Here is a 121,896-nt window from a genome sequence, read left to right on the forward strand (position 1 = left end):
AGTCTAATTTTCTTTTATATACTAGGTTACATATTGACTCCTACAATTAAAATATAAGTCTTTGCTGGAAACAATTATACATTAGTGTGTATAAGTTTGTCAGATACCTTCTTGAAAGCATATTTTTAAAGAGGGAGAGAGCAGAGGGGATAAGGCTTCTGATAGCAATCTACTTATGGTCACCTAATAACTCAGAACCAGAATTTAAGCCATGTCTTTTGACCCTTTCTACTACATCAGACCTCCTTATGAATGAAGGATCTTAAAGGATGGATAAGAGAAAGGTGCTTTATAGTTAAGTACTATAAGGACATGGAGCCTGGATTTATCACTTTGCTGAGATGAAGAAACAGAAGCTTCTTGCTGATGGAAATTGTGTTTTCAGAAATTGTCTTTGTAATGGGCTACTCATCCCCAAATCCCAGAGATTTTTTTTTTTTTTTAACCAGGCAGCATTGACATCTCGTGGAGTCCCTCTACCTCCAGGGATTCTATTACCAAATAATTTATTCCATTTGGAGCTCAGTGTGCTCATTGTGTGGCTCAGCCTCCCCCCCCCCTTTCCTGGCCCCAGGGGCCTTTGGGAACTATCACTTAGTATGCAATCCAGACTTTTGAACAAGATGCTAAATTCCCAGAGATCAAAGCAAGTTTGTAAGGAAATCAGCAGCTCTCATAAAATCAGAAAGCTCCCAGGTTCACTAAGTCATGCAGATGGAAGGGACAGGAAGGCTTTTATGAGTACCAATCTGTCCAAGAAGGCAAGGAAGAACTCAAGGGAATGTGATTTGAAGGGCTTTGCAAATTGTCCCTTCCCACAAAAAATTTCCCCCATGGCCTGGTTATGTAATGGTGCCTGAAATTTCACCATTATTTATCAACAAGCAATTATTAGGTGCTTACAATGTGTCAGCCATTTCAGTGCTGGGGAAACAAAGAAAAAAACAAAACACAATTCTTTCCCTAAGGAGATTTTATTCTATTGAGGGAGATAAAAATAAATAAATATCAGAATATTCAAGATAAATCCAGAGTAGATGAAAAGTATCTTTAAATTGTGCTAAACATTTCCAATCCTGTTTTTATCTGCTTGCATTTTTGATTTCCTTTTCAGGTTTATTTTACCTTATTTCAAAGTCCGATTCTTCTTATACAGCAAAATAACTATATGGATATGTAAACATGTATTGTATTTAACATATACTTTAACATATTTAACATGTCTACCTGCCATCTGGGGAGAGAGTGGGGGGAAGGAGGGGAAAAGTTGGAACAGAAGGTTTGCAATTGTCAATGCTGAAAAATTACCCATGCATATACCTTGTAAATAAAAAGCTATAATAAAAAAAAAATTGTGCTAAAGTCTATAGACCTTAATAGGTTTCAGGGGGCCCATGAATTTGAATGGGAAAATAAATGATATCTATTTCAATTTCATTGGTTTCTTAAGTAATCCTATATATTTTATTTAATGTATTTAAAAACATTATTCTGAGAAAAAGTCCTTAGGCTTGACCAGATTGCCAGAGGGATCACAAAAAAGTCACACAGGGACTTTTAGGGAGGAAATTAGAGGGAATGATAGTAGATGCCAAGGAACCAGGAAAAGTGTCTTAAAGGAGATGACCATTGAGCTGAGTTTTTAGGGAAGTTATGATTCTCAGAGAAGAAGGATCAAGGGAGAGTATTCCAGGGAAAGGGTCAGCATAAAGGCATGGGTATGGGAGTTGGAGTGTCTTGTTCAAGGTCAATATGATTGAACCATGGCATTTGTGGAGGGCAATAGACTGAAAGTGGGAAAAACAGGAAGAGGCTAGTTTGTAAAGAACTTTAAATGCCTAATAATGTATTGGAGATTCATTTCCTTGGATCTTAAAAGAATTTTAATCTCCTAAATTCCCCTTATTTCAAGATATATGATATCACTGACATGGTCAGCTTTTCTATGCTTTAGTCAATGGTCTGTATAGATTTCTGGGCCAAAATCATTTGCCCCTTAGTGTTGTTGTTTTTTGTTTGTTTGTTTGTTTTTGTTTTTGTTTTGTTTTGGTAATATATCTCTCTGAACTTATCCAAGCTAGCTATGGGGCAACAGATAAAAAATACAACTGCTATAGTCTTACTAAAAGTTTTTCTAACTCACCTCCACATATACCTGAATCAAAAAGGAGGACTTTAGGGGAAATCTGCTAATGCAAACATACTGCAATACATGCAAAAGCACTCTTAGTGGAGGTACTTTGAAAGTTGTTTTTAGCATAGAAAATTATGATTTTAGAGCTGAAAGAGTACTACCATTTTATACATTTAGAAATAGACTCAGAGAGAGGAATTTGTCCAAAATCATTTTCACATATACACTAAGTAGCAGAGCCAGAATTCGAATCTTGGTCCTCCGACTCAGAACCAAGTATCTTTTTATTTTTTAGTTCTAGGGTTTCAACTCAGAGTGTTAGAAGAAGGGATGGGAGCACATCAACAATAAACTGTTTTTGCCAGGTCTATCCCTGGCCACCATTCATTCTTTCCAGGACTCTGTGGAATCTATTAAGAAGGCATATGTGTTTGGGGAGGGGAAATATAGAGAAGAGAGAGAGAAAGTTTTGGAACACAAAGTCTTACAAAAATAAATGTTGAAAACTATCTTTACATGTATTTGGAAAAAAAAAAAACTATTGAGAAAAAAAAAAGGCACATGTAGGAAAAAAATATTATTCAGGTAAGTCTGATTACTGTTGTAGGGGTAAAATAAATCGTTTCCAACCCTTCCTTCCACATGCTGTAGAGATCAGATTTTATTTTGGTTCTGGTGCACTTAATAGAAATTTTTCCAAACTGAGATCCCTGAGCCAAGCCAGAGAGAATCCTGGGGTCATATGGTAGATTTCTCTGAATTATTTGAGCACTAGCATCCTCTAGTGGTACATATAGTGGTAAGGTTAAGATAAGTGCATATAAACCTTAAATTATTGAAACTAGAATGTCACACTTGGACGTCTTGAGGATATTCATTTATTCATCACCTACTATATGTAAGGCTCTATGCTAGATGCTAAGCATACAAACACAAGAGAAAGAAAGACAGAAGAAAGGAAAAAAAGAAAGATAGAAAGGAAGAAAGAAAGAAAGAGAGCAAGAACGAAAAAGAAAAAAGGAAGGAAGAGAGGGAGGGAGGGAGAGAGAAAGAGAGAAAAGAAAAAAGAAAGAAAAATAGACCGTATCCTAAAGGAGCTTATATTCTTTCTATAAGGGGATGCAACATACAAAAAGGTGAGTATAAAGAAAATAATTTGAAGATAGTGAGAACACTAATAACTAAGGGGCTTGGAGAATCCACACACAACACATTATTTGTGTGGGAGATGGCACCTAAGCCTCAGTTCACTATGAAGGAAACAGTGGATCTATTGAAAGGAGTATTTGAGAAGGGGGTGGAAGGCTTAATTTTAGCAGGGAAAAAGAGGTCCAGAACAATGTTGCCATTCCACAGATGAAGAAACAGGCTTAGAGAGAGAAAATGACTTGTTCAAAGTCACTATCACATGTTGGGGGAAAAAAAAATTATTGAGTTTAAGAAATAGCAACTACGTCAATCTGACTAGAATGGAAAGAATTCAGAATCACAAAGGAACTGAATTTCTCGAATTCAAAATAAGATGGGAAGTTAGAGCTGAAAGGGACCTTTAAGATCATCTTGTCCCAATCTCTTCATTTTATGAATGGGAAAAGTGAGGCTGAAAGAGAAGTGACTTACTTACTTATAGTCAAGTAGCTAATAAACAGAAAAGCCACAAATTTGCACCCAAGTCTTTTGACTCTTATTCCAATGCTATTTCCATATTATTCTTCTCTCAAAGGAGGAATGAAAGTTGGCCCCAGAGAAGAAATGAGATAATGCAATTTTCTCCCTGCACTGAAGAAGTTGGGATTATATAAATAGAATACTGGAAGCTCTTAACTATTGTAAAGACCAAACTTTGGATTAGTTTTGCTGAATTCCCCTCCTCCTTTTTTTCCTTTTTATTTGAGAAGGGATTCAATAAAAAATGAAAATAATAAAATATTTTAAAAATAGAAAGTGGGATCTTTTTAGAGAACTATAAAGTTAAGCTGTTGGGTTTTTTATTTTTTGAGAGCACTGACTAGAGTCTATTTGCTAAAACACTAAACAAAGACTTCAGGGAAAGCAACAAACTTACTCCTCCTACCAATTTCCTAGTTTCTATTGATAGTACCTATATCCTTCCAACCACCCAGGCTTGAAACCTGAGAGCTGTCTTTGCTCTTTCCTATTCTTAGCACTCTCACAGAAAAATCTGTTTATCAAAGGTCTCTCAATTATTCCCTTAACATTTCTCGTACCTGGCCCCTTCTCTTCACTTATAACACTGCCATAAAAGTTCAGGCCCTCATTACTTTTAACCTGAATTATTGTAATAGTCTCCTAATTGGTCTGCCTGCCTCAAGCTTCTCCCTTCTCCAATGCCTTCTTGAAAGAGATGCCAAAATGAACTTCCCAAAGCTCTGGTCTAATGTGAGTAATCAGTGTTTCTTGTGCTCCCCTTTGTCTATATCATATCATTTGTACTCAGTTTGGTATTCAAAATCCTATAGAATCAGGCAAGAGCCTTTTCAATATTATTCCAGCCAGACTTTATTATTTTCTGTTCCTTCAACTTGTGTTGACTTTTTTTTCCCCACATCTATACATTTGTAGATGCCATCATGTATTTCCGCCATATCTTATGCAAAGCTCAGCTCGAGTACTCCCTTCTATATGAGATCTTTCACTATTCCAATTCTTATTTTCCAATAATTCTATCTGTGTGCATGTTTTCTCCAATGGAATGTAAGTTCTTTGAGGGCAAAGGCTGTTTGATTTTTGTCTTGGTGTACCCAGAACTCAAGACATAGAAGATACTTATTTTATTAAATACTCATTGATTAATAGACCTGTGCCTGTTGAAATCCTTTTTTTTTTTTCAAAACTTAACTCAAGTTGTACTTCTATGAAGTCTTCCCTGATTTCCAAAGCTGAAAGTGATTTCTTCATAAATTTCTCATAGCCCTTTGAGTGGGCTCTGCATTTATCACATTCAACTAGGATCATAGATATAGAACTAGATTAGAAAACAATAAATCTAATTTTTTCACTATTTAGAAAAAACTGAGACTAAAAGAGAAAAGGCTTCAAAGAGGAAATATGGCCTGAAGTGCAGGATGAAGTGAACTTCCAAACTGAAGAGTTTTGTGGGGAATTTTAGAGAAAGTCTGAGAGAGTAGAGTAAGCATTTTTCAAATGGTAAGTAATATTTAAAATTGTTTTCAATTAACATTTATTTTCTCTCCTTCTTAGCTTCCTTTAGAATGGAATGCCTTCTAGAAACTTAGTCCTTGAAGATTATTTCTAGAACCTTGAGACAGTAGATATTATAGTCCTGAAGGGACCCAACCTGAGAGATGGAATATGAGTTGGAGGGAGCAGTCCTAGAGAGAAAGCTATACTTGGGCTTTTGGTGGAGGAAAAACTTACACTGAGAAGTCATAGAAAAAGAGAGAAAAGAGGAGGAAATGTGGCCACAGACAGTTCCAATCTCAACAAGGAACTTGGGGCAGATGTACTGTCCCTCTATACTGAAGTTAGCAAGAGGGAGCTGAAGCATAGACTAGGCTTGGAGAACCAGTGACAGTGGTTGATGAAAGGAATACGATCAAGTCCAGAGTTCCATTTTGCTCATTTGTTTCCCAGAAAGGAAGGTCCCATTTTCCCTTACCTTTTTTTCCCCCACTCCTAGACTTGTGAGGAGAGATGAGGAAAAGAAAAATACAACTCCAGCAATAAGCTATATAATGGTGAAAAGATTAAAGATGTAGAAAGAGTTGTTACATTTTCAGACAAAGTTATAGGATCATTTTCTTTTCTTTTCTTTTCTTTTTGGTTTGACCAAAGTCAAGGTTTTGTTACTAAAATGGTTTCCATTTGGTGGTAGGGGAAGTTAGTGATGCAAAAAAAAAAAAAAAAAAAAAAAAAAAAAAAAAAAAAGGAGAAAAGAAAGAACAACAAAAATTTTAAAACTACAAAAAAGAAAGAAAATAAATATTTAGAAGGGAACATAGACAAGGAGGAATATTTGTTATTGTGGTTTTAAATATAGTTACAATTTAAAAGAAAAAAAAATCCAATAATCCTCTATATACCAGAAGTTTCACATACAATCCTCTTTTCTGTTCTATATTAATTGTTTTGTTTGCTGATGTATGTAGTTAAAAAAAAAAAAAAGTAAGTTGGTGCTAGATTGTATGGTGTCTTGAATAAGCAAAGGCATTTGACAGCTAATAGGGAGTTTTAAAGACTTAGGAGCATTGGGATTATATAACCTATGTAAAAGGAAACTTATTCTGGCATTGGTATGAAGAAAATTGCAGTAGAAATAGAAAGTCTTCAAATAGAGAAGATTGTAAAAGAATTTTTAAAAAATCATAAATAACAGCATTTATATATCCTTTAAAGCTTTACAGAGCACTTAAAAGATGTCATCTTATTTTATTCTCATAACAATCCTGAGAGGTAAGTGCTATTAGTATCTCCATTTTGCAGATGAAGAAACCAAAACAGATTAAATGACTACTCCAGGGTCAGAGATAGGTGATACTTTTTGCTGAAAAAAATAAATAAAAAAATAAATAAATACTGAAAGGATATTAGCAACTAGAGACCTTTTGTGTCATCTCTAAAAAAATCTTTGTGAGAATAGTCTATGTACATATTAAAGAGATCTTTAATGAAAATATAAGAACAGGCAAAGTCTTTCTTGGATCTTTTTTCACAGATGGCTATCTTTTCCATCATACAAGTAATTGAGAGCTGCTGAAAATATAAAATCTCATTTTATTTTCTTTAAAAATTTCAAAACAATTTGACTCAATAGAAAAGGCAGTCTTAAAATTGTGCCTTCAAAGTTCCTTCTCTTAAGATATTATAAATTATATATTTTATAACAGAAATTACCACTATTCAACAATCTACTAAGTATAAAAGCATAAAATGAGGAATAAAAAAGGAAAACATATACTATTAGAATTATTGACTGATGATTTACAGTTGAAAGGAACCCTATAGATCATAGTCCAATTCCTGCATTTTAAATGAGGAAAATGAGCACCAAATAAGTTAGGGTTTTCAAGTAGAAGAGTGAATTTCTGTTCATGTTGAGAATCCCTCAGTAATTCTATTGATAGGTGATATTGTCTTAATTAAATCCATAGTCACAGTAAATAGGATTAATGTCACACAGAAACAATAAAGTAGGCAAAATGCATGTAGTGTTGTTAGAATTAACATTCAAATGGAGGGGACACCCATTAAAGTATTTTATCAGCATGTACAACTTGTTCTAAAAGTGTTAGTGCAGTTTTAAGTTTTAATAGCTTGAAATAGCGCTATTTTAAGGACCATAAGCTTTAACAGTTTAAAACTACACTAAGACTTTTGGTTCAATCTTTTTACATTTTGCAGGCACTAGAGTTGGACAATGAACTGGTCTAGGTTAGAATAAACAAAGAAATTGGTTGGATTGAATTTCAGAAATTGTCTAGTGCTTTCAATGATCCCAACCACATGGCTACTATAGAAGCTCTCATCCTTTTAATATTTTCACAATGCTAACTCCTAAAGATGGCATAGACTACAGTTGTTGTCTTTTGTATTCTAAGAGGACCATGACTTCAGGCAGATGATGCCACGACTTGCAAATGAGTTGGATTTAAGTGAGTGAGGAAGGTTTTGCAAAGTTACAAATCTCTATTTCTCCTCCATAGTCATCTGGGTCCCATGTCAAGATGTAGATCAGGAGGACTGGAGATGGCCCTGGATGCAGTGGGAGACCTTGGCCTTTTAAGGCTAAGGTCTTTTAACAAGTCCAGTTTGATTGAAGTAACACCCATTCAGTGATTTGTGTTTAATCGTTGGTCCTTAATAAAGAAATCTAGACAGTAAACCCCAAGATATCTTGGGAGGGTTCAGTAATTAATTTTTTAAAAATTGGGCAGAGCACTGGCAGCTAAAGATATGATACTTTATGAAGAAAGAAAGAGCTGTTTGCCCAGCTAATCAGCTCATTTGAGTCCCCAGTAGGACAGCTCTGCTTACAAAAGTTGTTTGTCCAACTAGAAACATGGAACACCATATTTTCTTTTAAAAAATATTTAATTAAAAAAAAAACTTTTTAGAGTTCTGAATTCTCTATCTCCCCATTGAGAAAGGAAGATGATATCAACATGATGTCATGCAAAACATTTCCACATTAGCCATGTTGCCAAAAATAAATAAATAAAGCATGAAAATTAAGTGAGAAAAAATATGCTTCATTCTTCATTCGAAGTCCACTTCTCTTTTTTGAAGGTGGATGGCATTTTTTTTTTCCCATAAGATCTTTGGAATTATCTTGGATCATTGTATTGATCAAAGTAACTAAGTCTTTCACAGTTGATTACTGTTACAATATTGCTGTTACTGTGCAGTGGTCTCGGTTTTGTTCACTTGACTATTTATTAGTGCATATAATTCTTCCTAGGTTTTTCAGAAACTATTCTGCTTGTCCTTTCTTACAGAAGAATAGCATTTCATCAAAATAGAAAATCACAACTTGTTCAGCTATTCCCCATTTGGTATGTCCTTAGTTTCCAATTCTTTGCTACCACAAACAAAGGTGCTATAAATATTTTTGTACACATGTGATTCCTCACCCTTTTTTTTTTTTAATCTGATCTAGTAGTGATTCAAAAAAGTATGCATAGTTTTATAGTCTTTTGGGCATAGGGCCAAATTGTTCTTTAAAAGTGTTGGACCATTTTACAACTCCAACAGTGTATCAGTGTATCTATTTTTCCACACTCCCTTTTATTTATTATTTTTCTGCCATGTTAGCCAATCTGATAGGTAAGGGGTGGTAGCTCAGAGTTGGAACACCATCATTTCCAAAAGGTTCCTATTATTGAGAACCACAGGCTGAGAAAATTCATGAAAAGAAGTGGATGATTCAGTTAGAGTGAAAGTGAACTTGCTGCTTACAGCTCCTAAAAATACCTGAGGAGAATCACAAAGTCCTGATCACTCCTGTAAGGTTTCATCAGAGTTGTCCCTTCCCTATCATATTTTTAGGGGGATATGTAGGTTGTTTAGGAAGACTTGCATCTCTGGTGTGAGGGTTGCTGAGCCCTTTTCAGAGCTGTTCATGCACCTTTGGTGTTTACCTTTCACCCAACTCTTATTTGTGTCTCCAAGAAGCTGCAGCATGGACAACATCCACACCCCGGTAAATTGTCTAGGCAGATGGGCTCAACCATGCTGAAGGCAACTGACAGGTCTTAAACCTGTTGGTGAATTAGAGGGATGTCTACCTAAGCATGTGACTACTTCCCCCATGGAATGGGTGGGTGAGAATGGCTTCTTCCAACTGCCAAGAAGGCATCTGAAGTAGGTGCTCTGGGGTACTTAAAGCTTGGTCAGACATTGAAGACTTTAAGGTCATCTGGCCCTGGATGGTCTTTCTAACTTGTTCTGCCACTGGAATTCGATTACTCTGGAAGAGAGAATGAGGCTTTGAGCAATGGTTGCTTCACTCAAATCCAACTCAGAAGCAAGCAAGATACCAATCTAAGATATCATTAATCCTTTTAGAAAAGGAAGACCAACATTTTACGACAGCAGTAGTTGTTTGTCCTTCCATCTTGAAGACAACCATGACTTCAGGAAGCTGAGGCTGTGACATGCAAGTGAATTGGATTTAAGTGAGGGTGGGCTGTGTAGCCACCAGCCTCACTGTCTCCTCCACAGCCATCTGGGTCCAGTGGCAAGATACAGCTCAGCATGACTGAAGATGGCCTAAGGTGAAATAGTACACGGGAAAGAATATTGGATTAGAGTTCAGAAAATTTGGCTTTTAATTCTGATTCTTCTGTTAACCAGATCTGTGACCTTTAGCAAATCAAGTGCTAAGTGCTGAGGATACAAGGACAAAATTAAAACAGTCCCTGTCCTCCAGGGCATTTATTCTATCAGAGAGACAGCTAAGTAGATAAGTCTACATGAAACATGCAAAATAATCCTTGCTCTGTCTACCACACGTAATTATAATGAGAATCAAATGGGATGAAAAATGCACTCTACAGTAGCGGTCCTCCAACTTTTAAATAGGGGCCAGTTCACTGTCCCTCAGACTGTGGGGGGCCGAATTATGGTAAAAACAAAAGCTCACACTGTCTCCGCCCCTCAGCCCATTTGCCATAACCCGGGGGCGCATAAACGTCCTCAGCCCCCCCCCACATCTGGCGACTGGCCGGAGTTTGAGAACCCCTGGTCTATATGAATACATTATCCTTTTATGTTTCTGTTGTTACAGTACTAAGTCAATATCATTTGCCATTAGTTAACTAGTAAGTTTGCCCAGAATATCACAGATTTTCCAGGGCCATAAAGTCATCTTCTACCCATTCTCATATATATCGTTTCCTAAAAAGACAATCTAGCACAGGATGTACTTGTCTTAGAGGGTCAGGAGGATGAGGAAAATCATCAAAGTTTGCATAATATCCCATGCTGATGTACCATTCGCGGACTGGACATCATGGGGCTAATATGAATATGTAGATAGTGGAATGTGTTGGTAAATGTTTAATAACCAACTTTCACCCAAAAAATGTAATCACAGCACTTTAAATCTGCAATAACGTTTTCCCTGTAACTTTCTTAAATGGAACCAATCAACAAAACAATACGATTTATAGTTCTCTGAAATATAAATGCTAATACTGAGAATTCAAAAGTTGTCTTGTAAAGGAAAGTATGAACTGGCTCTAGATTCCACTGTGTGAGTAGGGCAGAAGTGGGGAAAAGGAAGAAAATGATTTCCTCTTTTTCCCTAGTCAGATAGCACAGAAGAGAGCGCAGAGACTTGCGAATCAGGGAATCTGTATACCAATACTAGTGTCATCAGAATACTAGAACTTCTATACTAGAAATAATTCTAGTTATTTCTGCCAAGAAAGCCCCAAATGAGGTCCGGAAGAAAGGGGACTGATTGACCACACAGCACTGAAAGCGCCCTGAATTTGGAGTCAGAGCACTTGCATTCCAATCCTGCCTCTATCCCACTCCGCATGGGTCGCAATCCTTGTTAGGGAATAGCTGGGTGACTCCGGAGAAGTCGATCCATCTTAAACCTTCAGTTTCAGAACTGGATTTAGCTGGCCTGGATGACCTCTTTCAGTTCTAAATCTGTGACCCTATCTACGACTTGTGACCTAACCATTCTGTTGTTTTTTCCTCGTATTATTATGTTAATAAAACTGACAATCTAAATAAAATCGGTAAAAGTCCCGGTTCAGGTACTCCCTCCCTCCCTGTAAGTGAAGAGTGAGCTGCTCCTTTGAAAGCGAGGGCTACCTTCCCTTCGATTTGACTTCACTCAATTATACGGGCTTTTGAGGTCCCTTCCAGGTCTAAACCTCTGAACCTATGACCTCTACGCCCTTGGACACGTCACTTAATCTCCCATCGGCAAAATGACGATTGGATTGGACCAGAGGGCTTTTAAGGTCCAATCCGTGCTGAGGGATCGCAGGACTAAAAGATCATTAGGTGTCCTCCGAGATTTAAAAAGCACAGACCCTCTTCCCTCCTCCCGTCACGGGGGAGGCGGGGCTGGGACCGGAGCGAGGGGAGGGGGGGGAGGATGCGTCGTCGTCACGTGACAGGACCCAACATGGCGGCGCCGTGGGGCCGCGGTGTCGCTTCCTGACGGGGGGCGGCGGCGGCGACGGTGGCAGCCTGTGTCCGCCCCGGAGCCCTGGGATCCCCTTCCTGCTTCGTTCCTCAGCCGGCGGAGCCCCTCCCAGACCCCGGCCATGCAGGAGAGCCAGACCAAAAGCATGTTCGTGTCCCGAGCTCTGGAGAAGATCCTGGCCGACAAGGAGGCGAAGCGGCCCCAGCACTCGCAGCTACGCAGAGCCTGCCAGGTGGCGCTCGGTGAGCCGCTGCCCGCCCGTTCGTCCTCACGCTTCCTCTGACCTCACCCACACCAACCCGCCCGCGGTCCTTCGGGGCACAGCCCCCTCCCTCTTCCTCCTGGGACCCGTGCCCTCACGTCACCCCTTCTTACCCCCCACCCCCGGGCCCCTTGCTTCCGGGTCCCCCTCCTTGGGCTACACTCGCCGCGGCGCAGCAGCACCGTCCGGCCCTTTCTCGCCCTCCCCCACCCTCACCTTTGCAGGACATCCATCAGCTCCCCCCTGCCCCCAGCTTCCCTCCTTCGGGACCCCTCCGGTTTGTTCCTTCTCGCCTCCTCTCCTTCCCTCGTCCCCCACGCCGCAGCCCTCCGGCCCGATCCTCCAACATCCTCCATCCCTCCCGGGACACACTCCTTCATGTCAGTCCCCTCACTGTGTCATTCTCTCCGTGCAAAGTCCTCACACACTTCGCCATTCTTCCCTCTCCGCCGAACCGCTCACCTCGACTTTTCACTTTTTCTTTTGCGTCCCCTTGTCAGCAATTCGGCCCCGCCCCCCTCCTTTCCCATTCCTCGTTCTTATCCGCCTCCTTATTGCTAGGTGCCCTTTGGCCTTTCATTATTAATGGAATCTTAGTATTTAAGGCTCCAAGAGACCGTAGAGGGCACCCGGACTAGATCCCTCATTTTAAAGGTGAGCGGCCGAGGCCCTCAAGTGACTTAGAACCTTAGCGCTGGAAACGACCTTACACCTCGGCCGGAGCACCTCCCCGTTTAAAAAAAAGAAAAAGAAAAGTGAGACTTTAGGGAGAAGAAACTTTGCCGGTTCCCTCTGAATCTTCCTTTTTTACTTCCTGGGTTCTCAGTCCATCCTGTTTCCCGGATCCTTCCTGCCAGACCTATTCCCATTAGTTGAGCAGATTAGACAGAAGATGCCGAAGTTGTCAGGTTGTGTTCGTGGGGTGAAACTAGGCCTAGGCCAGGAAGTGCCTGCATGTGGAATATTTTCTTTCTGGGTGTTCTCCACATTCTTTCTTCAGTAGAGGCTTGTGGGAAATCCCAGCCGAGGTTGTAAAGTGGAGTGTTTATTCCAGGTGCTTAGAATAGAGAATAGTGGAGGAATCTCATCAACTACTTCAACTACTTCAACTTCCTGCTAGTTAATCTAGATAATGTTAGTCTTTAATGTTTGCCTCCCACTCATTTTAATTTGACACTCCTAGCTTCATTTCTTTAGAATCCCTAGGAAATGTCCATCTTTCTGTTAATTCACTAAGCAAGTCGGAAAGCATTTTAACTTTGCCACAAACTTTTAAAGTCGTCATATTTTCTCCTTGTAGGGTACAGAGACTGATGTCTGACTAGGAGGAACATTATAATCTTAAATGAGTTAAATGCTTGAGTGAAATGTACAGGTTTAGTGAGAGAAACTTTGTGGAAGTTCATTTGTAATTTTTAAACTTCTTTAGTTTAAAACTGGAATACCGATAATTAAGCATGTTACATATGGGTCAGTATATGCTTTGTTAGATATACAGTATAACATAAGGCATATTAAGTAACCAAGTTGCATCGGTTTAAAATAGTAACTTATATTGTTTTTAAATTTTTTCACACAATTCCATTATACTGATAATGCTTTGAGAGGAGTTTCAGAAAATGGCTATTTAGTACAGTGTTTATTTAGTAATTTATCGACTTGTCATTCAACATCATTTATATAATTCTCACGGTATTCATTTTAATTCCAATGTTGTACATTCTGATATTTTTTTGATATCTATTTTGATACATTTTGTGGCATGTATTGGTTGATTGCATGATATAGTAAAGTTGTAACTCACCCATAGTCATACATATGTTAAGCTGAACTAGCTTTGGAACTTAGATCCTCTTGATTTCAAATGTAAAACTCCACTGTACCAGACTTGAGGCATACTGGTATGTATTGTAGAGACATGAAATATAATGCAATTTCATAGGTCATAGGTACATACATACACACACACACACACACACACACACATATATATATATGCATATACATTTGGGAATAGAACAATTGGCTCAATATCTCTTATATTCCTCCAGAATACTCTGATTATTCTCTTCTTCCTTATGCTGGTGCTGCCCTGTAATTTAGTCCTCCCAAGACTAACAAATGTGGGCACTGATAGATAAATTTGATTAATCTATTTATATAAGCCATGTGTAAGGGAACCATCTACAACGAATAATATGATATCTACTATGATGATACCTTAGCTCTAGGAGCTGCCTTAACAATGAGTGAATTCCTATACATTGTTATACAAATAATTTTGCTTATTGATCAAAAGAAATATCCATTTTTCCAATTAGCAGTAGGGAAGAATGCTTATATATATATATGTATGTATATATGCTTGGACTTCTCAAATTGCTTGGTGCCATATAGTGAACAAATGTTTCTTTTTAGAATTTCATTCTGGCCAGTTTTTTCTGGTACTATGAACTCTTGAGTTATTGCTACCAAAAACAACCTCATTTTGAAACAGTCTGAATGTTGGTTTTCATTTCAGGAACATAGTGTCAGCTTTTAAGGTGGCTATAGGAAGCCCATGTAGAGGAAGTGGAAAATAAAGTGAAGATGGTTAAGATTAGGATGACAAGTGTTGCAATGTGGCGGATATCTCAAATTGGAAATCTTGCTTTTATCACTCTTTCCCCTATGGTTATCAGACTCACCTAGCTGCTATTCCCCTATCTCAAAATAGTAGAGGAATATAGGTAAAATTGGGTAACAAAAAAGGAAATATAAAAATTTTCTTTTTAAAGCTATTGCTTGCTTCAGGGTGAATATCCAGATTTGGAGAATGAGAAATTCCCCCCCCCCCCCCAGGCTGGGGTTAAGTGACTTGCCCAGGGTCACACAGCTAGGAAGTGTTAAGTGTCTGAGATCAGATTTGAACTTGGGTCCTCCTGAATTCAAGGCTGGTGCTCTACCCACTGCACCACCTAGCGGCCCCTGAATGAGAAATTTTTAACATGTAGATTAGCTCACCTTGATGTTCAAAGTTGGAATTCTTGGTAATAGAATACACTTAGGGGTAACAACTTGTTAGTGCTACCTAGTTAGTATTATTTTAGCAAAAGAGTTAGGCTTCAGAAACCAACATTTTTAATTCTGGTTGGTCTTTTGATTTATTTCCCTCTCATCTTTGGTTTACAGATGCCATAAAACAGAATTTAATTATATTACTTGAAATCTGAGTTTATTGGAGCATTAACCTATATAACCACAGGGACATCTAGATTTTGTCTTTTAACAGGATCACCCAGAACAATTTTGCTTATTTGTCTTGCTTGAATACTAACTGCTCAGATCAGACTAGGACTGCCTACTTATAATGAGTCCTTCCTCAGTTTCTGTGAGCTGGAGATCTGCTATTTATCACTCCTGAAAATTAATTGCTTGTCCTAATTCTATTAGTTGGGTTTTGATAAATATGCTTACAATCTTTAAATACTGTTGAAGAACATAATTATAATATTATGACTTAATTCCTATAAGCATCAAGAGTTATATTCATCATCATCCCATGTAAAAAAAAATTTTTTTTAGTATTTATGTCTTTTTTATTTACATCTAAATTTCTCCCAGTATTCCTTTCCTTCACCTTTCAAGAGCACCAACTAGGTAGCACAGTGGTTACAGGACTGAGCCTAGAGTTAGAAAGACTAGAGTTTAAATTGGGTCTCAGAAACTTACTAGCTCTTTAACTCTGGGCAAGTTACTGATTGCTTGAATTTCCTAAGCTATAAAATGGAGATAATAATAACACTTTCTTCCCAGAATTGTGAGAATCAAATAAGATAATGTTGTAAAGTACAGTGACTGGCCCAAAGTCTACACTAATAAATGCTTTTTTTCTATGTAACGAATTATGTTTTTTAAAGAAAAAAAAAAAAGGAAAAAAATTAGCAATATTGATCAATAAGTTGAAAAGAGTAGGAAAAAAATACATAATGTTCCATACTTAGATAACTATTTTTGTATCTTTTTTCTATATTTGTGTTCTTTGTAGTTTTGCAACATTTACTTTTGGGTTGTTTTGTTTTGTGGTGCTTTTTTCTGTTAGGTTCCCAGAGAGCGATCCAGCAGCTTCTGGAGACGACAACTCGCTACATTTTTCCATTTAAATTGTTTTAGTCATTATTGTATATTGTTTTCTTGTCACTGCTTACTTCATTCTGGATCAGTTTACATAAGGCTTTCTGTGCCCTTCATCTATCTATCTATCTATCTATCTATCTATCTATCTATCTATCTATCTATCTATCTATTTATTTTTCATATTCATTTCTGAAGGTAGAGAATTTTCCATGCATTCATGCAGTGATAAGTATGTGCTTTGATTACTGGCTTTTGACTCTACAAAAAAAAATATTACCATGAATATTTTGAGATATGTGAGGGCTTCCTTCTTATCTTGGGGATATATTCCTACTAGTAGAAGCATGATTTCTCTTTAAATTTACACTTAAAAAAAAAAAAGCATTTGGAGAACTGTCTAGATAATAGAACTATTTTCTTGAGAGCAAGGGCTTGTTTTTTTTCTTTCTTTGTATCCCCAGAGCTTAGGACAGTACCTGACACATAGTATTTACTGAATGTTAGTTGACAGACTGACTTTAAAAATGATTATGTAAGTTGCTTGCCTGTTTTTTGTAAAGAAATATTAATTCAGCAAACTTTTTTTTTTTTTTTTTTTTTTAAGCTACTGTGCTAGGCTGGATCACATTTGAGAAACTGGTGCTTTGAAGAGAAAGCATGATTTCAAGAAAATGGGAGGAGGTAGGAGGATGATTAGCAAAGCTTCATGAAGGAAGAAGGACCTGACTTGAGCTTTTAAGAAATGGATTTAAAAGTAGTATAGGGGATTTCTCTATGAAGAATTGTAAGCAAGGCTCAAAGATACAGGACAGCACAAAATTAGGGAATGCCAAGTAGTTGACTTTAGTTAAAATGTATGTAAAAAGTATGGTAAGGAGGAGCTAAGAGATAATATTGAAAAGGTTAATTGGAGTCAGGATCTGTTGGGCCTGGAGAGGGAGATTATTTTTACTTTATTCAAAGGCAAGGGGAGACTCTGAAGGGTTTTTAATTACAACAGATAAGTTAATTAGGAAGATTTTGGGGTAGGCTTATGAAGAATGGATTAGAGAGGGGAGTGAGAAGATAGGAAGGCCAAGTAGGAAGTTTTTATAGTTTCATCAGTTTCACAGTTGTTTTTTTGACAACACTGATATGCAATGATTCATGCTTCTTTGAAAATGTAGAGAATACACAGAAAAGTTCCCAGGTTTCTGCAGTCTCTTGGTAACAATAATTTAGGAGCCCAAAACGGCATTCATGGGTAGGGTAAAACCACAATTCTCACAACTCAGAATAATTCAGTGATTCTAGTATACCTAAAAACTATTGTCTGGATGCTATCCATTCCTCTTCTTCATATTATTTCCCATCTCTCTGCTTCTGTTATTTTATTCCCATTTCTCATTCTTGGAATCAGGGGTTCCTAAATTGGGGATCACAATTTGATTTCGGAGGTTCTGTGAACTTGCATGGGAAAAAATAAATCTTTAACTTTTCTAGTCTCCAACCAATCTTTAGCATTTCTTTCAATTACAAGTTTAAAAAATCAACAAAATTAAACATTATTCTTAGAAGTCTATAGATATTAAACTACCAAAGGGATTCATGACAAAACTATATTGAATGCCTGCTTAATAGTATTTTCACCTTTTTTGTTTGTTTGTTTGTCTTTTTCTTCTCATTTTTTTCCCCATTCTGGTCTGATTTTTCTTGAACAACATGATAAATATGGATATGTGTTTAAAAGCATTGCAAATATTTAACCTATATCAGATTAGTTATCTTGGAGAGATAATGTGGTAAGGGAAGGAGGAGGAAAAATTGGAACACAAAGTCTTTCAAAAATGAATGTTTAAAAAGTATCTTTACATGTATTTGGAAAAATAAAATACTACAAATGCAAAAAAAATGATAAATTTAAAAAAAAAGTGCTTGCTTTAGAATAGATTTCTCCTCGTCCCCATCTCTATCTCTTCAAATTTTTTAAAAGTCTCTCTCAGGTACCATGTCCTCCACAAAGTCTTCTCTGATTGCCCATTCCCCTAGTTGGTAGTTCTCTTTACTCCCTTAAATTTCTCAGCACTTCTAGTTCTCCTTTACCCCTGTGACAGTCTTCGAGTATTATATTTATTCAGGCTTATGTCATGTCATGCTTTCTTTCCAAATTCCAACTCTCCACTAACACAGGTGAGACATTACTTCACTGACTAACTTTTACAAGCTTTATCCTCCAAGTACTTAGCACAAAGTGTTGCTGTTGTTCAATTATTTTAGTTAGGTCTGACTCTTTATGAACTTACTTTCTTGGCAAAGATACTTGGAGTGATTTGTTATTTCTTTCTCCAACTCATTTCACAGATGAGGAAACTGAGGTAAATAGGGTTAAGTGATTTGCCTAGCTAACAAGCATTTGAGTCTGGATTTGAATTTGAGAAAATGAGTTTTCTTGACTCTAGGCTTAACACCACCTAGGCACATAAATGTTGTAGGATTGAAATTGAATTAAGAAGAGAGGTCCTGAAATAGGATTTTGTTGAAGTATTCTCATACTCATCCAAAATACACATATGTAGTGAAATAATAAAAAAGGCAGAGTAGGAAAAAAAAAGTTTTATTTCATGTGAAATTGAATGACATTGTTATAATATATGGTACTGAGAAATGTTGGAAAAGATTTGAAACAATATATTTGTTTTTTTTATTAAAACTTTATTTTCAAAACATATGCATGAATTTTTCAACATTGACCCTTGCATAGCCTTGTGTTCCCAATTTTCCCTGTCTTCTACCCACCCCCTTCTCTAGGTGGCAGGAACAATATATTTCAAGAAAATGAAGAGAATTCTTTCATATGTATTTATAAGCACCAAACAGATATTTGTTGAATGACCTTTTTATAGGGTTTTTATATTACAGGTGATGTAGGTACTCAAATAAATATTCAAACAGTCAATAAATAATTAATATTTATTGTGCCTGCCATGTGCCAGAATCTGTGTTAGACTCTGGAAATGTAAGTGTAAAGAATAAAACAATCCCTAATCCCAAGAAGTTTATTACCTTTTAACGGCCAGAAAACAAATATATAGAGTTATCTTTATGCATCATAAAGTGAATAAGTAAAAATAAAAAGTAATTTGGGATGAAAAGTATTACCAGTTAGAATCAAAAAAAGGTTTTCCTTGATAAAAGTACCTTATAGAAAGGATGGGTCTCTGAAGCAAAAATAAGTAAGAGCAAAGCCTAGAGATGATGGTGTGCCTTGTGTGCCAAAAACCAAGGATATTTTGATAAGATAGCAAATGATAGGAGAGAGTAACATCTTGTGAAAATGGAAAAATATGTTGGGGTCAGTTTATGTGGGACTTTATAAACTTCTCTACTAAAGATATTTATTTTAGAGATAGTAGGAATCCACTAGAGTTGGTTGAGTAAGGGAGTCATTTTGTTAGATTTGTACTTAAGGAAAGTTTTTGAAATTTTTGAATTTCTCATTATAAAAGAGCTTGCCTCTTAGAATTCTTAGCTTCCTCTGAAATTTCTCTCATCTTCCTACAAGAAGTTTTTCCTGATTCTTTAGGTTGTTAGTACTCTTGCTCCTTCATTTCCTGAAATTACTTTTTATTTGTTTTGTTTATATTTTCTGCATATATTTGTGTATATGTTGTTTTTCTTCTGTAGATTATAAGGTCCTTGAGGGCAGAGACTTGTTTTTTATTTTTGTTTTCTTTTTTTTTTTTTTTTTGTTTCAGTATCCTCATAGCTTAGCAAATTGTTTACTACTTAATAACTGCATGTTAAATGGAATTTCATTTAAATCCATAGGTCATTGGACCTATGGATTGAGCACTCTAGTTGTTAGTATGCTCTTTTATAATGAGAAATTCAAATTTTTCCATGTCTGCTATATTTATCATATCATTACTGAGTTCTTTGAGGGTAGAGACTAACCTTTTTTTTGTCTATCTCCGCTACCTGATAGAGAGTTTTTCATTTGATGGTACTTGATAAATGTTTGTTGAATTGAATCTGGTCTCTTTTTTTAAATCCTTGTGCCACTCTAGCTAGTTGAATCAGTTCTTTGAGGTCAAAGACTCTTTATTTTTGCCTTTGATTTCCCAACTTCTGGCACAATGGCTTTCATGAAGTTTTTTTCATATATGTTTAATGAATGTTGAATTGTACTCTGGTTTGGCTGCAGTGGTAGAAAGTGTCCACACTGATGAAATCATTGATACATCCAAGTGTGAGGAGTTTTTTTAATTTTCCAAGATCTTTGTGGTTAACTTTTGCTAGTTTTGTATAGTTTTTGCATGATGTTTAATTTTTTCTTCTCACCTTGTGAAAGAAACAAAACTGGCTAGTCTTTTCTCCTGAGTTTTTCTAAGTATCAGAATTAGAGAATGAAATTATACTTTTTAGATAGGTAACAAATAATGATACAATCTCATATTTTTCATTCTTCTTATTTTATAAAAGAATTTGAGATCCTAATGTACTTGTCCAAGATCATATAAGATGTAAGTATGAAGCTGAGATTTAAGTTCAAATCACTCTTTTTGAAAATTAAGAACTGGGAGTAGGGAGGCAGAGTCAAGATGGCATAGAGAAGCCAGGAATTTACCTGAACTCTGTCTAGTCTCAATGTTTAAATCAAGTCTCAAATGGATTCTGGAGTGGCAAAATATACAAAAAGATAAGAGTAGAACAATTTTCCAGCTGAAGATAAGTGAGATGGACTTCAGTCTAATGCTATAGGATGAGTAAGTTGCAATAAATTATAGAAACAATAATTTCATCAAAGAGAATATGAGACAACATACCAACACCTTTATAGGATGCAGTCAAAGCAGCTTTTAGGGGAATATTATGGACTATCATAGAAATATGTTTAACATGATTGCACATACATATATGTAGCCTGTATTATATTGTTTGCTGCCTTAGAGGAAAAGGATTGGGGAGAAAAATCTGGAACTCAAAATCGTATTAAAATGAATGTTGAAAATTTTTTACATATGATTGGAAAAAAAATTAAGACCTGGGAAAGCAATAAACTCAACTCAATAAAATATGACAATGAAAATTATAGCAATGAAAATATAAGAATTGGTTCCAACAAGCTATTCTTTAAAACAATTAAAAGGAAAAAGACAAAGAAGAAAAGCAGTTATATAGAACTAACCAACCCATCAACAGAATCTGATGATTATATGAAATACTAAAAAGGGAGGGAAGTAAAGTTTCATTATCCCTTAGGGACCAAGCTTGGTAATTGTAGTTCACCCAGTTTTTGGACATTGAAAAGCTTCTGCATGGTCATTATTAATGCATCTAAGAGAATCAGTGGCCTGAGAAATGTCTTTGTATCATGTGTCTCTGATAGGACTTTGTTATCCCAGAATATATCTTGTTAAACAATAGAAATGTGAGACCAAAAGCCATTCCCCAATAGAAAAGTAGTCAAAGGATAGAGAAAAAGTGCAAACTATTAATAGGAATTTCATATGAAATTATGTTTCAAATCACTAAATAATAAGAAAAAATGCAAAAAAAAGAAAAAAAAATGCAAGTCAGAACAGCTCAGATTTACATAACATCCAGCAAATTGTCAAAGGTGACAAAAGATGGGAATAGTTAATGTTGGAAAGGCAGGTTTAGCAATACATTGTTGATGGAACTCTGATTGGTTCAGTTGTTTTAGAAAGTAGTTTGTAATTATTCAAATAAAGTAACTGAAATGTCTATACCCTCTGACCCAAAGATTTCATTGGTAGGCATATATCCTAAGAGGATTATTTATAAAAAGAAAGACTCCATTTACACCAGAATATTTATGGTCTCATTTGTTATAGTCTCAAATGGAAATGAGTATCAATTGATAAGTATCAATTGAATAAGTCTCATCAATCAATGATGATAAGTATCAATTGAGATATGACTAAGCAAAACAGTGGAATGTACTGGACTGTCATTTTATTATTAGAACTATAGGGAATCATGGAAAGACTTAACATGAATTGGAGCAAAGTGAAGCAAGCAAAGCCAGGAAAACAAAACATACAATGACTAAATCAATAAAAGCATAATGTTTGAAAATTGAAAAGAATAAGCTTGGTCCCACAGAAAAGAAATAAAAAGATACTTCTCATTGCTTCTTCACAGAGAAAGTTGTATGTGGGGAGGCAGGGTGGGAAGTATGGTTGAGAGTAATTGAATATAATGTTAAGGGGTTTTATGCATTAGTTAGTTTTATGTAAATTTTTTCTTTTCATTTTAAAAAATTATAATAAGGGATGGCTCTGGGAAGGAGGGAGAGAAACAGGAAATCTAGATGGTGTAAATAGAAAATATATCAGTGAAAAGCTGTTAGAATAAAAATTCTTTTTTCAACCCACATTCAAATCTATATTTTATCTTTGTAACAGAATTAGCAAACAACCTTGTTTTATAAAATGTTGTAAAGATTATTAAAGTTTATTTTGCTTTTAAAAAATAAACCTAACAACAGTATATTCATCCATAGTGAAAACTTAAAATTATCAAGTTCATAATGCTTGCTTTCATGTATCTTTACAAGCTGACACATAGTAAATGCTTACTAACAGCTGGTTGTCTTCCATATTGACCAATTTTTTTTTTTAATCAACAAAATTTTGTATTATTATTTTTTCTTCTGATAACCTTTTTTTAAAAATTAATTTTATAATTATACATTTTTGACAGTATATATGCATGAGTAATTTTTCTATAACATTATCCCTTGTATTCATTTTTCCAGATTTTCCCCTCCCTCCGTCTACTCCCTCCCCTAGATGACAGGCAATCTCATACATTTTACATTTGTTACAGTATAACGTAGATATAATATATGTGTGTAAATCCAATTTTCTTGTTGCATGGTAAGTATTGGATTCTGAAGGTATAAGTAACCTGGGTAGGTAGACAGTAGTGCTTATATTTTACATTCAATTCCCAGTGTTCCTTCTCTGGGTGTAGTTGTTTCCGACCGTCATTGATCTGGAAGTGAGTTGGATCTTCTTTATGTTGAAGATATCCACTTCCATCAGAATACATCTTCATATAGTATTGTTGTTGAAGTGTATAGTGATCCCCTGGTTCTGCTCATTTCACTTAGCATCAATTCATGCAAGTCTCTCCAAACCTTTCTGAATTCATCCTGCTGGTCATTTCTTACAGAGCAATAATATTCCATAACCTTCATATACCACAATTTACCCAACCATTCCCCAATTGATGGACATCCATTCATCTTCCAGTTTCTAGCCACTATGAAAAGAGCTGCTACAAACATTTTGGCACACACAGGTCCCTTTCCCCTCTTTAGTATTTCTTTGGGATAGAAGCCCAGTAGTAGCACTGCTGGATCAAAAGGTATGCACAGTTTGATAACTTTTTGGGCATAGTTCCAGATTGCTCTCCAAAATGACCAGATTCTTTCACAACTCCACCAACAATGCATCAGTGTCCCAGTTTTCCCACGTCCCCTCCAACATTCATCATTATTTGTTCCTGTCATCTTAGCCAATCTGACAGGTGTGTAGTGATATCTCAGAGTTGTCTTAATTTGCATTTCTCTGATCAGTAGTGATTTGGAACACTCTTTCATATGAGTGGGTTTGATGTAATCAAAATCTTTTTTTTTGTGATCAATAATGATCTCTAGTTCTCCTTTGTTCACAAATTCCTTCCTCTTCCACAGGTCTGAGAGGTAGACTATCCTCTGTTCCTCTAATCTATTTATGGTCTCATTCTTTTTTTTTTTTTTTTTTTTTTTTAATTATATATATATATATATATTTTATAATATTATCCCTTGTATTCATTTTTCCAAATTATCCCCCCTCCCTCTATTCCCTCCCCCCGACGACAGGCAATACCATACATTTTACATGTGTTACAATATAGTCTAGGTACAATACATGTGTGTGAATATCATTTTCTTGTTGCACAATAAACATTAGAATCCGAAGGTACATGCAACCTGGGCAGACAGATATTAGTGCTAACAATTTACATTCCCCTCCCAGTGTTTCTTCTCTGGGTGTAGCTACCTCTGTCCATCATTGATCAACTGGAAGTGAGTTGGATCTTCTTTATGTTGAAGATTTCCACTTCCATCAGAATACATCCTCATACAGTATTGTTGTTGAAGTGTACAGTGATCTTCTGGTTCTGCTCATTTCACTCAGCATCAGTTGATTTAAGTCTCTCCAGGCCTCTCTATATTCCTCCTGCTGGTCATTTCTTACCGAGCAATAATATTCCATAACCTTCATATACCACAATTTACCCAACCATTCTCCAACTGATGGACATCCATTCATCTTCCAGTTTCTAGCTACAACAAATAGAGCTGCCACAAACATTTTGGCACATATATGTTTCTTTCCACTCTTTAGTATTTCTTTGGGATATAATCCCAGTAGTAGCGCTGCTGGGTCAAAGGGTATGCACAGTTTGATAACTTTTTGGGCATAATTCCAGATTGCTCTCCAGAATGGCTGGATTCTTTCGCAACTCCACCAGCAATGTATTAGTGTCCCAATTTCCCCACATCCCCTCCAACATTTGTCATTATTTGTTCCTGTCATCTTAGCCAATCTGACAGGTGTGTAGTGGTATCTCAGAGTGGTCTTAATTTGCATTTCTCTGATCAGTAGTGATTTGGAACACTCTTTCATGTGAGTGGATATAGTTTCAATTTCTTCCTCTGAGAATTGTCTGTTCATATCCTTTGACCATTTATCAATTGGAGAATGGTTCGGTTTCTTATAAATTATGGTCAGTTCTCTATATATTTTGGAAATGAGACCTTTGTCAGAATATGGTCTCATTCTTTATGCCTAAATCATGGACCCATTTTGATCTTATCTTGGTATATGGTGTTAAGTGTGAGTCCATATCTAATTTCTGACATACTAATTTCCAGTTTTCCCAAGTTTTTTTCAAATAATGCATTTTTATCCCTAATGTTGGTATCTTTGGGTTTATCAAACACTAGATTGCTATAGTTGTGCCCTTTTTTGTCCTTTTCCACTGATCGACTGGTCTATTTCTTAGCCCATATTGACCAATTGTTAACTATTCTTGTTCATATGAGTAAGACTAAATGTATCATTTATCCATATCAAGTATTTTTTATATATTCAATAGATAGAATAATCTTTAAAAGTAAAGCAAAGATTCCTTGTAAAGGAATTTATTTCTATTTCATTTGCATGTGTGGTAGTTTTAAAATTGAGAAAAATAAAAATATTACTTCATAAGTTTGTTTTCTGTAGCTCTGTATTTTTTTCAGAAATGTAGTTTGCTTGATTTTCTGGATCCAAGTATGAATTTGTGGACTTCTTATTGATTTATTTGGAGTACTCTATTCAAAAATACACACACACACATACACGCACATATCCACTAACCACAGGAGAAATTTCTGTTATGAAATGAATTGACTTCATTATTATTCATAAAAAAAAAAAGTCTTTGAAGTTCTCTGGCAACAGAAAGTATTGTTTAATACTATGGAAGAGATGAACATTCTGTCTATGTCTCAGGCAATTCTTCCCACTGTATTATCTTCTAATGGAAACATTCAAAGCTGTTTTGCTTATGATTTGCCAAACATAATTTAGATTGTAGGTAACATCAATCTTTCTTTTATCAGTTAACATCTTTATGCACATGATTTATTTATTTGTGTATGCAATTCTGGTCTTTTCTAAACTCTAATTTTTGTATCCTTGGACATTTTGAATTAGTTATTGCATGAATTAAGGATATGCATGCAGCAAGCATATCACAAACTATACATCCAAAATAGAACTTCTCCTTATTCCCACACCTCTTTTAAACTTTGTTTTTACTGTTGTGGATATCATGATCTTCCCAAGCTACCACTGTAGTACTTGATTGATTTTTATGGTTCTAATTTGGGAAGAGGGGGGAGAAACAACATAGAGGGAAAGTATGAGTGAGGGGATTGGGGAAAGAAGAAGGCACAGAGAGAGTGCTTGTATCCTCAAAACTTGGTGCATGGTTTGGTTTGTAGAAGAGATTTATAGATGTATATTTGCTTGGTTATTAGTTGGGGATTTTATACTTAATTCCATAACCAACTTCATATGACATAAGCAGTCCATTTGATATCACAAACATGGCTTTGTAAATTTAATATTTTTATTTTCCCCATTTATATGTAAAGCATATTTTTGCATTATTTTTAAAACTTTGAGTTCCAAATTCTTTCCTTCCCCACTGCTCACCCCCATTGAGAAGGCACATGAAATGAAGGAAACTTTTCCATACTAGTGATTAGTGATGTTGTGAAAAAAACACATAGATTTTTTTTCTCTCCCTCTCCCCTCCCCCAAAATCTAATCCTAACCCTCAAGAAAAATAAAGCAAAAAAAAAAAAAAAGTATGCTTCAATCTGTATTCAGACACAAATTTCTTTCTCTGGAAATTGGTAGCATCTTCCATCATAAATCCTTCAGAATAGTCTTGGATTATTGTACTGCTGAGAATAACAAAGTCATTCACAGCTAATCATCCCACAACATTGCTATTACTATGTACACTGGGTGTTTCACTGCGCTTGAGATCATGAAGGACTTTTCAGGTTTTTCTGAGAGTATCCTGCTCATCATTTCTTTTTTAAAAATATTTTTATTTTCCCCAGTTACATGTGAAGCATTTTTTTACATTTTAAAATTTTGAGTTCCAGATTCTCTCCCTATCTCCCCACATCCCATACCCCATTGTAAAGGCCTATGTGAAGTTATGCAAAACATTTTCATAAGTCATGTTGATCTTCAAGAAAAAAGAGAAAGTTTTTATTCAGACATAATCAGTTCCATCTCTGGGTATAGGTAGCATTTTTCATTAAAAGTCCTTCATAGTAGTCTTGGATCATTGTATTGCTGAGAATACAAAAGTCATTCATAGCTGATCATCCCACAACATTGCTATTACTATGTACATAATACATTTTACTTTGCTTAAGCTCATGAAGGACTTTGTAGATTTTTTAGTTTTTTTTCTGATAGGGTCCTGGTCAACATTTCTTATGAAATAATAATATTCCTTCATAATCCCATACCACATTTTATTCAGCCATTCCCCAGTTGATGAGCATCCTTTCAATTTCTATTTCTTTGCCCTGAGAAAAGAATTGCTATAAATATTTTATACATATAGGTTCTTTTGGTGGCGCAGTGGATAGAGCACCAGCCCTGAATTCAGGAGAACCCCAGTTCAAATCTGGTCTCAGATACTTAACACTTCCTAGCTATGTGACTCTGGGCAAGTCACTTAACCCCAGCCTCAGGGGGGAAAAAAAAATCTTTAGAATTCATGCTTAGTTGGGTCAAAGAATATGAATGATTTTATAATCCTTTGGGCATAAATTATATCTTTTTGCCATTTACCAATTGGGGAATGGCTCTTAATTTTTTTCTTATAAATTTGACTTAGTTCCTTTATATTTAAGAAATGAGCCTTCATCAGAGAAACATGCTTCAAAATTCTTTTCATAATTACTGTTACTAACTAAATTTTCCCCTGCCCCATTTATTCTTTTTTCTCTTTCCTTTCTTCCTGTTCATCCTCAAAAGTGTTTTGCTTCTGACATGCCCCCAATATGCCCTCTTTCCTATCACTTTCCCCCTTTCTCATATTCTCTTCCCTTCCTAGTATCCTCTCCCTCTCTTACTTTTCCTGCAGGGTAAAGTAGATTTCTATACCCATATTGAGTGTGTATATTATTTCTTCTTCAAGCCAATTCTGATTAGAATAAGGTTCACTCACTTCCTTTCCCATCTCCCTCCTTCCCCTCTATTGTAAAAGCTTTTTCTTGCTTGTTTTATAGCAGATAAATTATGCCACTCCACCTCTCTCTTTCCCTTTCTCCTAGTATATTCCTCTTTCACTCTTGATTTTCTTTTCTTTTTTAGTTATTATCTATTCATGTTCAACTCATACCTGTGCCTTCTGTGTATACATACTCCTATCATAGTAATGAGAAGGTTCTTATGAGTTATAAGCATCATCCTCCCATTTAGAATGTAAACAGATAAACCTTGTGATTTCTCTTTCCTAATTACCTCCTTATGCTTCTGCTGAGTCTTCTATTTGAATATTAAATTTTCTATTCAGCTCTGGTCTTTTTCATCAGGAATGCTTGAAAATCATCTTTTTCATTAAATGCACACCTTTTCCCCTGAAGAATTACACTCAGGTGATTTTTGGTTGTAATCCTAGCTTTATTGCTCTCCAGAATATCATATTCCATGCCCTCCGATCCTTTAATATAAAAGCTGCTAAATCTTGTATTATCCCGGCTTTACAGCTCCATTATACTATATTGTTTCTTTCTGGATACTTGCAATATTTTTTCCTTGACTTGGGAGTTTTGGAATTTGGGTATAATATTCATAGGAGTTTTCATCATGAGATCTCTTTCAGGTGATCAGTGGATTCTTTCAACTTCTATTTTTCTCTCTGGTTCTTGAATATCACGACAGTTTTTCTTAGTAAATTATTGAAATATGATGTTCAGATGCTTTTTTTTAATTATGGTTTTCAGGTAGATCAATAATTTTTAAATTATCTTTTTTGGGTCTATTTCAAGTCAGCTATTTTTCCATTGAGATAATTTTTTTTCCTACTTTTTCATTGTTTTGGATTTATTTTATTATATCTTGATTTTCCTTAAAGTCATTTGCTCAATTCTAATTTTTGAGGAATTATTTTTCTCAGTGAGCTTTTGTATCCTTTTCCATTTGGCCAATTTTGCTTTTTAAAACATTCTTTTTTTTTTTTTTTTTTTTTTTTTTTAATAGCTTTTTATTTACAAGTTATATGCATTGGTAATTTTACTGCATTGACAATTGCCAAACCTTTTGTTCCAATTTTTCTCCTCTTTCCCTCCCCCCTCTCCCCCAGAAGGCAGGTTGACAAATAACATGTTAAATATGTTAAAGTATAAATTAAATATATGTATACATGTCCAAACACTTATTTTGCTGTTCAAAAAGAATCAGACTTTGAAGTAGTGTACCATTAGCCCTGTGAAGGAAATAAAAAATGCAGGTGGACAAAGGTAGAAGGATTGGGAATTCTGTGTAGTGGTTCATAGTCATCTCCCAGAGTTCTTTTGCTGGGTGTAGCTGGTTCAATTCATTACTGCTCTATTGGAGCTGATTTTGTTCATCTCATTGTTGAAGAGGGCCATATCCATCAGTATTGGTCATCATATAGTATTATTGTTGAAGTATATAATGATCTCCAGGTCCTGTTCATTTCACTCAGCATCAGTTCATGCAAATCTCTCCAGACTTTTTTGAAATCATCTCGCTGGTCAGATTTTACTGAACAATAATATTCATATACCATAATTTATTCAGTCATTCTCCAATTGATGGGCATCTACTCTGTTTCCAGTTTCTGGCCACTACAAAGAAGGCTGCCACAAACATTCGTGCTTTTCCCTTCTTTAAAATCTCTTTGGGATATAAGCCCAATAGTAACACTGCTGGGTCAAAGAGTATGCACAGTTTGATAACTATTTGAGCATAGTTCCAAATAGGCATTCTTCTTATTAGCTTTTTGTATTTCGGTTTGCATCACTCTCATTTCTCTTACCAATAATTTTTCTCTAACTCTTAGTTTTCACAATCACTTTTGAACTTTTTCATAGTCTGAGATCAATTTTTATTTTTCTTGGAGGTTTTGGATGTAAGAGCTTTGACTATATTATCTTCTGAGTTTATATTTTATAATTTTCTGTGTTCAGAATTTTATTCTTTTTCCCAGCCAATTACTTGGCCATTAACTCTTTGGGTTTTTTTGTTTGTTTTGTTTATTTTATTTGAAGAAACAGAGTAAGAAAAAAGAAAAACAGAAAAGCAATACAAAACAAAAGAAAACATCATATGCCCATCAAAATATATAACAACAAATACAATTTAAGAAAATATAATATTAGTAAGAAGAAGATATATTCATGAGTGTCCATCTTCATTAACTCTTTATTAAAGGAGGACTCTATTTTCAGGGTGGAGGGTGCAATGTCCTAAGCTTCAGATGTTTTGTGCAGCTCTTTTCAGAGATCCTTCTAGGGACTTATACTATGAGCCAGCACTGCTATCCAGACCTGAGTATGGGCAAAGCAACAGAGTTCTGCCATAGTGCTAGCAAAGAGGCCCCTGCAATCTCACTCTGATCAACTCTTCAGCTCTCGCCTTTCCCATCTGTAGGTTAAGATCTCCTGAAGCCATAGTTGTCACATCTGTGGTTGCTGCTGCTCCTGCAGCAGCCTGTGTTGATTCAATGGTTCCCAAAGCCAATCCTGAGTTGGGGCTCCCCTTATAACCTAGTATGCCAAACCTTTTCCATTGAGTTGTCCTTAGCCTCTGTGGGCTGAGAAATTTGAAGATTGCTACCACTCTTGAACTGTTCTGGTTTTTTTTTTTTTGAGTTCTGACATTCTAAAATTTGTTTAGAGTTATTAAAGGTATTTGGAAGTATTTTGGGGGAGAACCCAGCAAGTCCCTACCTTTACTCTGCCATCTTGGTTCTACCCTTCCCCCATGGTTTGTTTAAAAAAAAAAGAAAGAAAGAAAAGAAAAAGTTTTTATTTAATAAAAACATCTACTGTCTAGCTGTGTGACCCTAGGCAAGTCACTTAACCCCAATTCAGGGGGGAGAAAATATAATTTTCTTTTCTTTTTAAATTCTTATTAATAGTATTTTTTCCAGATATATGCAGAGATAATTTTCAACATTCATCTTTGTAAAATCTTGTTTCAAAATTTTTTTCCTTTTCCCCCTCCCCTAGGCATTCAATCGATACAGGTTAAACATGTACAGTTCTTTTAAGCATATTTTCACATTCATCATGTTGTGCAAGAAAAGTCAGATCAAAAGGGGAAAAAACAAACAACAACAAAAGGTGATAAACATAATGGCTCTCTTGGACTTAGGGTTTTTTTAATTTTGTTTTTGTTTCTGCCACATTGAACTTTTTTGTTTCTGCAAATTTCAGATAATTCTGTGGATTTTATGTGGGGATTGCATTCTAAAATATCTATTAATTTTGGCCATTGCTTCCTTCTCTCTCACCTCCAACAAGCCTCATTTTAATTTTACAACTAGATTCTCAAAATAATCCCATGCTTTTTTTTTATTCATACATACACACACACACTCATCTATGAAATAAAAGTTATTGATGTGTTTTGCTTTTCTACAACAATTATTCCTGGATATATGTCACTTTCCTCCCTCACCTTCATTTTCTTGTGACAAAGAAAGTTAAGCAAAAATAGCAAGTGTACACTGACAGTTTATGCAGCTTCTTGCCCCTTTTGTCCTTTTTCTCTGCCAGAATCAGGGAGGTACAGTTTCTGTTTTTTTTTTTCTCTGAAACTAAAATTGTTTATTATAATTACTCAGCTTGCCTTCCTTTCAGAATTTTCATTTATGTTATAGTAGTCATTGTTCTTCTGATTCTTTCACTCAGCATCAAAGTGCGTACTTTTTAATGATGAGATAGATCTTCCTCTTGGTAGAGAGATAGTGGTTTATGGGTGTAAAACCATAAATTTTTATGGTCTTTGTGTCTGTTTTACTTTATTCATTTTCTGTGTTATGAAGAAAGAATAAGTATAAGGGGTATTTCAAAGAAATGACTGTGGTATAAAAGCCACAAGTACCAATAAAAGTATAAAAAAAACCTTGATTTCCAAAGCAGCTACTGTTTTTCATAAGCAACTGAAGTTTATTAATTAAATTCCTAAATAAAATATAAACTTCTGGCTCTTATTCTATTACATATATTTTATTGGCTGGTATTGGTACAGTGGATTGAGCACTAGACTCCAAGTCAGAAACCTGCATTCAGATTTAGCCATTGATACTTAGAAGCTGTTTGACTGTTTTATCCTGTTTTTTTGTTTCTATAAAATGGGAATAATAACAGTGATGTGGTTAGTGGCAGTGCAGAGAGTTGGGTTGTGAGAATCCCCTCCTGGTGGGCACAGGTCCAATGTGAAAGAATTCGCAAATCCTGAATATTAGTGGCAAAAAGGAAGTTTTATTGGCACTAAGAAGTCAGCTTTGCTGGGAAGGCAAAAGATTTTCTCAGTGGCAAAGTCCTGGTAGGGAAATAGAGGTCCTAGCAGAGAAATAAAAAGGGATTTTCACTGAGAAGAGAATCTCCTCACAGTGGGCAGGAGTCCTGGCAGGCAGCTATGCCAAAGAGAGATTCCTTGACGAGGCATAATCTTGCTTCAAACATTCTGCAAAGTAATGAGTTTTAAATTGCCTTTTTTATAAGAGATCAGTTGAATGAGATTCCTTCAATGTTGTCACTGCTCCCAGGCCTAGATTTCCAGTTGAATGAGACCACTTAAGTTAAAGCTAAATTGGGGGTAATCCTAGACTACTTTTCAACTCAATAGAGGGTGCAGCTAGTCACCACCAAGATAACAGAATGAAACTACTAATCTTGATTGCCTGAAGCACATCTCTCCCAGAGGAGAGCTCCTCAGAGTTTCTTTCCCATTGCCCCAAAAGTTCAAGGAGAACACTATTTGCATCATTTTCCACTCTCAAGCAGTCACCCTCAAATTCATTTGGGGTAAAGGGGTGAAAATATCTTTCTTCTAACTGCTTTGAGCTGGCAAGTGTCATAGAGATGTTCCTGGGTTCACTTGGGGGTTCGTGCCAGGTGGGAAGGTGTGAGATCTGAAAACAGCAACAGGGCATCTAAGAGGTATTGTGTGTCCCATCCTATGATCTCCAGGCTGGAGGAGCAGTTGAAAATCCATAGCTTGAAGCCTAGAGAAAACAAATCTCAGGAGCAGATTAAAAGTGGGATATCATTGGTTAACATGGTGACAATTGGGAATGGGGCCTTTTGCAAAAAAATGCATAAAGTCTCATCTGTTGGCTGCCTTAAGAATGTTGATAGCCCACCCAACAAAGTTGAACAACCCCAATGCCCATAGAACTCCCTAGCTGCTGGCATGGGCTGTAGAATGTTAAGGACTTAATTGCTGGCAGAGGCATATTGGCCAGCTGGTTGATTGTGGCAACAAGCTTGGAAAGGATGTCTGTCATGTTCTGAGTATCCCATCCAGGGGGCTAGCATTGCTGTGCCTTTAAGAATCAAAGAACATTTTCCCTAAATCCCTGCTTTTGTCTTTTTAAAGGAATGGGGGCTGTGTTTAAGCTGCTGACTTTGTTTACATTGAAAGGAGCACTTAAGTAGCCTAGAGTGCAAGATAGATAATGGCCTGAGGGCTTTGAAACCTGCTAGAGGGAGAAAGGATGTAGATACTCTCTTTCCCTTCCCCAGTTCCAAAGCTCTGGTTAGGGCAATGAATTCAGCCCTCTGGGGAGAAGACCCAGGAGGCAGTGGCTTAGCTTCTAAGGTGCCATTGGGAGTCACAACAGAATAGATTGCCTTTCTTTCCCCGTTTTTCAAGAAAGTGATGAATGATGTTTCCCCCACTTCCCCCCCCCACACAAGTCAGGGAGCAGGGTGGCAGGGTCAGGTGAGAGACCCTGATATCTATTAAGGCTCCCACCAAGCCACTGATGCTCTTTGGCTTCTAAATGTTCAACCCCTGGGTTTAAAATCTCTAATGGCTGTCCCAAAATTAATTTTGAGGACTCTTTAATTAAAAGAACCCTGGCAGCCACTGCTCTAAGGCAGGATGGCCATCCCAGGGAAACCAAGTCCATTTTTAAAATGTACAGGATAAGCATGCTTTCAAGCAGCTCTAGTTCCCTTAAGAAATAGAGGACTTGTGTGGGATTACTGAGGATGTGACTCTGCCTGTTAGTACTGCAAATCAAGATAAGCTGCTCAGGATCTCTCAACTCTCTAACTAAAATTCTCTGGAGGTCTGAGAAGAGAAAATTGGGTCTCCAATCTCACCATTAAATCACTCCCCAAAAAGGCAATAAACGAACATTTAAATGAGAGGTTACCAAGCTGGCAAAGCAGAGGAAAGGTCTCGAGACAGCCCACTCTATGGAGGGAATGAAGGAGAAAGAAATTCATTAAGTGAGGGTTCTGCTGTTGATGTCATGTTAGAACTGGAGGGAGGGGGAGCTTGACCAAACCTCAAACTTCTGCTGAAGGGCAGTGTATTGGGGAGACAGCTCAACCCCTGTGGGTAGTCCCCCTCCCAGTGCTCCTATTGCTCAAACTCAGCACAAGGACTGAGGAATTTAAAGCATGGACCCTTGTCTGTTAGAGACATTGCCTGACATAAGGTCCTTTTCTGAAAGAGATTTAGGACTACATAGGGATGCAGAAGGAGGTTCCCTTGTCCCTGGAGGGGCTGGAAGGAGGGAGTTTGGTTTCCTTCCAGCAAGTTTAAGTAACACATTACAATGTTGTTTTAATTTAAGCTTTTTAGGTCTGAGATCTTTCAAGCCGAATTTGTTTCTGCCTGAGGAGGTATCCTTAGAAACAGAGGTGTTTTGTCCCATTTTGCCAAAGTCTTAGTTTCCCTGATTCTATAGTGCTTCGTAGATCTCTAGCTGTGGCTAGAGATGGAGAGATGACAAAATGCTCCCTAAGTAAGGGAGTAAGGTGTCCCTGAGAGAACGCTGCTTGATTCAACTCAAATCTTCCCAGGTATTTGAATGTCCAACTATAGAATAAAACAAGAAAAGGCTTTACCTCGTCCAAATTTTTGGGCATCCTGTTTGGTCAGGGAACCTAAATGATGCCATTAATGGCAGTGCAGTTTGGTCAGAGGTACTGGTTCAACATGAAAGAATCCATGAACCTGAAAAATTTGCATAGCAAAAGGGCAGTTTTATTGGCACTGAGAAGTCAACTTTGCTAGGAAGACTGACTTCCTAGTGATAAGGTCCTGGTAGAGAAATAATAAAAGGTTTTCACTGAGAAGAGGGTCTCTTCATAGTGGGCAATGTGAGGGATAGAAAATCCTATCCAAAAATGACTACTCGGAGATCACTCATAGAAAGCAGAATTATTAGAATCTCGAGAAGCGGACCCCATCCTGGTCTGTGAGCCAGATTCACTGCAGAAGAGAGCCACTCTCTTGAAGATGCTTATAACTTTTATACATTTCAGACAAAGAACCTCCAAAATCCCACCCTCCATAGGTTGTGATTGGTCATATTTGGTCAGTGGAATGCAGCTGACAATGTGATTTATAGCTTCTTCGGCCACGTATAGGTTAATCCCTATTTGGGCAAAGGAATGCAGCCTAGGCCTTCACGTGACTGGGGCCTATAGGCCTGATTTTATGTTAGCTAGCAGTCTCTGATCAATATGTACTTAATCTGTAAGTTCTTCACCATACCTTACTCCACACAGCAGGAATCCTGGTAGGCAGCTATGCCAAGAAGAGAGGTTTCTTGACAAGGCATAATGCTGCTTTGAACATTCTTCAAGTTATGAGTTTAAAATTGTGTTTTTTATAGGAAATCTGAGATTGAAGTTTCAATTGAATGATATTCCTTCTCCCAGGCCTAGATTTCCAATTGAATGAGACCACTTAAGATCCAGCTACTAAGAGTGGTCCTGGACTAATTTTTAATAGAAGGAGAAATATCAGGTCCAGATCTCCAGCTAAATGAGACCACTTAAGTTCAGCTAAGTAGAGAGTGGACCTGGGCTAATCTTTCTCCCCCCCCCCCCCCCTGAGGCTGGGGTTAAGTGACTTGCCCAGGGTCACACAGCTAGGAAGTGTTAAGTGTCTGAGACTAGATTTGAACTCGGGTCCTCCTGAATTCAGGGCTGGTGCTCTATCCACTGGGACACCTAGCTGCCCCGGAACCTGGGCTAATCTTAATAAAATCACTTAACTGCCCTGAAGGGTGGGTCTCTGTCAGAGAAGAGCTTCTCAAGTTCACCCCATGTCTTCCTCCCCAAAGTCAGAAATGAGAGTTTCAGAGTCCCCACACACACACAATAGCACCTATCTCCCAGAATTACTATGAGGATCTAATGAGATCCAATGAGATGATAATTAATAAAGTGCTTTCCACAGTGCCAGGCACTAGTAGGTATTCTATAAATACTAGGAATTCTTGTTTTGGGGGTCAGGAAAGCCAAAATTCAAATCAAGTTTCATCTCAGTCAAGTAACTTAGTCTCTGTCTCTGTTTGCTTCAGTTTTCTCCATTGTGGAATAGTAATAGTGCATACCTTGCAGGATTATTATAAAGATCAAAAGATAAAATATTTCTAAACTGCTTAGCACAGTATCTGGCATATAGTAGGTGCTACAAAAATGCCTTTTCTTTGATATTACCCCTTTTGGGGCTGGGAAAATAAAGTTAAATGTGTAAGAAGTATGTCTAATCAATTGCTTTATTATCAGTAACTTGTAAGGAATACAAATAGCCTTTGGAATTAGAAAACCAATTTAAGCATAGGAGATTGTAATGTTCTGTTTCTCTAAATTGTGATCGTTCTCTGGGAGCAGGTTTCTTGGGGAGCATCTGGAGGCAGCCTTCCTTTCAGTTCAGTTCAATCATCCCAAAATGCAGCCAGGAGTTAAAGTCCTTTACTGTCTCTTTCCAAATCTTATCTCCTTCACTTGGGGGCTCTGCTAGTTTTTGGGAGGCCTTCCTCTCTCCTTGGTTCCTGAGAGCTCTTGCTGCTAGTCCTTTGTCTCTTCCAGTTCCAGCCTCTAGCTCCCTCTGAATCCAAAGCCTTCAGCCAGCACAAAGGTGGAAAATGGAATGAATCAGACTCCGCCTCCAAAAGTGTGGGATTGTGGCTTTCCCAGAAGTCAATCCTAAATGTGAATCTCCTGGAAGTCCATGTGCAGGAATCTCCTCGAGCTTCCCTGAAGTTCTCCTGGGAAGTCCTCTCCTTGACTGAATCCAGACTCTGACAGTCCTCACTGAATCCTGGCTCCTTATATCCTCCCAGAGAGAGGGCTTGTGGGAACTCCTTAAAAGTATGCTCTCTTAAAGGTGTGAATCTCATGGAATTCTAGAAAATACATTACTGAACTAGAGAACTGTTAAAGTACCATGCTAAATTAAATAATTATATTCATTCCAGTGACTTAGCACCTTGTAAGAATCCTAACAGGAGATAGCAAGCAAATTTGTTTCAAGTTATTTTAACAATGGAATTCATTATATCCAAATCACTCATTATTTATTATGATTTGAATATATCCATTGGATAGAGAACTAGATCCCACAAGCTGTGTTTCTGTCTTTCTCCAAATAACTTGGGCATTGACTCAGTCCTTTTCTTCCCTTTCTCAGTGGATTAAAGAATATCTTCTGTTCTTCCTAATTTCTTATGAATATGGAATAATTCTATATTATTAAAACTGCTTTTTCTTATTTGAATGGCATCTTTTTTGACTGTTTACATTTGTTGTTTGCTTTGGAAATTGACAAATTTAACTACTCTGTGCTTTAAAGTTTGTAAAAGTAGTTCTTCCCCCCTCCCCCCCATAATGTAAATTCTGCTGATTGTCATTTTGTATTCAGAGATTGTTCTGGATGGTTTTATAATATTTCTTGAATTGTGGTATTTGGGCTTTTTTATTTATCTTCTGGGAGACCTATAATCTTTAATTTATCTTTTTTTATCCAGTCTTTAATGTCCATTGCTTTAGTTTGTCTAAGAGATTTTTTTTGTTTGTTTTTTAATGCTGTTGACACTTTAATATTTTTGTGCTTCAAATCTCTTACCCTCTCTCTCAAAACTGATACCTTTTTGGAGAGATTCTCCATCATGTATTCAGTTTTTCCTATTTTGCTATTTTTAAATTTTACATTGAGAACACTGATGTCCAACCCAAATTCATAACTGGTTACCTCTCTTAAGACAACTAATTAACCTGAAGTCTACTAACTTTTTTGAAAAACATTTTAAATATAATGGTTTATCTTATCTGTAAAATGGGAATAAATTTTTTAATAGCAAGTACCTTAAGAGAGATATTGTAAGGATCAAATGAGATATGTAAAAAAGTTCTTTGTAAACCTTAAAGTGCTATATGAATGCTAATTATTATCATCCTAATTAGTTTATGCATTTACTTTGTAAACCAATAGTTTACTTTGTATTTTATTTTAGCCATTTATTTTAACCATTTAGCTATTTAGGAGCATCTGGGATGGGGGTCCATAGACTTCATTAATCTATTAAGTAGATCCATGGCCTATTAAAATTCCTGTTTTGTTTCTCTTTTGAATTATTCTGGGATTACTTGCTGTTGTAGGATTTCTGAAAAGCCGGCAGGATTTTATTTAGATAATTTTGAGCCTTTTTTTTTTTCATATTATGTTATATTTGTTTAAAGTGTTATGGTTTCTCATGAGATTTTACTTATTCTTCCTTATGTTTTATTTTCCTCATGTTGGTTTATCTACTTGGGCTAAGTTTTTGTTTTATTCTTTCTCTTAATCTTTTGGTCTGTTAGCTGGTATTTCTCATATATGTATCTGGGAATCTTCACTCTTTGATTCTTTCCTCTTCAGCTGTTGCAAAGTTTTGTAAAGCTGAGTAATTGGTTGTATTAAGCCATTTGTTTGGGGAATATCCTGATGGTCTAGACTAGATTCTCTGTCTTCAATAACCTGGGGTGGATAAAGACTAGCCTTCGCCAGATTTCCGGCACCTTTTCTCCAAACTTCATACTTATTCTTTTCTAGCCTGTGGTGCTCAGCTTTGATGCTTTTGATGTTTTCTATTCCTTTCCACCCTCCCTTCTTTCTCTTCTTATTAACTGTTTTTATGTGGCTGGGCAATGAATGTCTGCTTTCTATTGGGTTTGGTCAGAGTTCAGGATTCTTTTATACAACCCTGATTTGAAGATCTGTGAATTTATCTCTGTTCACATTCTATGCTAGGTATAAAGATTGGTGTGGGAACACTGAATGAAACTCCATGTATTACAATTTTTTCATTGAAGCTTTTACCTTGTGCTACTTTTCTGTCTTCGTAGATTCTGGTTGAACCCAGCTCAACTTTAATTATTTTCATGAAGAAGTTCCAATGATAGGAAATGTGTGATAAGTTAACAAAGTAACTTTTGAGACTTTAACTAAAACTCCCCTAAGTTTAAAAAAAAAAAAAAAAAAGAATCCAAACAAACATTTCTCTGTATCTTTTGGTTAAAGAAGAAATAACAAAAATGGACACATTACAAAGTACCTTTAAAGTATAAATTTCTGAAAACCTATCTATCTTCATGGTATCAGATTTCTTTGACTATTCCTACATTCTCATGTCTTCTCTTACTTGCCAAGATAAATAGGAAGGGAGGGAAAATTGAGTATTTTCTCATAAAGAACATATGCACTCTTGTTTCTGTCAGGCTCCATCTCCATTTACAGTAGATCTAATGAGTTAGATATAGGTTTTTTGGATGATGTTGGCTTGGATGTGAACAAGCCAAAAAATTCACATTTTGCCCTTTCCTACTAAGTGTGTAGTTCTACAGATTTTTGAGGTCATCATGTATGTAAATTCCCAACAAAAAGAATGTTTAGCATCAAGAGTTATCTGTTCTAGAATTCTAAGATAACGAAAAATCACAAAATCTCAAGTAAAAGGACACTTATACTTGTAAAGTGTAAACAAATAGTGACACGTGAATCTAAACCACTAATGGCTTAAAAGTGGCTTTTGTTTGTTTTAGAATAAATGACACATTATCTCCATGTATGTATGTACAGTTATGATATATTGCAATTTATGGTTTTAATAAGTATAAGGAATTTGAGATCTAAGATTAAATGTCCCTAAAGGGGAAAAAAATCCTATTTGTCTTTATAGTGGATTAAAAAAAAAAACAACCTGCTATTTTGGGGTTTTCTTAAGCTTTTTTCTTTCTTGAAACAATACCAGCAATAAATATGTTTAATTCATATTTTTACATAGTGACTTGCTTCACTTTCTATTACCATTACTTTGTCTTTCTTGTAATCCATAGTGTAAAAATTAAAAGTTGTTTAAAAAAAAAAAAAGCCAGATATATATCTGCATATATCTAATGTAATTCCCCTCTTTGTTCCTTTCTAGATGAAATTAAAGCAGAATTAGAAAAGCAAAGGTAAGCTATGGGTAAGCAAAGGTATACTATTATTCATTATTCTCAGTAGGGGAAGTAATTTGTTCAAGGTTACACAGCAAGTTAATCTCAGAACTGGAAATAAACCTTATCTCTCCCTATCTCCTACTTTACTGTTCTGCCCAGCATGTTAGCCTGCTTTTCTTATATAGGGATAATATAATGAAAAGCTTATAATAGTCTTTACATTTTTTTCATAACACTTGATATTAAGTTATCAACTTGGAGAACAATCAAGATAGCCTTAATGCTAATGTTTTATCTCTTTCTGATGAGAGGATCAAAAACATTGTCTTCTTAGAGATATATTACCTTGATCATATAAAAAGCTTGTATATATATTTCCATATAATCTAATAATGCCTTTCTCAATACCTTTCTCAATAATGATGCTAGTTAGTCTCTTACTAGTATGTAACCGTGACTAATACTAAGATTCAACAGAGTGATATGGGTATATCAGCAAAAAAGGAATCTTTGTATGGTATTTCTGGTACTTGGTATTCATTAGTGCAGAATAACTTTTTAATTATTTAGTTTTAATTATTTAGCTCATTGATGACATTTTTTTGGTAGTCATATTTAATTTGAAAATGGCATTTAGAAAGAATACTTCTAAACATATTTACAACTTTTTTTCCCCCGCTTTACTCTTTTTTTTTTTTTTTTTTTTTTGTTAAACCAGACCTGGGACGGCAGTACCACCAAAAGCAAACTTCATCGAGGCTGACAAGTATTTCCTTCCATTTGAACTAGCCTGTCAATCAAAATCTCCAAGGGTGGTCAGTACATCACTTGACTGCTTGCAGGTATTGTCTTTAGACTTGATTTTGACATGAACTTTTAAGCCAGGAATTTTAAGTTTCAGAGTAAGAGATTTAGCTATTGCATAACAATATTTTGGGTCCCCAGAATAATTTTGGAATTAAAGGAGTCATTAATGTTATTTCTTTGTGATGAGGGTGGTATGATGTAGTCTTTGTATTTTAAGTGAGAGAAATGTCATTTTTTTCTAGATGAGGTGGAAATAGAGAGAAAGATAAGAAGGTTTGTGGACACTAGGCCCAGTTTGGAGGGTACTACATAGAGCCTTCCAGTGTAGAGATCGAATAGAGGTCTATAGATATAGAAAGGGCTATTATTGTTGCCAGAGCAAAGACAGATGCCAGTAAGAAGCTGTTGCACTTAGCCTAGAGTGGGATATCAGATTAAGTGTAGACTAAGAAGGGAACTTGGCACCTGTTGTGGCCGAGAAGGACAAGGCAATTGCAGGCCTAAAGCTGGGTACTGAATAAAGAGTAAGAACTGAAGAGATCTGAAGCTATGGAGCTCCACTTCTGGAAACAAAGCAGTATCTCAGTTCCATATTCAATATCATTTTGGAGCTTACAATAAAAAAACAAGGCAAGGGAGTTCAGAGCAAGGGGAAACCTAGAGTTCTATTGTGCTGATGCTAGCTGACAGTGATAGGAACAAGCCCATTGTTGTATTGCTCACCCTAAGACTTAATTCAAGTCACATAGTTGAGACTAGGAAAGATGTAATCAGATTTCATATTGCATCAGACAACTTTAGGGGCACTGAAAGCGTGCAAGTCCGCAGTTTGGTTGTCGCTGAGATCCATGCCACTCAATACCCAGAGAAAGCACTATTCAGTACACACAAAAAGCAATGCCGAGGCATTTCCTCCAGAATTGTACAGAGCCTGGCTAAGGCTGCAGAAAGACTGGAAGAATAAGTTACAACAGCAACAATTACATAAGAATCCAACAACAAATTATAGTGAAAGGAAAACCCAGGTTATAAATCCAGATGAAGGGAATAACTCCAAGCAAAAACCTCAAAGCAAAATACAGTTTGGGCACAAATTTAACTTGAATTCCTAGAAGAAATTAAGCAAGAATTTAAGAAAGAATTTTAAAATTACTTTATAGGTGAAATGAGAACTGGAAAAGACACGAAGCATATGGATGAAAGACTTGGAAAAGAGAATTAACAACTTAGGACAAGTTATAAAACTAATCCTTGAACATTAGAATGACCCAAAAAGAAAATAATAATTCTATGAGATATCAGAAAAATATTAAAGCAAAGTTAAATGGCTTAATAAATAGAAAAAAAATTAAGATTGCAGTTTAAATATACTTTAACATATTTAACAGGTATTGATCTACCTGCCATCTGGGGGAGGAGGTGGGGGGAAGAAGGGGAAAAATTGGAACAAGAGGTTTTGCAACTGTCAATGCTGAAAAATTACCCATGTATATATCTTGTAAGTAAAAAGCTATAATAAAAAAAAAATTTTTTTTGTAGCAGAATGTTTGTTGGTAGGAAAGAATTGGAAAATGAGTAAATGCCCATGAATTGGGGGAGAAAAAAAAGATTGCAGTTTAAAAACTATCAAGGAAAATAAGAAGAAATACTTTAAGAATCATTAGAATGCCTGGAAACTATGACCAGTGAAAGACTCCATCATCTTATTTCAAGAAAACTGCCCATATCTCTTAGAATCAAAGGGCAAAAAAAAAAAAAAAATTAGAAAAAATCCACTGGTCACTTCTTACCAAAATGAAAACCTCCAGGACCATTATAACTGAAATTCAGAGCTTCTAGGTCAAGCAAAAAATACTGCAGTCAGAATTAAAATATTGAGTAGCTTACAGAGATGATAACAAGATTTAATAGCCACTACATTAAAAGTAAAATAGTATAAAGCTATAAGGAGAAAATGGATCTTTAAAGAAATAGAGGATTTCCAGGCAATTCTTGTTGAAAAGATCAGAGCTGAGTAGAAACTGTGAAATTAAAAAAAAGGAGTCAAGATAAGCATAAAAAGCTACAATTAGTAAAGAACTAGAAAAAGATGAAGTGTTTATATTCTAATGGGGATGATGGTGAACTTGTTCCCTCAGAACCTTATTATTATCAGCATTCATAAAGGAAGTCAAATAAGATGGAAGGATTGGGAGACATTTAGTTAGGTTTTAATAATCTTAAAAAAAGAAAAGATAGGGAGAAAAGAAATATCCTAGGAGGGAAGAAAGGAGAATAGAGGTTATCTGGGTATGTAAGTGGAAAACTAGGCAAACAAATATGAGAAGAGTGGGTGATATTTGAACCTCACCAACATTTAAACTGGTTAAAAGAAGGATGAATACATACATGTAGTAGATGCAGAAGTATGTTTCACTCAACAGGGAAACAAAAGGAATAGGTATTATTGGAGGAGAGAATAATAGAAGGATGGGTCATAAACAAAACAAACTAACCACTGAAGATAAATTTCAGAAATATTTGTAAAAAGAATGAAAGGATAAAAATCTATCCCTAGACCATAGATGAATGAAAGAGAAGGTGGATCAAGGAAATAAAAGATGGTATCAAATCTAGAGCTCTGGTGGTAAACACACTTGTACTTACTACCTTGTCTTCCTAGAAAGAATGGGAAACAAAGGGAGGAAAAACTGCAAGAGAACAGGATGGAGTGAAATACACAATTAATGATCATAAATGAATATGAAAGGATAGCAAAATGAATTAGAAATCAGAACCAAACAATATGCTTACAAGAAACACGTAAAAGGTAAAGGTTTCATAAAGAGTTAAAATTAGGTCCAGGAGATAAGTCTTTTATACTTAAAATGAAGTGAAAAAGGAAGGGGTGGTTATCATTTCAGATAAGATCAGTAGCAAAAAATTTTCTAAAAGACTTTAAAATTAGAAAAAGAGAAAATATATGATATTGAAAAGTACCCTAAAGGGTAATTTAGTATCAATGGCAAATCTGTGCTATAGCTTCAAAGTGATAAAAAGTCTGAGTATTTAAAGGAAAATCAGGTGAATTACAAGGTGAAATAGTAAAGGTGTAATAGTAAGAGGACTCTGTTTAGACTTATAGAAATTTATATTATTTTTAAAAATAAGAAATTCAAAGTCGAGCTGTAACAGATCTAAAACTATATTATAAAGCAGCAGTCATCAAAACCATTTGTTATTGGCTTTAAAAAATAGAGTAGTGATTCAGTGAAATAGTTAGGTTCACAAGACACAGTAGTCAATGATTATAATGATCTAGTGTTTGATAAAGCCAAAGACTCCAACTTCTAACAAAAAAAACTCACTGTTTGATAAAAATTTCTGGGAAAATTAGAAAATAGTATGGCAGAAACCAGGCATTGATCAACACCTAATATCCTGTACCAAAATAAGGTCGAAATAAATGATTCTGTTAGCAGATTACAAGAACAATGTGATAGTCTACCTCTCAGATCTGTAGAGAAGGAAGGAATTTATGGACCAAGAAGAACAGGAGTGTTATGAAATACAAAATGGATAATTTTGATTAAATTAAAAAGTTTTTGTGCAAACAAAACCAAATGTAGCCAAGATTAGATAAGAAGCTAAAAACTTGGGGAAAAATTTTTATACCCAAGTGTTCTGATAAAGGCCTCATTTCTAAAAATATAGAGAATTGACTCAAATTTAAAAGAATTCAAGCCATTCTCCAATTGATAAATGGTCAAAAAATATGAACAAAAAATTTTCAGATGAAGAAATTTAAGCCATTTCTAGTCATATGAAAAAATACTCTAAATCTCTGTTGATTAGAGAAATGCAAATTAGTACAACTCTGGGTACTAATACACACCTCTCAGATTGACTAAGATGACAGGATGATTTCAGAGAGACTTGAATTAATGCTCAGTGAAGTTAGTAGAACAAGAGAACATTGTGCACAGCAACAAGTTTATGTGATGATCAATTCTGATGAAGGTGTCTCTTTTAAACAGTGAGGTGATTCAGGCCAATTCCAATAGATTTGTGATGGAGACGGCCATCTGCAACCAGAAAAGGGACTGAATGTGGGTCACGATCTAGTATTTTCACCTTTTTATTGTTGTTTGTTTGTTTTGTTTTTTCTTTCTCATTTTTTTTACCCATTTTGATCTGATTTTTCTTGTGCATCATGATAAATATGGAAATGTATAAAAGAATTGCACATATTTGATATATATTGGATAACTTGCTGTCTAGGGAAGGGATGTAATGGATAGGGAGGAAGAAAAATTTGGAACACAAAGTTTTACAAGGGTGAATGTTGAAACTATCTGTATTTTGAAGATAAAAAGCTATTATTAAAAAAGAAGCTCATGAAAATGGGGGGAGGAAGAAATGTCAGGCATGAGTAGAATTTTTTTTTTAAAGTTTAAATAGGACAGACTTCTGAACTATAACTGTCAGGATTTGAGGGGCGGTAGAGAACAAAATGGTGGTAGTAGTTTGACTTGTCTAGAGCCTATTGCCTCCAGTCTTTTCTTCATGTTACCTTGCTGCTTTAACTAGACAGACTTGCTTGCCTGTATTAGTTTCCTAAATACATGCCAGTAAAAATGAATTACCTAAATGAAATAGATAAATATTTGTAAAATATAAACTTCTTAGATTAATAGCATGAGAAACAGAGGACTTAACCTTAATCTCAGAAAAAGAAATGGAACAAGCTATAAGTGTGCTTGCAAAAACAAAACTCCTGAACTATATGGATTTACAAGTAAATTCTATCAAACTCTCAGAGAATAATTATTCTGATATTATATAAACTGTGAAAATATAGAAGAGGCTCTACCAAAATTCATCCTATGATACAAATATATTCTTGAACTGAGAGTCAAAATAAGAAAACTACAAATCCGTGTCTTTAATGAACATTGATATAAAAATTTCAAGTAGGTTAGAGCAGTATGCCATGAACAATATATACCATTACCAGGTTAGAATTCAGGGTGGGTTCAGTATTTGGAAAACTATCAATATAATAGGCTATATAAATAAAAAGAACATTAAAAATTCATGACTTTATATCAATAGATACAGACAAAGCTTTTGACAAAATATAACACACATTCCTTTTAACACTAGAACTTATAGGCATATTTATGATAAGTAGGAAGGGAAAATAACATAGAATTTCTACTATGTTCCAGGCACTGTGCTGAGCACTTAAAAAATGATAAAAAATTATGACATTATCAAAAAAAATATGGGATACTCATTATCTAAAACTAAGAATTAGCATTATCTGTACTGGGGACAGACTAGAAGCCTTTCATTAAGATTGAGGGTAAGGCAAGGATGCACATCATCACCATTACTATTTGACATAATATTAGAAATGCTAGCTGTAGCAAAAGATAGAAAGAAATTATTAAATAAGCATAGGCAAAGAAGAAAAAAATAATTGTAGACTGTATAAAATACTTGGGAGTCTGCTTACATGGATATACACAAGAATGCAACTACAAAACACTTCATAGAATGATACACTTAAATAATTGGAGAAATATTAATTGGACATAGGTAAAGTGGACCAATATAATAAAAAATGACATTAACTAAATTACTTAGTGTCATATTAATCATACTTTCAAAGGATTAACATACCTTCTAGAACTAGAAAAAGTAATAACAATGCAAGGAAAATAGGTGAAAAAGGTTGGAAGAAGGTAGCATAGGAATACTAACTTTTAAACTGTCCTACTAATCTAAACCACTTGGTAAAGTCAGTGGAACAAATCAGGCATACAGTATACAGAAGCAAATGGACCCCCCTTGCCCACCATGAAGACTTTCTCTTCTCAGTGTTACTCAGCCAGGGTTTCTCTTCTAGGATCTTTATCTCTCTGCCAGGACTTTGTCACTCAGAAGTCAGTCTTCTAGCAAAACCTGACTTCTCAGTGCCAATAAAACTTCCCTTTTGCCATCCAAACTTTTTGGGTTTGTGAATTCTTTCACGTCGTACCTGTGCCGACTAAAGAGGGTTTCCCACTACTCTCTGCACTGCCACTAACCACATCATTGGGTTCCCTGATCTCATCAGTCCTGAAGCTGATGTGGATTCTAATCTAATATTAGCTGTGACCTTAAGCAACTCAGTTAATGTTTCTGAGCCTTATTTCTCTGATTTGTAAAATATTCAAGTTCCTTCTAACACAAAGATTCGGTGGATCTCCTTGAGACATAAAGATCCTTAATATCAGAAAAGGGAATAAATCATAATTAACATGCTCATGATCCACATACTTGTCCACATACTAGATTCAAACTTAGTTCTCTAAATTCCCTATATCAGTGTTCTTTGCATTCTACCAGGTAAATTGTGGGAGCAAAGTTTAAGGGTCACGAGGGTGAAGAAACTGTTTAGCTAAAGTATAAAATATATGGAAAGGAATAATGGGAGATAATCTGGGAAGAATTAGCCATTTCTGTTTTACTTTGAAGAACAAGTAGTGTTTGAACTTTAGTAGAGAGCCATTGAAAGTTTTTGAATCTTGGTATTACGTGCTTATACTTATAGATTAGTAAAATGAATCTAGTAGCATAGGGAGGTTAAATGAGAAGAGAAGTCAGAGGCTAGGAGACCTATTGAGACATTGTAGCAGTAGGGGACCTATTGGGACATTGTAGCAGTAGTTCAAGTAAGATATAATGACAGTTTGAGTAAGAATAGTGATTTTGGAATTGGGGAAAGGAAATAATGTAGCTTTTCCTCGAAAAAAAAAAAAAACTTATTTTATCTTTTTACCATATATTTTCATAAGGTTGATTCATGATCTTATTCATTGAATCACAAAAACTCAATTGGTTGAGACCTTGGGGCAGAGGTCTCACTTGAAAAAGAATCCTTTCTATAACATTACCATTTTAGAGCGGGTCTGAGCTCTGGAATTCTTGTAGAGCACTCTTCTCTGTCTTTATTCCTATGGATCTTTGTCTTTTTTTTAATTCAAAAGAGGTGACCAAGAAACAACTTGGTGAAATTGATGGTTATTCCCAGAGGTAAGATAATTTAGGATACCTTCCACTCAAACTTCTTTTGCCTTAGCAAGTTGACATTTCAACTTAGCATAAGTTTAATGAAATGCATTTCATTAAATTCCCTTCTAGGGTGATTTACTTGAATTCTTTGCCTTATCTTCATAATCATATTATGTCTAGAGAGCTGCTGAGAGCACAGCCCTTATCCACTTGCCCACTAATTATCAGAGAAGGATATTAAGCGCAAGTATTGATGCTTTACCTTAACTTTAGGGCCAGGACACAAGATTTTAATTCAATAATAATAGTTGACAGAAAATAAAATCTCACTCACTGTTGTACATGTAAAGAACTACCTCCATTATGTAGTGTAACAAGTACTACCTTTTTATAAAGCTTACAAATTTTGTAAGAGAGCAAGACTCCTGTAGCTGATCAGGGGCATTGGAGTACACCTAGACAATTAAGAAACATTGATTCAGGTGTATGATATAGATCAGGAACTGTACCGTGATAGAAATGCAGACAGTCCTTGTCTTTAAAGAGTTTAAATCTAATCAGAGGAGACAAAATATATACTTATACATATATATAGAATTGATATGTTAACTTTGAAGGGAGAGCACTAGCTACTGGGAGTAGGAGAGACTACAGGAGGTAGCATTTCAATTGATCCTTGAAGGAAAACTAGGGATTATACATACTATTCATAGTTTTAAAGTTTTGGGGACTGGAATCTGGAAAGCTTCTAAAACAGCATGGGAGACTAGCCACAGTTAAGAAGTGTGATATGGATGACAAACCAGTGAGGGGATAAAAGATGTAGGTATACAAAATGGAAATCCCATCTACTATATGGTGAATGAAGCTTCTGCTTAAAAACTATCAGCAGTGGGCATTTTACTGCTAGAGAAAATGAAAAGAAGGAAATGTAGATGAGAGATGTTCCAGAATTGGTCTAGTAGCAGTTCATTCCATTTTGAGGTTTTAATTTTTTTCATTATATAACAAGTTTTTCATCATATCTTTCTATAATTTCTGCTCATTGATATTTGTTTGCTTAAAACAAACATAAAACATAAACTAAAAAATTAAAAAAAAACTATTTGATAAATTAATATGTCCTTCCCTAAGTTTTCTTTTCTTCAAGTTGATTACTCCCAGATCCCTTAACTCATCTTTAGATAGCATTGTTTTTAGGCTTTACATTTCTTCTTGTCTTCTGTTAAACTACAGTTTATAAATGCCTTTTCTTAAAAAAAAAAGGGGGGGGGCGTTACCAGAACCAGACTATACAGCGGGTGTGGCATTATCTCCCTTGTTCTGGACATGGCACTATTCATGAAGCTTAAGGTGCAGTTAGCTTTTTAAAGCTATAATATCAGAAGTCCAAGATCCAATAGAGTTGGAAAGTCATTCTCCCTTTAACACACACACACACACACACACACACACACACACACACACACAGATCAGGGTAGTGGAGATTAGAGTCAACTAGCACATTGTTTGAATCCTCATATCTTTTTTTTTCCTTTTTTAAAAATAGTGTTTTGTTTTTCTAATCACATGTAAAGCCAGTTCTCAGCACTTGATTCCTACCAGTTTTTATAAATGTCCACATACTACTTTGTAGATCCTATATTGGGCATTTTTCTTTTTCTTTTTCTTTTTTTTTTTTTGTGTGTGTGTTTTGCTGAGGCAATTGGGGTTAAGTGACTTGCCCAGGGTCACACACCTAGGAAGTGTTAAGTGTCTCAGGCCATATTTGAATTCAGGTTTCCTAACTTCAGGGCTGATGCTCTATCCACTGCACGATCTAGATGCTCCCTATTCAGCACTCATTTTTGCAAGGTTTTGAGTTTTGTTTTTCCTCCCCAGACAGCAGACCATCTGATATAGGTTATACAGGTACAATAATTTTTACCATATTTCCATATTAATCATGTTGGGAAAGGAAAATCAGAACAAAAGGGAGAAATCCTGAGAAAGAAAATAAAAAATAGGAGAAAATAGTATGTTTTGATCTGCATTCAATCTCCATATGTGGATGTGGAGGCACTTTTCATCTCAAGTCTATTGGAATTATCTTGGATTACTTTTATCCTTTCTTCTCAAATGGTAGTAGTTTCATGACTTTAAAAGACAGGAGTGTTAAAGAAAATTTTCAGTATCTTGTAATTTATCATTTATAAAGATTTGGTGTTGCAGTTCAGTCTTGTGCCGTAGAGCTAGAAATTTATTTTCATTTATATTTCAGAGTTAGCTGTTAGAATAATGTCCAAGTGTGAGTAAGCACTTATTAATGCAATTAAGAAATTCAGGTCATTAAAGACCTAAATATTACAGACAGAAGTAGTTAATTTCTGAAAGACCCATCTTTTAAACAAATAATATCCTGATGCAAATTTCAATATTTTTCATAATTAAATTTATATGTTGCAACATTAGCCTTGGCAATCAAGGTAATAGTTTCTAGTCATATGGGCAAAAATAGGACAACAGACTTGATCTTTTCAGGGTTCCAAATTTTATGGTAATGATTCTAGTATTGTACCCTGGGATTCTAGTTCAGTTAGATTGGTGAGAAATGAACTTAAATATCTTGAATATCAGTCTGCTTGTATTTTGTTGTGTCAGAAAAAGCAAAACTTTTGTAATCTATATGTATATATATATATATGTATGTATCTTTTCTCTGAATTTAGAAACTCATCGCATATGGACACATTACTGGAAATGCTCCAGACAGTGGAGCCCCTGGGAAGCGCCTGATTGACCGGATAGTTGAAACTGTTTGCAATTGCTTTCAGGGCCCTCAGACTGATGAAGGGGTGCAATTACAAATAATTAAGGTATTTTTTTTTTCATTTGATGCAACAGGTTCTTAAATGAGTATGTTGTTTTCTTTGAGAGTATGGATTTTTAATTTACTATGTAATTGGCTTAGTTAGAAGAAAGTAAATTAGGTGCTGAACTGAAACAAAAAATTCAGTATTACTTAAACCACTGCCTCCCTTTTAGACATTTCCATTTCTTAATGTGCTACTTACAATCCAATTCAATTATTCAGCAACTAAGCATGTGTGCAGAATTATAAACTAGGCTGATTTGTATAAAACATAGCAGCCCCAGTAGAATTTATCCTAAGACATGCATATGAATAATTATAATACAAAATATTAAATTATAAATGTAAGTGTAAGACAGTACCATGTAAGGTCCAAAAAGGAAGGCAATTTATTTAAATGAAAAAATTGGACTCTGGATTTTTGTTGTGTTTTAAAACTTAATAACCCCACTAGTTCAAATTAAAATTGACCTGTGAATTAAGGATTATATAACAGCTTCTCTTGTCTTATTCATTTGAAAAACTTGCTTTACAATCTACATTTCTCAAAGGGCACTTATCTATAACTCCCTATTTTCCTACCCTTCATTTTTGCTGCAAGAATACCACATTATACAATGTATGTGGTAATTGCAAATAGATTCAAAGATTGGTATAATGAGGTTCCATATCTTAATTTTTCAGGTTTTTTTTTTTTTTTTCCAAATTTTTTTTCTATAAAGGTCTCTTACTAGGCTATGACTGTTATGTTTATTCTGACTCAGGGGTTTTCAATTTATAGTTCTTGAATGTGTTTTTTAAAAAATATTTTGACAATGTATTCCACTCTAATTGGTTTCCTTGGTAATTCTATATATTTCGTACATTTAAAAGATTACCAAAGGAGTCCATACTGCACAAAAAAAATTAAAAACTACCGTTATAAACAAGATATTAAAGAAACAATTGTAGAAAAGTGGGGAACTGATTTCCTCTGGTGTGTGTCTATTTGATGATTGCTATGGATTAGCTCAGTTGTGTGGAATTTTAGCTTCTATGTAAAGGATTTATTTAACACTGTTGTGTGCAATTAATAAAAGTGAACAATCAGAAATTGAGCTGTTTTTAAATTCAGTTTGATTTTAATTTATGATTTGTCATAATGGATTTAATGATTTGCAGACAGAATGCTGTTACCAAAAACAGTTCGTTCTTGGTGTGTTGTATTTTGCTTAATCATTTTAAGATTTTTTCCTCCAAAATTTAAAATGGCTAAAGAATGCCTTTACCCTTGGGAGACATGGCACAAAGGACAAATCAGTGGAAAATGTGTGTCTCCTCTGTTTTAGGCACTTCTTACTGCAGTGACTTCCCCACACATTGAAATTCATGAAGGCACAATACTTCAGACAGTGAGGACATGTTATAACATCTATCTGGCCAGTAAAAATCTTATTAATCAGACAACTGCCAAGGCCACTCTCACTCAAATGCTGAATGTCATTTTTACCCGAATGGAAAACCAAGCGGTAGGTTGTCTTTTTGGCTACATAATTAGGGATTGATTGGGGGGGGGGGGAGAGAAGGGAGGGAAAGGAGAGGGAGAGAGAGTATGTGTGTCTGCATGTATGTAAACAAATTCAAAAATATTTGATTTTAGCCTGCATGCATGACCAGGCCTTTGTGTATTACACCACTATCCTTTCTCCCTTATAGAGTTATCTCTGCTTCTGCTGGTGGAACACAGATGGAAAATTAGCATACATTTCTAGACATAGCTAATATGTTGAGTTATTTTACTTTTCTCAATGGAAGGGTATTATGAGGAGTAAGGAGAGCGGAAAGTTACACTTATGTGAGTGGGGGAGGAGGAAGGATCTTCTTTATAAGTTTTCTGCATTGTCTTTAAAATTTTTTTGGTTTTGCTGAAAGTAGTAAGAAGAGATGGGCTATGATATGTATCTTTTTAATAAAAGTCTTAATAGTAATAATTTACACTTACAAAGTGTTTTCTTTGCAATTACTTGGTGGGGAAGGTGTGGTCTAGATTGTTACTCTTATTTTTCTGAGGTCAAGATGTGAAGTCCCAAGTCCCAAGATTGTATCACTACTAGGGTTCAGAGGTCTTTGCCTGCTTTTGCTTAGAAGCACATAATCATTTTACTCTTGAGTGTTGCATGCAAACTTGTTTTATTTGGAGGAATGCAAGTGTGTGAATTATTGAGATAGTTTTATTTTCTCTTGTATTTTGTTATTTCTGTTGATAACAAGTATCTGTTTTTCCTTTTTTTTTCCTCATTGTTTCATGCATGTATTCTTTAATTCTCTTTGAATACATTAAACATCTACAATCTTTGAATGAACTATCAATAGAATGCAAATTAGACTGAGCAGAAAACACTAAATTCGGATGAAGAAGGAAGCCAAGAGAAAGACAAAGTAGTTCAAGCTACATGTAGGTGTCAGTTAGTAGAGGCTTCACAGAGGCTGGTATAATATCCAAACTGGTTTTTGAAGGAGGAAATTATTTGGATTGAATCTTGCTTTTATTGGCTTTTAGTTACAGGAGGTCCGAGAATTAGAAAAAACAATGCATCCCAAACCTCAATCTCCTGTGCTTCAGGCTTTGGCAGGATCCCCAAAGCTTAACCGGTTAAAGCACAACCAACTACCAAGCAAAACATCAACTCCTGAAAAAGCTGACTTAACGAATGGGGAACACCAGCGGAGGGGTTCTCATGAAGATAGAATAGAAAATGGAGAAGCTCAGCTAGAGGGAGGCCCTGCTTTGTCAGGTATGTTCCAGGCTGTCTGCTTTCTAATTGTGTTGAAAAGAAACCTTGTATTTGAAGGTAAAATGAGGTATCACAATAAAACATTTCATGAGTAAAATACCTTGGAATTCAGGTAAATATTACCTTAGTTCTTCCTTTGTTGGACCTAGTTCTTCACATCTTTCTCTTTTTCGTATTTAGAAATACCAGAGAACTTAGAACATGGAACATAAAATGTTAAAGGAATCTTAGTTTGTTTTTGAAATATTTATCAAGCACTTTTACCATGTAAGTCATTGTGACAGGCACAGATGAATGACAATCCTTGTCAAGAATCTCATGATCTGATAATTGGGGAGGATAAAGCATGTATAGAAATAAGTATAATACCAAAGGCTTAAGAAAAGTGGTTGAGGGAATCATTGATTTCATAGAGAGAATGGTTGAATTGGACCTTGCACTTATTTCTCAATTTTTTACAATTTCTCTACTTAAATTAGTTCTTAAAGGTGTGTTGTGGTTTACTAAATACAAAATCTAATGAATTGTTTTGAGCTTTCTTCTTTGATCTCTTTGCCTTTCTTGATGCTATTGACTACTTCCTTCTGTTGGATGCTTTCTGTTCCTTGGATTTTATGATGCTTTCACTTGTAGTTCTCTTAGCAATTTACCTATTCTTTCTTAGTTTTCTTTGCTAAATAATTATCCATCTTCTGCCACCCAAATGTATGTATTGTCCCACACTTAGTCTTAAGTCCCCTATATTCTTTTTCTCCTTACTTCTTCCTTTGGATCATATCATTAGCTCCCATGGCTTCAATTGCATTGATGATTTTGAAATTTGCATGTGTTGCTCTTGTTTCTTTCCTGAACTCATCTAAAATCTCTAGTAACCTACTAGGCATCTGAATTATACCCCTTAGCAACAATTTGAAACAGTGCTATTTCTCAAGTTCATAGGATTTTTTTCTAAAAATGAGTGGAATAATTGATCAAGTTCTCTGACCATGCATTGGTGGCAGGTATTTCTCCAGAGGGATGATTCTATGATAAATCAGTGTCCATGCTCATAAAGAAGGACAAATAGAACCCATACACAAAACTTTGGCATCCAAATGAAATTTTTGAGAGTTACATTCCTCATAATCTACAGAGCCCTTGATTGGGTTAGAGGGTTGGAGTAGATAGCAGCTCACATAAATGGTTTCCTAAAATCTCCATGTTTAACATGTTTTAGTTTTCCTAGCTTCTGAAGAGGTTTCAGGAAATGATTCATGGGGAAACCAATTACATGAAAAGCAGGCTTCTATTCCAAAGAGTCAGGTTCTCTCTCATCTTCTTTCTTTGCAGTTTTTGATATTGTTGACCACTTCCTCTTCTTCCCTTTGTTTTCATATTCTTTCCTAATTCCCTTACCTGTCCGACTATTCCTTTTTAGTCTCTTTTATTAAATAATTAAATATATTTGGTCTTCTTCCTACTACCTCGAACCCCTAGCCACTCAGTTCCACTCCCTCACCTATACTTTGAATACTTTGAACATTGTAGGTAGGGTGTAAAGTAGTGAGGAAGGGAAGAGGGAAAATGAGTTTGACATAGCTGTCCTCAAAGATATAGGCCAATTCTTCAGGACATTGAACTTGAAATACATTCCCATATTCCATGGGCCCACTATAGACAATTATGAACTCACAGCACTGAATTTTTAAGTTAGCTCGTAACTCTACTAAGCCAATCTCTAGACTATGCTAAAAGTACAGTAAACAAAAGTTCATTCAGAATTTTTGTTCAGTGATTCATACATTGGAGTATCTTGCATTTATTATATATCAGGCAAATATAGGGGAAATGGGGGCTAAAATAGTCTCCAGTATCAAATTTTTATTTATATTTCCTACTGGCATGTCAAATCCAACATGCCTAAAGTAATTCCTCATCTTTCTACTTAAATCTACCCTTCCTCTGAGTTTCCTCATTTATGTTGTGGGAAACAATCATCCTTCCACTCTTTCACCTCAAGTGTGAACATCCTCATGTGTTCCTTTTCTTCTATATCCAGTACATTTCCCTTTGATTCTGCTGCCATGGCATTTCTCATAATTTCACCTTTCTCTCATTTCACTAATTTCATTTCAAATTCTTATTATCCTCTATTGCATCTAGTCCTTTCTGATATCTCTAAGTCATCTTTAATAGAGATGCCAGGGACAGCTAGATGGCACAGTCGATAGAGCACCAACCCTGAAGTCAAGAGGACCTGTGTTCAAATGTGGCCTCAGACACTTAGACACTTCCTAGCTGTGTGACCCTGGGCAAGTCACTTAACCCCAATTGCCTCGGGGTGGGGGGAGGCGAGGGAGAGAAACAGATACCAAAAGGATTTTCTTAATTTCTACATCTGACTGGATCATTCCTCTGCTTAAAAACTTTCAGTGATTCCCTATTGCCTCAACCAACCATTTTTAAGTCCTCTATTTTTTTCTTATTTTTAAACACTTAAATTTAATTTTTTAAAACCCTATCTTTTTTTTTTTTTTCTTTTATTTCCCAATGACTCTCCATTTTCCAAAATAATAATAGTATTTACATGGTGCTTTCCAGTATTGTGCTAAGCTGTTTACAAATGTCCCATTTTCAATAATCCCAAGAAATGGTGATATTATTATCCCTGTTTTACAGTTGAGGATACCTGGGCAAACAAAAGCTAAGTAATTTTCCCAGGGTTATATGGGCTCATGTCTGAGACTATGTTTGAACTTGGGTCTTCCTGATGCTAGGCCCAGCACTCTATCCACTGTGCACTTAGCAGCCTCTAAGGAGGCCTCAATCTGTTGGTTGTATCTGACAGCATAACTCTTATTGCATCTTCAGTCTGCCTGTCTCCTTGGAGGCCAGAGGCATCAGAGCTTCAAAGTAGCAATTGATTATTGCACTGCCCAGAGTTTATTATTATTATATCATATTAGTAATTTAATATTGTTTTCCTTAACTTTTTTGTTGTCTTTGTGTAAGCTGTTTTCATGAGTTTGCTTGCTTCACACTGCATCATACAAGTCTTATAAAATTTTCCTGAGCTTCTCATATTTTCTTTTTCTCAATATTAGAATAATTATGTTAGTCATATCTATATGATATCAATGTTATATTACATTTATACTATAGGTTTTTTAGCCATCCCCTAATTGATTGGAATTTACTTACCTTCAAGTTCTTCGATACCAAAAAAAAAGTTGTAATATATTTGTATATAGACAGTTCTTGCTTTACACAAGTGGACCATTCCATAAACCTCTATGTAAAGTGATGTAATGTGAATTTGCCCATGTAGAGAAGAGAGAGAAGGAGGAGGCAGCAGCCCAGGAGGAGAAAGGGGCAGCACACCTGGACTTGGGAGCAGAGAAGCAAGAACAGGAGGAGAAACCAGGGCCAGGGCCAGCTACATATAAGGGCCCGGATAGAAGCGAGGAGACGAACATACAATAGGGCAGACATGTAAAGGCAGGTACAGACACAGGAGATAATGGGTGACAATTGAGGGTTGGAGACAGTCATTTAGTGCCTGAGCATAAGTGGACATACTGCAGCTGAACACATGAGAAAGTTGGTGGAATAGGACAGAAGTTTCCTCTCAGTGGAAGTATCTTTGTGCCTGCCTTCTTCTGCTTTCAATTTCAAGGTTTTTAAAGTGTTGTTTTGGGTGGGAAGGGGGAGAATGGGAGCCTTTGGAACATTGAGCCAAGTGGCAGGGGTGGTGAGAGAGAGAGATTCAGAGAACAATATTGTACAGTAAAGTTTTCATAGGTGTTTATTTGGAATGTGAATTTTTTTTCAGAATTCTTTTATGTAAAGTCAAATTTTTGTAAAGTGAGAACTTGTCTTCTGTTTTTCTATATACCTAATATTGTTACCATTGGATCAAAGAGTATATATGACTTTTCTAGTATAATTTCAAATTGTTTTCCAGATTGCTCGGTCTTAATTTCCTGATTGCTATATGTTTTAAAACTTCCTTTTACTATATGTCTTATAGTATTATCATTGGATCAAAGAATATGTATGACTTTTCTAGTATAATTCCAGATTGTTTGGTTAGTATTATTCATACTTACACCGATAAAGCATTAGAGTGCTCATCTTCTACTAGTTTCTCTAGCACTTAAAATTTTTGTCATCTTTGCTAATGTTGTGGTGAAATCTCAACATTGTTTTAATTTGCATTTCTTTTGTTGATTTGAAGCATTTTTCCCTATGGCTAAATTATTTTGCTTTGAGAACAGGGATTGGTTTTGCTTTTTTTTTTTTATTTATCTAAATATCCTCAGCACTTAGCTCAGTGCCAGCTATATAGAAACATTTAATAAAATGCTTGTTGATTGACTATAATTAATTTTCATTTCTTTTTTGTGAAAAATTTTTGTTCATATATATAAAGAATAGATATATCCATAGATGTTAAATATCAGACTTTTTGTATAGATAATAATTGATAAGATTTTTTTCATAATAAGCAGCTTGTCTTTTTATTCTAGCTGCATTGATTGTGTTTATGCAAAAGTTTTAAAACTGTCATTTTTCTTTTTTAATCATTTTATTATTTTTTAAAGAATTCTCTCCTCTCTCCTGGCCACAGTTATTTATCTCTTTAAAAAAAAAAAAAAAAAAAAGGATTCTTAGCTATCTTTCCAGCATCATTTCAAATCATTCCTCTTGTGTGCTCTAGCCCAATTGGACTACTTGTTCCATGAAATCAGAATCTCCTGCTTCCATTCATTTGTGCAAACTATTCTTTGTCTATAATACATTCTCTTCTTATCACCAACCATCTCAAAATCATAACCTTAGTGGTCTTATATGATTCAAAAAGTTTATGATTTGTTGTTTTTATGACTTTGGGCTTATGGCAGAGCAAAGTTTCAAACCCAGGACCTATGTTTTCAAATCTAGCATTCTTTTCACTTTCCACAAAATGACAGTTATGTAATATTTTAAAGTTTGCAGAATACTTTATGTCCCTTAGCTCATATGACCTTCATTCCAAACAACCTGGTAAAATCGGTACTCCAACATATTCAGGAAGAGAGCTGAGCCTTAGAGAGATGATATCTTATGCCCGGCCGTGGTAGAAGTCAGGTTTTGGTCTTCTTCACCTTCTATCTAACTCTTCCTTTCCTGTGTCTCTCAGTTTTCCTTCAAAGTTTAGAAATAGCACCATTCTTCCATGACTCCTTCTCTTATATCCTTTGGTTCTTAATACTTTTTCATTCCCCAACTTTCTTCTTTCCTCAGGAATTTTGTTTGTTTCTGTATCTTGTTTTCTCTTTCCTTTGAGTTACATTTCTCTGTATACATTTTCTGTTGTGTCCCAGAAGCAGGAAATAAGCTTTCCAAGGGCAGAGACGATTATGCTTTTGTCTTCCACTCTTCTCCTTCTCCCCTGGCTCCATTCTTAGAATAATGCCATATCCGTAAAGCTGGAAGAACATGTTGAAATCAGATTATGAAAGACCAGGAATTTCAGTTTAGAATTCAGATTTTGTTTGCTAAGCATTAGAAACCTTTCAATAGAACTTCTTATTTTCTCCCATCTTCCATATGTGGGTTTTTTTTTTTTAATATGTATATTAACTTTTTTGATACACTTGATTATGAATCATGTTTGGAGAGAAAAATCAGAATAAATGGAAAAAACCATGACAAGGAAAAAAAGTGAACAACATGATGTGTTGATTTACATTCAATTTCCATAGTTCTCTTTTTAGATGCAGATGGCATTTTCTTTTCAAAATTTATTGGGATTGCCTTGGATCACTGAGTCACTGAGAAGAAACAAGTCTTTCATAGCTGATCCTGGCACAATCTTGCTGTTGCTGTATACAATATATTCCTGGTTCTTCTTGTTTTTGCTTGTCATCATTTCATGTAAATCTTTCCACATCTTTCTAAAATCATCTTATTTATCATTTTTTATAGAACAATAATATTCTTTAACTTATTCAGCCATTCCCCAATTGACATCTACTCATTTTTAAATTCTTTGCCACCACAAAAAAACTACAAGCATGTGGGTCCTTTTCCCTTTTTTATGATTTCCTTGGGATACAGACCTATTAGTCTACTACTGGGTCAAAGAGTATGCATAGTTTTATAGCTCTTTGGGCATGGTTCCAAATTATTCCCCAATGGGAATGTTTAATAATACTTTGTTGTAAAAGTTGGGCTAAGTATTTCCTTATAGGATCTGTGTCATCTGCAGTTTCTGCATAATTTCCCCAAAATTCACATTTAATTTTTTATGCTGACCTGATATATTGAAATCACAATGGAAAAAGCTACAAGTATGTAACAGATAATAGTACTTGTACTATCTATCAGTGTTTAAAGGAAATAATATATAAAAAGAACTTTTCAATTTATACATCTTAACTATTACTACTGTTAATATGTTTAGTATACTATTGTCACCAACTTTTTAGTGTCTAAACTGCTTGGAATGCTTTTTTTATTTAATCAACAAGCATTTATTAAGTACCTACTAGCACTGTGTTAGATCTAGGGATTAGAAAAGCAATACTCTCCCTAAACTCATGAAATTTACATTCTGTTGGAAGGAGACAACATATGTATATATATGGCTTATAAAAATTTGGGGGTTTTTTGGAAGAAGATACTAACATCCCTGAATTGAGAAAGGTTCCATGTATAAGAGAAAATTCTAAAAATTTAAGAGTATCAATATAAACAAACAAATAAACATGTAATAGTGAATCTTTTGAGGGGACAGCCTCTTTCTTTTTTGGACATTTTGAGTTTGAAATGCCCCTATGGGGACATTTAGATCAAAATATCCAGTAGGCAGTTATTGATGTAGGACTGGAGTTCAGGAAAGTTCAGGAAAGGGCTAAAAATATCTATTGGAGTCATGTTTATGAAGATGGTAATTAAGCTAATAGAAGCTAATAAGGCCACCATTCTTGCCAGCTATTATTCTGGCTTTAGAGTGGGACAATTTGTTTTTCTTCTTAGATTCTTAATTTTTTTTTTTCCAATTTAAAGAACATTCTATACCAGATAATAAATATTTTGAAGTGGATGAAAAGTAGAAATGCATAGTTTTATATTGTTAACACAAAATTAGTTAACTTGAAATTTTGTTTTCCTTTGTGATTCCCTCGTATGAAATTCAGAACTAAAATGAAGATCTTTAAAAAGAATCTTCTTTTTTATCTCAGAAATTACATTCAGTCCACAAATTTCACACCCCGTAAGGTCCCTAGCAGATGATGTAAAGGTCAAAAATGCAAATGTTGTATTTGTGGAAAATAGAGGGGTTAGGTTCTTGCAAACTTTAAAACTGTAATCTTTCATTAGAAACTACTGAAAATACATTTTTCTCCACATGATTCTTTATAATTGAGCAGTGGATTCTGCTAATGTACACTTTCTGGAGTGGATTCATGAACATTTTTATGAATACTTTCTTCATTTTTGTGGATATAAAATTTAGGAGTGATTAAGAACAAACTTGTTGATAATGACTGCAGACATTTTAGCAGAAAGTTTATCTAATATCTTTATTTTTCCATTAAGCTGCATCACTAACTTTACACATGACCTTGGAGCCCAGAGGACTCACACTATAGGGACAAAACTCAACACAAAACTCCAGTTGTAAAGACAAAAAATGAAAAAATGCAAGGAATGCTTGGGAGCTCTTTACAACTGGAAGCTGAACAAGATCACTGAAGTTCCTCCACAACCTTTCCTGCATCATACATCCCTTTTTTTTCCTCTACTGTATATAGTCATGAATATGTGTACTTGCCAATGTGAAAGTGAAAATGAGGTTGCTAATAAAATTCTGCAAATGCTTGAAGTTTCTAAAATCAAATTGTGCTTCTGCATAATTAGTATCTAAATAATAGAATGTTAGAGTTAACTCAATTTCCTTATTTTAGTAATAAGACAACTGAGGTTTGGAGAAATGAAGGTTTTACTTTTAATTAGTTGCATATCTAAGACTAAATTTTAGTTCACTTGAATTCCAGATCCAACAGTGATTTTCCTGAAGTTTATTTTCTTCAAAATAGCTCAAGTTCCTCATTTCATGGAGACTTTTTGTTATTCCCTCCACCTGTTAGTGTTTTTAACCTTTAACTCTTTAAAGTTAACCTTATATCTGCATTATATATGTTTTGTGTAAACCTATATATGTGTATATGCTGTCTCTTCTGTTTTCAAGTATAAGCTCTTTGAAGCCAGGAGCTTTTATCTTTTGTCTTTGTGCCCCCAGCATCTAGTACAGTGTCTAGTTTACAGTAGGTGATTGATGAATACTTAATGCTTGACTGATTGCACTTATGTCTTATAATGAGCACTGCTTTCCCTTCTAAGTACTTATAAATCATTCTCAAGTCATGATGAATGAATGAAAAAGTATTTTCTAGAACATATTCTAGAATTTTGTTAGGAATAAAAGTCACCACACTATTTGAAAAATTCATCTTCTCCTTTTTCAAAAATACAACTTGTCTGTATTCTTGAAATACTTCCCCAATTTCCCTAATATGGATCATTATAAATTTATAGCATAGAAAATTTAAAAGTGTCTGTATAATCTAGATGGATGGATGGATGGAAGTAGTTTTAATATATGGACCCACATACATTTCCGAAAAGGGGAAATTCAATAGAATATGAATAGAGATGATTTAGTTATTTTCAGGTTTCAGAGGCAGTATTTTGAAAATAGTATTATAGAATCCTATGGGTATGTGCTCGAAGTGATATTCTCTGTAATATTTGATCCATTTTGTCTTTGAAGGACTTTTTAAAAAAGAATCAATGATATTCTTTACCTTTTTGCTCTCTTGTATCTTTCCTGGACATATAGGTTCTGAGGAAACTCCTACTGAAGGAGCTCATGAAGTGGTGAAGGGCATCTTAGAAGATGTAGTGACATCTGCTGTTAAAGGTAAATGGGAAAAAAACAAAATGTAAATGAATATCTTATATATTAGTATGAATGGGCTTTTTTGTTTGTTTGTTTTTGTTTTTTTTCAATAAAGTTACAAATCTTTTCCTTGGAAGCCCAAAATTATACACTTGTTTTTTAGTAAGTTTGATTTCAATCATTTGAGATAGGACTACCTGAATCAGAAGACATGTGGCCTTCATCTGACATGTGTCAGAATATTTCATCTGCTGTTAGAAGACTTTACATTTGTAACAATAAAGAGTCTCTTTAATCTCAACACTTGCAGAGTCTTTCCTGTTTTCTGATGGCAGTTACTGATAATGATAGATATAGGAAGGGGATTTATCCAGTAAGTAGATTATGTAACAAGGAATACTTTATTCCAGTTTGACTACTAAACCCACTGTATTACTTGAAATAAGTTAAAAATTCTAGACTTCATTGTTTTTATCAGTAATTGAAAATGTTAGACTTGATGAACTTTTTGATTCCTTTTAACTTTAAAATGATTCTCTGTAGTCAGCATTTTTATATAATTTTTAAAAAATTGTAGATATTGATTTTTGTGGTATTATATATTCCCATTTTAAGAAGCCACAGGAAAACATGGTATATTGGAAACTGAGAGAGTTGTGGGAGAATTGGAGAACAAGGACCTTTCTTCTAGTGGAATTGATGAAAACTCCCAAACCAATGGAATTGCGGATGATAGGCAGTCATTATCATCAGCTGATAATCTGGTATGAGATTGTTGATATGGTGATAACTATTTTGTTTAATCAACTTTTAATTTTTTTATGTTCCTGTTTTATTAATGAAACTTCATCTGATGTAGTTTAGATATTACATGACATCACAAGAGCAGAGGTGATCCTGGGTTTTGAGTGTCCCATTGATTCAAGCATTAACTTTAACAGCTTCTACCAAGTTGAGAAGACTTCGAAGACAGGCCTGGGAGTGGACTATATGTTTTTAATCTAAAGACCACTTGTGTTGCTTGACCACCAATTGATAGATTTTTTTTTTTTAGCCTTAGATGCTCACAATAGCCTTTTTTTTTTTTTTATTTTCAAAATTCATACATGGATAATTTTTAACATTCGCTCTTAGAAAATCTTGTGTTCTAAAATTTCCCCCTTTCTTCCTCCCACCCCTCCCCTAGACGGCAAGAAATCCAATGTATGTTAAACATAAGCAGTTCTTCTATACATATTTCCACAAATATCATGCTACACAAGAAAAATGAGATCAAAAAGGAAAACAATTAGAAGGAAAACAAAATACAAGCAAAAAACAACAAAAAGAGTAAAAATATATTATATTGTGATCCACTTAGTTCCCACAGTCCTCTCTTTGGGTGCAGATGGCTCTCTTCATCACAAGACTATTGGAACTGCCTGAACCATCTCAAACAATAGCCTTTTAAGACTGAGAAGGTTGGATTGGTCAAATGATAATTATCAAGTTTAATAGTTTAGATTCCATTTTCTAAACCCCTAGAAAATCTCTACTTTATATGTGGGTACTGTGTTAAGTTATAAAAAAGAAAACAACTGTCTTACATGCTGCTTTGTTATACCACAAGTGCAGCAATAAGTAATGGCCAAATTAATAAACGAGGGAGAGACAGTAATAGCTGGGAAAGTTAGGGAATGCTTCATCTAGGAGGTAAACACCTTAACAATAGCTATGATTTCTAAGAGTTGGAAATGAGGGAGCTCATTTCAGGTGGAAGATAGCTTGTATAAAAGGCATGAAGGTAGAATGCCAAGTTCAGGGAACATGTAGTAGGCCATTTTTTTTTTTTTTAAATAATAATGTAAGGAAGCAAAAATATAAAATAAATTTAGAAATTAAGTTGAAACCAGATAGTTAATGCACAGTAATTCCAGGCTTCTGAGGATTTTGTATTTTTTGTCTTAAAATAGTATTTTATTTTTTTCTCAGTAACATGTAAAGATTTTTTTTAGCATTTTTTAAACATTTTAAGCTCCAAATTTTTCCCCACTTTCTCACTTTCCCCCCAGAGGATAATCAGTTTTATGTAGATTATATTTGTGCAGTCATATAAAACATGTTTCCATATTAGTCATGTTGTCAAAAATGATTGAAAAAAAGAACAAAGTGAAAAATTGCATGCTTTGATCTGCATTCAGAATTCATCTGGATGTGGATAGCATTTTTTTTGTCATGAGTCCTTTGGAATTGTCTTGAATCATTGTACTGCTGAGAATAACCATCACAAATGATCATCGTATAGTATTTCTTATTTTGTTAAATGTTTTCATGGTTCTGCTTACTTCACTTTGCATCAATTCTTGTCTTTTCAGATTTTTCTGAAATCAACCTGTTCATCATTTTTCATAGGGGCAGCTCAGTGGCGCAGTGGATAGAGCACCAGCCCTGAATTCAGGAGTACCTGAGTTCAAATGTGGTCTCAGACATTTAACACTTCCTAGCTGTGTGACCCTGGGCAAGTCACTTAACCCCAGCCTCAGAAAAAAACAAAAACAAAAACAAACAAAAAATTTCATAGCATAGTATATTCCATTGCAATCATATACCATGACCAGTTCTGTCATTCCCCAAATGATGAGCATCTTCTTAATTTTCATTTCTCTGCTACTACAAAAAGAGTTGTTATAAATATTTTTTATTTATATAGCCAATAGGGAGCCACTGAATATTTTTAAGTAAAGGAGTAAACTTTGGCTCCAATGAGAAGAATGAATTGGCTGTGCTGGAAACAAGAAGCAGATGCACATTAGAAGTTAATTAGTACACCTGAGAGAGAAGTATTGGAGATCTGACCTAGAATAGTGGCTGAAGTAGAGACAAAGGGATGAATTTAAGAGAGATTATGGCAATATATTAATAAGACTTGACAACTGAGAGGGTGTGGAAATTGAGGAGAGAGGAAGATTTAAAGGTGACTTAGATTGCAAAATGGGTAGCCAGAAAGATGGAGGTGCTCTGAATAGAAATAGAGAAAATTAAAGGAGAAACAGTTTTGAGAGAAAGATAACTCTTTTAGACATGTTGAATTTAGTTATCCAGGTGTGGATAGCCAGGTAATATAGAATTAGATATTAAGAAAGATTAGAGCTAGATACATAGATTTGGAAATTAACTATATAGAAATGCTAATGAGAATCTGTGAGACTACCAAAGACAGAAAAAGTCCCAGGAAAGAGTCTTGGGAAAAACCATGATTTTTTCTGAAGCAATGATAACCCATTGAAAAGAACTACATGGGAATACAGAGCAATGTCTCACAAGGCAAGGAGAAACAAAATATCCAGGATAAGGGGAAAGACAAATGGTTTTAAAAAGTTAAAGGAGAAGATGAGGCCTAATAAAAACAGCTAGGGGATTTAATATCTAAGATAGTTGGAGTGTTGCTTTACCTTACCTGTTTCTGAATTAATTGTGCTTATGTTTATAAAATAAGTTTAGTCCTGTTGGTACAAACTCCCCTCTCTCTCCTCCCCCCCTGTGGTAATTGGGGTTAAGTGGCTTGCCCAGGTCACACAGCTAGGAAGTGTTAAGTATCTGAGGCCAAATTTGACCTTGGGTCTTCCTGACTTCAGGGCTGGTACTCTATCCACTGCACCACCTAACTGCCCCCAGGTAGCAAACTTTTGAATCATAGTTTTTATTTTCAGTTTTCCTATAATTTCCCCTACCCTGAGTTCAAGTTCAAGGGCATAGTTAATTTCTTTTATATATTCAACTCTTCTTTTTATATATTTTATATATTCAACTTCTTCAAAAAGTAAATTTGTTTGCTAATTTTACAAAGTTTTAAAAGCTTTTATTTTGACTTTTTAATTTTTCTTTTACTTTAACATTAGGAATCAGATGTGCATGGACCTCAAGTGGCTGCTAAATTTTCTCACATTCTGCAGAAGGATGCTTTTCTGGTGTTCCGGTCTCTTTGCAAACTTTCCATGAAGCCATTAGGTGAAGGACCTCCAGATCCCAAGTAAGGAAGTTTATTAGAATGTATCTTCCCTATAGCATTCCAGAAACAATGTATGGTTTTCTACATTGAAAATTATTAAGCAACAATTATCCTATTGTGATGCCTCTTGCCCTGTAGGAAATTTCAGCATCAAGTCTTCAGCTTATAAACCTTTTTATAATTATTGTTGTATTTCCTTATGGGTTCATTTTTAAGACGGTAAACTTAACCTTTTCTGCAACCATGAAGCTAAACTTTTTTAGAAGTTTTAAAAGAAAGCTCTATGATTCCTTTGGTGCAGAACAGAGCTGACCATGATGGTGAAGAAAAAAAAATTAAAATTTTTCTAGCTAGTAGGTGGGATAGCAATGAGGCTCAAAATCCACTTTACCTCAGTGTGCCTCAAGACACATTCAAGGACAAATTCTAACTCATGATTTTCTGACTGCTGCAAAAAAGATACTCTTGTTGATATAGGGGACAAATAAGTATTTTTGTTATAAGGACTTAAGGAGCAATGATATTTTTAAGATGGCATTTTATTTTTTCTCTTTAGATCTCATGAGTTACGTTCAAAGGTGGTTTCCCTTCAGCTGCTTCTCTCAGTGTTGCAAAATGCTGGCCCTGTCTTCAGGACCCATGAAATGTTCATCAATGCAATCAAGCAATACCTCTGTGTGGCATTATCCAAAAATGGAGTTTCTTCAGTGCCTGATGTTTTTGAGCTGTCTCTTGCCATTTTTCTCACTCTTCTTTCAAACTTTAAGACACATTTGAAAATGCAGATTGAGGTACAGTTTTTGTGTTTAATTTTTTTAATAGCATTTGAACTGCTCAAGTTACAGTTAGAATTAGAGCTTTAAAAATTAGGGATACTTTTAAGGAATTTTGCCTTTGCTGAAGAAGATTATTTTCGGGGTAGAATTATACACAGTATTGAATTATTACCTGTCTATTAAATTCTTTTGGTTTTCATTCATACAGGTGTTTTTCAAAGAGATTTTCTTGAACATTTTAGAAACATCAACAAGTTCTTTTGAGCACAAATGGATGGTGATTCAGACTCTGACTAGGATTTGTGCAGGTATTTCATTCATTTAGCCATCATTTTTCATATCTGCTATGAGTAATGCCATGAGCTCTGTGCTAGGGACTTGGGTAACTGTGCTAATAAAGTGAGTTTGCTTCTAGTATTTATAGAGATCAGAGTTTGACAGAGTCAAAATATGACATGTTCCTACAGCTATATGGGTTCAAAAGAATAGAATGGCTTTAGTGAGATATAAAGTATGGTGAGAGAGCTGAGGGAGTTTTTCCTTCTAAGTGAACTTGTTTTCTTGATGTATTAGATTTTTGTCATTAAGGATTTATGTCATTTTTATTGTATTTTAAGGAAGAATCTCACCTTGGATCAATAAACTACTCACAAACTATGCCTTATTTAAATCACCAATTTTTAAAGTAGATAAAGCTGAAGTTTCCTTTCATTTTATGAATGATGAAAGTGAGGCTTACATAGATAGATTAAAAGAGAAGCCTAAAATGATCCAGTTAGTGGTACATATTTCCATCAAGTTGAATATCATCATTCTTAATACTCAGATGCAAAATTCCAGAGTAACATGCGACTTTTCACTCCCCATATAGCCAATCAGTTACCAAATCTTTTTTTGTGTTTTGTTATCTATGACATGTCTCCTGCATTCCCGTCATTCTATTCACATAGTCATCATCCTGGTTCAACCCTGCATCACTTTTTTCTCTAAATTTGATCTGGTAGTCTCCTGATTGGTTTTTCTGCCTCAAATTTCTTCCCACTACTGTTTGTTTTTTATGTAGCTGCCAAAGTGATTTTTCCTAACATAACATAGAAAAGAATTGGGAAAATAAATTGAGAGTGAAGCAAAGGAAATTGTTTAAAAAAAAAAAATTAGCACCAAAAAATATTTAAGAAAAAGAATTCTGTTTAAAAAAACAGAATAGCCTAATGGTTAAAAAAAAAAAAGTTTAAAAATTCACTGAAGAGAAGAACTGTCCAGATGGAGAAAGAGGTACAAAAATAAAGTCCAAAGAATGAAAAAAATTAAAAGAAAATGTGAACTATTTCATTAGAAAAACAACTGCCTACAAAGTGGATTGAGGAAAGAATTATTGGACTACCTGAAAGCAATGATCAAAGAAAGAGCCTGGACATATTTCAAGAAATTATCAAGGAAATAAGGAAAACTCCCTCACTATCTTAGATTCAGGGGGGGAAAAGAGAACTTAAAAGAATCTACCAATCACCTCTGAGAGAGATCCCAAAATGAAAACTTCCAAGACTAGTATAGCCAAATTCCAGAGCTCTCAGATCAAAGAAAAAATACTTCAGGCAGGGGCAGGTAGGTAATGCAGTGGTAGGACATTATGGAAGGCAAAGAAGTTAAGATTACAACCAAAAATAATCTACCCAGCAAAACTGAATATAATCCCACAAGGGAAAAAATGGATATTAATGAAATAGAGGACTTTCAACCATTCTTGATGAAAAAAAGCAGAACAAATAGAAAATTTGACATTCAAACAGAAGACTCAAGACTCAAAGCTAAACATGAAAAAAAAAAAAGCCTCAAAGTTAAACTGTTTATGTTTCTATGTGGGAAGATGTTATGTGAAAATCTTAGAACTCATTTTTAGGGGAGTTAAAAGGAATTTACATAGAGGGGATGGATATGAGTTGATTATATTGGAATTTTCTTCAAAAATTATGAAGGGGCTCAAAAAGAGATGCTTTAGGAGAAGAGGGAAGGAAGAAATGGGGAAGTTTTTTTACATAAAAGACACATGTAGAGCTTTTACAAAAGGGAAAATGGTGAGGAGTGACAATAAATACTTGAATCTCACTCTCATTGAAATTAGTTCAAAGAAGGAAGAACGTACATGAGTGCGTGCACACACACACACACACAGAGTTGTGTATAGAAATATAATTTATCCAACAGGAGGGGGGCAAGGGGATAAGAGAAAAGGTGGGGGCTATGGGGAGGAAGGATGAACTAGGGGAATGAAAAAGGAAAAGGTAGATTAAAGGTAGCAGTGATTATTAGAAGCAAATATGGTTTTGATTAGAGACTGAATAAAAAGAGAGCTAGAAGATAATGGAATAGATGGAAATACACAGTTAATAATCTTAACGGGAATGTAAATAAGATGTGCTTATCCATAAAATGGAAGCAAATGTATTAGAAACCAGAATTCAGCAATACTTTGTTTACAAGAGACACTTGAAACAGAAACACACATGTTTATTATGTACCAAGTGAAGTAAAATAGGCAGGGGTAGCAATAATGATCTCAGATAAAGCAAAAACAGGCATGTATTAGAAATCAAGGACATGCTTGTCAATTAGGGGAATGTTGAGGAAATTGTGATAACAGAATTCTGTTATATTATAAGAAATGACAAGGGGATAGTTTCAGAAAAATATGCAAGACAATATGAACTGATATAAAACGGTAAGAACCATGTGATCATTGTGCATAATAATATTGAAATGAGGATCAGCTGTGAAAGAGTGATCACTACAATGATTCAAGACAATTCCAGAACTAAAAAAAAAAAAAAAAATGCTATCCACTTCCAGGGAGAAAAGTAATGAAATCTGAGTGAAAATTGAAATATAATTTGTTCACCTTGTTTATTTTGCTTAATTTTTTTAATATGGCTATTGAAATTTGTTTTACATAATTTCACATGTATAACTGATTGCCTTCTCAGGGAGTGGAGAGAATTTTAAACTCAAAATTTAAAAAGAAAAGCATACTAAAATTAAATAATTTTTAAAAAAAAGAAATGCTTGGTGATTCTTTGAAATTAGAATTTCTGTCTCTTGATCAATAGTTTAATGCTTACTTATTCTACTGTCTTTGAAGAGCAAGTAAGTAGGGTCAGGTCTGGAGATTGGAAGACTCATCTTTTTGAGTTCCATTCTGACCTCAGACATTTACTTAACTGTGTGACCCTGGTTAAGTCAATTAACCCTGTTGCCTCAATTCCTCATCTGTAAAATGACCTGGAGAAGGAAATGACAAGCCACTCTAGTTAGTATCTTTGCCCAGAAATCCCAAAATCCCTAAATGGGATCATGAAAAGTTGAACATGACTGAAAAATGACTGAACTGACTTTCTTCTCTGAACTGCTTTCTTGTATATGTTTTAGTCATCTAAAGAAGTGATCACAGAGAACCAATTGGAATTCAGATTTAGTTCAAGAAATTAAAATAAGCTCATTGCTAAAATTGTGGGGTTTGCTTATCTTTGTTTTTATAAGAAAAACCTAATTTTTATGTCTTATCCTTTAAGATGCTCAGTGTGTGGTGGATATTTATGTCAACTATGACTGTGATTTGAATGCTGCTAATATTTTTGAGCGCCTTGTAAATGATTTGTCGAAAATCGCTCAGGGAAGAAGTGGACATGAATTGGGAATGACACCCCTACAGGTAAAACGTGGAGAAAAAAAGAGCTAAACCTAATCTCTGTACTTTGAGCCTTAGCCTGATATATAGAACAAAATTCTAAACCTCTATTTCCATTATAAACAGAATTCATATTTACAGAATTATTAAGATATATCCCACATTTGAGAGGTTAGGTTAGAAGTCATTCTCTTTGAGGGGTTTTTCTAATTTTTCATTAAAGTTTTTTTTGAGTCTAGATTTTTTCGAGTCAAATTATAAAATGATCATGAATTTCTCAAAAAAGTAAAAAATTTTACACTTCCAATAAAAATGTCAGACGTTTACAAATTCAGGCCTAGTAGAAACATAAGCTTCAGCAAAAATTTATTTTTAGGAAAACAATCTTATTATTTTAACAAATTACTTAACATCATCATTTCTGTCAAGTATTTACTTGCTTTCAGTGAATACATATTGAATATGTGGCAAATTCTTTTGTAAGTTCAGGATCCAGCACATATAACATTTACAAGGATGCCCTTAGACTGTTTTGTTTTGTTTTGTTTTTTTATGACATCTTGGTGACTTTCTTTACTGCCAAATTATCATTTGTAGAAGATTAAAAAGTAAGAAAATGGGTCAGAAGTGGAATGAGAACCTTGACTACTTTTTAAAAACTGTCAACTTCTTTTAGTTTTTGGGTTTTTTTAAATTGTGATGATTCCCATTTCATTAAAATTTTCCTGGTACTACTTTTCACTTCTGACTATCCTTCTTGTTCATTCTCTAAAAATGTTTTATTTTTCATTAACTTTTGAGTTCAGAATATTTGTGCTGTATATTCATGATCAGATATTAAAATAATCGTGCATTTCTCAAAATAGTAAAAATTTTACACTTCCAATAAAGGTGCTTTCATTTTTTCTTTTCTGCTCTTGATCTGAGCTCTCACAGTGTTTTCCATTTGAACTTAAGAGTCTGGAGAACATGTTAATCATTTAGTCAGTAAATATAATTGAGGACCTATCACATACATTTTATCTTACTAGGTGCTAGTGAAAATAGGGCCCTCAGAGACTATGTCTAGTGGTTTACTGCTACAAATGCTTTATTTGTAAATACAGAATGTAATAGAAATGCACACCATTCTTTTATCTTTGAGTGTGACTACTTTTAGAGTACTTACTCAATTTTCAAAGGTATTCATGATTTCATTGATGTAGTCAGTCCCCCCACCCACAGATTACCACTTATTCATCATGCCTTCTTATCATGTATAATTCTTGTCCATGGTTCTATCAATTGTAATTTTTATAGTCATAATGGGTTCCTATATATGTCAAAAGTCCTTTTAAATTCTTTATAGCCAATACTCATCTCTGTAGGAAATAACCCTGGTCCTTTTTTTTTTTTTTTTTTTTTTTTTTTTTTAAAGAATGAAGCAGGTTCCATTTTATTCTATTTGTGGATATTTGAAACATAAGAATATAATTTACTCTTATGGAATATGTGACAAGAAACATTTTAACTCTCAAAATGATTAATTTTAACTTTTATAGTACTTAACTTTAGGTAAATATTCTTTCCAGGATTTTGGTAATCAACTGTTTGTAATAGATACTTTCAAGAAGACTTTCAACAGTTTACTCCTAAGGAAAAAAATCCATAATACTTATATCGTTATTTAACATTTCCCTTGTTTTTGTCTTTTTTGAACTAGAGAAGTATTCATATCCAGTATTATTTCAGGTTTTCCAAACAATGTCTGCCTCTGCTTCATTTGTTTTTCCTAAAGCTCCATTTCTTGCTCTATAACTTGAAGTATTTGGACATAAGACCTCTGTGTTTCCCTCTTTATAAAGTTTTGTGACTTAGTTTTTTCCTGGATATGAATTCTATATCTTTTTTCTCACTTAGGAATTAAGTCTGAGGAAGAAAGGTCTTGAATGTTTAGTATCTATACTCAAATGTATGGTGGAGTGGAGTAAAGACCTATATGTGAACCCCAACCATCAAACAAGTCTTGGTGAGAGTCTTATTTTTGCTTCTTTCTACTGCTCATCAGAAAATGTTTAAAATGAACCAGAACTGTGTGTGTGTGTGTGTGTGTGTGTGTGTGTGTGTGTGTGTGTGTGTATTCGAATCCATAGAATTTTACTACAGATCTTAGTTTTTAGCTACTTCCTGTCATTTTAAAGAACATTTTGCTTCAAAGATAAATTTAACCTGACCACTTCTAAGTGGCAGAAAATGAAGGAGATGAGTGAAAAGAGCATTGGAATCTTGACTTCATTGTTGTTTTGGGTCCTTTTAACTTCTTACATTGATTGTGCTCTTTTGTTCAATTGTAGGCCAGGAGAGATCAACAGATCAAGACCTAGGTGAGCCCAAAGGTCTTGACATCAGGAGGAGAAGCAGTGTAAGTTCTATGGACTCCACCTTGTCCTCAGGGATTGGAAGCGTTGGTACCCAGACTTCTGTCCCAGATGACCCTGAGCAGTTTGAGGTTATCAAGCAACAAAAGGAAATCATTGAACATGGAATAGAACTGTGAGTGTGGTTTCCTCACATGTTTCCCTTGGGTTCATCAGGTTGCCATTGTCTAAAAGTACAATATTGGTCACTGGGTGTTATTACATACTTAAAGGTAAATAATACAAAGAGATAAGGCAAATTTTTTTCCTTCCCCAAATTAAATAATTTTTCATACTATGTTTTGGAACCAATTTTTGGAGCATATATTTTCCTATTTTTGTTTTCTAAATTAAATTCAGCATTTTTTTGTGTGAGGTTCTTATTATGTGCACAACCATCATTCTAAGTAATTTTGTAGTGAAAAGTGATATAAAATCAATAAATATGTAATCCCTGCCTAAACAGAGCTATATTCAAATAAGATAACCTATACTGTGTCTAAAAGTAGTTTGATATAAAGCAAAGTATTAAAGAGAAACAAAATCCTGTGGGCATGTAGGGAAAGGATAAGATCCTCTTCTAGCAAGAGTCTAGAGAAAAATTTGTTCGGGAAATGATATTTGATTTGGATCCTGAAGAATGAGCAAAATCCCAAATGGAAATGTGAGAAAGCTATTCTGGACAAGTTTAAGTTTAATTCTTAAGATTAAGAATTGTGCCCATTCTATATGGTGTGGTTTTAAGAATACCAAGACCATCAAATTAGCTTTTTTTAGACTAAATTCTTTTCCTCATTAGATTCAATTGGGCAAAAAACCTTTACCTCAATATGGCCTTTGAATTTATTCTAATTACCCAAGAAACAAAGAGAATTGCCCTTGAATTATTGGATTATTGGATACAACATAGTTGTTTATTCACAAACTGGCTGTTACTGTGGCAATGTTGTACCACTTGTCTCACATTCTTTTTTTCTGACTTGTATGTATATTATAGTGCTTTAGGTACCTGTGCTTTACTCCCAGTGTAATGAGATACGTCATCAGAATGCCCCAATCAAAGCAATTTTTGCTTGCTTTGGAAAGTGTTAGTCCTCTGAATGTTGTGGTCCACACTCAGTACCCATGGTCCTCTCTCTGGGTGTAAATTGCTCTTTCCTCCCAAGATCACTGGAACTGGCTTGGATCATCTTAGACAGTATTATTGCTAGAATATAGTAATTTGATTCTGTTCTCTGTTCTCTGATGAAGACTGCAACCTTTGGCTGTCATCAGATAAAGAGAGTATTTTATAAAATCAGACAAGATTGTGTGTCACATATCCAGGAAGATTGAAAAAAATCAAAATAGAAGGAGGCATGGCAGGTTGCAATGAACCCAAAAAGTCAGATTCATAGGAGAAAAAATGTTTTTAGGAGGATTAGAAGAAGACAGCCAAGAACATAAGTCTAGGAAAAAACACAGTGAATTCTGTGGCCTTTATCCATATTCTAGAATGGCCAATTTATGGCAGCTTGTCCATCATGCTTTCCTTCATCATTTGCTATTAAGTGGAAGTAACCTTTTCAGTTCCTAAGACATTTCAGAAATAAGCAGCCTGTTCCAGAATCCTGATGTGGCTAATGTTAGGAAAAGGAAAATTGGGTGCATTGTTGGTGAAACTGTGAATTGATCTAAACTCTCAGGAGAGCAATTATGCCCAAAGACAATCAAGCTATGCTTACTCTTTGATCCAGCAGTGCCACTTCTGGATTTATATACAAGTGAAATCATAAAAATGAAAAAAAGATCTACATGTTAAAAATATTTCTAACAGCTCTTTTTGTTGTGGCAAAGAATTAGAAATTGAAGGGATATGTCAAGTAGGGACTAGGTAAACAGTAGTGGTATAAGCATATAAAGAAGTATTATACTATAAAAAATGATGAGCAGAGAGATTTCAAAAAACCTGGACAGAATTAATTTGATGCTGTCTTACTTCATGATTAGATTCAACAAAAAACCAAAGCGGGGCATCCAGTACCTGCAGGAACAGGGCATGCTTGGAACTCCAGTTGAAGATATTGCACAGTTTCTGCACCAAGAAGAGCGCCTGGATTCTGTAAGATTGCACATTTCCTTTTTGTAGACTCAAATGAGATTCCTGAAAGCTTGAGAATGTTAATGGCGCAGCAAAGGGTGACTTAACTATTGTCCACATACCCAATTAAAACATAGCAATATACACATAAGCCTTTTGTAGCATCAACTTTCTGAGGAACAGTTGGTAAGCATATTCTGGGGAGGGAGTCAAAGATAAGAGTTGTTAATTCAGAGCATATTGTGAGAGATTAACATTAGTCTGTGCCGCACTGGTTTGGATAACTCTTATTTATTCATCATTTTGAAACTTGTAGAATTAGTTTTCCCTTTTTGTTATGTTGCACTTTCCTCTTTGCCTGATATTATATATGCCCATTTTGTGCAGAATCCCTCTCCTATCACACTATTCCTACCAGTATTGGGTTTGAGTAGCAGTTGTAAAGGGGTCAGTACTAACTTGATGAGTGTTCTGCATCCCTTTCACTTAGCCTCTCCTTTGGATTAAAGAATTTTTATTTGTTCCAGACCCAAGTAGGAGACTTCCTGGGAGAGAGCACCAGACTCAATAAGGAGGTGATGTATGCCTACGTGGACCAGCTTGATTTCTGTGGAAAAGATTTTGTCTCAGCTTTACGAATATTTCTTGAAGGTTTCCGCTTACCTGGTGAAGCTCAAAAGATTGATAGGTTAATGGAAAAGTTTGCAGCAAGATATCTTGAATGCAATCAAGGGTAATAATACTTAACCTGCTTTCTAAATCAATTTTCATTTTGACTTCATCTCTGTATCATTTAGTTCCTGGGTAAGGGGATAGACTTAGTACTTCTTTCTAGATCTGTGTTGCATGAAAGTACTTGAGAGCTGTAGATAGGAGAAGTAGACATTTTTTATTATGACTAGAATAGGAAAATTTTTAACTCTCTGATTAATATTTGGTAAGCTCTTTAGACTGATTGTTCTTTTCATTTATGGATTATTTCATAAGTAATATAAAACAAATCTTGACTCAGCAGAACTTTGTGACAGCTAGTGCCTTCTAACAGTGGAACTGCCTTAGAAGGTAGCAATTTCCTCATAAACATAGCTATTCAAGCAGATACCAGATTATCATTTTTCATGATGTTGTATTCAATATTCATACATGAGGCAAAATGGACCAAACTTTTTTCTTATTTTTATCCCAGATTTTCTTGAGGAATAAGTTGACACTTCTTAAAAGTGTCTAAATGTGTGAAAATCCTGAGGAAAATACACAGTGGAAACACTTTGATGGCTACTGATAGATACCACATGCATAGTTTTTATTTAAAGCTACCATCATCTGCTGAATATTTGGAAAAACGATTCTTGCAAAATGACTTGTCAGCAAAGTCAAGTCATTTGAAACTAGAGGAAATAATGATTTTCTGCAAAGATTTCATATCTTACTACCTATTCCATGTGGGTATTAAGGCCCTACCTCTGCTTTAATCAGCAGATTTGTGATGCAGTCAAACTTTAAAATTATATAATTTATTATTAATTACACTAATTTGGTACTTTAATAAGGTTCAGTATTTTAATCACCAACTCTTTCAAACATATACACTATTGCTTTGCTTCAGCCTAATATACTTGGCAACCCTCTCTTTCCAAGTTGCTAAAACTAAGTAAGAGAATTGAATTTTTTAGCATTTTGTAAATAAATTCAATTTTATCCTTACATCCTTGTTGTTGAATAGTACAGTAGATTGTGTAACTGTCAAATGCATTAGAAAATCTAAGCAATTTAACTGTAAACTTATATTCATAAAGAGAATTCCAGATTTTATTACTCTTAATCAAGACCTTATATAATATACATCATCTTTAATAAATAATAAATAACAATAGAAAGATACTGAAAATTGTGCCTAATTTGCTATTAGATGGAGTAGTCAAACTGATTCTCAAGTATTTTCCAATTAGAAGTTTATAGCTTCCTAACCACAGAGCAGTGTGTGATATTCTTAAAATTTCTAATCTTTTCTTCCAGGCAAACTATGTTTGCTAGTGCTGACACTGCTTATGTCTTGGCATATTCAATTATTATGCTCACAACAGATTTACACAGTCCTCAGGTAAAGTATTTACTAATGCTTTTCATCTTGTAGAGTATAATTTTTCTTAAACTGTCAGGTTTTTAAAGTAATTTTAAAAACTTTTCTTTTCAGGTAAAGAATAAAATGACAAAAGAACAATATATTAAAATGAATCGAGGTATCAATGATAGTAAAGATCTGCCAGAGGAATATCTCTCCACCATTTATGAAGAGATAGAAGGAAAGAAAATTGCAATGAAAGAGACAAAAGAGCACACAATTGCTACAAAATCTAATAAGCAGAGTAAGCCTAAGAGCAAATTTTTGTCACATAAAGCTTTGATTTTTCCCAAAATGCATAAATAAATGCCTGCTTATAGATGTTGATGTTGCCTATCCATAGAAAATCTAATATTAAAATAATTATTATACTAATTCTTTCATAATAGTATTTTGCAGATAGATTTGATATTAGCAAATATAAGTAATTTAAAGCTAAATTATACTGTTCAATGGAATCCAAACCGAAAAAGAGAGAATTCTAATTTTTTTTTTTTTTTTTTTTTTTTTTTTTTTTTTTTTTTTTTATTGAGAAAATTCTAATTTCTTAATCAAAACTTTCCCCTCACATTTCAGACATGCCTCTACTCCTTGGAAAGTCCAGAATCTAGTCATGTGGCCATTACAACACATTGATCTTATCTTTTTTTCCCTCTCAATTGACAAATTTTTTTTTTCTTTCCCTCACACTTCCTCTTCCCAAATTCCCAGACTTGTTGCTGGTTCTAACAATACATTAACGTATCTGTTCTCTTAAAGACCCTTCAGTATGTCATTTTCTATTTTAGTCATCTTTGCCAGTCTTACAGGTGTGAGATACATGCTCAGAGTTGCTTAATTATTAATGATTTGGGGCATTTTTAAAATATAGCTATTGCTAGCTTTGATTCTTCCTTTGAAAACTGCCTGCCTGTTTATATCTTTTGATTATTTATCATTTTGGGAACACATTAATCTCATATTGCTGTGTTCCTTCACAGATGTAGCCAGTGAAAAGCAGAGGAGATTACTTTATAATTTGGAAATGGAACAAATGGCTAAAACTGCTAAAGCTCTGATGGAAGCTGTAAGTCATGCCAAAGCACCTTTCACAAGTGCCACACATCTGGACCATGTCAGGCCCATGTTCAAGGTAAATCTCTTGGGAGCTAGCAAGGAAGGAATAAGCCTCACTAAGGGAAGCAAGGATATGATTAAGCAGCAAAAAATTAGGAGAAGATTGGTAATCCCTTAAAAAGAAAGACTAAGGTTCTGTAGTTTTCTCCATATAGGACCTGGAATGATTTTTAAAATAGTTCTCTAATCTTCAACCCTTTCCTCATAGATTGCTTCTTTCACCACTACTACAAATATGCCCATTCCCCCATCCTTAAAAAGAATTCACTAGAATCTACCAACATCTCAATCCTTTATTTTATCTCTCTTTTTCTTGGGGGGAAAAAAAAGCTTTCTGTATTCATTTCTTCTGCTTCCTCTCCTTTTACTCCTCAATATTTTGCAATCTGGCTTTATCTATCACACAGCTGATACTTTCCACAGTTATCATTGGCCTCTTCATTGCCAAATGTAAAAGCCATTTCTCAGGTTTCATCCTTTTCTACCTATCTGCTGCATTTCACATTGTTAACCTTGCTTTTACCTGGATCTCTGTCCTCTCTGGGTTTTTATGATATTGTGCTCTTGTCTCCTTTCCTCAGCTCCTTTCCCTATTAACTTCCACTCAGCTGTACATGTTCCGTAGAGCCCTGTTGTGTGCCCTCTTCTATTCTTTCTCTTTACTCTCTCTTGGTGATGGTATCAGCTCCTATTATAGATGAAGCATCCCCATGTGTGTATGTACTCGTGTCTATATGCTCATGGGGGTATGTTGCCATACAACCCTGTTTTTTCTCCTGAGTAAAGTCCCATATCACTAACTGCCTTGGAACACACTGAATGTCCTAGAGATACCACAGATTAATCATATCCAAACCATCATCTTTCCCCAGAAACGTCCTTTCCTTCTTCTGAACTTCCCTATTACTCTCATTCTTCCAGTCCCTTACTCTCCTTTTTCTATATATCCAGGCAGTTGCTAAACCTTGCCCATTTCTTTCTCTGTAATATCTCTCACATTTCACTCCTTCTCCTTATAGGTTCAGGTTCTCATAATCTCACACCTATATTATTACAACAATTTTCTAATTGGTCTTCTTTTCTCAGTTTTCTCTAATCTATCCTAAACACTATTCCCAAAATGTTGTGTTTTTTTTTAGCACAGCTCTGATACACGTCCACACAAACTCCAGGGGCTCTGTGTTGTCTCTAGGATCAAATAGAAAAGCTTTGTCTGTTTAGCTTTAAAAGTTCTTCACAGCTTGGCCCAGACCATCTTTTTTAGCCTCAGTGTGTATAGTTTCCTCTCACATGCTATGTCATCTAGCCTACCTGGCCTCTTTTTGCTTTTCATAGTCAGCACACCATTTCATCTCCATGCTTTTGTGCTGGTGATCCCCTAGCCTTGGAATACACTGCCAGCTGGATTCCACAGCTCAAGGATTGTCTTCTTTATGAACCTCTTCCAAATTTTTTTTTTTTTTTTTTGAGGCTGGGGATAAGTGACTTGCCCAGGGTCACACAGCTAGGAAGTGTTAAGTGTCTGAGACCAGATTTGAACTCGGGTCCTCCTGAATTCAAGGCTGGTCCTCTAACCACTGTGCCACCTAGCTGCCCCCCCTCTTCCAAATTTTAAATAAAATATTAGCAAGAAAATTATAACAGATCAAAAAAATCATGCTCTGTGAAACTAGACAAGATTTATACTGAGAATGCAGAGCTGATTCAATATTAGGAAAACAATAAGCAAAATTAATAACAAAAATTAAAATCATGATTATTCCAGTAGAGAGAAAAAAAACTTTTGACAAAATTCAACACCCATTCATGTTTTTAAAAAAAACAAAACTTTAAAATTGGATCTTTTCTTAAAATGATAAGTAGTATCTATTTATAAACAAAAGCAAGCATTATCTGTAATGGGGATCAGCTAAAAGACTTTTCAATAAGATCAGAAGTAAAAGTATCCACTATCACCATTATTATTTGGTGTTGTACTAGAGATGGTAATTATAAGAAAAAGAAATTGAAAGAATAAAGTTAGGCATATGGCAGACAACAAATATAAATCACCATGTCATACTGTATTCCAAGATAAGCTCAAAATGGGGTACATGATTTAGACATTCAAGATGATAGCATAATCAAATTAGTGGAACATGGAAGAAATTATCTGTCAGATCTTTGGATGGGGACAGAGTTCATGACCATCTAAGAGAGAGAGGTTCACAGGAGTTGAGACATAACTTTGGTTACATAAAATTAAAAATATTTTGTATGAACAAAACCAGTACAACCAAAGAAAAAGTGAAGGGAAAAAAATCTTTGTTGCAAGGTTCTCTAATAAGCATCTCATATCTAAATATATAGTGAACTGAGCCATATTTATAAAAATAAAAATTATTCCATACCTGATAAATGGTTAGGGGATTTCAGAGAAACCAAAGAAATCCTAACTACCAATAGTAAGAATAAAAAATGCTCTAAATCACTAATAATTAGAGGAATGCAAAATGAAACAACTCTGACACCACCTCAAACTACTCAAATTGGCTAAGATGATAGAAAAGGAAAATTATGTAGGGAAATAGAATATGCTAATGCACTATTGGAACTATGCCTAGAAAACTGGGTATATCCTTTGATCCAGCGATTTCTCTGATACATCCCAAAGGATATGAGGAAAAGGACCCATATCTGCCAAAATATTTATAAAAAGATGTTTATTGTGCCAAGTATTTGGAAACTGAGGGGATACCCATTATTTGGAGAATTATTGAACAAGTCATACTACTGTGCTATCCAAGAAATGATGAAGGGGATGGTTTTTTTTTTGTTGTTGTTGTTGTTGTTTTAATTATAGTTTTTATTTACCAGATATATGCATGGGTAATTTTACAGCATTGACAATTGCCAAACCTTTTGTTCCAATTTTTCCCCTACTTCCCCCCTTCCCTCCCCCCCCGCCGAGATGGCAGGTTGACCAATACATGTTAAATATGTTAAAGTATAAATTAAATACAGTATATGTATACATGTCCAAACAGTTGTTTTGCTGTACAAAAAGAATCGGACTTTGAAATAGTGTATAATTACCCTATGAAGGAAATAAAAAATGTAGGCAGACAAAAATAGAGGGATTGGAAATTCTATGTAGTGGTTCATAGTCATCTCCCAGAGTTCTTTCGCTGGGTGTAGCTGGTTCAGTTCATTACTGCTCTATTGGAATTGATTTTGTTCATCTCATTGTTGAAGATGGCCACGTCCATCAGAATTGATCAGTATTATTGAAGTATATAATGATCTCTTAGTGCTGCTCATTTCACTCAGCATCAGGTTATGTAAGTCTCTCAAGGCCTTTCTGAAATCATCCTGTTAGTCATTTCTTATAGAACAATAATATTCCATAACATTCATATGCCACAATTTATTCAGCCATTCTCCAATTGATGGGCATCTATGTAGTTTCCAGTTTGTGACCACTACAAAGAGGGCTGCCACAAACATTCTGGCACATACAGGTCTCTTTCCCATCTTTAAAATCTCTTTGGGATATAAGCCCAGTAGTAACTCTACTGGGTCAAAGGGTATGTACAGTTTGATAATTTTTTGAGCATAGTTCCAAATTGCTTTCCAGAATGGCTGGATGTATTCACAATTCCACCAATAATGTATCAGTGTCGAAGGGGATGTTTTTAAAGACTAGGAAGGCTTATATGAACTAATGCACATTGAAATGAGTAGACCCAGGAAAACAATATATACATGTTAATAGCATTATTTTAAAATAATCAGCCATGAAATACTTAGTAACTATCAACACACTATACTACTACAGTTCCAAAAAAACTCAGGACAGAGATTGGAACATATTTTTTTCTTTTTCTTTATCTTGCTTTAAAAAAAAAAAAAAGGCTAATTTTGTTTTTTTCATGACTATACATATTTGTAATGGATTTTGTTTTCCTTGTTCTCTCAATATTGGTACGGGAGAGTGGAGAGACAAGAGAATTTAGAACTTAAAATGCAATAGAAATTGAATTCAAAACAGTTTTTAAAAAATAAAAGTTATAGGAGGCCAATGTATTATTGAATAAAGACATGACATGATTAGACCTGTTTTTAAGGGAGATCAATTTGACATCTGGCAAGTGGAGAAAGAACTGAGGCACTGATCCTAGTAGTCCTGGATTGAGATGATAAGAGAGCAGGGTGGGTACCATTGTTAAGGGAAAGAAAGGTGTGTGTGTGTGTGTGTGTGTGTGTGTGTGTGTGTGTGTGTGTGTGTGTGTGTGTATACATATATATATATATATATACATAAAACTCCTAGGTTTCCAGCCTGAGTAACTGGGATGATGGTGGTTTCCTATATAGTAATAAGAAAGTTAGGAAATGGGGATGGAGATGGTGTTGGTGGAGATAATTAAATTTTAGACATATTGAATCTATGGGACAACTAGCTCTGAGATGACTATTGGCAATTTGAGATGTAAGATTAGACTAGTGAAGAACTTTATCTAGACCAGGAGAGAAATTAGGGCTGGATAAATAGGAGAATCGAGAGAGTAATAATTTAGTATTTGATTTAAAAAAAAAAAAAAAAAAAACTTGAACTGATGAGATCACTAAATGTAACAGTATATATAGAGAAAAGAAGTTTGTATAACCAAAATAACAATATATAAAATATATATAAACAACATAAGTGGGGGGGAAATCATTGAAAAGAAGCCAAATTCTGAGTAATTGAAAAACTATTAATGGACCTGATGAAATAGACTTTCCCTCCTCACAGCAGAGAGACAGTAATCTACTAAAATCAATGTATTTTATTCATCATGAGAATGGGCTTGGTGTCAGATGTTTTTTATTCAATTGTTATCTCTCCTTTGATAATAAAGGAGAATAACAGGTGAATTATGTCTAGTTTCTCATACCAGAATGAAATGGCTTTAAAAGATAACCTTTTTTTTTTTTTTACCAGCTTGTGTGGACCCCACTGTTGGCTGCATATAGCATTGGACTTCAAAACTGTGATGAGACTGAAGTAGCCTCTCTGTGCTTAGAAGGGATAAGATGTGCAATACGGATAGCCTGTATCTTTGGAATGCAGGTGTGTATTTCTGTCTCTGAGGCCTGGAATAATCAGGATTTCACATCCAGGGATTTGCAATCACAGAAAATTTGTAAAACTTTTGTAATGGTTTTGTTACCTTAGTTATGTAAGCCATGTCCTAAGAGTTATAGACTATCCTGTTGTTTGTATTTATGTTTGTGATTGGTTAATATGTAGTTATACAGTCATTTCTTGCCTAACCATACTCTAGGGCAAGGATTCTTTTCCTTGCTTGTGTCATGGACTGTTCTGGTGGTTTCATGAAGCCTAGGTACTCTTCTCAGAATAACTTTTTTTAAATGCATGAAGTAAAATACAAAGGAAACCAATATATTGAATGACAGTTATTTAAAAAAAAAAAAAACACCACCAACAACAAATTAATGGGAATTTTAGAGTAAGAATCCTTATTCTAATGGAAGACAGCAGGAATTCATACAACCTAAGTATCCCAAAATATTTCCTCTGCTAGCTTCCCACGTTGGCTAAAATTTGTCTGTTACGAGCTTGTGCCTTAGGAATTAAAAAAGATATTGATTCAAAAAAACTCTTATTAGAATACAGAGTCTAGGAAGAACTAAATCCTCTTTGCCTGAATTTCCTTATCTGTAAAATAAGCTGAAAAAGGAAATGGAAAATGACTCTAGTATGTTTGCCAGGCATGCCCCAAATTGGATCACAAAGGATTAGACATGACTGAAAATGACTGAACCATAATTGTCTTCTCTGTCATTCTTGGATTCCCAGAATTTAGTACCTGCTTGTAGTCAGTGCTTAACTACTAATTGATTTACTGAACAACTGAGTGCTGGTTAACTATCTTCTCTTTTTTCTTCCATTTTAGTTGGAACGAGATGCCTATGTACAAGCTCTTGCCCGTTTCTCCCTGTTGACTGCTAGCTCTAGTATTACAGAGATGAAACAGAAAAACATTGATACCATAAAGACCCTTATTACAGTAGCTCATACTGATGGCAACTACCTTGGAAACTCCTGGCATGAGGTACATCTCTTCAAATCTTTTTGGCATTATAGGACACCTCTTGACGTTTCCCTATGATTAATAGTCTATTCTAGGAATTTCCTTAGAATATTGTCTGTCTACCTTCATGCTTATACTTCTAAAAAGTAGCATTTCCCAACCTAATTTGGTCACAGAACACTATAAGCTTGAAATATTTTAGCAGACACTAGAAAATGCTAGTACAAGTAACCTCAGCATATGAAAAGGAATATTGGGGAAACTTTGGCACAAAAGGGAGGAAATTTGAATACGTTTTCTTATTTGAAAAATTAGCTGCTTCTTTTTTTTTTTTTTTCCTGTGGCAATTGGAGTTAATTCACTTGCCCACAGCTAGGAAGTGTTAAATGTCTGAGATCAGATTTGAACTCAGGTCCTCCTGACTTCAGGGCTGATATCCACTATACCAGCTAGCTTCCCCAATTAACAAATATTATAATCATTTTAAAACATATTTAGTATTTAGAGGTGATAGATAATGCTAGTATACATTTTCTCATGGAATCCATTTTCACATCAGGCAAAGCACTTTTGGAAAATGCTGCTGTCAAGATACTTTCATTTTTCTTTCATTTGAAGTAGTCAAAAGCTACCAAAGTTGGAGGTCTTTTTTGGTTTGGGGTGGCTTGAGTATGAGTGCCCTCCTCAGAACTCTTCCTTAGGAAGTGAACTGGAAATCTACACATTAGTTTTTTAGTGTCAGAGACCTTGTGGATGTTAATGTGAAGTGTATCTGAGAGTGGTTGCAGATCACTAACTTAACTAACATGGACTTCAGTCAGGTCTGACTCTCCATGATCCCTTTTGGAGTTTTCTTTGCAAAAATATTGAGGGATTTTTCATTTCCTTCTCCAGCTCATTTTACAAATGAGAAAACTAAGCCCAAAAGGGTTAATTTTCCCAGGGTCACATAGCTAAGAACTATCTGAGACCAGATGTGAACTCAGGAAGATGAATCTTCTAATTCCAGGCCCAGTACTCTATCTACTGGCTCACCTAGAATGGATTAAGGGCTCCTCTGTATAAACTCCCTGATGGTTTTCCATTGTCTGAGAAAGGCAAAGCCTGTTCCAAAGCTCCACTGGCAAAGGAATTAAAGATGTACTTTTCTGTGTTAATTATAATTAGATATGTTTAAGTTAGCATTTGGGTAAGAGAGTGTCAAGAAGCCTAGGAGTCAATCTGCCCCATCTTGAGGCTTAGTCACTAGCTTTAGAAAACTTTAGGCAAGTCTCTGAACCTTCCTGTAAATGATGGGTAATGAAAGTTAAGATTTTTTAAAGTTCACCTGAGATGATGTATTTAAGTGCCTTATAATTAAATGATGCTATGTAAATGTGTACTTCTATTGTTGCTGCTGTCAATAGTAGCTCCCACCACACCATTCTTCAGAACTAAAGAGATTGTATATTTTATTTTGTATCCTCTGTGTCCAGCACTTGGCAAGTAATAGTCACAAAGTAAACATTTGTTACATAATATTTTAGGGTTGGTGTAGCTATTATTCATATATTTAGAACAAGAAACTAAAGCACTACAAGAAACTTGTGATCTGCCAACAGCTGCACAGCCAGTTAAATGCTGGAGACAGAATTCAAATATAGGTCTTTACCCCACACAATTTCGACCCCACCATTCCTATATTATTGTTTCATAATCATCTTCAAAGACATTGTGTTCTTTAGGTAAATGATCCTAAGTTACTAGATTTATTTCTGTCTTAAAAAGGGAATTGTATAATGTTTTAAAGATTTTAATGTGATTCTTATTCTCCTACGTGTCCATTATTTGATTAGATCTTGAAATGTATTAGCCAACTGGAGCTTGCTCAGCTGATAGGAACCGGTGTGAAGACTCGGTATTTGTCTGGATCTGGACGTGAAAAAGAAAGTAGCCTGAAGGGCTATACATCAGCTGGAGAAGAATTCATGGGCCTGGGATTAGGTAACATCAATGAATCTGACAATTGGTGGCTGTATATTTTTAACCAAATTAAGACAAAGTGTGTATCTTTTTGCCAGGGCTGTCATGACTTGTTTCTCATGTATTTTATTTACCTCTTTGTCTTATCAATAGAAAAGGAAGTGTTGCTTCAGCTTCCTTGATCATGATAGACTATTGAGCAAATGTTTTTCTTTCAAAAATCAGCAGGCTGTTATTTTATTCTCTTTGCTAAATTGGGAAAAGCTATATGTTCTTTAGACCCAAAACGGGTAGCATTGAGTGTTAGAAATATTTTTAAATTTTTACTTCAGGAGGGTCTCACATGGAAGGTTTTTTGATAATGGTTGTTATATGTTGATACTTTGATTGGGGGAATTTGTCTTTTTACTTTAGCAATTTATAATTGTATATTGGTTAAGTCCAATTTTCTTTTTGATGATTAGCACTTATTACAACTGAAATTAGAGAGGAAGGAGATTAGCTTTTCTTTGTAAAGTAGAGGTACTTCTTAAAATGGGAAGATATGAGATTCTAAATGTTCAAAGTTGTTCAGCCTAATTATCACAAGATCCCTTTATTTGTTTGTTTGTTTTGGAGGAGTCACACATAATCAAGGATATGTGTGACTAGAAAATGAGGTTAGACTAGTCAGTGAGGAGAGTGAAGAATCACAGGTAGATTATGTGTTGCACTTTTAGTCCTTTATGAGATGATCTGCAGCATACTGGAAAGACCCTCTGGAGGAATCAGCATTATTGAATGGAATAGACTAGAATCAAATAACATAAAAAAGAAGTGGAAAGACAATTTTCAGAAGAACTCATCTCTAGTGATGATCCCCAAGTTAATGTTAGCATATATAAAGATACTTTGTTCTAAAGATATGTATATTTTGAAGCAAAGGGATAGGGACTGGACCTATATTATCATTTGTAAAATTAACTCCCTGGTATAGAAATTCCCTCTACCAAAGCAGGTTGACACCATCTCTGAAACTTTTAGTTTTAGGGAGTTGCCTAAAATACTAAGTAACCTGCCCTGGGTTAAATAGCTGGTATATATAGGACTTAAATTCAGATTTTCTGGGTTCTGAGGCTACTGCTTTATCCACTGCTTCATGCTGCCACTCTTGAATTAAAACAATAATTAGTTTAATTTTAAAATTCTTTACATTGTCTTTGAAGGATATTGTTTTGGGATAAGGTGGTATTTTTGTTTTGTTTTTTTTGCATTCTTTAGCTAACTAAATGACATATTTCTCTGGTTGATATTCATGTAAGTTTACATTCCCATAGCACAGAATCATGAGATAATAACTTATCTCATAGAATTTATACACACACACACACACACACACATAATACACATATGTAAATATAGACGTATGTCATGTTTCAGGTAACTTAGTTGGTGGTGGAGTGGATAAAAGGCAGATGGCCAGTATTCAGGAATCAGTTGGTGAGACAAGCTCTCAGAGTGTGGTCGTGGCTGTGGACAGGTAACAATTTTGACTTCTGATCAGACTTGAAATATAATTGGGGGTTATTTCTATGTATACCATCTATGGGAATATATTTTGGGAAAGAATTCCAAATAACCACTGCTGATTGGGAAGTTGAAATCATATCCATTGGATGATTCCCAAATGCTTTATTTACTCTTGAAATTTGTTGACTTTTAAAAATTGGTTTAACAATAACAGCATCTGCCATTTATAGAGTGATTTAGGGTTTGTAAAATGCTTTCCATTTAGTACTTCATTTGACCTTCATGATAACTTTATAAACTAGATACTACAGGTATATTGCCCCCATTTTACAGATGAGGAATATGAGCTTCAGAGAGATTTAGTGACTTTCCTATCATCACAAAGTAAGTGTCACAGGCAGGATTGAAACTCAGTTCTGTCCAGACTCCAGGTCCAACACTCTTTCCATTACCTCTGCTCAACTGTGTTTTACAGGCTATTATTAAAACTAGCTCACATTCCCTTAGTAAAAATATATACTTAAAGCTCATTCCTGTGGCCCTTTTCAGTTTACAAAGATCAAAAGGAAACTGAAGCTCAGGCAGGTAAAATGATTTGCCTTGTGGTATCAGAGCTAGTGAAAGTCACAGATCAGACTTATGCTCGGGTCTTCTGACCCCCAAGTTTTTTCTGCTGTGCCATCCTGAGCATACAGTATCAACATTAAACGAGACACTCAGAAGTCATCTAATTTAGCCTCAGAAGAATCCTGCCTCACAGGATCTGACTCTGAAGCCCCTTTTTCCATTATCCTCAAGAGAGAAGACATGGAACAGTCAGATAAATCTAAAATAATATAATCATTTGGTAAATTTCCCAGAGTTTACAAGTAGATTCCATATCAACTTTTGTTGATTTTTTTCTTTGATTATTTTCTTCATATATTGAATTTGTAAATCCTAATTAATATCAATTACAAGGTACTTTTTGAACATTTTAAATATGTTTTAATTCTGTTTTTTTTTTTTATACACAATCCACACAACAGTATTATGACTCTTTCATCTTCTACAATTTCCATATTCCCATTTCAATTATAGGCAAGGGATTTTGAAAAAGTATTCTTTCATGCTTTGATTGCCTTTTCCCCCTTTTTATAAGTAGTTAATCACTTTTTGTTTCTCAGCACACATTCATAAAACTGATTTTAATCATTTTTCTGTTTTATATCTGTTTACATTATAATTTATTATTAGAATAATTACAAAATTGAACTGTTCAAAGTTCATCTCTCCCAAATTCTTATTTTTAAAAACTGCTTAAGATAAAAAAAATTTATTACATATTTAATTGGCTCCACAGAATATTTACTGGATCTACTAGGCTGGATGGAAATGCAATAGGTATGTATATTTAACTTCCTAGAAAATTTAAAAATGCTTCCAGTTTGAAAGCAGCTGAAAAGTGTTAACTTGGTTATTTGTTTCTGGGTAATTTTTGCCTATAGTTGATTTTGTTCGCTGGCTGTGTGCTGTTTCTATGGATGAACTGGCTTCACCTCATCATCCACGCATGTTCAGCTTGCAGAAAATTGTGGAGATTTCATACTATAACATGAATAGAATTAGATTGCAGTGGTCACGGATATGGCAAGTGATCGGTGACCATTTTAATAAGGTAAGTTTTCAAAACTGAAAGTTATCCTATGTTTTGAATACCCATTTGAAAATTATTTAGCATCAGGCTTATCTTTTAAGGTACATTGATTCCATATTTTTTTCAGTCATCACCTAAGATGTTTCTATTACTAACAACCCATTTCATTGAATAACTGTGTCTCAAGTGAATTGAAACCTAATTTTATCAAAAATATTATAAGAAACTTCTTGCTGGGGTTAAGTGACTTGCCCAGAGTCACACAGCTAGGAAGTGTTAAGTGTCTGAGACCAGATTTGAACTCGGGTCCTCCTGAATTCAGGGCTGGTACTCTATCCACTGCGCCACCTCGTTGCCCCTTGAGAAACTTCTTTATCTGGAATCCAAATGACTAGAAGACTCGCATAACCAGTGTTTTGATATGAATATGTGTTTGTATATGTATGTATGATGTATTAATTTTGGGAGGACAGCAGGTCTACCATTTTATGTATTTGGGAACTCTGACATGAAAACTACCTCCTCTGATCAAACTTTAGGCTCTAGAAAGTTACCAGAGGCCCCAAGAGGTTAGATTGTCTGCCCAGGTTTATACAGCCACTATGTTTGGAATAAGATAAGAATATGGTTTTTCCTCCCTCTAAGAGTGCTCTTCTAATTACAAAGCTATGCTAATTTTTTAGGTTTATATTGGGTATTTATTTTCATAACAATGATTGTGTCTGTGGTACTATCAATTTTCCCCAGTTACCCTGATTATGAAATTATAGATATTTTTAATCCCCTTGATATCCCTTGATGTTTTCATCTAATCACTAAGTCCTATCATGTCTTCTTTTGTAAATATATCTACTACTCCCACCTTCTCCTAAGCTATATTTCTCAGGTGGGTGAATGTAATAAGATCTTCTTGCCTCCAGGCCACCTGTATCTATTGCCAGTCTAATTTGTAGACAATTCCCTTTTAAAACATTTGCTAGATTTGGTGATCTTATAGAATCATAATATTTAGGAATATCTATTCTGAACAAAAATTCCCTCAACTGTGGCCTTGACAGATACAGCCTCTGCTTGAAGACCTCCATTAATTAGAAAACTTATTCCCCACAAAAGCAGTGCAATCTATTTTGGGACAACTTTCATGGTTGAGAAGGGTTTCCTTATGGCTTCCTTCAAAATGTCCTTCTTTGTTCCCTCTGTGGCTTTGATGTCTGCCCTGGGACTTAGCAATTAATTAGACTATCAGCAAATATTTATTTAGTATTGACTGTGTGTGAGGTGGTATACTAAATTTTATGGGGATACAAGTGAAAAGTGAAAGTCTTCCCTTGAGGAGTTTGCATTTTAATAGGATTAGCAAAATGTACATATATTTACATATGAGGTTAAATACAATACTTAGATGTTATGACTGAATCCAGCACTTCTTCCATTGTGCCAATTCTTTGGAACTTTTGCTGGAGAGGCAGATAGAAAGAAGGTATTATTAGGATCCTGGCTCCAAGCTGAGGAAGCAGTATGGATGGGCAACCCTTTATTTATCTGTATAGGAAATGTGTAGAGTGAGATTTCCCAGTGATTCACATTAAGATAGCCCTGCTTAACATGTTGAATGAAAAAGGATTCAAAACTATCTCAATTGTCTAGATAAATAAACCAACACAGTATTATATTTACTCAGATGCATCTGTGATCCCATCATTTTAGTCCTTCTTTGCAATGCTACAGATCCAGGGCCAGTTTTGTCCACATTCCTATAAATTTAATGCAGTAGAACCATGTGGTATAATGGAAGGCATAGAGAACTTTCCTGTTTTCTCTTGACATTGCAAGGATGCAGTATGGCACAAAGGCTGTCTCAATCCCTTCTTCTTTTCTAGGTCTTTGATATATGTTTCAGTCTGCTTTTATGTACTATGTGCTTCTCAATTGTTCTCACAGTAATCATTTTTAATTCTTCAGAGACAAAACTTAATAAAACTAAATGCAAAGTCTTACATTTAGATTTTAAAAAAAAATCTCAACTAACGAATAAGAAAAACATAACTGGAATCAATTCCTGTGAAACAATTTTTGAGGACTTTAGTGAACCAAACTTGCATGTAAGGATCACTATAAGTAAACTTTTATTAGAAATAGCTATTGTCTTTTCTATATCTGGGATTTGAGTTTGAAATTCAACTCATTGTTTTATTGTTATTATGTTTGTTACTCATGATACTTATCACTTCAAACTTTTATGATCCTATCCTGTAATCACAGTGTCAGAATCTTAGAGCTAGAAAGACCTCATTTATATGTGAGGAAACCAAAGTCCAGAAGGTTTATGTGACTGCCTAAAGTTATACAGGTAGTAGTAGTCACCAAAGGTGAGATTTGGTACCATACTTCCTTGGCACTTAAAACATTTTTTTTTTAAAATCATCTAAGAAGATTTTTTTCCCCTAGCATAATTTTGTAGTAGTGAGACCTACAAAAAAAAAAAAAAAAAAAAAAAAGCTTTTCTCTGTATGGAGAGGCAGGGGGGAAGAGTGATAGCAGGGCCTAGAGGCCCAGTGATTGAGATTAGTGATAATATCCAAAGTCAGATACTAATTGCTATCTGCTTGACAGAAATCAGCATCTCAGACTGTGTAATAAAATGTTGGTAGCAGTAGCTTTAGTCTAGAAACAGCAAAATTAATGAAATAACTTTTCCTAAAAAGGCTCAACTGAATGAATCAAATTTCAGAGTTTAGAAAGAGATAAATTACTCTTTTTTTTTCCCCCCCCCTGAGGCTGGGGTTAAGTGACTTGCCCAGGGTCACACAGCTAAGAAGTGTTAAGTGTCTGAGACTAGATTTGAACTCGGGTCCTCCTGAATTCAGGGCTGGTGCTCTATCCACTGCACCACCTAGCTGCCCCTAAATTATTCTTTAAGCAGAAGTAGCATGAAGCATATATAAACTTGAGAAAACTTCTCTGAGAGGCTAAAAAAAGAGCTAAAACATCAACAGCATGCTCCCACACGCATGTGCGCGCTCTCTCTCTTTCTCTCTCTCTCTCTCACACACACACACACACACACACACACACACACATCCCTATGGTGAGATTGGCATCCAAGGAACCAGAATTGCAAAGGATTACTGCTCAAATTCTGTGTTTGAAGTAAGTCTGACAGCCTTGAATTGCCCAACAGAGTACAATGATGTATAAACTGGAATAAACTAAAGACAAACTAGAACAAACTCCTAAAAGACCTGAGAAATGTATGCTTGAGAACTTAATTAGGCAAAAAGTTAATAGTGAAGAGTTGCATAGGTTGTTGAATAGAGACATTTTGAAAGACAGCTAGCCCAAAGATATATAGCATAACTTGAAACAGAGCTGGTTTATGGGTAGGGCTTACTTTTGAAAAGTGTTTCCTTTATATTAGCTTTATAAATCTTCTAAGCTCCTGTGTGGTAAATCAAATTATACTATAGAGTAATTCAATTTTTTCAAAATATCTTGAAAAGGAAACCAAATATATTGAAGTAGTCATGAAAACCTTTTCCCAATTATTTGATATTTTCCCAATTACTGTTACAGTTAAAAAACAATTTTTAACATTTGTTTTTAAAATTTTAAATTCCAGATTCTGTCTCTTCCTCTTTCCTCCCTCAGCCTCAATTGTGAAGTTATGCAAATTATTTCTGTAAAAGTCATGCTGCAAAAGAAAACTTAGATTCCCCTCCCTCCAAAAAAAACTTCAAAGAAAAATACAGTTAAAAATAAAAAAGTATGCTTCAATTTGTATTCAGACACAATCAATTCTTCTCTGGATATGGATAGCATTTTTCATCATATGGCCTTCAGAGAAGTCTTGGATCATTGCATTGCTAAAAAGCAAAGTCATTCACAGCTACTCATCCCACAATATTGCCATTATTATTTACCTAATATATATTAGTTTGCATGAAGTCATAGAAGACTTCCCAGGTTTTTTCAGAGTGCATTCAGTTCTTCATTTCTTGTAAAATAAAGTATTCCATCATAATCACATATCACAATTTATTTAACCATTCCCCAATTGGTGGGTATCCCTTCCATTTTCAATTCTTTGCCCTGAGAAAAGATCTGATATAAATATTCTATGTATAGGTCCCTCATCCTTTTTTGTTTTTGTTTTTTTAAATCTCTTTTGGGGATAATGCCTATTAGTAACATTGGTAGATCAAAGGTAATGCATAATTTTATAACCCTTTAGGCATAATTCCAAACTTCTCTGCAGAATGATTGAATCATTTCATAATTCTATCAACAATGCATTGATGTCTTTTTTTTCCCCATATTCCTACCAATATTTGTCATTTTGCTTTTCTGGCTCATTAGCTAGCGATCTTATAGGTATGAGATGTTACTACTATAGGATAATTCTATATATAATGGTTATAACCGAAAGCAGGATTGGAAAGGGGTTGGGGGTAGGAGTCAACAAAAAGTCATTTAAACTATAGATTTTTTTTGTTTAGTATTCTGGACAAGAAAGAAGTGTTGCTTACACTCAAGAATACAAAGACCTTTCTTTGTTGCCTAAAAAAAAATCATATATCAAGTGCTTCAGTGAGAAAGAAAATATCCCTAAGTTAGTCAGTTTTTCTTTATGTGTACCCTGCCCTATATGAGAACATTTAGTTGGCTCTGCTTTTATTGGTTTGAAAATAAATGTATTTATTTTAAATCTCTTGTTAAACCAGCCTTTCCATTTGGGGTTTGAAGTGGTTTTCTATATAAATATATGTAGATAAACCACTTTGAGAAAATGTCTTTTATTTTTAAAATATGATTGCAGCCATCCTATGTTTTCCCCTTTTCTCTAACAGATATGGAGGGGATGTTGGGAGTGGGGGGAATATCTGAGAATTGAATATCTGAGAACTGATTCTTCAGGCTGGAATTCGTACTTGAAGTGTTTAAAAATTTAATTAAAACAAAGACCAATTACTCAAATAACATCCTTCCCAAAATACTCAGGGAGCAAAGTAGATAGAATGTGATAGATGGGGAATGAAGAACTGAATTCAGTTCTTGCCTCGGCCACTTTGCCTTAATCAGTTTGTTTCTTCATCTCTGAAAATGGGGGATTATTATAGTATCTCTTTCCCTAACTTGTAAGGATCAAATGAAATTACATCTCTAAAACACTTTGCAAACTTTAAAATGCTATGTCAGTGCTACTTATTATTATTCATTAAAAAGTACCTAAAGAGTACAAGCAATACTTATTTTATATAGTCTGCCAAAATAGTTACCTGAATATCAAACATTATGTGAGTGAGAAAACTGTATTTCAGTTGATTTTTGCTGTTTTTCTGTAATAGCTGAAAATAGATACCATATGTAATCTACAGAACAGACGGTAGATTGTCCATGTATTCGTTTTCAATTTGCAGTGTTTTTTATTTACAGAACAATAAAGTTGATTTCTTGCTGACTTTGAAACTATCCTCACTACTTCTTTTCTTAAAAGTTTATCTCATTGGTTAAAGGGTGTAATCAAAGAAGTTTTCAAAATAAAAATATATATATATAAAAATTTTTCTAAACCACTGCTGTTACTGCTGTTGCTACTACTACTACTGCTATTACTACTAAGATAATAAGATAATGCAAGTCAAAAACAACTTGAGGTTCTACCTCATGTCCACAGAGATACCCAAAAAATGGAAATAGTGTTAGAAAGACAGATATACTAATGTGTTGGTGTAATCAAGAACAGAATTATGTGGAAGAAATTACTCAAAAGTATCCATATTCTTTGATCTAGAGATTCCACTGCTTCCACTGTTGGGCATAAAGGAAATTAGTGATAAAAAGAACCACTTCATGTATCCCAGAATATGTACAGCAGCCCTTTTTGTTAGCAAAAGCCTAGAAACTAAGTACTTACCCACTGATCAAGAGATGGATAATCAGATTGTAGTATATGACCAGAAAGAATTATTACTGTTCTGTAAAAAACAATTGTGATGATTATAAAGAAGCATAGAATAATACGAACCGACCTAAAGTAAATGAGTTAATCAACAAGTATTTATTAACTACTTATGTAAGTGATAGAAGTGATAGGCACTGTACTGTCAACATAAACAAGAAAACAGTATTTACAATTCCCTCTGTATGTAGTTGAAAGAAGAACAAATCATTAGACTCTTTACAGCTCTGTCTTTTCATTTACAACATTTACTTAATGTTATTAAGCAGAATGCTATGGAAAAGTTAATTGCTTCTGATAAAGTCCTTCATATCTCCTATAAGTTCGTAGAAATTGCTTTCTGTGCACTTTGTAAATTAGAGCAGACCAAACTTTATCCAATGTCACTAAATTTCTGCTGTAATTTCACTTACCATGTTATTGCCCATCTATGATATTTACAAGATTGTTTTTAGAGAATTAATCATATGTTGTAACATTGTTATGCTCAATATTTTATTTTATTTTATTTTTTTCTGAGGCTGGGGTTAAATGACTTGCCCAGGGTCACACAGCTAGGAAGTGTTAAGTATCTGAGATCAGATTTGAACTCAGGTCCTCCTGAATTGAGGGCTGGTGCTCTATCTACTGTACCACCTAGCTGCCCCTCAATATTTTATTTTTGATATACTTATTAATGACATAAGATATTTTGCCTGTGTCTTCCTTCTCAAGTTCCATTGACAATAATAATCTACATTTTCTGGATATTTTAAGTACCAAATGTGCATTCTTAAAAGCAGCTAGGTGGAACAGTAGATGGAATGTTGGACTTATACTCAGGAAGACCTGAATTTAAATCTTTCCTCAGACACTTATTAGCTGTATGAACAAGTCACATAGTTTCTTTCAGTCCCAATTTACTCATCTGTAAAGTTAGGAGAATAATGGTACCTGCTATGAGGTTGTTGTGAGAATCAAATGAGATGATTTATGGACTTAAATTACTACATAAATAGTAGTTATTATTATATACATTGCTAAGTGTTTTCAGGACAGTTTAATTGCTGTAGCATACATTTTCATGCTTTACTATAATGTGGAAAAGTGTTAGTGGCCTGTGAGCTTAAACCCCAAAGTAAATTGTACTGTGGTCAAAATAAATATCTTTTAATAGCATAAAACAAAATATGTTATGTGTATTATATTTCTTTGAGCTTCTACTGCTCAGTTATGTATTGTGCCTGTCATGGCAAATTTGGAAAAAAAAAAATCTTTAATCCTAGGTTCCTGTTTGGGCCCAAAGGATTGCTTAATTCCTGGACTTGGACCTAAAGATTCTTAGACTTCTAGAGACAGAAAGAATTTTAGAGAAATTTCATACAAATGTTAGGTCACAATACTTCCTAAATTAATCCACTTATTCAGTGCCATACCAATCAAACTCCCAAGAAATTATTTTATAGATCTAGAAAGAATAATAACAAAGTTCATCTGGAAGAACAAAAGGTTAAGAATTTCAATGGAATTAATGAAAAAAATGTAAATGAAGCTATAGCAGACCTATAATTATATTATAAAGTAGCGGTCATCAAAGCCATTTTGTACTGGCTAAGAAATAGAGTATCCGATCAATGGAATAGGTTAGATTCACAGGACAAAATAGTCAGTGACTGTAGTAATCCAGTGTTTGAAAAATTCAAGAACTCTAGTTTTGGGGATAAGAACTCACTATTTGACAAAAACTGCTAGGAAAATTGAATATGGCAGAAATTAGGCATTGACCCCATACCTAACATCTTATACCAAGCTATCAAATGGGTTCATGATCTAGACATAAAGAGTGGTATTATAAGCAAATTAGAAGAACAGGGGATAGTTTACCTCTCAGATCTGTGGAGAAGAAAGGGATTTGTGGCCAAAGAAGAACTGGAGTACATTGTTGAATACAAAATAGATAATTTTGATTACATTAAGTTAAAAACATTTTGTACAAGCAAAACCAGTGCAGACAAGATTAGAAGGGAAACAATAAAATGGGAAAACATTTTTACATTCAAGGATTCTGATACAGACCTCATTTCTACAATATATAGAAAATTGATTCAAATTGATAAGAATTCAAGCCATTTTCCAGTTGATAAATGGTAAAAGGATATGAACAATTTTCAGATGAAAACATTGAAATCATTTCTAGTCATATGAAAAGGTATTCTAAATCACTATTGATTAGAGAAATGCAAATTAAGACAACTCTAAGGTACCACTATCCACCTCTCAGATTGGCTAAGGTGAAAGAAAACGATAATGACAAATATTGGAGGGAATGAGGGAAAATTAGGACACTAATACATTGTTGGTGGAGTTGTGAACTGATCCAGCCATTTTGGAGAGCAATTTGGAACTATGCCCAAAAGACTATCAAACTGTGCTCTATGGGGCCTATATCCCAAAAAGATCACAAAGGAGTAAAAGGGACCCCCATGTGCAAAAATGTTTGTGGCAGCCCTTTTTTTAGTGGCAAGAAACTAGAAACTGAATGGATGCCCATCAGTTGGAGAATGGCTGAATAAGTTATGGTATATGAATGTTATTGTTCTATAAGAAATGATCAGTATGATGGTTTCAGAGAGGAGGCCTGGAGAGACTTACATTAGGTGGAAGCAGAACTTAATTTCTGAAGTCATAAAAACTATAATAACTTGACAGAGTATGAAAATTTCAGTTTTTGTTTTAGAATAATCCAAAAATGTTAAATAATTGGGTCCTTTCCCACCCCCAAATTGGAACACATACATAAAACTTAAATGGAACTGATTTTAAGTTAGAAACTTTTTTTTTTTTTTTTTTGAGAAACGTCTGCATATTTATCAAGTTTCTTTTATTCTTCACATTTGAATACCACTTTTTTTTTTTACCTAGTAATGCAATTCTTGGGGAAAAAAGTTTAATTTTGTATTATGACAAAATAATAATTAGCCAAAGAATGGGTATTGCATTTTTTTTTAAGTCCCAGATAAATTTAATTCTGGAAAAACTTATTTATTTAGGAGTCCACATTTTAAAAGCCCTATTAGCTTATTACTCTGAGCAGAAAATATAGAAGCTGGATTATTTTTTAATATACTGTTCCCATTTATATTTTTCAAAACCAAACTTTTCGTGAACTTGTCATTATTCCTTTTTTTTTTTTTTAAATCAATTTTATCTTAGTTCTGATGTTGAAATGTATTTCCAAGTATGGGTGATACATATACAATCTGTTGTTACACTAATTTTGTGCTAGAGCAAAACTAATCCTTACACAAAAACATACAAATACAAGTCTGGCCCCCAATATCTTTGTGCTCCAGTGGCCACCTACTTCATGGTTATTTGCTGATTGCAGATAATATAATATGTAATCATACATTATGAACTACCATTGTAAGAACATTACAATCCAGAATTTTCAAATATAATTTATTGTCTTTTTATATAAAAAAATTAAATCAAAATTCTAGAGAACAACTAAAAAAATTTAAAAATAATAAAAGGCTTTAATAAAAACATATTTACTTGTGGAAAAAAAATGTTATGTCACATTTTTATTCTTGTAGGCCTTATGTTTTCCCACACCTTCTCTTCATTATTAGGTTGGCTGTAATCCTAATGAAGATGTGGCCATTTTTGCTGTTGATTCACTGAGGCAGCTATCCATGAAGTTTCTTGAAAAGGGAGAGTTAGCCAATTTCCGATTCCAGAAGGATTTTCTGAGACCATTTGAGCATATTATGAAGAAAAACAGGTGTGTGATTCCTTTTCACCCCAAATCACTACAACCAAACCACAATATTTTAATTTTTAGAGTGGGATGAAATCTAAAAGATTATCTTGTCCATTGCCCTCATTTCACAGAAAAGAAAACTGAGGCCCAGAGATGGGACATGACTTAGTGAAGATTTTTTTCATATGATGATTGCAAAGCTAGGATTCCTGAATCTGCTGAATCCACTGAGCCACTCGATTCCTAAATTGACTCCTTACCCAAGATGGAATAGATTATGACTCTAACCTAAATCAAGTTTAGATAAGAGTCCCTACCCACAAAATGATTCTGTTCCAGGGACAAGGACATACCATAGGCAAATATGTATTTTCTACTAATCATTCATTATCTACAAAAATACCTAGATCATTGTGAATCTAGAACAGTAGCTAGTAAACTCCCTCCTTCCAGACAACCCCTGAATCCACAGTCCCTTCTCAGTTGCTGTAAAGATGAACTATAACTAAAAAGGAAGTCACTTGTAGGTACTAAAAAAAAAAAAAAAAAATTTAAGATATGGTCCTTGTTTTCATGAAGGTTATAGTCTAGAAGTGAAATGGATATAAACTTGTAAGGTAACATTAGAATTGAATTTAACTGAATGGATACCCATCAATTGGAGAATGGCTGAATAAATTATGGTATATGAATGTTATGGAATATTATTGTTTTGTAAGAAATGACCAAGAGGATGATTTCAGAGAGACTTACGTGAATTGATGCCAAGTGAATGAGCAGAACCAGGAGATCATCATACATGGCAACAACAAGGCTATATGATGATCAATTCTGATGGACATGGCTCTCTTCAACAATGAGATGAACCAAATCAGTTCCGCTTGTCCAATAATGAAGAGAGCCATCTACACCCAGAGAGAGAACCATGGGAACTGAGCGTGGACCACAACATAGCATTTTCACTCTTTCTGTTATTGTTTGCTTGCATTTTTGTTTTCCTTCTCAGTTTTTTTTTTCTTTCTAGATCCAATTTTTCTTGCAGCAAGATAATTGTATAAATATGTATGTGTATATTGGATTTAACATATATTTTAACATATTTAACATGTATTGGACTACCTGCCATCTAGGGGAAAGAGGGGAAAATTTGGAACAGAAGGTTTTGCAAGGGTCAATGTTGAAAAAATTACCCATGCATATATTTTGTAACTAAAAAGCTATTTTAAAAAAAGAATTGGGTTTAAAAGACAGATGGTAAATTCAATAGGAGAAGATGGAAGGACATTCTAGGCATAGGGAAAAGAAGAGGACAGTTCATATTTGAGAGAGTGATAGGAATACAGAATAATTTTATTAGGTTTGATGTAAAGGTAGGATATGTTTGTGGTGGCCTAATTACTTTAATGTAACTTTAAAGAATATTAATTCTAATTAGGTGTGTTAAATTCTCTTTTCTTAAGATCACCTACCATTCGAGACATGGTTATCCGTTGCATAACTCAGATGGTAAACTCCCAAGCTGCTAATATTCGCTCAGGTTGGAAGAATATCTTTGCCGTATTCCATCAGGCTGCTTCTGATCATGATGGGAATATTGTGGAACTGGCATTCCAAACAACAGGCCATATAGTCAGTAAGTAGTAATTAAATTTCACACAGTTAACATCTTATATTTTATATAATGTTTATATGAAATTCCTGTCCATAGAAATCAGTCCAAGAAAGTTAGAGTAAAATTAGAAAGGATGATTTCAGTTTTTAAGATGTGCTTATTCTTTAGATGATTTTAACTCAAAAATTGGGTTTTTGTTTTTGAGGAGAAGTAGAAAGGCAACACATTTATAAGAATCAGGATTTTCAAATCTTCACTCTCACATGACCTTCTTATTAAACATCTCTTTCTCAAATTCTTCATCTTCAAAATGGAGTGATAATATTTCTGTTGCTGAATTTTAAAGATAAGAGAATGATATAGTTTAGTGCTATTTAATAGATATTAGGAATTATTGTTTGTGCCAGCAAGTGGGGCAAAAGAATAAGATACTGAAGGCCACAGGCTAGCTTGATATAGTCTGGTACCACTGAGAACAGAATCATGTCCTTGGCCTTCCCCTTCTTTCTTCTTTTCACTTTTTTCCTTGGTCCTTTGATTTCCTTTTCTGTTCTTTGACAGTCTAAGGACACATATGCTGAGCTAGTCCTTTAAGGGATTGGGGAGGTTATTGGGCTTACTCTCTGGCAAAATTTAAAGGATCGGAGGAAGAATTGTCTTCCGGTATTTGGAGTTTTATGGGAGTTGGGGGTGAGCAGAGAAAGGAGAATAAAGAAGAAGAGAAGGAATGCTTTTAAAACCTGACATAATCTATTAAAATTGTGACTGTGAAAGCAGAGGAGACTAGTGTTTTGTATCCCACTTAGCTAGAAGTTGAATTCTTTTAATTTCTTGTTATTAGTTAGGAGATTTTTTTTTCTGTCATTTACATCTCTCATTGCATTTTAACCTCTTTGTGTTGCCATCACTGGATGGTCCCAAATTGGACCTGACCCCATGAAAGCATCTGCCATCTTAACTTTAAAAGATTTCTATATGGGCTATTTGAAAGATTTAAAAACAAGCCATTTCCTCATCAAATTTGAAACTATTATATATAGGTGGCAAAAATAGGTGTTTTTGCATCATTTACTTTGGTCCAATGTAATAAATATTTATTATTTGCCTATGATATGGCCCCAATTAATGAAAAGAGAACAATCCTTGCTCTCCAGGTGCTTGCAATCTAAAGGAAGCAGGAAAGTGGATGTGAGGGAAGGAAACAGGGACACCAGAGAGTAACTCATGCACAACAGCAGGACTAGTTTTATAAGAGTGCATATTTTTCCTTAATGTTTGTAGGACAAACACAAATTTTTTCATTTAAAAGTTTTTACAATCTGGCTATATAGCCTGTCTTTCCACTGATTCCATAAAGTCTCCTACTTGCTATTGTTCCCCATTCATGACTTCCTCTTGGTATTCCAACTTTGCCCTTACATAAGCTGTTTCTAAGTCTAGCATGCTTTTCCTTCTCACCTCATGGAGATCCCAGCTGTCTTCAGCGTTCAGTTAGTGTCACTTCCTTATAGAAATCCCTTGATCCTTCCACTTTTCAGTGTCTTGATAAATCCCTTTGTATTTATTTTGAGTATAGCCTGGATTTAATTGTCTTTAAACAAATTTAATTTGTCTCTCTAGTAAGAATGTAAAATTTTTGAAGGCAAAGACTGTCTCATTTTTGTATTTGTATCCTAGCTGCCTAGCATAGTGCTTATTATTCTGAAATGGATGTTTAAAGCTTTGCTTGCTTGATCAATCTAGAATTTTACAGTTTGAAGCAGTATCCTACATAGCTGTCATTTACAGTCTTTTAAAATGAAAGGTAGGTAGGTAGGCATATTCTCTTCATTTTATAAATAAGAAAACAGACATGAGAAAAACAAATGATTTATAAATTATAGTAACATTTATATAACATTATAAAGTTCATAAAGCACATAATACATTATCTCATTTGAACTTCACTACAAGCCTGTGAGGTAGGTTTTAGAGGTATTATCCTCTTTTGCAAATGAGCTTTTAACAAACTAACTGTAAAAAGTTAAGGGTGCTCAGAGAGCTAGTGAGTATGGATCTGTTAGTATTCTGTGATATAGAAGCAAGAGCACTAGATTTGAAGGCAAAAAATCTGGGTTTCATTCCCAGCTCTGTCACTAAATATCTGCCTGATATAGGGCAAATTGCTCCCTTTTCCCAGGCTCCAGGTTTTTTCTGTAAGGCATTAGCCTCTTAAATATTATAAACAACAGACCCAAGACCCTAACACAGTTCTAAATAGAAGCCATCTTTACTTTCCACTAAACTACACTGTGAAATTATATTATTTAGGTACATGATCTCCTAATTATGTAATTCATCAAATTCCCATATTCTAAACTGCCTTATCTTATTGTGTTTAAATTGATGGTGGTGTGATCTTTAACTATTTGTGCTTTCATGATATTCTTTGAAGTAGTTTTAACCAATTTAGACTGAGGTATATTTATTAAATTACTCAGGAATAAGTTTTTTTGAAAGCTTTGTTCTAGAGAAAATCATTGACACATTTCTCTGGTTTTAACTGTCTTTTTCATCTAACAAATACTTTTAAGTGATGACACAATTTATGTTTCTCCAGCAACTATTTTTCAGCACCATTTCCCAGCTGCAATAGATTCCTTTCAAGATGCTGTGAAGTGCTTATCTGAGTTTGCTTGCAATGCTTCTTTTCCTGACACCAGCATGGAAGCAATTCGACTGATCCGCTACTGTGGAAAATATGTTTCTGAAAGGCCCAGGGTAGGTTCACTTTTTCTTAGTTCACTTAGATTTGAAGAGGCAAAATGATTATATACTGTTGTTCATGTTACTTTTTGGTTCTTTAAAAAAAAAAAAAAGCAACCTAAGTATTTGTTTTGAAATAAATACTTCAGACAGAAATCGGCCATTTCTTTAGGAAATAACATGCTACTAAATGTGGATAGAAGTAAGACTAAGTTAAATCATAGTGGTAGTAATTCCAAAAATACCTAATACTTATTAAATATTTCTTCTCTAATTAGATTACATATTATATATTGTAAAACGCTCTCTCTGCAAGTCATACCTCCTCTCTGAAACTTAGAGTCTTAGAGAGTTGCCTAAATCAGGGGAAAATATGACTTGTACAGGAGACATGACTATCTTGTGTGAGAGAGGGATGGAAAAGCTTTATTCATTTTACACAATAATATGCAAATTCAATTAAAAATATGGGTTAACAGTGATCAATTCTGATGGATGTGGCACTTCTCCACAATGAGACTATTCAGATCAGTTCCAATGATCTTGTGATGAAGAGAGTTATCTATATCCAGAGAGAGAACTGTGGGAACTGAGTGTGGATCACAACATAACATATTCACTCTTTTTGTTGTTTTTTGCTTGCATTTTTTTTTTCTTTTTGGTTTAATTTTCTTATACAACAAGATAATTGTATAAGTATTTTGAATGCATATATTGGATTTAACATATATTTTTACCATGTTTAACATATATTGGATTACTTGCTATCTAGGGGAATTAGAAAGGAAATTAGAACATAAGGTTTTGCAAAGGTTAATGTTGAAAAAGTATCCATGTATATCTTTTGAAAATTAAAAAGCTTTAATAAACACATTATGTACTACATATTGTATTTAACTTATATTTTAACATATTTAACATGTATGGAACTACCTTTTAATAAAACTAAATGTGGTAAAGTAAACAAGAGCAATCTATATGAATTGCTAAAAAAATCTTTTTAAGAAAGAGACTACTTTCAAAACTAATGAAATATAGATAGAATACTTCGTGTAGAAAAGGGACACTGAAATTGAACCTTAAAGAAAGAGAAAGATATCAACAGGAGGAGATGTGGAAGCCCATGGGGAAAAGGTTGATTTAGGAGTCATTCCTTAGTCAATTTAATTTATTTTTGTTACTTATAAATTTATATGACATTTATAAATTTGTCATTTAATTTCTGTAAATTTAACTTTCTCACTTACAAAATGAAGCATTTGAATTAGATTATTTTTGCAGCTCCTTCCTAGCTCTAATAATATATGAATCTGTATTTTCTTTTTCTTAAAAAATAGATTTTTATTAATAACTTTTGTTTTTATATTACTTAAATTTCCCCATGTATTCTTCCTTTCTCCTCCCTGCATTTTCAGTCATCTTTTTGGATAAAGAATTTTAAGCAGAGAGGAGAAACATTCAGCAAAAAATAATAAGTACATCAATAAAAACTCTGATGTTGCATACCCATACAACACCCTCTCTCACACTTCTGCAAAGGAGTGAGGAATCTGTAATCTTAAATAAGAACAAGTCAATGGTGCCATTATTATCATTTTTTAAAAATTGGAAGTCATTTGTGAAGAGTTGATAGTTTTTGTCAAAGGATCTTACAGAGATTTAGAGCTGGAAAATACCTTAAAGATTATTAAATTCAACTCCCTCATTTTAGAGATAAGGTACTAAAGCCAAGAGAAGTTAAGTTAATTTACCTATAATCACACAGCTAATAGATGTATGAGGCAGGATTAGAACTCAGATTTTTCTGACTTGAAGTACAGTACTTTCTCCATTATGTCATGTTTCCCGATGGCAACTAATCCAACATCTTAGAGGTAGAATGAGAAGAAGGCCAATGACAAAACATTGGAGAACATTCACCTTTAGAGATAAGATGAGGAGCCAGTGAAGAAAAGAAATTGTTAAAAGCTGAAGAAAAAATCTCACATTTTTGTTAAAAGTCTTTTCATACATAAGTATGAAAAGTCATAATTATCAGAAGCTCATAAGTCTTTTCCTACAGGAAGTCTTTCCTGATTTTCTTAGTTATTAAGATTTTCTCTCTCTGCCTCAAATTTTCTTATATATTTAAGCATTTATGTGTTGTATTCTCCTGACCCTAATATAGTGCAACCTACTAGAGTTTATGCTATTCTTATAGCATACGAATATGCTTATGTCCTTATGTCTTCAGTGCCTAGCACTACTCCTCTTACATAGTTAGCACTTCATAAATACTTATTGGATCAGACTGGTATATCTGATGCCAAGGGAAGAGAGAATGTCCCCAAGTAGGGAATATCCAATACTGTCAAATACTACAGTGCCAAGAAGAATAAGGGATGAAAAAAGACCACTGAATTTATTGGGGGTTTAGCAAGAACTTTTAAGAAAATAATTTCAACAAGATGATGAGAACAAAACTTAGATTGCAAGGGAAAGACTGGTTAATGAGGAAGTAGTCATTAGATGTAAACTATTTTCAAGTTAAGCCTTGAAGGGGAATAAAGAGAGATGGATGTAATGAGGTAGTAGAAACAGTAGAATAAAGAAAGGCTTGTATAGTATTAAGGATAATACTTGATCTTATTTGTAATCAAATAAGAAGAAGTTTATAGTAGTTGAAGTTAGAAAGTTTGTTATGAAGGACACAGAAAAGGCAAATGATGTCTGAATGAGGGGGATGAGCTAGAAAAGATATAACTGGACTAAGGTAGGGTGAGTGAGAGTAGAAGAAAAATGGATAAGTTAAGGTGAAGGATGAAGACTGATCATTCGATATTCTTGAAGATGGTGCACTTTGAAGCCGTAATGTGGTGTGAAAATGTCCTTAACTGCATATAACTGAAGAGGTTAGAGAAAGAAGGCCCTTGTTATTTCAGATTTGATAGAGCTGCATTCTTCAAAGGCACAGACACTTGGACTGTCCATTGAAGTATTCCACTATGGTTTGATCTTTGCATTATATCTTGCATTCCCAAGTTTTCCACTGCATTTTAGAAATTTACATATAGGAATTTACTGGTGTGACATTAACAGCACCAAATGGTGAATGGACAGTTATCCATTTGTTTGCTATGTGTGAAAGGAGAGTCCCTAAGCCCGAAGGTAGACTGAATTACTAGGCATTTGAAGGAAAAAAAATACATACTGATAGTACCTCTTTTCCAACATGTATTTTGTTATATAGTAGGTCTTAATGTCTTAGGTTTGGTTTTTATTATAGGTGCTTCAAGAATACACAAGTGATGATATGAATGTAGCTCCTGGAGACAGAGTCTGGGTTCGAGGCTGGTTCCCTATCCTGTTTGAACTCTCTTGCATTATTAATAGGTGCAAGTTAGATGTTCGGACAAGGTAATTATATGAAAGGTGCATTCTATTGCCGCATTCTATTCATTGAAATTATATTGTTGTTAGTTGCTGAAACTGACAGATCTTTTATACACTGCCTTCTACTTTTTACCTTTGCTCTCTATAGAGGACTCACAGTGATGTTTGAGATAATGAAGAGCTATGGCCACACTTTTGAAAAGCATTGGTGGCAGGATCTGTTCAGAATTGTGTTTAGAATTTTTGACAACATGAAACTCCCTGAACAGCAATCAGAGGTAAGTTGAATACTTAAAGAACCTTTTCTCTTATTTTTACCTACTTGATGCTTCACCTCTTATATTAAGAGTTGAGCTATTTTAATATACTTTTGAGATGATAGGAGATATCATTTATTAATTACAAATCACATTTACATAGTATTTTAAGGTTTAAAATGTTTCTGTCAATTTTTTTTTTTTTTCCCTTCAGAGACTGGGGTTTAGTGACTTGCCCAGGGTCACACAGCTAGGAACTGTTAAGTGTCTGAGACCAGATTTGAACTCAGGTCCTCCTGACTTCAGGGATAGTGCTCTATCCACTGCGCCAGCTAGCTGCCCCAAGTTTCTGTTAATCTTTTAATCAGAATAGGCTACTCAGGATTTCCATATTCTTCCAGACCAGAGAGAAAATTAAAATCACCTTGCTCATTTGGATCTTCATAAAAAATACAGCTACTTTTGGAAAAGCTGCTATCATTTCAAGAGTGTTTTAAGGATGTTCACACACAGAGACAAATATTCAGATGATAGCTGACATCATTGCAACAGAAATATTGATTTCACTTCAACTTGCTACAGAGCACTGTTCATAGGGAGAGAGGGGGGATTTAGTTAAGTCATTTCATATTTGAAAAATATGTATGAAACATGCACTCTAGTAGTACAATGTGGTTTACAAACCATTCAGGTTATATTATCTTTTTTGATCTGTGTCATCCCTGTGAGGAAGATTGTATAGCTGTTCTACTCTTATTTGAAATGAGTGTACTGCCCAGAGTTGTTAATGATATGCCTATGTTCATATGAGTGTGTAGAAAGGAGCAGTTTTAGGATATGAACTCAGATCTCCTGATACCAAATCTCATGTCTTTTCTTCTCTACCATCTTGCCACTTCTGCTGTAATTGTTGATATTCTTTGTCATTTTCTCTAGCATCTAAAAACGTTTTCATATCATATCCCCAAGAGTAAATAGCTTTAGCTATTGCATTTTAAAGGAGAGCTTTTAATGTCTAATTTATATTTAACAGTCCTAAATTGTTTTGTTGCTGAAGATTTTTTAAGTGGAAATGGTCAGGAAACCTTTTAATATTTCTTTGTTTCTTCCAGAAATCAGAATGGATGACCACAACTTGCAATCATGCACTTTATGCTATTTGTGATGTGTTCACACAGTTTTATGAAGCTTTAAATGAAGTTCTGCTTTCTGATGTATTTGCACAATTACACTGGTGTGTAAAACAAGGTACTCTTCAAATTTATATGCAATATTTTTCTGGTAATGTCACTGGATAAGTAGATGCTCAGAATACCTCGGTATAATTTTTTTTAAAGACCCTAATGGCCCATCCAATCTGTAATTTAATTGTAAAAATAGAATCCCTCTCATCCCCACAAAAGTATTTATTTTTCTTTTGTTACAAGGACTTAATCATTGTGTCATTGCCATCATTGCTGATGGACTGTCATGTGAAAGAAGTGTTTAGACTGCTGGGTCCTGAAGGGGAAAACATATGCTAGTAGAGTTCACACAGTGAAACTAGTCGCCTTAGAAGGGTGAGATTTCTTAGTCTTTGAAAATGTTTGAATCTGGAATGGCTGACAATTTCTTTGGAGGCTTTTATGGAGAGGTCCTAGGTGTCCCATGAAGTCTCCTCCATTCTGTCCGCAGGTACTGTATCTCTCTGCATGTAAGTCCTCGCAGGCCCATATAAATAATGCTTTGCTTGAGCAGTGTGGAGTCACCATAGAAAAGTATACTAAATTTAAGTCTTTCTGAATTTTTTTTTTGCAAAGAAATCAGGGTTAAGTGACTTGCCCAGGATCATATAACTACTAAGTATAAAGTTGTCAAGACCAGATTTGAACTTAAGTACTCCAGACTCCTGAGTCAATTGTGCCACCTAATTATGTGAGCTATTCTTAGAAGTGACCTTAATTCTCTGTAATGACTTTTTCAGTATCAGCATCTCACTAGGCAGCTCTGAGTTCCTGGAAAATACACATTAAGATGTTGAGTTTTTTTTTTTTTAATGTCAATATTTTAAATGCATTTTTTACAGGTTTAAGTTCCAAATTCTCTCCCACCTTTCCTTTTATCACTTCTCATTGAGAAGGCAAGCAACTTGATAAAGTTTTTAGTCCTGTAAAAAAACTTTCCATATTAGAACCTTTCACATGTTGAAGAACATCAGTACTTTCCTTTTTCACCTCAATTCCTTAATGGAATCTGAAACATGTTGACATATTCCATGTACTCCATGGGATTTTATGTGGCTTGATAATGTACATTGAGGACTCAATAATAACCAGAAATTTTTCAGAGAATTATCATGAGAAAAATTTAGGAAGCAGGAAATAATCAAGGTAATTATTTTATTTGGAATTAAATTATAATAATTCTAATTCCATTCTAACTTTGTATCTCAAGTGCTTTAAATGACTCAAATGAAATTGTAATAATTTAATATAATATTATACATTGCCTGAATTTTCCCCAATATCTGTCTTCTATCTATATTTTAACATTCCTTAGATATCAAAATAACTATCCACTATAAGTAAAGGTAAAGTATTAGATTCATTATACTGCTAGATAGTAGTATATAAATTAGAACAATAAGTTAAAAAAATTAGTATGAAATCCTATGATAAAATGACATTTTCATCTAATTAGATCAGACAAAGCTTTGTTAAGGATAAAGATTCAGTTCATGGAGGACGTAGAATAACTAGAGTTGGCAAAGTGACCTAGGTAACGGGTTCTTAGTTCTTAGACTAGCTGTATGACACCACTGCTTTAATTGAAGATTTGCAAGGAGCACAATCATACTCTCCTACATTGTGACTGAGGATGACTCAGCAGGTTTGGACAAGACAACAGGAGTTTGTTGACAGATAATTATCTTATTTTGTAGATAATGAACAGCTGGCACGATCTGGAACGAATTGCTTAGAAAACTTGGTAATATCAAATGGTGAGAAATTCAGCCCTGAAGTTTGGGATGAAACCTGTAATTGTATGCTGGACATTTTCAAAACAACTATTCCACACATGTAAGTTTTAATGTAGTTGATATACAATTTAGCTGTATTCAGTCTTCTTAAGTGGTTCCACCTGCTTTTTCTAGTAAACATTTTTCTTAACCATCTTCTCTTCCCTTGCTTTAGTTTGCTTACATGGAAGCCTGCTGGAATGGAAGACGATACATCAGAAAAACATTTGGTAGAGTTGTTTAATTTATGCTAGTTTTTTTTTTTTTTTTTTTTTTTTTGCGGGAAGGGGTCCTAATATCTTTTGTTAAACTGTTCTATGTAATGATTTCATGGTTCTGTAGTTTGTGGGGCACAAGTAAGATTAAATTGCAGAATTACTATTTCAAAAATTGTAAGTGAAGGGAAAATGATGTGGTGGGAAAAGTATAGGATTTGGATGCAGAGAATCTATATTCAAATTTCAGCAGTGGATCCCCCTCTCAGGGTATCTCTGCCCACAGATTGAAAGAATGGCTAAATGAACTGTGTTATGTGAGTTTTTTTGAATAAAGTCTCATTTTAAGGAGGGGCAAATCAGAGGTCTGCATAGAAACATGGAAAGACTTGTGGGAAATAATAAATGATAAAATATACTTAGTGAACATATTATAGACAATAACTATAGTAATGTAGATGAAAAGAGTGTTAAAGGAAAGCTTAATTCTTAGCAACCAATTTTGGTCCTATGGATCTATGGAATAGATAATAAAAAGAATCTCCTATAAGTGGTGAGACGTGAAATTATGCATTTATTATCAGATCAAATGACTCTATTAGATTAACTTTGTTTAACTGTTCTCATTTGTTACAAGGAATTCAATGCTTGAGATGGGGAATATATAAAAAAATGAGTAGTGTAAAAAATAAAATGCAAAAAATAAATATAAAAAATAAAACATCAATTAAATATGTTTTTTTAATTCCCAAAGAATAGATGTTAGTATTTAAAATTTAAAAAGGATGACCAATGTTTTGAAATTTTTGAAAGAAAAATAATTCAAACTCTTTTTCTCTCAGATATAATGTTCTTTAAGGGCAATGTAGTGAGCATTCAATGTAAACTTTGAAACAAGTGAGAAAGTTAAATGTAAGCTTTGCCAAAGACTCTAAGAAATAACCTTAGTGCATTGTAAAAATGAAGTCCTGCTTGAAGAATAAAGTGCTTAGTAAATCTTTTCTGATAAACTTCTAGGATCTGGATTTGGATCGCCAATCTTTAAGCAGTATAGATAAAAATCCCTCTGAGAGAGGTCAGAGCCAAATTTCTAATCCAACTGATGACAGCTGGAAAGGAAGACCATATACAAGTAAGACTAGATTTTATTATCAATATCATCATTATCATGATCATTATTTTCAAATTTTTAGTTTTGATATCTCTATTATTCATTAATTTTAAAATATTTAAGTGTATACTGCACAAGTAACACTTTGCTAAAAAAGAAAGACACAGTGATAAAATTCTGGAAGCAGAGAAATGAGACAAATATAAGGTAAACAAGAATATAACTATTACACAGAAGGAAAACAGACTATTAGGTATTCAGATGAAAAAATGATCAGTTTCAGGAAACACTTCTCAGCAGAAGACTTCATATTTGAACTTCATATTTAGGACAGTAGAAGAGGCCTGGTAGGAAAATATTTCAGTATAAATAAAGCTGTCATATGGGATTTGTTAAGGAGAGAATGTGATTGTGATAGAGGCCCTTAACATCTCTGAAAGCACAAGACAGAATATTTATTTTTAAAGTAAATTCAAATTTTTTTCTTTAAGAATTTCCCAATAGCTTTTGAAATACTAAACATTGGACTGTGATATATACAAAGAGGTTAAATAGAGAAGGATGAGAGACTGGGGATAAAGAAAGAATCAGGAAGTTTTCAATAGATGAGATGTCTCCTGAGTAAATGGCTCTTCACAGAGCCTTCAGAATGAATGTGAATTGGGTAACAGTCAAATCACTTGTAGCTTGTGTACTCCATGACAATCTTGGCGATTGGAAGCTGCCCTCTATCAATTTCCTTGGTTTCTAATTTCTCATAAATAAGCTCCATGCTGACTAGCTTCATCTAGAAAGGGATCAGCCATTTTTAAGCTAGTTTTTGAAATTCACACATCTTCAGCCCAACCTAAAGCTATGGTTTCATTGTCTATTTCTGGTTAGTGATATGTTCAAATTCAATTAAAGTTTCATGACCTTAATTTCTGTTTTAAGTACTGTTTTATTTTGGCTTTCAATTTGTCTTCCCATATAGACCAAAAACTGTTTGCTGGCCTCCTGATCAAGTGTGTGGTTCAGCTGGAATTGATACAGACCATTGACAACATAGTATTCTATCCAGCAACCAGCAAAAAGGAAGATGCTGAGCACATGGTGGCAGCTCAGGTAAGGTTTAGTGTTTAGGGCAATGCATCTTGTTCACCCAAACTCCCTTTTATTTTCGCTGGTAATAAAACATTTGATAAGTGTCCATGAGGTGAAGAGTACTTTTGCTCTTCATTGGAGGTGTTAACAAGGTTTATATAAGAAAATAACCTACCTTCAGGGAACTTATTCTAGTGAGAAGATGAGTTCAACACAGGTAAGAGCTGAAGGGGAAAGTCTTTATCAATATGGGTTAACGAGAGTCTTCCTAGAAAAGGTGGCATCTGAATCAGACTTAGAAAGGGGATAGGTAGAAATTGGGCATGTGAAAAAAAAGTGAGACTTGAGAGATTCTGAAGCATACCAAGAAAAGGCATAAGATTGCCGTACACCAAGAAAACACTAATATAAAATGTGGATGAAGAAGAGTGACCCCATAAAGAAATCACTACGGCACCATTGGGAAGCCTTGAAATAGGGGAAATTTTCAAGTGGGAACTAAAGACTAGCCAGTGTCATGTCACAAACACAGGTAGAAAATCTGTATTCAAGTTCTGATTCTGTTTTTGAGTAAGAACATTTTGCTTTTTTTGAACTCAGGTTTTCTCACACATAAAATAGGGGTAATTCATACATCACAGACCTGTGAAAAATCAAATAAAATGTTCTATTTTGAAACACTTTGTAAACCATTAAGTGTAATACCAACTATTGTTATCTCTTCCACATTGCAAATTTCCCCATCACAATTTCCGTATATCATGGATTTGCATAAGAAATGAAATGGGAATTTGGGGAGAGTTTTATGGAAACTGCAGATGACACACAAAGGCCAGCAGATGACACAAAATATACAACATACTTAATCCAAATTTTACAATAGGGTACTACTATTAATACCCCAGAAAAGAAAAAGAAAAAATTCAGACTTCCTCTTTGGCACAAAGGAAGGGCCAAAAACTTTTTTGCAGATTTTCCAGATTGTACTCTTTAACTTTGTGATGTTGAAGGAATTGTATTACTCTTCACCTTGCTTAAACTAGAAGCAGTCGATTGCAGATATGTCAGTGGGTATTCATTCTCCTCCCCGCCAAAAGGCAGTATTTTTCTTACTGCCAGTTGTATTATTGTCTAATATCAAATCATAGCCTCCTTACTTGACAATATGTAAAAACTACTTCATTTAAATTATCTTCCTTTTGTAAATCCTATGAAGTCCCTCAGTTATGCCTACTCTTACTTCCTAGAGAGACACACTGGATGCCGATATTCACATAGACACAGAGGATCAAGGGATGTATAAATACATGTCTTCACAGCATCTTTTTAAATTACTGGATTGTTTGCAAGAGTCTCATTCATTCTCAAAGGCCTTTAACTCAAATTATGAACAACGAACAGTCCTGTGGAGAGCAGGTAAATAAAAAATGAATTTTATTAATTAAGAATGGGACAATCTGAGTGCTAAATTAAGTGAATTACATTTTTTACTGTGGCCAGACAATATTATTTTACTTGAATTGTTATAGGGAGATATGTTTTAGAAAGTGAAAATCAAATTCATATGATTAATCTCACTTTAAAAGTGTGCTATGAATTCCAATAGACTTAGGATGGAAAGTGCTATCTGCATTCAAAGAGGGAGCCATGGAGACTGCATGTAGATCAAAGCATAATATTTTCACCATTTTGTTGTTTGTTTGCTTGGGTTTTTTCCTTTCTTGAGGTTTTTCCCTTTTGATCTGATTTTTTTTCTTGCACAGCATGATGTATATGGAAATATGTTTAGAAGAATTGCACATATTTGACCTATATCAAATTACTTGCTGTCTTGGGGAGGATGGAAGGAAAATATTTTGAAACACAAGGTTTTGCAAAGGTGAATGTTGAAAACTTCTTTGCATGTATTTTGAATGAAGAAAATACTATTTTAAAAAAGTATGCCATAAAAGAAGATTATATGTGGATATTTAAAGGCCCAAGGGAAAATTGAAAGTTTTTTGGTTTTCTTCTCCCAAATTATAAGAGTGGGTGTGTGAACATGGGGAGATAGTAGGAGATACTTGAATTTTCTGCTTTTTCTTAATCCTCTTTGTTAAACTAACAAAGTGGCTTCATTTCTATAAAATATGCCTTTAAAAATTTCTTATATTGCCTTTTTGCCCAAAACAAACACCCTACCCCATTTTTAAAAAATTTCCCCAGATTTTATTCTTTTTTTTTTTTTTTTCCCTTTATTAAAGCTTTTTATTTTTCAAAACATATGCATGGACAGTTATTCAACATTAGCCCTTGCAAAACCTTGTGTTCCAATTCCCCCCCCCCTTCCTCACACCCTCCCTTAGATGGCAAGTAGTCCAATACATATTAAACATGGTAGAAATATATGTTAAATTCAACATATGCATACATTTCTATACAATTATCGTGCTACACAAAAAAATCAAAAGAAACTGGAAAAAAATGAAGAGAGAGAGAGAGCGAATAAAATGCAAGCAAACAACAACAAAAAAGAGTGAAAATGCTATGTTGTGAACCACATTCAGTTCCCACAGTCCTCTCTCTGGCTGTAGATGGCTCCCTTCATCACTGAACCCCAGATTTTATTCTTATATTCATATATAGTTAAACTTCACTGAAGATAATGATGTCAATGGCTTGCATAGATCATTTGTACATTTGACTTGGTTAGTTCTTTTGATTTATTGTGAAAATGTCTATACTTTTACCTATTTTTATTGCTTTACTAAATTATCTTTATATCATAAAACTGAAAAGGGGCATTCCCATAGTGTCCAGAGTATCAGGATAACCTGTATTCAAATCCTGCTTCTGTCTGACACACACTGATTATATGACCCTGGGAAAGTCACTTTTCTCAGGGTCCTCGGCAACTCTCCAAGGCTGTGTGTGAATTGCTGAAGACAAAGTATCCAGTACCAATAAAATCAAAGAAAACCCCTTGAAATAGAAATCTGCAATTGTATCATAAAGAGCTATTGTATTTAAGGAGGAAAAAATGTGATTACTTTGATGCTATAAAACATTATTTATTTTGTTACCAGGTGTGCCAAGAGCATGAATATATAAAAATATATTTTAAAAAGTAACACGTGCTTAAAGTTCTCATGTTCCTTCTGAACTATTTTTAAAAATTATTACAAATATACTTATTTTGTATTTATTGCTTTTAGGATTTAAAGGCAAATCTAAACCCAATCTTTTAAAACAAGAGACCAGCAGTCTGGCATGTTGTTTAAGAATCCTCTTCCGAATGTATGTTGATGAAAACCGCAAAGATTCTTGGGAGGAAATACAGCATCGACTTTTAACGTATGATGGTTTTTGTTTTGTTCTATTTAAAAAAAAAAAAAAGGGAGGAAGAAAAGAGGTGGACATTTGTGATTTAATGAGGAAGGAAATAAGAAAGAATATTTTTTTAAGTATATATGTGTGTGTGTGTACATGTACACATAGATATAAACAGTATTTGCATAGTGCAAACAGTAATTGTCTAGTGCAAAGTGGATTTGGAATCAGAAGAAAATCTAATACAGAGGGAAATGCCCTGGTCTTTCTCGAATCAATATATGTCTATTACTAGCTTGCTATTTGACCTTGCTTTTAGTCCCTAAACTTTTATTTGAAATCCATTTACTTATCAGCAGGATGGAGATTGTAATGCCAGTCAAGTTGAGACATGACAACATATGTAGAAAAAAAAAAGTTGGATATAGAATCAGTAGACTTGAGTTAGTGTCAACTCTACACCTTAGTATATTAACTTCATGACCTTGGGCAGAGACCTCTATGAGGTTGAGTTGGGGAGTTGAGCCCACTAAACCCTGGACAACATGCAGCTCTAAGAAGGTTCCATGTTAGAACATTCCCTGTCTGCCTTACCAGGTGGTTATAAGAAGAAAATGAAATAATGTCAATAAACAGTTTGAAAAACTAAGTGTTTTCAAAGAACCCTTTACAAATATAAAATCATTATGTTGTCCCATATGCTATGGTAATAGCTGACACAATAATAAATGTATATTTTCATAGCATTTTAATATTTACAGAACTGTCTTGTGAAACAGTAACAAACTTTAATGTCCTCATTTTACAGAACAGGAAACTGAGGTTCAGAGGTTAAATGTCTTTCTCATAGTCACACAAGTAGAGGTTAGAGCCAAGACTTTCTTTCTTTCTTTTTTTTTTTTTTTTCTTTTTTCTTTTTAGGCTGGAGTTAAGTGACTTGCCTAGGGTCACACAGCTAGGAAGTGTTAAGTGTCTGAGACCAGATTTGAACTCTTGTCCTCCTGAATTTAAGGCTGGTACTCTATCCACTGCGCCACCTAGCTGCCCCTAGCCAAGACTTTCTAATACTGTCCGATGTTTTTTTTCACAATTAATTTTCTGATGAAATATTCACAAATCTTGCTTAGTTTTTTTTAAAGCCTTTTTATTACACTTAGTGCCAGAAAGGGATCTTAAAATATCACACTTGTACTTCCGCAAGTAGTTATGTATCTATTTCTAAATCTTTAGAGAAGATTTCATAGCCTCTCTTAAGAAGATGCTAAAACTTCTTTTGTGACAGAAAACAAAATAAGGATAAGGTTGAGGGAAGAAACAATAGTGGAAGAAAATGTGGATCATAAAACCACAAGAAAATTGGGTTTTCTGTATAATCTTTGCTCCATCTTCTGTATGCTTGGTTTATGTGGACTTTATTGTGTGTACTATGTACATTGTGCACATATATATATTAACTTGCATTTAGGTATCCCCTTTTTTAATGTGTAGAGAGCTTGTCTTTTCAAGGACCATTGTGCATTTTGCTTTTTGCTGCTATAGTTCCTCCCACACTGCTGAAATATTCATTAAATGCCTGATGCTTGAATGGATAGCATACTATGACCATAGATGAGCAGTAACCCATTTCATTTTTCTCCATTATAACATTTAGACTTGGGATTGATATTGGGGTTCAGATCTGATCTCTGAAACTTTACAACATAGTGACTTTAGGAGAGTCACTTAGAAATATGCCCTAAAATTTTTTTACAGTCGTTGTAAGAAAAGTACTTTGTAAACTTTAAAGCAGTGGTCCTCAAACTTTTTAAATAGGGAGCCAGTTCACTGTCGCTCAGATTGTTGGAGGGCCAGACTATAGTACAAACAAAAACTCACACTCTGTTTCTGCCCCTCAGCCCATTTGCCATAACCCGGTGGGCTGCATCTGGGCCACAGGCCATACTTTGAGAACTCCTGCTTTAAAGTATTATATACATGTTATTTATCTTTATATTTCCACAAGTCCTATTATTCATTTAATAGATTTTTCTTAAACATCTATAGAGTATCAGAATTATATACTATCCTAGGTCTTTGAGAGGCTAGAGATAAATAATATATACTGCATTCAAGGGGCTTCTCATCTCAGAGTAGAAAATAGCACATCTATATCAATATCTATAACATAAATCACATCTGGCAGGTATGTAAGAGGGTTGCAAAATTCTGAGAAACAGGTGCAACATAGAATGTACCTATCTAGGAAGATCTAGAAAGGCTTTATACAAAAAGATTTTGGGATTTTTTGTTTGGTTGGTTGGTTTGGGTTTTTTGGAAACAAGTTTAAAAGAATTGCACATAGTTAACCTATATCAGATTGCTTGCTATCTTGGGCTGGGCGGAGTGATAAATGAAGGAGGGAGAAAAATTTGGAACACAATGTCTTACAAAAATGAATGCTGAACAAGATTATGTGATGATCAGCTATGATGGACTTGGCTCTTTTCAACAATGAAGTGATTGATTCAAGACAATTTCAATGGACTTGTGATGGAGAGAGCCATCTGCATCCAGAGAGAGGATGGAGAGAGCCATCTGCATTCAGAGAGAGAACTACAGAGACTGAATATAGATCATAGCAAATATTATTTTCATCTTTTTCATTTTGTTATTTGCTTGTTTTGTTTTGTTTTTTTTCTTTTTCATTTTGATCGGATTTTTTTACTCAGCATGATGGAAATATGTTTAGAAGGATTGCAAATGTTAGTGTTCAATCTATATTGGGTTGCTTGCTATCTTGGGGAAGAGAAAAGGGAGAGGAGGAGAAAATTTTGGAACATAAGGTTTTGCAAACTATCTTTGCATTTATTTGGAAAAATAAAATACTATTTAAAAGGGAAAAAAGAATGTTGAAAACTATTTTACATGAATTTATTAAAATTTGAATTGATTGAAATTGAAAATAAAACTTGAAAAAGAAAGAAAAGTTTTAAAAGGGAAAAATTGAATTGTGTTTTGAAGGAGATGCGTCAGCAGGTGGTAACAGAGGAAAATGGCATTCTAATCAAAGGGAATAATGCACAAGCCAGATAGGAAAGTACAAGATGTGTTTGGAAAAATAGAATAGTAGATTGTTCATAGTAAACATTTGATTAATGTTTATTAATTGAATTTATATAAGTATCTTCCTCTTTGATTTTTTTCCCCTAGTGTTTGCAGTGAAGCTCTTGGTTATTTTATTACTGTAAATTCTGAAAGCCATCGAGAGGCCTGGACGAGCCTATTACTATTACTTCTAACCAAAACGCTCAAAATAAGTGATGAAAAGGTAAATATGCTCATTTAATGTATTTTGTTGTTAAATCTAGTCATTGTGTTTTGCTTAACTCATCCATCTCTGAATATTTTAAATTTAGAGTTGGGTTTTAGTTACAATTTGAGCAACACACATTGATTTGGAGAAAAATATAACCTATGAAATTAGTTAAGAATTTAAAATAACACTCTGCCACAAAAGGACTCTTGGTGTCCAAGACTCAAGTCATTGAGATCCTGAGTATAGTCCAAGAAATGTCTGAATATCTTTGTATTATTTTTTTAATTACCAGTTAAAATGACAGATAAAGTTTTCTGGCAAATATATTATGAAGAATTTGTTCTAAAGCTGAATGAATGCAGGTTCTAGTGTATGATTATGTTATCAAATACTTGTTATCCATGAGTGCTTGGGAAAGACAAATGATAGCATCTGTAATTCTGTAAATGAGCTTCTCATTGGATTCACAAATGTTTTTTCTCTTTCCAGTTTAAAGCACATGCTTCCATGTATTACCCCTATCTATGTGAAATTATGCAGTTTGACTTGATCCCTGAGCTTCGAGCTGTTTTGCGGAAGTTTTTCCTCCGTATAGGTGCCGTGTACAAAATATGGATTCCAAAAGAGCCATTACAGCTAACGGGGACACAGCTGTCAGCCTGGTAGCTCCAAGCAAGATTGGTCATTGCTGACCCTCTGCCAAGCTTTGATAATGCCTCGGTTGAAAAGGGAGAGAAATGCTCATTGGTGCTTTACTGTGAAACCAAGGAAGCAGCATTTTGCATTTCAAACTGATTTGGAAAAGTGTCCATCCTACTCTGGCCAACAAGGAGCATCTCATAAAAGTAGCTTAATTAAGGGTTGGTAATATTTGATTTAAATTGTTACATACTGAGTTAATAGTCAAATTTGAAGTCTTATCTGTTTCATCCCTATCATTCTGTTCCTGTTTGCTGATTCAAGTCTGTCAAATCTGTTGTTGAAAGATACTGTCATTTTCTATCTAATTCACATAAATGGTTGTAAATGATTTATCGAAAAAATTTCTATCTTTAAAAATACTGACTATAGTTGTATAAGATTGTGCTGTTTAGAGAGTATGTTAATAAAATATATTGTAATGGCTCACTGCCACCTAAAAACTAGGCTGGATGTTTTTTGTTGTTCTTTGAGTGTACACTAAGCTAGATCAGGTTGGGTATGTGTTAGTTTTGGATCAAGTGTTGTGAGCCCAGTTTGTAGAATGTAGGGGGAAAGGAGATTTATCTCTTGCTGTCTGAGTGTTTTTAAAAGTATTTTATGAACAGCTTTTATCAAAAGTTTAAATGTGCTACAGTTAAGATTGGGTGGTAACAGTGACTAGTGAGTGCCTCCTACCTCTCCCTATGTATTAAATATCTTAGAGCTAAGCCATCCGAAGACAAACATCTGAGAGAAATTGCTCAAACTGAAGTCAGAATGTATATGGAAAATCAAAAAAAAATTTCCAGAATTTATTGTTCAATTTATTCCTTCTTAAATATAGCATATTAAATAATAGTAAAGATGTCTATTTAGCCAGAGTTAATTTATATTCCAACAATAAATATCAGGATATTTTAATTTTTATTACAGAACTGAGTGTTCCCCCTTGTTAGTATCACAGCTTTTTAGGATCTGTTAGTTGTGACTCTGGGGAGAGAAGCCTCAGGCATCACACACACAGGCATCCATGTGTCTAAAGTTAGTGAATTGAAGTGAGCACATGTTGTCAAAATGTTAGGGCAGCTGGGAAACCAGAGGGATCAGGCATTGCACCCCTAGGGACACACTTAGGACTAGGTTCTAGAATTCCCATCCCACTGCTGACAGTGCAATAACTGCGATGTACCTGAACTATAGATGGAATGGCCTTGAAATGATTTTCTTTTTGGAAAAATGTGGTCAAAAGCCATAATCTATATACTCATCATGGGAAGGTCACAGGCTTAATGTATTAATAGGCAAGGAAAATAAAATCCTTACTCTGTGCAATCTGAGCCCTTTCATGAGCTGCATCTACCAGTACTGGTTATTATAAAAAGTATTATTCAAAATTATTAAAATATATTTGTTTCTAACAATCTCCTCTAGTTTTAGTTTAGTTTTAGTAAAAATTTCTGGGGCTTTAGAGGTTGATATATTGGGAAACCAGTTTGTAGATCGATAGATTTAGGGTTCTTTTTTTTGAATAAGATTC

The 121,896-nt window shown here is 34.6% G+C and overlaps 1 protein-coding gene across 2 annotated transcripts; it reads left to right on the forward strand.

Annotated features, from left to right (window-relative positions):
* The first annotated feature begins 11,730 nt into the window (after positions 1-11,730).
* Positions 11,731-120,821, forward strand: ARFGEF2 (ARF guanine nucleotide exchange factor 2). Of its 2 annotated transcripts, none has more exons than XM_074288552.1 (39): positions 11,731-12,025; positions 40,213-40,243; positions 40,947-41,070; positions 50,785-50,931; positions 52,256-52,435; positions 53,530-53,701; positions 62,571-62,651; positions 63,246-63,394; positions 66,509-66,639; positions 67,175-67,409; positions 67,603-67,702; positions 70,961-71,100; positions 72,976-73,084; positions 73,410-73,608; positions 75,462-75,573; positions 76,080-76,285; positions 77,569-77,653; positions 77,747-77,918; positions 78,655-78,806; positions 83,757-83,885; positions 84,733-84,891; positions 86,706-86,853; positions 88,252-88,351; positions 89,684-89,724; positions 89,829-89,998; positions 99,551-99,702; positions 101,142-101,314; positions 103,893-104,053; positions 107,304-107,434; positions 107,559-107,688; positions 108,780-108,915; positions 110,588-110,726; positions 110,841-110,895; positions 111,898-112,012; positions 112,965-113,095; positions 114,322-114,490; positions 116,269-116,407; positions 119,573-119,690; positions 120,168-120,821. In XM_074288552.1, the coding sequence occupies exons 1-39, from the start codon at positions 11,905-11,907 to the stop codon at positions 120,342-120,344; spliced, it is 5,319 nt and encodes a 1,772-aa protein (XP_074144653.1). In that variant the 5' UTR covers positions 11,731-11,904; the 3' UTR covers positions 120,345-120,821. The 2 variants fall into 2 exon arrangements, with proteins under 2 accessions (XP_074144653.1, XP_074144654.1); XM_074288553.1 differs by having other exon boundaries at positions 11,763-12,025; positions 53,467-53,701.
* Positions 120,822-121,896: the final 1,075 nt, after the last annotated feature.

Source organism: Sminthopsis crassicaudata, chromosome 2 (genome assembly GCF_048593235.1).
Source record: "Sminthopsis crassicaudata isolate SCR6 chromosome 2, ASM4859323v1, whole genome shotgun sequence".
Classification (NCBI taxonomy): Eukaryota; Metazoa; Chordata; class Mammalia; order Dasyuromorphia; family Dasyuridae; genus Sminthopsis; species Sminthopsis crassicaudata.

Excerpts from the sequence above, each read along its gene's own strand:
- ARFGEF2 (XM_074288553.1), top strand. The coding sequence starts at position 11,905 with ATGCAGGAGAGCCAGACCAAAAGCATGTTCGTGTCCCGAGCTCTGGAG. Across the intron at positions 71,101-72,975 it reads TGGGAATGACACCCCTACAG|GAATTAAGTCTGAGGAAGAA; the intron begins GTAAAACGTGGA and ends TTTCTCACTTAG. Across the intron at positions 116,408-119,572 it reads ATACAGCATCGACTTTTAAC|TGTTTGCAGTGAAGCTCTTG; the intron begins GTATGATGGTTT and ends TTTTTCCCCTAG.